The sequence below is a fragment of the Aethalodelphis obliquidens genome, unplaced genomic scaffold (genome assembly GCF_003676395.1).
Source record: "Aethalodelphis obliquidens isolate GAN/ISIS:26980383/991018 unplaced genomic scaffold, ASM367639v1 scaffold87, whole genome shotgun sequence".
NCBI lineage: Eukaryota > Metazoa > Chordata > Mammalia > Artiodactyla > Delphinidae > Aethalodelphis > Aethalodelphis obliquidens.
The window spans coordinates 6,899,151-7,043,329 of NW_020838031.1; the positions used below are offsets into that span (position 1 = coordinate 6,899,151).

Sequence of the window (144,179 nt, forward strand, 5' to 3'; positions counted from 1 at the left end):
GGTATGCGGGCCTCTCACTGTTGTGGCCTCTCCTGTTGCGGAGCACAGGCTCCAGACGCGCAGGCTCAGTGGCCATGGCTCACGGGCCCAGCCGCTCTGCGGCACGTGGGACCTTCCCGGACCGGGGCACGAACCCGTGTTCCCTGCATCGGCAGGCTGACTCTCAACCACTGCACCACCAGGGAAGCCCATGTTTGTTGGAAGATTTTTAATCACAGTTTCAATTTCAGTGCTTGTGATTGGTCTGTTCATATTTTCTATTTCTTCCTGGTTCAGGTTCGGCAGGTTGTGCATTTCTAAGAATTTGTCCATTTCTTCCTAGTTGTATCCTACTGTCCATTTTATTGGCATACAGTTGCTTGTAGTAATCTCTCATGATCCTTTTCATTTCTGCAGTGTCAGTTGTTACTTCTTTTTCATTTCTAATTCTGTTGATTTGAGTCTTCTCCCTTTTTTTCTTGATGAGTCTGGCTAATGGTTTATCAATTTTGTTTATCTTCTCAAAGAACCAGCTTTTAGTTTTATTGATCTTTGCTATCGTTTCCTTCATTTCTTTTTCATTTATTTCTGATCTGATCTTTATGATTTCTTTCCTTCTGCTAACTTTGGGAGTTTTTTTTTCTTCTTTCTCTAATTGCTTTAGATGCAAGGTTAGGTTGTTTATTTGAGATGTTTCCTGTTTCTTAAGGTAGGATTGTATCACTGTAAACTTCCCTCTTAGAAATGCTTTTGCTGCATCCCATAGGTTTTGGGTCGTCGTGTCTCCATTGTCATTTGTTTCTAGGTATTTTTTGATTTCCTCTTTGATTTCTTCAGTGATCACTTCGTTATTAAGTAGTGTATTGTTTAGCCTCCATGTGTTTGTATTTTTTACAGATCTTTTCCTGTAATTGATATCTAGTTTCATAGCGTTGTGTTCGGAAAAGATACTTGATATGATTTCAATTTTCTTAATTTTACCAGGGCTTGATTTGTGACCCAAGATAATGATCTATTGTGGAGAATGTTGCATCAGCACTTGAGAAGAATGTGTATTCTGTTGTTTTTGGATGGAATGTCCTATAAATATCAATTAAGTCCATCTTGTCTAATGTATCATTTAAAACTTGTGTTTCTTTATTTATTTTCATTTTGGATGATCTGTCCATTGGTGAAAGTGGGGTGTTAAAGTCCCCTACTATGATTGTGTTACTGTCGATTTCCCCTTTTATGGCTGTTAGTATTTGCCTTATGTATTGAGGTGCTCCTTTGTTGGGTGCATAAATATTTACAATTGTTATATCTTCTTCTTGGATCGATCCCTTGATCATTATGTAGTGTCCTTCTTTGTCTCTTGTAATAGTCTTTATTTTAAAGTCTATTTTGTCTGATACAAGAATTGCTACTCCGGCTTTCTTTTGATTTCCATTTGCATAGAATGTCTTTTTCCATCCCCTCACTTTCAGTCTGTATGTGTCCCTAGGTCTGAAGTGGGTCTCTTGTAGACAGCATATATATGGGTCTTGTTTTTGTATCCATTCAGCCAGTCTGTGTCTTTTGGTGGGAGCATTTAATCCATTTACATTTAAGGTAATTATCGATATGTATGTTCCTATTCCCATTTTCTAAATTGTTTTGGGTTCGTTATTGTAGGTCTTTTCATTCTCTTGTGTTTCTTGCCTAGAGAAGTTCCTTTAGCATTTGTTGTAAAGCTGGTTTGGTGGTGCTGAACTCTCTCAGCTTTTGTTTGTCTGTAAAGGTTTTAATTTCTCCATCAAATCTGAATGAGATCCTTGCTGGGTAGAGTAATCTTGGTTGTAGGTTTTTCTCCTTCATCACTTTAAATATGTCCTGCCAGTCCCTTCTGGCTTACAGAGTTTCTGCTGAAAGATCAGCTGTTAACCTTATGGGGATTCCCTTATGAGTTATTTGTTGTTTTTCCCTTGCAGCTTTTAATATGTTTTCTTTGTATTTAATTTTTGTCAGTTTGATTAATATGTGTCTTGGCGTGTTTCTCCTTGGATTTATCCTGTATGGGACTCTCTGTGCTTCCTGGACTTGATTAACTATTTCCTTTTCCATATTAGGGAAGTTTTCAACTATAATCTCTTCAAATATTTTCTCAGTCCCTTTCTTTTTCTCTTCTTCTTCTGGGACCCCTATAATTTGAATGTTGGTGTGTTTAAGGTTGTCCCAGAGGTCTCTTGAGACTGTCCTCAGTTCTAATTCTTTTTTCTTTATTCTGCTCTGTGGTAGTTATTTCCACTATTTTATCTTCCAGGTCACTTATCCTTTCTTCTGCCTCAGTTATTCTGCTATTGATCCCTTCTAGAGAATTTTTAATTTCATTTATTGTGTTGTTCATCATTGTTTGTTTGCTCTTTAGTTCTTCTAGGTCCTTGTTAAATGTTTCTTGTATTTTCTCTATTGTATTTCCAAGATTTTGGATCATCTTTACTGTCATTATTCTGAATTCTTTTTCAGGTAGACTGCCTATTTCCTCTTCATTTGTTTGGTCTGGTGGGTTTTTATCTTGCTCCTTCATCTGCTGTGTGTTTTTTTGTCTTCTCATTTTGCTTATCTTACTGTGTTTGGGGTCTCCTTTTCACAGGCTGCAGGTTCGTAGTTCCTGTTGTTTTAAGTGTCTGTCCCAAGTGGCTAAGGTTGGTTCAGTGGGTTGTGTAGGCTTCCTGGTGGAGGGGACTAGTGCCTGTGTTCTGGTGGATGAGGCTGGATCTTGTCTTTCTGGTGGGCAGGACCACGTCTGGTTTTGTGTTTTTGGGTGTCTGTGGCCTTATTATGATTTTAGGCAGCCTCTCTGCTAATGGGTGGGGTTGTGTTCCTGTCTTGCTAGTTGTTTGGCATAGGGTGTCCAGCACTGTAGCTTGCTGGTCGTTGAGTGAAGCTGGGTTTTGGCGTTGAGATGGAGATCTCTGGGAGATTTTCGCCGTTTGATATGACGTGGAGCTGGGAGGTCTGTTGTGGACCAGGGTCCTGAAGTTGGCTCTCCCACCTCAGAGGCACAGCACTGACTCCTGGCAGCAGCACCAAGAGCCTTTCATCCACATGGCTCAGAATAAAAGGGAGAAAAAATAGAAAGAAAGAGGATAAAATAAAATAAAGTTATTAAACTAAAAAATATTAAGAAAAAAAATTTTAAGTAAAAAACAACAACAACAAAAAAATGGATGGATAGAATCCTAGCACAAATGGTGAAAGCAAAAGCTATACAGAGAAAATCTCACACAGAAGCATAGACATACACACTCACAAAAAGAGGAAAAGGGGAAAAAATAATACATCTTTGCTCCCAAAGTCCATCTCCTCAATTTGTGATGATTCATTGTCTATTCGGGTATTCCACAGATGCAGGGCACATCAGGTTGATTGTGGAGATTTAATCCGCTGCTTCTGAGGCTTCTGGGAGAGATTTCCCTTTCTCTTGTTTGTTCGCACAGCTCCCGGGGCTCAGCTTTGGATTTGGCCCCGCCTCTGCGTGTAGGTTGCCTGAGGGCGTTTGTTTTTCGCTCACACAGGACAGGGTTAAAGGAGCAGCTGCTTTGGGGGCTCTGGCTCACTCAGGCCAGGAGGAGGGAGGGGTGCGGATGTGGGGTGAGCCTGCGGTGGCAGAGGCCAGCGTGATGTTGCACCAGCCTGAGGCGCACCGTGCGTTCTCCCGGGGAAGTTGTCCCTGGATCCCGGGACCCTGGCAGTGGCGGGCTGCACAGGCTCCCCGGAGCGGAGGTGTGGAGAGTGACCTGTGCTCGCACACGGGCTTCTTGGTGGCGGCAGCAGCAGCCTTAGCGTCTCATGCCCGTCTCTGGGGTCCATGCTTTTAGCCGCAGCTCGCGCCCGTCTCTGGAGCTCCTTTAAGCAGTGCTCTGAATCCCCTCTCCTGGCGCACCAGGAAACAGAGGGAAGAAAAAGTCTCTTGCCTCTTCGGCATCTCCAGACCTTTTCCCGGACTCCCTCCCGGCTAGCTGTGGCGCACTAGCCCCCTTCGGGCTGTGTTCACGCAGCCAACCCCAGTCCTCTCCCTGGGATCTGACCTCCGAAGCCCGAGCCTCAGCTCCCAGCCCCCGCCCACCCCGGCGGGTGAGCAGACAAGCCTCTTGCACTGGTGAGTGCTGGTCAGCACTGATCCTCTGTGCGGGAATCTCTCTGCTTTGCCCTCCGCACCCATGTTGCTGCGCTCTCCTCCATGGCACCGACGCTTCCCCCTCTCCACCGCCCGCAGTCTCCGCCCCCGGAGGGGCTCCTAGTGTGTGGAAACCTTTCTTCCTTCACAGCTCCCTCCCACTGGTGCAGGTCCTATCCCTATTCTTTCGTCTCTTTTTTCATTTTTCTTTTGCCCTACCTGGGGAGTTTCTTACCTTTTGGGAGGTCTGAGGTCTTCTGCCAGCGTTAAGTAGGTGTTCTGTAGGAGTTGTTCCACATGTAGATGTATTTCTGATGTATCTGTGGGGAGGAAGGTAATCTCTGTGTCTTACTCTTCCGCCATCTTGAAGCTCCCTTTTGGCTTATTTCTTTACAGTGTTTTCTTTTTCCCTTTTAATGTTTATTATTAACTTGGTTAAGACCGTACTGTATGGGGTTTTGTAGGCCACTTTCTCACTGATAATTATATCACTGACATTTTTGTGTTATTAAATAATCTGCATAAATACAAGTTGAACATATAAAAAAATCTCAAGTCACAAAAACTGTTCTCATTTTATTAAGAGATTTAGAAAATGGAACATGCTATTTATTCTTGGGCTGTGGCCAAGAGGAGTAATTGCTTCCACATTCTCTCTATACATGAAAACCATCCACTCTGAGGTGCAGCTGTAGCCATGCTCTATACATCTGTTATGCTTTTCGTTTTCTGGTCTGATAAGCTTGTTCATCTCCCCCATGCTGCTTTCAGCAGTTGCCGTGACACCAGGTGACAGCTGGATTTGGTGATTTCTTGTCTTATTGCTTAAGGCAGCAACGCTCCATTCAGCAGCGGCTTAGTTGCTGCTCCTTTGCACATGTGAGGCCTGCCAGAGCCCAGCTTCCGGGCTGGTGAGAGCTCCTTCATTCACCAAGTGATTATTGATCATCCCTTGACCTCTGTCCTGGGGGTGTAAAGGTGACGACCCAGTCCTGCCCCATGCAGCTCACAGTGTAGGCATTTGTTTGCAAGTGAACAGAGTACAGAGTGCCGTGATTGACCCTCAGAGGGCGGCTAACTCAGTTGGCCCAGGGAGTCTGAGCAAGGCTCCACAGAGGAGATTGTGCTTGAGCTGAGATCTTCCGCCGATGAGCCACTGACTTACAACTACTTTTATACGGCCTCTCTTGTTTTCTTTCTTTCTTCTTGACAATCAGAGCTACCCTGGATCAATTTTAGCATAGATGTAACCCGGGTGAGCTTGGTGTAAGGTATGCTGGTGTCTGGCCTGCTTGGTGTGGTCAGAGGCTCCCAGGGGGAAGAGGGAGGTGGTTGTGGCGCAGGAGATGCATCCACATAGCCAGTGGCCCGGGAGGATGGCGGATCCCCTGGGGGAGGGTGGAGCATCGGGGGGGAGGGGAGTGACAAGATCTGATCATGTCAGGCCCCAGACAAAGAGGCTGGCTTCCAGCTGATTGGGGGGAGGGGGAGACCCGAATCCTGTGTGGGACCACCAGTCGGGGCATGGAGGTGCTGTGTCGTGAGAGATCCACAGGCACCCACAGCATGTCCTTCAGATCAAGCAGTTCTCTGGTTCCTGGCAGTATCCTGTGGGGTGCAGCTTGGAAGCCCAGCAGGGAAGGCGAGGCATGCAATCCCAGTTGCAGCAGAGTGGCTGCATTTGGAGCACCCTCTGCAGGCAGTAAGTGCTTACCATTATCTCTGTCAGCACTGGCCTAGGGCCTGGCCTCTTCTGGATCCTGCTGTTGGGATCAGTGGAACTTTAGGAAGGACGGAGGGGTGGGGTGTGGCATGTCACAGAACCCCCAGCCACATAAAAAGTACTGGGAATAATATGTGTCTTTTCCTAAAGAACTCGGAGTGGTGTGCAGGTGTTGCAAGCCTCCTAGCCGTGTTGTTCCGGTGTAGCTGTTTGAATGGTGGGGCGGAAGGACCTGGAAAATGCTAGTGTCTGAGCAGACTTGTGTGCAGCCTTTTTTTTTTTTTTAAATTAATTTTTATTGGAGTATAGTTGCTTTACAATGTTGTGTTAGTTTCTGCTCTACAGCAAAGTGAATCAGATATATATATACATATATCCCCTCCTTTTTGGATTTCCTTCCCATTTAGGTCACCACAGAGCACTGACTAGAATTCCCTGTGCTATACAGTAGGTTCTCATTGGTTATCTGTTTTATACATAGTAGTGTATATGTGTCAATCCCCTCGTCCCAATTCATCCCACCCCCCCTTTCCCGCTGTTACCCATATGTCCTCTACGTCTGTGCCTCTATTTCTGCTTTGCAAATGAGTTCATCTGTATCGTTTTTCTAGATTCCACATATAAGCGATACTATACAACATTTGTTTTTCTCTTCCTGACTTACTTCACTCTGTATGACAGTCTCTAGGTCTAGCCACGTCTCTGCAAATGGCACAGTTTTGTTCCTTTTTATGGCTGAGTAATATTTATGTGCAGCCTTTAAGAATGTAGTCTTTTGATTCTGTAAATGAACATTTGTTAAAATTATTTTTTTCCTAGATAATCCCCTACGTTGGGACCATTTCTGAGCAGCTGGAGCCTGGAACTTTGATTGTACTACGTGGGCATGTTCCTAGTGACTCAGACAGGTAAAGTCATTCTGTTAGATGAGAAGAGAACAAGAATAAACTCGTTGTGATTGTGGGACAACAAAAAATCATGAGGGAGAGACCATTTGGATACTCGGAGGCCTGATTTTGCTTTCATAGCAGCCCCGGCCAAGGTGCTGAGGAAATGGGAATGAAAAACTGAAATACAGGTTATTTGGACTTTTTGTTGCTGTAAGTCTGATTGTAGTATAAAGAATTAGAGATACGGTTAATGAAGGGAACTGTGGTCAGATGACAGGGACACAGTCTAGTTACAGTGTAACATTCCCACACCATCTCTTAAGGCCTGTTCTGGGTGGTTTTATCTAATGCTTGCTTTGGGTAGAGTCTGGACGAGGCTGTATCAGCTAGAGTTGGGCTCGGCTCTGTGTGGTGGATGCCTGAACAACAGTGGTTTAAATAAGATGTGAACATGACATCTAAAGGGGACAGTCTGGAGGGCTGAGGGCGCACGCCAGCAAGCTGTTGGAGGAGTGGGCCTCTTCATGCACTCACCCTGCCATGCCAGGGTGAGGTCCTCTTTCTCGTGGTTCCTGGAAGCTAGGACTCTGGTCCTCACGTTGTGTTTGGGTAGCTGCCTGGGACTGTGTGCTATTTGGGGGGAAGGGGTGGGGGGTGGACAGAAGGCAGATGCCAACTGACTTTAGAGACCGTTTCCAGGAATCTTCCTTGCACACTTCACTTCTACCCCATCGGCAGAGCTTGGGGCACCTGGGCGAACGCACCTGCGGGGAGACTGGGCAATGTGGGTGCTTGTGGTGGACCGCCACCAAAAGCATGTGAGTGAACAGAAGATCCGTCAGCTGTCACTCGGCCTGGGTTTCTGCGCTGCCGGGCCTGCGAGGCCGCCTTCCTCCCTGAGTCCTCACGCAGCCTGTGTTTCCTCCCCTCCTCAGGTTCCAGGTGGACTTACAGTGTGGCAGCAGCGTGAAACCTCGAGCGGACGTGGCCTTTCATTTCAATCCACGGTTCAGAAGGGCCAACTGCATTGTTTGCAACACTCTGAAAAATGAGAAGTGGGGCTGGGAAGAGATCACCTATGACATGCCTTTCAATAAAGAAAAATCTTTTGAGATCGTGATCATGGTGCTGAAAGACAAATTCCAGGCAGGTTTTGGAGAACAGGGGTTAGATCCTCATTCATGAGAATAAGCACGAGGGAAGCTTTTCACATGAGTGAACTCACCCTTGCGTGTCCTAAATCCAGAGGAAGAGTTTGCCTTTATCATGTTCCTCTAGAGGAGGGCCCGGCGGGGCCCTTGCTGTGAGGCGGGCACAGCCAGCATCCCTGCCGGGGTCGCCGTGCTGGCAGAGGGCGAGGCCAGCGCAGCGGGAGTTTGTTAGATCATTGCTCCTCGCAGGGCTGAGCTTCCTTCTGACCTGGCACAGCCTTACACTCAGGATGGGAAAGTAAACCCCAGGCAGCAGGACCCGCAGGGTGGGAGAGTCTGAACTGACAGATGGGATCCTGGCGTGGGAGTCGGGGTTTGTAAAGTTGCATCCTGCCGCAGCCTAGTCCCGTAGGATCTTGAGATTCTAGACCCAGAGGAGCTCATAGCAACCCCGCTGCGTGTCGTCAGTGCTCCCGCTGCTTCCTCAGGTGTGTGTGGTCCTGGAGGCGCCTCCACCTCCTGGCCCACAAGCCTGTGGAGGACTTGACGGCTCAGGTGGAGACTCCCCACCCGAGGTGCAGACCCCTCTGACCCTCAGAGCCTGCTCCCACCAGCACTTCTCCCCTAAACCTCCTCTCTCCCCTCATCCCTCCTCTGGCCATTGGAGTACTTGGGTCTGGATCGTTCTTTTTAATGCTTGTCCGTGCTCTTGAGCTTTGGTTTTTTTCCTGTGTTTCTTTTGCCCGCCAATGGGATTTTCAGCTCCTTGAGATCAGAGACTGTACTGTGTTCGGCGTGTCTTCCCGACACTCCTACAAGTACTGACATCTGGCGGGAGAGGGAGGCGCCCTGTGCACTGGTACCCGCTAAAATGCATTTATTAACTGTTTTATTCGTGGGGGGGACCTGTCTTCTGTGTTTGTCCAGGTGGCTGTCAATGGAAAACATACCCTGATCTACGCCCACAGGATCAGCCTAGAGAAGATCGACACCCTGGGCATTTATGGCAAAGTTATCATTCACTCCGTGGGTTTCAGCTTCAGCTCGGTCAGTCCCCTTCCATGGGGGGCGGCAGGGGGTCTTTGGTGATGTTTTCTTGAAAACTGTGTAAATATGTCCCTCGTTAGTGTGTTAATTTCTTGGAAGTAAATCTTTCAGACTAGTAGGATGCTAATCATTGACCAGGGCTTGCTTGTCTGTAGGATCTCAAATCTAGCATGGTTCCAACAAAAACCCAAACAGTAACAACAAAACAAACAGCCTTTACAGCTGGAGAGCGGCCGTTTCCCTGATGCAGGAGCGTAGTGGAGCAGTTCGCTAGGATTGTTTCCTAGAAGCGGGACGTCAAAGGGTACCTGCATTTTAAGTTAGGATTGAAATTGCTAACGTGCCCTCCAGAGAGAGTAAAACAAAGTAGTCTCAAGGTCTGTATTCATTTGCTCACATTCTTCTTCTTCTTCTTTTTTTTTTTTTTTTTTTGCGGTACGCGGCCCTCTCACTGCTGTGGCCTCTCCTGTTGCGGAGCACAGGCTCCGGACGTGCAGGCTCAGCAGCCATGGCTCACGGGCCCAGCCGCTCTGCGGCACGTGGGATCTTCCCGGACCAGGGCACGAACCCGTGTCCCCTGCATCGGCAGGCGGACTCTCAACCACTGCGCCACCAGGGAGGCCCCTGCTCACATTCTTCTTGACATTAGTTCTGATTTTAACATTTGCCAGCTTGACAGAGGGGAGAAGGTTACTAATGTTCATGCATTTTTGGATAATTTTCTGTCATATTTTCATGTTTAATACCATTTATAATTTTTGTTGATATGTCAAGCAGGTTATATTTAGAATTCTGATGGATGTTAAATATTAATCTGAACTTTTCTTCAGGATTTAAGAAGTAGCCAAGCATCTACTCTGGAATGGACAAAGATAAGTGAAGAAAATGTAAATATTAAATCTCTTAATCAACCACCAGTTTAAAAATGTTTTTTTAGTTGCCATGTAAATTAGGTGGCAGGCAGGCTGAGTTTTAAAAAAACTGTTTTTAATATGAAAACTTATATTTTTAGTAATTAACAGGCTGGAAGTAATCGTTCGAAAATTGAGGCATATACTTCAGGGTGCCAGGTGCTATAAGTTTTGCTGTTTAGACTCTCAGTGGATCTGACCACTACCCACCAATCTTCTGTACAAAGAACTCTCTGAACTGCTGAATAGGGCTGTCCGGAGGTGTTTATAAATAGTGAGCACAGCCAGTGCATGGGCAAACGAACTTCCACGTGTATCTTCTCCCCCTGTGGAAACAACTGCAGTTCAGACATTTTTTGCTGTTATTAGTGTGGAGAAAGTGAGGCCTTACTGATCTCAGCACGTTCCTAGACAGACTAGAATCTCAGCATTTGGGGAGCACCCTGGGAAGAACAAGGAAAATGTGTTTGAAGCCCACATGTGGCCTTCAGGAAAGGCTCAGCTTGTGGCGGAGGCTATAGGATTCAGATGAACAGGACAGTCAGTCTGTTCCCAGCCTGAGTGGCACTCTGCAGCTCCAAAGCACTTGGTCAGGAAGCACTGGCCACCTGCATGTCCCCCCGCCCCGGAGTGGAGCAGGCACTACCGGCCCAGGCTCTGGGTGGTACAGCCAGTAAGATCCAACTGCTCATGTTATAAAACGTATTTCTTCCGTCAATCATCTGTATTTTGTCTTTCTCTTCCAATAGGTACAGAAGTCTGGCATGTCACAGTTTGTAAGTATTTTTGCTATAACCTGTGGAACCTTTTATAAGATTGCCCAGGAAATGAATAGTTGAAGCTTTGGAAGACAGGTTCATTCATTCCATACCTTATTGCAGAACTGTTTCCCTACAGCCTAGTAATAGAGGAGACATTTCTAAAATCATCCCCAGAACTGTCTACACCAAGAGCAAAGGTTCGCCAGCCAATCACACTTTGACTTGCTCCAGAATACTACCTACCGACTGTTTGTCAAAGGTTTGAAGAGCCAAAATTTTCTTAATTCTGTCTAACAAGTATTTAATGTTAGTTAGCTGATATGCGTAACTGCTACCCTCAGTACAAGCCCAAAGCAGCCACTCTGTGTTTGCACTGGTGTCCTGGACGGCTATCAGTCAACCGGACATCAGGTCCCTGAGCCGTTAGTGTGTTTCTGTAGCTCCCCCTACCTCAGCCGCTTCCCCTCCGGGCTGAAGGCAGTGCACGCTTCAGGCCAGCCGAGGTGACCTTCTCAGAGGGCATTTCACTCAGGCAGAGGATGTCAGGTCCCTCCCCATTCATTTCATTGTCTGAAAAATGGAGTGTTTGCTGTGAGCCAGGGACCCACCTGGGACCAAGGCAGACTTGGTCTGTCCCTTCATGGGGTTCACGGCCTTTAAACATTTCCCAGTGTCTTCTGGCAGTTTTCCCTCAAGATCCCTTTTGCAGGCTTCCTGATGCTAACTGGGATTTCTTTGCAGACTCTGCCATTCGTAGCGAGGTTGAACTCCTCAATGGGCCCTGGACGGACTGTTGTCATAAAAGGAGAAGTAAATACAAACGCCAAAGGGTCAGTATCAGTAAGTGGCCGTAATAACGCGGCTGCTGCTGCGTGTCTCTTACAGCTGTAACCCTGTCAACAATCTCGTGAGGTGTAAGTCGGGCTAATGTCATAAGCTTCATTTGAAAAGTGAGACTGTTAAAGCCAGATGAAGTTAGACTGCTGACAACTAGCAGTTGGCGGCGCCTAGGCTTTTTGTGGCCAGACAGGAGGGTGGCATTTTTGTCCACGAGGCCCACCCTTGCAGAACTGCAGGGCAGCTCTGTGAGAGCAGATCACTTTTATTAGGGCTCGTTTCCCTTGCCATGGGTCTTATAAGATTCCTGCTTTTAGAACCTTTTCCAGAGGTGTTCAGAGTTCTGAAAGCTTGAAATGAGAGCTATTTCCTAGCAAGTAGTACACTTTGAAGAACAGGGCATTGTAAATGCTGAGACTTCCTGCTTGGAAGGACCCTGTTCTTGCAGCAGACGTGATCCTTTGGGTCGCTTGCTCTAACCGTTTAATTTCTTCCTGTAGCCTTAAACGTGGATCTTAAAGCTTTTCATATTTTTATTTTGCAAATAACATACTTATACCAACGGTGTGCTGACTCGGAATTTTAAATTTCACCTTCATCGGCATTCCTGGGTCCTTGTGGGTACATGTTTTGTGTAATCAGAGTTTAATTCTGATTGTTAAAATTGCAGAAACTCGACTCCTCTCTTCTACTTGGCTAATTAGTTTTTAAAAATTCTCTCAAAAGCTTTGCTGTTGATCTACTATCAGGAAAATCCAGGGATATTGCTCTCCACCTGAACCCACGCCTGAATGTTAAAGCATTTGTAAGAAATTCTTTTCTTCAGGAGTCCTGGGGAGAAGAAGAGAGAAATATTACCTGTTTCCCTTTTAGTCCTGGGATGTACTTTGAGGTGAGATGATTATCTTTTTTGAAAATGGGACAGGAAAAAGAATCCTGCGGGCAGGGGTAAGATGCAAGATAAATGGTCCATTTAAATTGAGTCCAACTTAATATGTGGAGGTTGTGTGTGGTTTTTGTTTATTTGGAGATTGTATTTTGAATGCCGTCTTTTATAACGCAAATAATCAGCATAAATGGCCAAGCCAGTCGAGTGCCACGTTATTTGCATTGGAATTATCTGACATGTTTTCATAATGACAATTTCTGTGTAACCCCATATTAGTTAATAGGAATTTGAACAGGAACCTTGTCTCAGGGCGGGAGTAGCGCGTTTAATCCTAAGTGAACGTGAGGATGTAGGAGCCATGAGACTGCCGGCACTATCCGTCGTCTCGGTGACACACAGCTTAGGTGGCAGTACTCTGTTCCAGGCGGTCCTGTTTGTATATATTCAAAGAAAGACACATTTAGACTACTGGGACTTGAAGGCATGTAGTCCTGAGCCCCCAAAGGTGCGAATGTTCTAACACAGCCTCTCCCCAGATGTGCTTCCGGGTAGTCTCGCCACGTGGATGCTGCATGGTTGGCTGGGTGCCCTCACCAGCTTACGTGACTCACTGCTCATGTGGCCATTTAGGGTCACTGATTTCGGTCGTGGCTTCTCTAGCATTTTAAACTGTCACATGCTCTGGACGGTTGGAGCTCGCAAGACTCCTCAGAGTTGTTAGAAGTGTGAACATCAGGCTGAACAGAAGGTGGTGATTTGGCATTAATATTTATCCGTAAGTTCCTGTCTAATGCAGTGCCCTGGTTTGGGGAGTGATAGACAGGAGCGAGCTCATCATAGGTTCCCTGGAAGTGGTGGGTACTCGTTTGGAATTCAGAAGGAGGTGGGGGTGTGAAGGTTATCTGGGTTTTACAGATTTCGGGGATGATACGGACAAGTCGCTGGAGGTCGGAAGGGCGGCACAGGGGTTGCTGACTAGGCGGCAGTCAGGGTGCGAAGGGTGACGTGGGTTCACTGGAGGGAGAGGTGGCTGCTCCGGCAGGAAGCTGATCCTTGTGGTTGGTGACTGGAAACTCGTGACCTGTTTTCTGGCCTATTTGAGCCCCAAGTTTGCGACTACTGTATCAAAAGAGGAAAATAACACATTCTCTTAAATAATCTTTTCCTTTGTTAGTTTTCTACTTCAGGAAGAGTAGTTGTCCTCACGTGGGATCACTGTTGTCAGTTTTTTTGTAGTGATAGCTTTAAACTCCTGCCTTTTTAATAGGCTTTCATTGAGATTCTCAGATCTTTCCATTAAAGCCATTGCTTTGCTTTTAAACAGTATCTTCTGTTCCGTGGCATTTCAGATTCACTTGTTAGTTCCAGCTGGAATCATTTAAAAACTATCTTTCGGTTTTGTAATGTCATCAGTGAGCTCTTTATCAAATTCATGTTCTTAGGAGCTGTTCAGGTGGTTGAGGGATCTTGGTGTTCCATGTTTGCATGTATGTACTTTGTTTTGCAACAGTGTGTCCACTAGGCTGCCTGCCATTTCTCTTCCATTTGTAACATAAGGTGCTGGCTCTGCACTTGCTCTTAGTCTAGAGAACTCTTTTCCCACTGCATCCGTCTAATGCCAGTTTGTTTTCCCTTCTGAGCATAAGGCTGTGTGTTTTGTATTCTCTTGAGATTTTGTTAAATGTCCATCACCAAAGGTCCCTTCCATCTGGTTGAAACTGGGATTTCCACCATTGTTGTGGGCATATAATCCCCAGTTATGGCTATTTTCCCCAGTTCTCTGTATAGCCCTGCGCCTTCATCTGTGTCAGTTATTGCTGTTATCCATGGAATTTCCCCCTCTTCCTAATCTCCCCCAGCAGCCATTTCCACTAGTCCTAGCAAAAGAAAAAAGACACTCCGTTGGCTGCTTTGCAGATCCAGATTTTGTGCCTCAGTCTGGCCTCCGGGGATGGAGGCGGGGAGTGCCGGGGAGAGCACAGTGTGGGTTCACCCAACTGGCCTCTGCAGTGTGGGTGGGAAACAAATGGTAGTCAGTGGCCAGACTGGCATGGGGAACATGGTAGCAGAAGTAAGAGGTTTAGGTGTACGAGCAATTTAAAAGGATCGCAGTTAACCCTGAAGGGCTAACACCAGTGAGGACTCTGAACTGAATCTCTTCCAAAACTCAGAGGTTCATAGAACACTGAGCTTTGAAGAGCTTTGGAGAAACAGACAAGAGGTGCTGAGCCAGGATGGGAATCAGGGTCACCAAGCAGCTCTGCAATCCCTAGCAAGTGACCTAAACTTCTGAGGTTTCATATTGTCTGAGTTGCCCAAGACCCTAGAGTTTGAGGCAGCAAAGTGAGGATCCAAGCCCCTTGGTACCAGCCTGTGACTGGGAACCAGCTCTTCTGTGAACGAGTGTCATGGTCAGCCACTTTCTCCTTCCCAAGTGTTGGCGAGGAGGGCGGCTTGCCACTTCCCCAGGAGCACAGGGCAGGAGAGGGCGCGTGCTGAGGACAGGAAGCCAGCAGGCCCTGGGGACAGTGTGAAGGTCCAGGCACATGAGAGCCACTTCCTGGAGTGGGACAAGGCAGAAAGTGCCACTACAGATACACGTTAGTCAGATCCTGGAAACTGCAGCAGGGAGTCGGCGCTGGCAGGCTGGGAGAGGAAACCAAATGGTTTACTTGACACGCCTGTTCATGTGCGGGAAGCAAACTCTTAAGCCCAGGGGCACCACTAATGTTGTGTATACTTTCCTTCCAGATGATAATTTATTGTGATGTTAGAGAATTCAAGGTTGCAGTAAACGGTGTACACAGCCTGGAGTACAGACACAGATATAAAGACCTGAGTCATATCGACACGCTGGAAATCGATGGCGATATCCACTTACTGGAAGTAAGGAGCTGGTAGCTGACCGGTGTGCTACAAAAACTGAAATACAGGTGACTTCTGTAACACTGGCCTTGTTAAAATGCATCTTACTCTCATGATACGGTTTATATATATTGTTAAAATGAGCTGTAAGTCCTACTGGGTGTCCTCAGTCCATGTCACGCAGTGAGACTTTGTCAAGCAAAAAGTGAGGACATTTGAGGCAACAGCAGCTTATAGCCATTATTATAACAGGCCTTTCTGCTCTCTCTCCTGTACCCTGGCCGCCTCTTTTTTAAACCTACTTCACATTCAGCAAGTGTTTATTAAGAGCCTGCTGTAACACAGTAGCCACCCTGCATGGAGCGCTTGTCTTTTGCCAGCACTGTGCTGGGAGCTGGGAGGACACAGTGAGGCACGTACGTTCCCTGTTCTGTTCAGCTCAGAACCTTCCGTGCTTTGCCACTGTGTCATTGTTTCTCCTCCATGCACTACATAAACTCACCAGGCACTTAAAAGAATTATTCTGTTAGATCACCTGAGGACACTATAGGCGACACCACTCTTCCTGCAGTGCTGCCCTTCATACCCAGTGTTTGATCGTATCCTGTAATTGAGAGGATTGATGTTGACCTACATCTGGCAATTTTCTTTAGCATAATATTTATATCTTCTAGCTGTAAGCATTACCAAATAATTATCATTATGAGATCGGAACACAGCACAAGATAGAGGCAAAAAACAAAGCAAAACGAACAAAACCAAATGGTACTGAAATTAACTTGATGTCAATCTCCAGGCCACTGATCTTCTGTACCAGTAAATGGTTATTTTAGAATATTGGAATTTAGGGTGAGTCAGAGGTCTCCTCTGAAAGTTTAAGGTAGACGAGAGTTGGATTCAATTTGTAAAATGTTTGTGGGTAACAAAGCAATGTCAAGATTAGACTTAATGATTGATTATAGAACAGGCCCTATCAATCAGAAAGTAAAATACACCAGCAGAGACCAGTGAAGTAGAGAGAGGCCGTGTGTGCCTGTTGCTTGTCTGCACGCAGACCAGCACTGCCTCTCCTCTTCTAAGACGACCCCGTCATCGTTAGTGACTGAGATCAAAACGCTGTTCTCCCTTCAGTGATTAAAATCAAACCTGTATCAGCAAGTTGAACTGTTGTTGCATTTCTGTAATTTTTTCTGTTATTCTTTGAAGAGAGTTGGCAGAAGTTCTTTGTAGAATTCTTACAGGTCAGATCTTGTCACAGGGAATTTCAGAGCCTTGGGAGTGGGGAGGTAAAAAGCTAGATCAGTCAGATCATTTTGTATTAAATCGCTGGGCTGAATTCTGCCAGGATTTGGGAATATTTTCGTAACAGCTTTTGGTTGGGTATTATTTGTATCCCTATAGTGGAAAAAATATTGTTACCAGTCTTACTTTTAAAAAGTACTCAGTGTAGCACTTAATTCTTTTCCACCTTGTCATATTAATTTATTATGCCCAGTCTTGCCAAGCTAAAACAAACAAAAAAACACTGGTGGAGGCGAGGATGTTGGGAAAGCTGTAGAAGGCAAGAAGGGTCTAGTATCCCCCAAGGTTTTTTTTTCCTCCAGAAAAGAACATCAGAGGGCCTGGCAGATGGTGGAAACGGTGGACCACTTAGGAAAAAAGAAAAGCCCACTTACCTTGTTTCCTGTAAGTCTTAAACATAGTTCATTTTCATTTTATGTGGATGATACTAAGACGTCTGACCATTTCTTTGATAGAATAAATACAAAATCTTAAGATTTTTTTGGAAAAGAAGCCATTAGCATTTATTAATGAATCCTGTTGAGATGTTTCATAAAGAGAAATATGTGTTCCTAGCAAACTCCGTCTCCAGACTGCAAATCAGCCTTTGCTTGTCACGATTCCACACTAAGTTTCTGTATTAAATTAGATCAAGGGCTTTCAGACTTGATTTGAACACCTATGGAACAGTGCTTAGAGGCCTTAAATTTTAAAAAGGCATAAATAAATAAAATGCCTTAAACAAAATAAAGGCAGATTTGTTTACTTTTATTTGCACCCTCACTTTGCAGCTTCACCATGACATAGTATAGAGATTAGAGAACTTCAAAGCTTTGAAAAAAAATCTGTTGTTTACTTTTTTCCTCATAATCCTTGGTTAACCACCGATAGAAATGTGAGCATTTCTAACCCTGAAGGGGCTCCCTCTTACCACCTGGTGTTTCTGAGCCCTCGTTATTTGTGGGAGCAGTGAGGTGTGGCTGTTTTATAAACAGCCTACTGCTTCCACCCCCTGCCCCCCAAAAGACTGAAGGATAAAGGAGAGACGATCATATTCTAGAGCAGAAAATGCATCCCACAACTACTCCCCTCCATGAGCACACGCAAAAATTAAGACTGCAGTGTCATCTACCCAAAATGAAAAGTAAAAGTCCAAATGGCTTTACAGTTGAAAGCATTCCTGTTGGGTGCTGAATAACTCCCATTTTCTTGAAGTAAAGAGCTGCTTTGAGTGAAATCTCTGACACCGATACTACGTACAAAAGACAGTCCTTTACCAGGAAAGTTAAGGCTTTACAGTCTAAACGGGGGTTAGCTTTGGGTGCTAAAATCAATCGTGTATGTAATGGTAAGAACATCACTCAGAAAAGACCCTCATCGACGGTCTTAATTAAACTAACAGCAGTCTGTATAAAAATACCATGTATCATTTACTCTTTTTGTATATTCTGTACAACTGGCAGGAGAGGCTTATGTGGTAGCACAAGCCAGGTGGGAATTTTGTAAAGAAGTCCAAGGAGGTGTTAGCGGCACCAAAAGTAATATGGTCCTAAACACCCAAGATAAAAATATGAAAAGTAGGTCTGACCTCTGAACAGTATGAAATACCAGAGATCAGGGCTTTAGAAGTAGCTCTGGAGCGGCTCTCCCAGGATCGTTTCCAGCCGCTGAACAGTCTTCTGGCACTGATGCTCCACCTCTTCACATTCATCTAAAAACAAAATCAAAATGAGTCAGTCTTCCTGCCTCAGTTCTCAGAGCCTGGTTCCTCACATCTCGCATTCGCTGGCCGTCAGTCAGAAGAGAGAAATGAAGCACAGTCCTGAGGTGGAAGCCATCCTGGAAACCCCTCCTCTGCCTTCCTCCTTCCTGCCTTCATTCCCTTCTTTCGGTCTAGGACTGGGGAAGCAGAATAAGACCCCAAAAAGTGGTGCACAAACGAAAATTCCAGATGCCTAGCGATGCCACTCTTAGTAGTTCACACAGCCCCTGTCCAGGAGGGAGGAAACAAAGGTGCAGGCACCTGGTTTTGGATCAGCAGTGAATCGCTAACGTGAAGGCATCTGTCTACTCGCCTCCATCACCCCGCTAATAAGCTGCACTGTTATTTCTTGGGCTGCGTGGTGGCACAGTGCTCGTTCTGCCGTCGGTCCAGAACTGTGCAAACCTGGACTTAAACCCCAGTTCCACCTGTCACACATTTCTATCAGCTAGATTACTTAATCTCTTAAAGCCTCTAGTTTTTTCCTTTATAAAAGGGGGATAACGGCATATGCCTTGTGAGGATTAACGACATCATCCACGTAGAGCACAGAGTAAGTGCTGGTCATTAACAGGCAGCCACCCCATTGCAGCCTTAGTGGCACTGGATGTTTTGGTATAATAACCCTATATCTGTGGACCAAAATATTCAATCACAGACATGCGTGAGGTTAAAGAAAAACAGTATCATAGTCTGCACCGTCAGCAAAAAAACACAAAAGTAAAGATAGTGAGATTATGCTATAAACAAATCTCAAATGACAATGAGGCAGCCCGAGCACCCCACTCAAACCAGGAGCTCAGCCTCTGCACAGAGGGCTGGAGACACGAACTCATCACAGGCTATCCAAATGTGCATTCTCATTGGGCACATTCCCACAGAAGTTCACTCTAATTATTTCTTAATAGTTTGGGAATTACCTTCCATCAATTCAGCTAAGAAAGGAATGGATTCTGGTAACAAGACGATATAATTCTCTCTTAGTTTTTCAGCCAGTGCCAGCACCGTAATCAGAGCAGCAAATCGAACCTGAAAGGGATAAAAAAGGTGAAGAATAATTAAAAAAAAAAAAAAACTAGTATTCTTGTATTACTTTATGATCTAACTTGAGATGAGCTCCGAATTTTAAACTGTTAGCCTCATGTGAGTTTATTTCACTTTCTGGCCAACTTTCATCTTGGAATACCAGTTTGTTTAACAATTCGGGATCCATCTATAATATGGGCAACCTTATATTTCAATCTGTGTTCTAGAATTACAAGCCTTTCATGTGAATGTCTTTTTATAACATTTTTCTTAAAACAAACCAGTAAAAATGCCACCTGCAAATTCAAGTGTGTCATCAAATGTGACTGCACTGGAGCCGCCAGCTGGCCTGGCCGCTGGTGATGCTGACCTGGCAGGACCGCGTCCCCAGCCACTGCAGGCAGGACTCCCGTCCTCAGGACCCTGACTGGGGTCACAGTGTGGTTGTGTGAGGGGCCAGGCGCCGGCTCTGCCCACACCCTCACCTCAGCCTGACTAAAAAACACACTCATTGTGTCATAAATGTCCTAGTTTTGGAACTTAAAAGATTGGACTGTTGCTCACGACTTGTCTCTGACAAGGAATGCAACCAGTTGTTTGTTTTGTTAGTGATTCACTTTGAAACAAAAGCTATGTTAGTCTTCTTTCTGGTTTTGGGTAATTCTGGTTTGGATAGAGCAAAGTGAGTTGTTGAAAAAACGTTTGTTACTGCCTATGTTCAATCAGGATTTTCTTGATATTGTACAATCAAAACAACATATTACAAAACAACAAATTTAATGCTGCAACTTTGTTAAGATCCTACAATTTAAAATTTGGGGGTTCCCATCCATACATCTGTGAAGAAGAATTAGCATAATAAGAAGAAAAATACATTTTGTTAATTACATTTTACTTCCAAGACCTTTCAAGCCAATGTAGAAAAAGAAAACTTTGGGCACTGTGATCCTTTCATGTGTAAAAAGGAAACTGAACTAGAAAAAATTAAAGTAATAAAAACATTAATCTGAAAAATAATAAATAAATAAAATTTGGGGGTTCATCGGAACAGCCTCATTGTTTTCATTACTTCCTAATAAATGCTGTGAATTTCAACTAATAAATTTATTAACAAAATTCTGCTTCAGTCTGTTTTATCCCCTGAGGTTCTAGTGTGATAATTAGCTTGAGGAATGGCAATTCATTGCTAGAACAGTTTGAAAACTTCCAAACTTCCGCTCATTCCCCCCGCCCCCCACGTTAATGGGCATCAACCGCTAGCCCTTACCGTGCGTTACTCCACCAAGTCCTATGCCTGAGATCGATACACAACAGGGACTCTGCTCTAATCAAAGGAATGTTCTGTAGACAAAGCATGCTGTCTCTGGGAGCACACTGACATTTAAATGGTGCATAAGAAACATGAGGAATTCAAGTCTTCAATATTTAAAAGTGTAAAGTATTTTAGTGCTCGTGCCTAGCACACCATGGGGGTGGGGGAGGACTGCCATTATTTATAAATGGCCTGTAAGAGAAAACCAAGTTTCCCAGGCTCAACCTTCTGCCTGACACAGCCAAACCCTGGTGCTAGAAGACACCCAGCAGTGCAGACCGGTGAGGCCCCAGGGAGAGCGCACAGCATCCCTGCTGGCCCTGCGGCTCCTAACCTTGGGTGAGGAGTCCCTCATCTTCAGCAGGATCTGGTAGTTCAGTGGTTTCCAAAGCGAGTCGTCTGCCATGGCCACTGCGAACTGTGCAAGGCACGGGATCAGGTGCTTCGTCACCCGCTCCTGGAACGTCTCTTCTCCTCCAAGCCTGTTTTCCAGCTGTTAACAGTGAGACAAGGACTGAGCAACGGGTCTCATTGCTGTTTGAGAAAATACTCAATGTATATAGTACTTTACTACCCTTCCTGGTATCAGCAGGCTCAAAAACCAAGGTGCTGTTTAGTCTCAAAAACCAGGTACTATTTGCTCTCAAGAGAAAGAGAGCAAATTTACTACCTTATAAGAACTCAAATGGAATCACAGCCCTTAGCATCATCCCTTCCCCCCTGCAGAACCTCTCAGAGGAGGGCAGCCAGACCCTGACACATTCTCAATGAACCCAGTTTTTAAGAATTAAAAACTTAATACACCTTACATCATATCTCTTATTTGAAAATACTTAGTAAAACTCTGTAAATGCCGCTACAAAGATAAGTTATTAATATATCCATGAAAAATGAGAAATCAATTTTGAAATAAAAATTTCATGAAAAGGAAAAACACACCAGCAAACTGTGGTTCTGGTTGATATAAACCCCGCAGGCATGTAACACTGATGGCTTCCTTATCTTTTAACAAAAGATCATTCCACTGGTTACCTGATCCACCAGGGGCATCATCAAGGCTTCTGCTCTCTCTCTACTTAGAAAATGCTGGGTGTCAAAGAGGAAGATTTTATATAAACAGTTCAGAATAAACTGCAGTAGCAAGCAGCACTTTTCAGGGTCACTTTCAGAGTCAAAAAACGCTTCATCTGTAGATAGGGGAGAGAAACAAATGGAAACAAAAATAACAAAAAACTGAATTTCACAATTTGATCTCCAGTGTTTAACTTCAAATCGCTATTAACAGAACTATAACCAGAAGGTTATTTCTAAAATGATCTAGAAATCACAATCAGGATGAAGGCAGAGCACAAATTAAATGGACGGTCTCGCAGGGGAGTGATCTGTTCTTTCAGAGTTGTTAAGATTTTTGGTTATTAAGGGCTTCCCTGGAGGCGCAGCGGTTGAGAGTCCACCTGCCGATGCGGGGGACGCAGGTTCGTGCCCCGGTCCGGGAAGATCCCACATGCCGCGGAGCGGCTGGGCCCGTGAGCCATGGCCGCTGAGCCTGCGCGTCCGGAGCCTGTGCTCCGCAACAGGAGAGGCCACAACAGTGAGAGGCCCGCGTACCGCGGGAAAAAAAAAAAGATTCTTGGTTATTAAGATTGCTTAGTTTGGCAAGTAGACTGCTTATTAGCATTAAAAAATAAACCAATCTTAATGTTTTAGAGTTACTTCCAATAACACAGGACTGCCCATTTATTCTTCCTCCCAAGTGAGTCAGTTAATAACATTAATTAACTGCTAAAGGAAAAGTGCTACAACACTTCAGTGTCTGACAACTGACTATAAAGAATTCACCTTCCTTACACTTACTGCATCTCGCTAAGGTGCACAGAGCAAGGGCACCAGCTGACCTGGAGTCAGCTACCTACCTGTTTTGGAGATGTTCACCTGGTTCAAGGTGTCAGCGAAAGGCTTCACTAAGTGGCCAGCAAACAGGGTAAAAAGCCCTTTCAGTTTTTCAGCAATGCAATCTGCCAAGTTGTAAAATGTCAACAGTCTGTCCTTCGGGGCGTCCTCTGTTTTAGCCCAATCAAACAGCTAAAAGACAAAGTAGCATTAGTTTCTTCTTCAGATCTTATAACTGATATGTGAGTAAAAGGAGAAGTAGAGAAAAGAGCTCACCTTGAAGAACAGGGGTCTGAATGTGACCTCAGAAAGTTTTACAACCATGGCCATGAGACAGTCAATGATGTAATTTTCCGTTTTTCCAATTTCCTCCAGATCATTCTGAAAACAGAAAAGCTGATTTGTTAGCCAGAGTAGTGACATCTAGCCCTAACTTTGACAAGTACAACAGGTCTGAGTCAGGTGAGAAGTTTAGGACGGGGCGTCGGGGGCAGGGAACACGCCTACCTCAGAGTGCTGGGCGCGGAAGTCCAGGGCCTCCAGGAAGAACGTGGTGAGCTGGGGCTGGTGGGAGGCGAGCTCCTCCTTCCTCATCACCCCGATGTGCTCGCATAAGATGCTCATAAATGGGCCCATGAGATTCTGAAAACACAGTCAAGAGACATGCCAATTGTTAATATTCCTCTAGTTCATTAATGCATTTATAATGGAATTAAACCACCATATTCTTCTTTAAGTGAAAATCTAAACATTTCAGTACCACATCTCCCTCCTCCAAAGTCTAATACCCAGTACGGTCTAACCTTCCAGTTCTTCTCAATCTGCTTGTATGTCTTGTTGATGGCTGGCAGTAAGACTCGGGGTGACAGCGTGGTAGCCAGGGTCTTTTTAAGGGACATGAGATGGACATTAGCCTGGGAGGCAGGAGCCATTTCACTAGTGACTTTCTCCAAGTGAATCACCTGTAGGAATATAACAACAACGATCAAGGCCACCACGGGTCCTCGCCGGGAGCATCTGTCTACACACTTACAGAAAGTCCTGGTAAGGATGGAAAAGCCAGTCCAAACGCTGGTGACTGGGAAAGCTCAGTGCACTCAGCATCAACACAGGATTCCTTTTAATGCCAACCTCGAATGTTAAAATAAATAAAAATAAAAATTTATTTGTAGTATTTAATATAAATTAAATAGATAAAAATGGACAGATGCCTCTTTCCAAGAGGGAGTCAGGGATGCAGGCAGATGGTGGAAGGCAGGACACAGAGCTCTCAGAACGACCATCTTAGAGAACAGGAATCCGGGGCCCGTGAGGAGAGACAGTCACGTTCTCCTTTGCTGAAGAATCTAGAAAGCTCCTCAGATGCAGAGGCCCCTTTCTATAAGAAGTCTACCTTCAAGGCCTGGCTGGAGAGTATGTGAATCGGTTAAGTCATCTGCATCATGGCACTTAAGGCTCCTAACTTCATAAACGGCCAGTGATCAATGCAACAGCACGGGGCGGGGCAGGAGGCCACTCTCGGGCATTTGCATTCAGTTGGAAATGCCATTAGCCCACCGTCTGGACTGCAACACAGGCATTCCGCCCTGACAGACGCCTTAGGGTCGTGAAGAACTAAGTGGGCATGCCTGTTTCTACAAGAAGCTCTACCAGACCAAGGCCAAGGAGCTCACGGGGGGGAAAGCAATGAAATACATCCTGCAAAGTCAAAAAAGAGAAGAGCCTCATGACAGAGTGACACCCATACCAACGTCACGACAAAACAGGAGGGATGATGGCAGTGAAAAAGGGACACATTCACTAAAAACAAGCACCTCTTTTCAGAAATAAGAATCCTCCTGCCAAACGAAAGACGTCAAGCACAAATAAAACAATCAAATCTGTAAGCTTTCCCCTTCCCCCCCTGTGGTCACCAGCTCACCTGCAACAAGACATCTTCCAGGTAGGGGCTGATGAAGTGCGGCAGGGTCCCAGCCACCTTCTGCAGGGCCACCAGGGCGCTGAGCAGGTAGACCTCGCCCGAGGCCAGGTCGCGGGCGCGCCTCATGGTTGTCAGTAATGGCGGCATCAGGCTGGAAAGAAAGGGCACAAGTTTCTTTGAGGAGAACGGAGCAGAAGTCACTCTGCAAAAATCCAAATAACCGTGTCCGTTACATCTCTGACGTCCCACAAAACGTCTACACGGTTTACGTGACCGAGAGCGAGAGCTCTCCCAGTGCCCACAGTACTGACTCAACATCACCTTAAATACCACCACCACCTTGCAGTTTAACACTTGCTGTGTGTCGGGCAAAAAAGCCCTGCACGCACTGCCCCACGGGCATCCTGCGAGGTTGGTGCTGCCTCGATTTGTAGACGGCAAAGCTCTAACAGGCTGCGTAACCCTGGCCAGCTGGCGAGGCTGCACGCTGGCAAACACCAGAGCCGACGAGAGAGCCAGCACCTGGCAGCTGTGGCCCAACTGGCTGGGCCCCTCTACGAAGCAGTGTTGTCACCTACTGCTTCCGAGGAACGCTAGTCAAAGGGGAGCAAAAACTGGGGGACAATACACATCAGGTAAACGAAAATGTTATTATTTTCCTGTTTGAAGAAAAGGTCACTTCTCTAACAAATGTAATTTTATGAAACTTCTACTGACACTCGGGAAAAAGTCACTAAGGTTTTATTTTCCAGCTGATACCAGAAACCTCGTGCGGTGGTCTTGTGTCCGGTCCCCTCGACATACCTGGGGAGCTGAGGGATGGCCAGGGCTTCCAGCGTGGAGATCACCTCGGCCACACACAGCAGGGCACCCCCCAGGACGTTCTTCTCCTCCTTTGTTCCTAGAGCAATCAGCCTCACGGCAGTGTTCAGCACAGGGACAAAAGGCTCTGGATTTTCTGCACCAAAATTCTTGCATAAAAGCTTTAAGGTGTATAAAGCTGTCTGTCTGTTGATTGGTTGTTCTTCTAATGTCTTTCTTTTATGCTTCACCATGGCCACAAGGACTGGGACCAGTTCCAGGAAGTGGTAAACCTGAAAAAGACAGCCCACCGTCCCACATAACTAAAGCTACAAACAAAATGCTAGTCCTTTTCTCCAGTTTTACTGCTTGAGACTCTGCCTAAATGGAGATCAGACCAAGACGTCCTGCGCCACACGATTAAACACAAGCGACCTTTTCTCCATCTGCTTTATTTACTGATAAATGGACGCATGCGCTTGTGACCAATTCTGTATGTATATAAAGCACCCTACCCGTGTGGAGTGAAAGAGGATTAGAATCGTGCTAAAGTTAAGGCAACATATGGTCCATATTAAGCAAGAATACTGCTAGGGTGCAATTCCACTCTAAGAGCTCTTATGACACGTATATACGTGGCTCCTATCAAAATTAGCATCACATTTTAAACACACACGCATCACAGCATTGTATTTGGATAATAATACACTTATTTAAATTGTACCGCTGGAGAAACTTCAAGCAGTTAAATGCAGCTCTGATAAAGCAAAGAATGGGAAATGGGTCTGTAGCACAGTCTTCACTTACAATTTTCTTCTTCCAGGAGGTTTTCTGCTGTAATTTGTTGTTCAGAAGATCCAAAGCTTTCCGGCGAACAGAGGGCAGTGGGTTCTCCAGCAGCCCTCTGATCACAGGGATGAAGGTTTCTGTGGGCAGCAAGGCATTGACCTACACAGCAGTTTTACATTTAACAAAAAAGGAAAATAAAAAATACAAAAGGGAAGATGACTCATTTAAGACAGACTTCCATTCGCTGCACACCTTCTAGGTGTGAGGCATTTTCACTCACTATCTAGTTGTTAGACTAACCTTTTAGGGAGGCATTACTAACCACATTTATCAAACAACAACAAAAGGATGCTCACGCCAAGTGAACTGCTCAATGCCATGGAGCTAAGCAATTCAGCTAGATCTTAAACAGTGGTCTTGGCCAGTGATTTTACTGATGAACTAGAAACTCCAGTGAATAGGTATCTTTTATTCCACTTGAATAAAGCGAACATTATACAGCGGGACATGAATCAATATTTAAAGCATCATATTTATTGAGGCACATGTTCTCATAATTGGTAGGGAAACAACTGTTTTCCAGATAAAATGATCTCCAGTCATCAAGAGATTCTTTTCCAAGAAAAATCTGGGTTGCCTTCTGTTAAGCTATTGCTAAGTTTACTCTTAAAGTAAAACTTTCTGTTAAATAACTTTACGGTGACATAGAACAGCAACAAAACACAGAAGACGGAGAAATAAACACCCACCTTGTCCAGCATGTCGTAAGCTTTACTGAGGAGTGCTCGCCAAAACTTCCCAGTGAGCTTGTCTGCGTTTCTTTCCATGGACTGTGCTACAGCATTAATGTAGCCAAGAACCATTTCTAGCAACCTGAAACACAGGAGACTCATGAGAGAGTCTTGTGTACTATTCTTCCAGCTTTTTGATTAAAAGTTTGAAATTATTTCCAAATACGAATTTTAAAAAGTAACATACCTCTGTTCAAGGCCTGTCAACACCTGAGGACCGCCACTTTCAACTACCTAATTTTTAAAGAAGGCATCATTAGAATATGACAGCCGATGATGAAAAATCATTTGAAGTGCAATGAAACATCAGAGACCGACCAACTCACTCCCCAGTGTTTTCTGACATTACAATTTAATCAGGTCCAGATCACCCCGTCATACTGTAATAACTCCATTTCCCTTAATTTAATTAGTCTTTTCACTTATTTTGATTACATTCTATAGATATTCAAACTATCTGTAAAGTACTACAAAGATTCAGAAAAATACAGCAAACGATTAACACCTATTAGTTTTCTAAAGTGCTAATCTTTCGTTAGCCCATATCTAATTTTAAGATATTAAACTTAAGGACACGGCTGTAGTCCCCTCTGTATCGTTCCCTAATCCCGACCTCCTTCCACCCCAAGCCCCACAAACTTGAATCTGTGGCTGAATGTCATCAGAGTACGTATCAGCCGGCAACATGCTTTCTTGATTATATTAGATTTTTGAGATCTATGGTAACTTATGTTGTTCTAGTTCATTCGTTTTAACTGCACACAGTATTCCTCTCCATGTACCACGACTTATTTATTCATTCACCTCTCTTGGTAGATATTTAGTTTTATGGCCCTTTTTTTTCCCCCTTTAGTAACAGTGCTAAAAAAGAACCTTTCTCCTTGAGCATCTAGGCAAGTTTTCATAGAGAAAGGAAACTGCTAGATAGCAGGGGTGAGCATCTTCACTTTGAATGGACACTGCCCTGCACTTTCTGAAGTGGCTGTACCAACTCCTGCTACCCATCACTGTACAAAAATGACCGTGTCCCCCCAGCCTTGCCACTTCCTGTATTAACAACTTTAAACTTCCTGCCAGTTTGATAACATCGTGGTGGTATCCTCTATAATCTGACTTTTCCTTCTTACTAGGGAGGTTGCTTTGCCACGCTGGCCACCTGTGACTCCTCCTCAATGAGTCCGTGCCCTTCGCCAGTTGTCCCAACAGAAACGGCTGCTTCTTGATGTATACACAGCAATGCCCTTCTTTTAGTCTGTGGCTTTCTTTTCATTGTTTATGGTGGCTTTTGGTTCAAGTTCTTAAGAAATTCTTTTCCACCCTCCAGGTACAACGATGTTTCTCCCTTGGTTTTCTTCTCAAAGTGCTAAGTAATTCTTTTCACTCTGAAGTTTTTAATCCACCTAAAACTGTCTTTTGTTTATATGTAAGATCAGTCTTTCTTCCCCCCACTTGGAAAACAGACCATGCCAGCTCTAGTTCTTGGACCTTTTCTCGCCCCACTGCCATGTGGTGCTACCAGCCATGGAGCAGGTTTCTTACATCGCATGGGTGTGTCCGCCTGATGTCCAGTCACACTGACCTGCCTGCGTGCTTGGGAAGCACCGCCGTCCTCGGCAAGCCTGCTGGACACAGAGCAATGTCTACGCTGATCACTCTCAAGTGAGCTTGCTGAGCTAATTACCAGTTCTACAAGTTCATCAAGTCTCTTTTTTTCTGATTCTTACACTTCATTTCTTTTGCTGAGTAGGAATAGTGACAGAGGGCACTTTTGTTCCAGACTTTAACAGGCACATGTTAATGTCTCATCATGAAGTGTGCTGTAAACCACAGGCTTCTGATGGATGTCTTTATCAGGCTGAGGAGTTCTGTCCATCTCACAGTGGTGAGGATTATTTTTCTGAAATCACGAATAAGCGCTGGATTCACTAAATTCTTTCTCTAAATATTTCAATGATCATAGGTTTCCCCCCGGATCTGTTCATGCATTATAACAGAAACAGAATACAGATATTTGAATGCTCAGCCATTCTTACGTTCCTGGTCATGACCCTGGATCCTCCTTTCTGTTTCTTTATTTCTTCATTTTGTTTCTGTATTTCCTTCTTTCTCTCTAATTTAAAGTTTAGCACACAAACAGAAAGGTGCACGAATCATGTGTGTAGAGCTCACTATATTTGGGTAAAGAAACAGCATGTTATCAGCACCTCGGAATCCTTCCGCTACTTGACCCTGCCCTTTCCTCCTTCCCAAAGAGAGACACTGTTGTTACGGCTAAAACCACAGGTGTGCTTTGCCTGTTTCTGAACTTCATACAACCGGAATCACAGGATGCATTCCTGTGTGTCTGCCTTCTCTCCTTCGATGTTATGCTGTGTGTCACTGAGGTTCACCCACGTCCAGCTATGACGAGACGCTCTGTCCACTCCACTGATGATGGACACTTGGGTTGTGGCCAGTTCTGGGCACCATGAACAATGCTACCACGAACATTCTTGTCGATGTCTTTTGGTGCACATGTTCACACACTTGTGCGGGTATATACCACTTGAGAACAGAACTGCTGAGCCACAGGGTTTACGTATATACAGTCTTAGTAGATCGTTCCCAACGGGTGTTCATGTTGAGGTGAAGAGCACTACCTGTTTCTATTACAGGCATGCCTCACGTTTTCATGAGAGACTTGCCGAGCTGTTTTTACTAGCCTAAAACACAGTTCCTTCAGAAAAAGCAAACACATTGAAAGAACATCTCACCTTTCTGATAAAATTATTGGAGGCCAGGAGCTGAGACATGAAGGACACTGACAAAAATTTAAAATGCCGCAGTTGCTTGCTAGTGTGAGCATCTATGTTAAAAACCTGGAGCATTTCTTCTTGTGATTCGCTCTTGTAAGATACTGATATGGGAAGGGTTTCTGAAAAAGAGCAACAAAACAAGTGACCTCACTCATCTTCGACCTGATTCTTTGGTATATAGATACAGACATAATGAGCCGGGTAATTTGAATCTGAATTCAAATTTGAATCCCACATTCAAATGCATACAATTTTTAGAGAGAAATCTGTTACTCTGTTATACACATAATATACAACATGTATATTATTATACATATGCATGTGTATATATAATTTGTTATACCCAGTTTTTCCTCTTCTAAATCAGTGAAAGATAGGAGTATATTTACCAAGAAAGTACCCAAACAGCCCTGAGAATACAGTATGTAAGACAAAACCAACAAAACAAAAAATAAGGTAACTGAGACAAATAAATAGAAGACAAAGATACTGCAAAAGGAGTCTGAACTGGCTCCATGCCCCATTTCCAAAGCTGCAGAGACATTTACTTTGATGGCCCACAACAGACTAAAGGAGGGTCATCCCTTGCCTTCAACATTGAACTCTAAAAGCTGCAGATGTCTGTCCTAAAACTCTGTAGAATCCCACATTCAAATGTATCAAATACGAAAGGGGTTGGGGTGCCATGGCTGGGGGTCCGTGGTGGGCCACTTAAAAAGCACTGTCCTAGAGAGTGACTCAGAATGAAGGCTTCGTCCTCAGCACGTCACCACACACAGCTCACCGGCGCCTCCCAGCTCTGTCCCTCCCAAACCCGGCCAAGCAGGGCAGACAAGGTAAACGGCCGGTCACCCAGACAATAGTCCCTGCGGAGTCTTCAGACCCTTCTTTCTAATGTACCTCACTGTTCTGCTCCAAAGGGCAGAGAACTAAGAACAGTCAACACGTCAGCCCTTTCTTAAGCCAACCTCATTGGTGCTGTAATTAGCGGAATTTTCTTCAAGACCCCTACGTGATAAAATTTTCATATTTAGTTACCACTGCTGTGGTACCTGCTTTATTTTTCTTCTTATAAAGGTCTTCACGGGAACTCCCTGGTGGGCCAGTGGTTAGGACTCCGCACTTTCACTGCCGTGGCCCAGGTTCAATCCCTGGTTGGGGAACTAAGATCCCTCATGCCGCACGGCGAGGACAAAAAACAAAAAAAAAAGCTTCACATTTTAAGGGGAAACTAAGATACAGCTAATAAGATGCTGCTAACTTGCTGTCACTTTACCATCAATTCATCCCAGACACTTGGAACACTCCACAGCCCACACAGAGGCACAGAGGTCTGAAAGTCAACGTGTGAGGAACAGCAAGCAGAAATCCCACTTACTGTTTTCCATAAACATTTGAGAAGGTAACAACCGTATACTCGAATAAAAATTACTAACTTTAAAAAATCCTTCTAAGGACGCACCATGGGTTCTGAAGACAAGCTGCATTACCTTCTGCCTCTCTCAAGCTTCCAGATTAAACAGTAATGAACATCGGACTTAATGCCCACCTTCTTTTTCCTCTGGCAGCTTCATTAAGTACTCAAGGATATTCATCAAGCTTTGGATCTGATGCTGCACAGTAAATTCACAACAGACTGAAATCCAAAATTCAGTGTCTGCCTCTAAAACAGCATCCTGTGTAGAGGAGAGAAACAGGTTGTAAACTGTACCTCTCCAATTTATGTTACTTAGTAAGTACAAATAAGGGAAACGTTTTAAAAGTACTTCTTCGCACAGAAAGCCACTCCACGCTGTTCCTTATGGTCACGTGTATGACCAGAGGAATCAGGTACTGAGCTTCTTACATAAAAAAGCCAATTTATGAGAATTATGAGGCATAATTCCAGGATAAACTGCATTATGATATCTGGCGGAAATGAACATACTACTTTACTTGGAGTAGGCTCTAGATCTATTCCTGGATCCCACGTCTAAGAAGCCATTTAAAAACAGCCCTGGACGTGTAACTTCTGCCCTCATCTCTCTTCAAAACAGGGCTCTTCAAAACTGTCACCTGCATCTCACTGACTTCAGTGACACCGACCCTCCTCCCCTGCCCCCTAAAAGGCTTCAACACCATGTTCAGGACACAGCTTAATTCCTGTACAGCTGTCCTCTTTGGGGCTTAATTAAAATACACCCACCCAGCACGGCACCAGCCTAGTTTCTTAGAAAAGTCAAGTCGCCCTCAGGAGAAGCCCTGTTGCTCCTGGGGGCATTCAGTGCCTCAGGCTCTGGACGCAATTTCAGAGAATGCTAGAAACACCTTTAAGAGCCCTTCTGAGCACACACCGTTAAGTAGTGCACACTAAGCACCACCAGCCCCACGTTTAAAGTGCAAAGTAACACAAAATCTGTGTGAAACACCCCCCGTTTTTCCTTGTCACCGCGCCCTACGCTCTGACCTTTTCTCCGAAGGCAGCCACCAGCACTGTTTTGGTGACATACTGTTCAAACAGCAGGAGGAGGAGAACCCAGAGGAATCTCTCTGCGCCCAGGGTGCCAACAAGCTGGACGAGGACAGGCAGGCGCCTGTGCTCGGGCACGTGGGGCAGCGCGTCCACAAACACGTTCATGATCTTGACCACGATGCCCTCCACGTTCCTCGTGACTTCTGCAGAGTCGCCACCATCAGACTGCAGGACAGCAAGCAGGGACACTGAGTAGAAGCAAATAACCCTCCGAGAGACAAGTTATGAGCAGACACGAAAAGGCCTTCAGATGTGCCCCCAAAAAGTTATCAAAGGAATTCTAATAATCAAAGACCAATCGGTAAGTATTCAAGGAGCATATATAGATTATGTCCTCGGCACTCTGTGGCCCTGAGGGGACTAGGAAGTGCACGGCGTGAGCACTTCCCCAAAGGAGATGTATCATCTCCACGAGACACAATACACTTGTGAAAAGGTTAACAGGAGGCACTAGATGGCAGATGCCAAAGACGGGCCCTGAGAGCAAGGCTGCTCTCGGGCCGTCCTGCAAAAACCAAGCAGGATTTGAGTTGTGCCTCAAGAAGAACGGTTTAATCTGAAGAGCAGAGTGTGGCAAGGCCATCAGCTCCCTGCTGCTTTCAGAATGAAGTTCAAACCACCTGGTGTGGGTACTCAGAAGATAACAGCCTAATGGATGAAAGGATGAAGGAACAGACACCTGCACAAACGGCTAGCCCAGTGCCCCTACTTCCACCCCCTTCGGCTCTCCACGTCCCTCACACACACTGCGCACACCACCCCCAGGCCGGGACTGCCTGCCCTTTCAGGGGGCAAATCCTATCTCCTCTTCAGACCCATTCAAAGTCCACTTCTTAATAAAGTCTGTGTGGTCATCCTGGCCCACGTGGACCTTCCCCTATCCTGAACTCTTCAGTGTTTATCAAATACCACTGGCATATACCATATTAACGCATATCGTTATTTTCCTTTTTATATACGTCTCCTGTAGTGGCTAACTTGCTGGACAGAGAATACCAACCTTGTACCAAGATTAAAAGGAGGAGGTGCTGGATATGGTCATCGCTGAAATGGTCAATAGCATGAGGAAAGACAGTGACAACAGTGGGGGTAAACAGAAAACGCAAGCGGACAGCCATGCCCATTCATGTTCAAGGCTACTTTTTAGTTTCAAAGTCTTCACTCCTTGCTGAGACTAGTCCGGCAGAGACCAGGTCTCACTCATCTCTTTGCGTACTGAGCTCTCAAGGGAATGCTTGGTAAATGTTTGTTAATTGTATGTTAACACATTTGCTCTAAAACTTCCTATTTCATCGACCTACACAGGGGTCTTATCAAACTGACGCAACGTCCTGAGATACACGGTAAATGTAAATGCACTTTGTCAGAGGAATGTTAAGGCACTTGTATAGTTATACTGGCAGTACAGCAGAACCAGCTCGGCATGTTTATAGGTATTTCTGGAAAAGACATTATTTCCAAGAGTACTCCTTAGCTTCACCACTTTAAAATTTAAGGGGCATAAATAACTGAGCATTTCAGAAAGGCTTTTCATGTCATGTATTTACCACTACTTGAATTTCATGCTATGTAAAATCTTAAAAATCAGAAAAATAACACCCATAATGGTGGAAAGACAGCTTACCTGCATAAGTGCTGGAATTACCATTTTCACTGTCTTGTTAATAACTTGAAAACTGTAAGTATCATCTAGACGCATCACATTGGCTCCCATAAATGTAAAAATAGACATGATGTTGTGTAGAACTTTATCCTGAAAGAAAACACATTTTTCCATATTTTCCATTTTAAGCACATCAAGTATCAAGATTCATTAAAATCAGCAATAAAAAGAAATAACTCAAATTAAAAATAGGCAAAGGATTCGCAAAGACATTTCTCCACAAATAAACAAACGGTCAATAAGCACATGAAAAGATGATCAATATCACTAATTAAGAAAATGCAAAATCCAAATCAGAAGACACCACTTCATACCCACTAGGATGACTATGGTAAGACAATAACAGCTGTGAGGGAGTGGGGACATAGAACCTCAGACACTACTTGGTGGGTACAATTTGCTCTGGCAAATAGTCTGACAGTTTCTCAGAAAGTTAAGTTGGCCTATGACCCATTAATTCCACTCCTATTGAAAATACTGAAAATATATTCACATAAAATCTCCTATACGAGTGTTCACAGCAGCGTAACTGTTAACAGCCAAAAAGTGGAAACAACTTAAATGTCCGTAAACTAATGATAAACAAAATATGGTATACACGTACAATGGTATATTATCCAGCCATAAAAAGAATACTGATTCAAGCTTCAAAACGGATGAACCTTGGAAACGTTACATGAAGTGCAAAACAGACACAAAAATGGCCACGTATTATAAGATTCCATTGCAGGAAACGTCTAGGATAGGGAAGGTAGATCAGGGTTGCTGGTGGTAAAGGAAACAGGCAGTGAATGCTAATGCACACGGGGTTTCTTTCTGGGGTTGATGAAAACGTTTAGGAAGTACATAATGGTGATGATTGTACAATTCTGTGAATAAAGTAAAACCACTGAATCGTATACTTTAAATGGGTGGCATTTAACTATATATTCATATGGCATACGAACTATATTTCAATAAAAACAAAAGAAAAATATCAATGATTCTTAATTTTTTCTGGAATATCTACCCCTTTGAGATCTACTGACTCTACACCAAGGGCAAAAAAAACCCATACACATTAAATCTTGTATATGATTTTAGTAGATTGAGAGACCCGCTAAAGGTCATGGAGAACCAACTCCAGGTTAAGTACATCTGACCTAAATCCCCTACATGAAAATATTTTCAATCTCTTCAAAATTTTTTAAATGACGTATTTCTATAAGGAACACAATTTCTTTAACTGAGGTACTTTATAATCAAATTAATTTTAAGTCACTGGTTGAAAGCTGTGTGAGGATTACCTGAGGATTCACGGGATTTTTTCCAAATAACACTAATACCACCACTTATTGGATAGCTACATTGCACCTAGCACCGTGCTAAGTGCTAACAATAAATTATCCAATCCCATTCTCACAACAGTCCTACGAAGAAGGTTACTATTATTCTCCACTTCACAAAAAGGGGAACCAAAGCTTAGTAAGATCAACCAGCTTACTGTCTCAGCTATTAAAGAAGCAGGGCCAAGAGTCCCATCAGCGCTGTAAGATCCAGAATGTCCACTGAGTTCAGAACAGTGCAGGCCTACGCATTTCCACGGAAAAAAATATCTGCTTAAGTCTTAAATCATTAACACTTACAGGAAATATTCCAGCAACAGTACCCAAAAGTAAAAGGGCATGGTGATGGGTCTGAGGCATCTCAGAAACGCGGATGCACTGAACTATCAATTCCACGTTGAACTTCTCCTCATCAAGAACATCTAGAGGGCGAGAAATAAAAAATCTCTAAGTGGTAGGTACATTCATACTCAGAGTAGATAATCCTTCCCCCCTTTCCTTCCAACAAATTACACACCTTTTGGTATTTTGCCGCCATCTGGAGAGAGTTTTTGGCAGATGTTAAGCAAACAACTTAGAATTAACTGTTTGGTGTATTCCATACTTCCCTGCTCTGGTGGCAAAGGCTCTAAACACCTTCAGGATGCCCGGAAGAGAAGTGATGGGAAATGAAAGAGTTGTACAATTTCAGTGCTGCATTAAGGACCACTGTCCAGAACATATATTAAATAAACATTTAATTTAAAATAAAACATTAACATTAAACATTTAATGTTAATAAAATATTAACATTATTTAAACATCAAGTCTAGGGCTTCCCTGGTGGCGCAGTGGTTGAGAGTCCGCCTGCCGATGCAGGGGACACGGGTTCGTGCCCCGGTCCGGGAAGATCCCACATGCCGTGGAGCGGCTAGGCCCGTGAGCCATGGCCGCTGAGCCTACGCGTCCAGAGCCTGTGCTCTGCAATGGGAGAGGCCACAACAGTGAGAGGCCCGCAGACCGCAAAAAAAAAACAAAACAAAATCAAGTCTAGAGCCTGCGCTCTAAAGCCCACAAGCCACAGCTACTGAGCCCGTATGCTACAACTACTGAAGCTCACGTGCCTAGAGCCCCTGCTAGACACATCTACAGAAAGCCTGCGAGCAGCAACAAAAACCAAACGCAGCCAAAAATAAATAAATAAACTTATTAAAAAAACCAAAAAACATCAAGTCTATAAACATGATGTAAGATTTCTAACTCTGATTCTTCTGGTGCAGGCAGGCGCTTATGTCACATTACCTCTCCTCTCTATCGCACCTTCCATCAACCTATTTTAAATCTCCTTAGAGGACAACCTTGGGAATTACTTTCTTTTTGGACGAGAGCACACATCCGCGATGCAACGCATACACTACAGCTATCTAATAACGCACACCTAAAAAATATAGCGGGTGTCACACTATATCCTTAAATACAAGTAATGATGCCCCCGGGGACATGGTGTTGAAAGTGAGGAAGGAAAGTAGGCCGGAGAAAGCGCTCATTTATTACGTAATACAGGATGAAGGTTAGTTTCGGGCCCTGGCAACGGGTTCCTATAATCATTCTTTACATCTTTCAGCTATAGTATTCAACTTGCTCTCTTTTACAGACTAGCTAAGCAAGAAGTGAATGTGAAAAGAGAATGTTAAATAAAATAAGATGGGCAAGAATTAGAATCTCATTCTCTCACAGATCAAAGGCAAGTGTCATTACCTTGACAGCAGGTTAAAAAGAGTCGGTATCAATATCTGAGGACTTTTGAGTTTCTTTTTGTGCTGCAGTAATTCTAGGATGAGGGTTGCTCTTTGCCAGTAAGAACCTCCAACTTCCTGAACAGATTCTAGATCTTGTGATTTTCTGGGAAACAGACAAGACAAAAAGTTAGAAGAGTAAACATTATCAATGCTAATAAGTAAAAATGACTGTATCCGATTATGCCCAATTGATGGGCATCAAAAAATCACAATGGTTCCAAAACATCCAAGGCCTGGGGGACAACAGTGTTCTCACTGCATTCATAGCTCTTACTTCTGCTGCATTTTCTGCCTCCTTGTTTGCTGAATTGTGCCTAAGGACTTAGTTTTATCTGGTGGCTCCAGTTCTATTCTGACTTGTTCAGCATTAACGGAAATCTGGAATATGAAGGAAGAATGGGTGATGACAGGATTCCATGGGTTAAAATTAGAGCAGTTTACGTTGATTCAAACAGATACAATGAACATGTTTCTGTCCACTTTGTCCCCCTACAGCCCTACAGCCCAGTCCAATGCCCAAAGGCAAATATCACTGACAATTTCTTATGTATTGTTTGGGAAATTTTCCATATACCAACAGCTCTATAAAGATTAAACACAGACAGACAGACAGACACACACACACACACACACATGCACACTCACAGAAGAGCATATTATGTACACCGCTCTGTGCCTTAATTTGTTCCACTTAACTCATCTTAGAAATCTAAGTAATTATGTTAAAATTCTGAAAACTGCAGAATCTGGATACTAAGACTTTACCACACTATTATCTATTTTTGTGAAAGTATTTTCCTAAAAAAGCACAACAAAACAAAACACTAAGTAACTAGGTGGTTATTCTGATCTACAGCTAGGTTTCAATATACATATAAACCAATGAGCAGATTCTCAATTCCATTCTATATGTCATTAAACAGCTATTTAAATCAAGCAGAATAATCCATGACCCAGCTGAACATGAAGCCACCATTCATTCCTGTTCTTGCCTAAGAGGGAGATCCTCCCTAATATGAGTAAGATCCAAACTAACATACACCCTACGTGTTCAAAACTATAATTATTTCATACAATAAAAATAATGATCGGGCTTCCCTGGTGGCGCAGTGGTTGAGAGTCCGCCTGCCGATGCTGGGGACACGGGTTCGTGCCCCGGTCCGGGAGGATCCCACATGTCGCGGAGCGGCTGGGCCCGTGAGCCATGGCCGCTGAGCCTGCGCGTCCGGAGCCTGTGCTCCGCAACGGGAGAGGCCACAACAGTGACAGGCCCGCGTACCGCAAAAAATAATAATAATAAAATAATGATGAAGACTTATAACATTGATTTTGCACTTTCTCTATGACTTCCTTTTCCATGATTCTGGTTAATGGGAACATCTGACTTCCTAAAAGCATTATAAAATGGAGGAAACTTAAACATGGTATTACTTGGAAGAGAGTAAACATCAATAAACAAATGGCAGGAAGTTTGCAACTTACCCCTTTAAAAACACTGCTAACAGTCTGAGCACAATGTGAGTTTTTACAGTTCACCAATAAATCAAACAATGTGCACAAAAGCTTCTGCTGAACCCTTTCATCTGAAATAGCTGCAAAAAATGGCTTCGTAATCTAGAGGCAGAAAAAAGGCAATTGAGATAAATGAACAAACTTCAATTCCAAACATGATCTTTCTATCATTCTCTTTTACAATGTGAAACTGGTCTCCATTTTGTCAGTTTAAATGACTCACGTACATCATTCAGTTTTGCAAAATGGGTCAAATATATCATATTCCTTTAAGATATGCCCAGTCTATTTTCTTGAAGTAAGACATTACAGATCTTTGAAACCCTGAACATGCTTTAGTTTCTGACAGAAATCACTGACCTTTTCGAGGGCTGTAATCTGAATGGTTGGCATTCCTGTGCAAAGTTCCTTTGTTGTGTGCACAGCTTTTATAAATATATCTAGACTCTTCGGGTCCTTATGTAAAAGGGAAGCTGAATATTCATTATATTTTCCCAGAATGAGATGCAGAGCAATGACCTCATCTTTCAGGACAACTGTGGGCTCCTTCTGGATCTTTTCTAATAGTTGCTCAATCACAGGCAACAGCTGAGAAAGTACCATCTAAAGTTTGGAAAATTTATTAGTAAATAGTTATCTATATGGATACAAGTTTTTGCTAGCTGTACAAAGATATCCGAAGATATGCTGCAAGACTGGAAGCTTAGCCTGGAGAAAAAAAACCAATAAAATAATGACCTCTTAAGACACAGGGATAGCTATTAATCCAACTAAGGCACCCAGGTCCCCTCTGACAGTTCAGTCTGTAACAGTCAAAAGCTCCAAACCCTTTAGAGATGACAGGAAAAATAATCTGTGAGCATCCTAACACTTTCTGAAAATAGGAAATACAAACTCAAGTTTTGGACTATAAAAATAAATTGTACTTTTTCTACACTACATTTCCAATGCTGTGTAATTAATATTAATTCAAATTATGTATCTGAAGTCTTTAATAACTCAACCAGGAGTCAGCAAATTACGGCTTGCAGGCCAAGTCCAGAGGACCATCTGTTTTTGTCAATTTTGTTTACTGAAACACAGGCATGCTCATTTGTTTACATACTGTCTGAGGCTGCTTTCGCAATACAATGGCAGAACTAAGTGGCTGCAACACATTCTGTATGGCCCACAGAGCCTAAAATATTTACTACTTGGTTTTTTACAGACCAAGACTGTCAATTCCTTGTTTATACCAGGGACGACACAGAGCTGATAAAGGCCATCTGTTTGCTTACAACAAGACAATATTATCAAATGGCTTTTACTCCATTTGATCCCTCTTTTAGTTCAAGTTGCAGTCAGTCCAAGAATGGTAAGGTCCATGGGCGTTTTGGGAACACAAGGATGAGAAGCAGTTTTTCTGTACCAGCACAAACCACCACACAAACATGTGATTCACAACCTCTTTCTTTTGAATCACAGGCTTCCTTGACAACATAATGAAAGCTTTGGATTCTCCCCACAGAAAAATGTACAGCCACACACATTTTAAAAATGAGTAAATGATTTTGGAATGTGCACAGACTTTTATGTTCAAATATATTATTTTGTGGAGGATTTTCACCTGAAGAACAAACAAAAACTGACAGTTTTTCAGCAGTGCATCGCCAGTGTTTTTCCCTGTGTAACTGTAAAATTCATTTAAAATCACATCAGTGATGAGACAGGGATAACACACAATTTTAAAATGGAAAGAAACTCACTAATACTTGCTTTTTGTATCCTGTATCTCTTTTCTCCACCTCAACTCTTCCCCCTCCCAAATTAATAAAATTTTCACATCTGAGTGTATACATGCAACTCTCACAGTCTTACGCACATGTGAGCAGTTACAATAATCTTTAGTAACATCACATGGATTGGACAGCCCACTTAAACTGCACATACCTCACTGCTGACGTCCTGAAGTACTTTCATCAAATCTTTTGCAATATAAGATGGGCAACTATATACACAATAAAGTAGGTTTTTCAAAGTTTCAGACAACTTCTGATGAGATTTCAGCTTCTTTTCTCTCTGTAGTTCCTCAAATAAAGTAGCCAAATCCTAGTATACAAAAAAAGAAAACCGGATTGGAAAAAAAAAAGTTACATGTACTACTTATGGAAGATTCTTTCCCAAATGATGCGACACTGCTCATGATTTTCAATACCCTTAATAGGAAAGGGTATCACTACCCATCAGGTAGCTTACTATCAAAAGCTAAACACTGGCCTTTTAGCCAGTAAAAAGATAGCAGAAATGAAACATGGCATTGCTATCTTTTTAAAATGGGGGAAGAAAGACGTGCAGACATTGACGTATCAATTTCTAAATTCAATGACTTAGTCAATAAAAATCCCTGCAGGGCTTCCCTGGTGGCGCAGTGGTTGAGAGTCCGCCTGCCGATGCAGGGGACACGGGTTCGTGCCCCGGTCTGGGAAGATCCCACATGCCGCGGAGTGGCTGGGCCCGTGAGCCATGGCCGCTGAGCCTGCGCGTCCGGAGCCTGTGCTCCGCAACGGGAGAGACCACAACAGTGAGAGGCCCGCGTACCGCAAAAAAAAAAAATCCCTGCAAAGCAGAATGTCAAGAAAGGAGAAAAAGGTTCCTGTGTCCACACGGGCATACACACTCTCAATCTTCTTTGCTACTGAGTTTACCTGAGCAACATAGGTGGCATCTGAGGTGATCTCCTCTGCTTTAGGAACCACATGATCTATGATCAGATGAAACTGGGATGCCACTCCGCTGAGGGCCTGGAGACAATGAATGGCAGCCCTACGTACTTCTTTTATGGGGCTTCCCAGATTAACGAGTAGAGATGTCACCACTAAAACCAAAGGGAAAAAAATTTAAGTAACGATTCAAAACATTGAAACAGTGTAAAACTTCAATAGTACCAAAGGGTGCATGATGCAAGCTTTCCTCTCAACTCCAGCTCCCTCTCTGAAGACCAGTCACTGTTTAATTGTTTTCTATCCTAGAGAAGTGTTAGACATTTTCTGTTATATTCTTTTGAAAACACACAAATGAGACCACAGCATACATATCCTGTTCTGCACCAACTGCTATCACATCTCAATGTATACTGGAAAGGTTTTCCATATAAGTACATACATATCTACATTAAGTATCCTTTTAAAACCGTACACAAATGCTCCATTGTATTTTACTTTACTGGTTACTGTATTTTACCTTACTGGTAAAAGTTTAGATTGTTTCTAGTCTTTTGGCATTAAAACTGCTGCAACAAACACCCTGTACATACATCCTTGCACAAGAGTGCAGAGGAAATAACCCATCTGTGCATGACACTTTGCAGATATTTTGTCCTGAATAGATGTTTGTTTTCACTTTCTTTTTGATGCGGAAATTTTATAGCTTTATAGAAGAATTTTTCTTCTAGTTTTACATGCTGCTTTGAAAGGTGCTCCCCACTCTAAAAGAGTTTTAAAAGTATCTACCTCTAGTATTCCATATTTTCTTCTAACACTAAAACTAAGTGTTTTTTAATGTGAAATCTTTAGTTCAGGTGAAATTTTTGTCTAAAGAATAAGGTTGGAGTCAAGCTTCTTTAATGTTTGCAAATGGCTAGCAGATGTCCCATGTAACAGTCAACCTAAGAACCCCACAGATCTGGGATATCAGCTTTGTCATTCATACATCTCATTAGTATCTGAAACGTATCTATTTTTGCCAACTATACTTCTAGAACCATGTTCAGTAAAAATGATGCACTTAACAGGAATGCTTTTGTTTCGCCAATTACGTGGCAAAAATACTAGCTTTTGATTTGAGAAGTATTTTCATCATGTTACTCCTACTCTGCTGTCACTTAATTAGGAGTAATTACTGATTTTTATCTCATGCCTTTTCAGATCTTTGGACATGATTATATGGGTTTTCTCTAGCCAGTTACATAATAGAATACCTTGTTTTGAACCAACTTTGTATTTTGGAATGAACTCTGGGGAAATGTTTATATTCTAAAATAATGTTGCTGGACCCAGCAAGTATTTTATTTAGAATTTTTGCATCATTATTAAACACAGCCATCGCCTTTTATCTGTAAGGATGTTGTGCTGGTTTTAGACAAAGAATCTGGAAGTTTTCCTTGGTTCTATGCCCTGCCCACTTCAATAACACTGAAATAACTGGCTTCAAGGACCTGGTAGAAATCAAGTGAATCAGGGTTTTTTGAAGAAAAGTCTCCAGGATAAAGAGACATCTAAATTCCTTTTATGGTAATTAGTTATTTAAGCTTTATCCCATACTATTTACTGGGGCAAATTTTGGTGATTTTTATCTTGCTGGAAATGATCCATTCTACATACACTACTTCTGGAATGCTAAGGAAGAGTGTGATAAGCTTTCATACTCTTCCAAGAAGGTCATATGAAAGCTGGAAATCCTTCCTGGTCTCCATGACATTAATTTATAAAGTAAAGCCAAAAATGAACAGCTGAGAAGTTGAATTCATACAAAGGGCAGCATCAGGCCAAGGTATCTGTTTCCTAAAATCCCCAGTCGAGTGGGGCAGAGCTTTCAGAAAAAGCCAAATTCAAAAACAAAGTACTAACTACTATGGTTACTATGTTCAAGTAAGTAACTGGAACCCAAGGTGGGTTAAACTACATTATTTAAGCAATCAGCTGTTAGGTATGTCCTTCCACTTAAAAGTCTATGTGACTTCATTCTCCCAACTAATTTTTTTCAGATTTGAAATAGCATATTTTACATAAAAGCTGAAAAAAATACTCGAGTTTTGCTTTTAAACATGTAGATAAACTTACTATATTGATAAGGCATAACAAACCAACAGCAGCCTCCAGCTTACAAACGTTAAACTCTTATTCATTTAGCAAAGACCTGCTCTATGCAAGCCTGAGCTGGAATACGTATTTGCAAAGAAAGTAAAACAACTGGTTAGATTCCCAAGCCACTGACAAAAAGTTAACTCATACAATTATATTAATATTGTAAACCCTTTTTCTTTTTCACAGCATAATATTTTCTTGTAAATATATGAAAACAAATACCAGCCAACACTTCCTAGACTCCTAAGGGAAAAGGTATGGCTAGAAGCTCACTGTGGATTCACAGTGGAGTGCTCTGAGGACAGGTGCAATGAGGAAGCAGCCCTCTGCTTGAGGCCCTGGGGGACTCTAGTGGTCCTTGAGCTTCCATGAAGAACAGAGTGCATCTCTCCTGTTTTCAGTGGAGTAACTGTGACATATCTAGGCAGCATAAATGCAAAAGTACTTCAGGAAGTAGGGAGGTGACAGAAGGCAAGACAGCAGGGGTAGAAAGGGAGCCCATCTTGCAGTAATACCAGAGGAAAAGTTAGGTCCTTTGGTCATGCTATGTACAAAGAGGCATATATTCCTCAGAAGCCACTGCCTTTGATGCCAAAGGATAGCACATTTCACACCTAATTAGAAAATCTAACTACTTATGACTTCGCTTTTTTGAAAACTCATAAGTTTAACAGTAGATAACTATTTTAATAAACTATGGTATCTCCACACAAAATATTCTGCAGACATTTAAAAAATAAATATAATTCTATATTTATTATTATAGAAAGATGCTTACAATGTATTCATTCAAAAAGTTTAAAAAATGCCCAGGACATATACCCTGAGAAAACCATAATGCAAAAAGAGTCATGTACCACAATGTTCACTGCAGCACTATTTACAATATCCAGGACATGGAAGCAACCTAAGTGTCCATCAACAGGTGAATGGATAAAGAAGATATGGCACATATATATAATGGAATACTCAGCCATAAAAAGAAACAAAATTGAGTTATTTGTAGTGAGGTGGATGGACCTAGAGTCTGTCATACAAAGTGAAGTAAGTCAGAAAGAGAAAAACAAATACCGTATGCTAACACATATATACGGAATCTAAAAAACAAAAAGAAAAGGTTCTAATGAACCTAAGGGCAGGACAGGAATAAAGAAACAGACGTAGAGAATGGACTTGAGGACACAGGGAGGGGGAAGGGCAAGCTGGGACGAAGCGAGAGAGCAGCCTGGACATATATACACTACCAAATGTAAAATAGATAGCTAGTGGGAAGCGGCTGCATAGCACAGGGAGATCAGCTCGGTGCTTTGCAACCACCTAGAGGGGTGGGATAAGGAGGGTGGGAGAGAGACGCAAGAGGGAGCGGATATGGGGATATATGTATACGTATAGCTGATTCACTTTGTTATACAGCAGAAACTAACACAACACTGTAAAGCAATTATAGTCCAATAAAGATGTTAAAAAAAAAAAGTCCAGGAAATTCACATCCGAAAAACCTGAATAAACCTTCTTAAAAGTAAATCCACCTTAAAAAGGGACTGCAATATTTCAGTAAGTAGTGGAGAAAAAATTACATTCGTGCGATTTTATTGTGTAAGTAAAACTTAAAATTGTGTATCTATCTCACATATAACAAAATTTTGGTTACAACTGTAATTATGTGCTCTTTCAAGGAGCTAATAAAAGATAAATATTGAGAAACTGTTCTGGGGAAAATGTATGATCATTCACTTTGCTTTCATAGAAAATTTATAACACGTGATTTGGGAATAAAAACCTTAATCAAGAGCATGTTCAAATTCTCCACAGGCCACTCTCATTCCTCTGATACTTAAATGATTCCATCCTCGTCAACTTTCTCATCGTCAATCACTATAGGGTCTAATTCTGACAGATCCTCTCATTTGTCAATAGCTTTGCAAGTCAATCCACTTCTCAACAGCATGTTTATCAACTTTGTGAAATTCTGCATCTTTTGCAAAATTTACAATTTACTTTATAAAAACAGAAGTTTTATTTTTGGGTGTTTCATTAGAGAGCGTCCAACCTGAAAATTACTTTATACCTAATAAAAGAGATAAATCCAGGAGGGTTGCTTGAATGGAGACCAATTTAATAATTAATCAGTTGAATGCTGAATTGTATTATGATGGTTTGGCTTCCCTAGACAGCCCAGTTACTATTCAAAAAATGAACAGATGGATATTAAAAACCCATGATTAACCACCTGCCATTTTTATTATCTGTTTTGGTGAGATTTTGCCACTGACGTTTAGAACTTAAAAGCAATACTTAGAAGTAATCAAAAACAGTCTACAAATACACAAAAATACATACGCACACAAATACATACACACACAGACAGAAAGAGTATCCACCCACACTAATAAAAAAATAAAAAGAAATTCTCCAAACTCCAACCTTCACACACCACACGTGGAGAAAGAATTACCATCTGGTCACGACAGAACGGAACGATGCTACTTGTAGTACCTGGAGAAGATGCGGATGCCAGCTGATGTTTACACTGAGCTTTCTGAGAAGACAGCATTGCAAAGCCCACATAAAGAGCTTGAGTCTGCAGCACTGTTGTCACCCTGCAGTTAAGTGGATTTGAAAGGCTAGAACCATAGGTCCATAAAACAGAAAAGAACTTGAATAACTGGAAAACATCTTCTAGATGTACCTAAGTTAAAAACAAAACACAGTGAAGTTTAATTTAATTTTTACTCACATAAGCTGGTTCCAAATCCTCTTTCCACTAGTGTACAATTACAGAAAACAATTTATCGCAACGTTTTTCTTTGTCTAGTCACTTAAAATTATTCTCTGCTTGGTACTTTAACCGACTGGGAAGGGTGTGAAAGAATTCAGACGACTCACTATAATTTTGCACTTGAACACATTTAACAACAATGGAAAGGATGAGGTTGCCAGGCAGAAAACCAAGACAAAAGTGATGTCGGGAAGCCTCACTAAGAAAGTACCGTGAGGGTGGAGTGAGCAGTGTCAACTGTGTCAAATGCTGTCGAGAGGGCAGGTAAGACAAGAGCAAAGAACTGACCACTGGGCGTGGCAGCACGGAGGTCACGGTGCCGTGATGAAATCTCTTCACTGAGCGACTGCATATCCTAAATCACCTCTCTGAACTGCAGTTTCTCGTTGGTAATGACAGTAGTCAACCGAACATATCTGGCCATTGTGATTACTAAACACCTGAGCAGGCCTAATGCATGAGGAGGCCGGCAGCAATGTCAGTCTCCGTCCAACCTACCGACAGGTGTCACGAATCAGCACTGCTTTACAGGGTCTGCATCCATCACCACACGCTCGTCACTGTCTAAAAGTCTACTTTCATGTTCATTAAAAACTGTCATAACTCAAAGAATCTACAACATCTTCTTCAAGGGGAGAGTCTGCCTGAAAAAGGTGAGCTAGTACCTTCATGAAAAGTTTCATCAGAACCCGAAAATGGACGGTGTCAGCACCACTGAGAACCAGCTCGAAGAGCCCAATGAGCAAGCACAAGTAGTCTCTGCTGTCTTCTTTCAGCTGCTCAGGATTCCACCAGGTATCGTCTACGGGGACGTTAAGAGAAGGAGAAACGGTGCATAAACTTATGCAAATACACCGCTGAGAACTTCTCATTCAAGACAAAGAACAAGTTGTGGAATCAATAACTCAGTTTTCCACAGTATCACATTCAAAGGATTCACAGCTTGTCCTACCTTTAGGAAAAGATTTAGGAGCCTTTAGTGCATGAATAAAATTTTTCAGTGAAAACACGAGTAAAACTGAGTCCTCCACAGCAATCCTCCGGGCAGTCTTGAGCTGTGCTACATAATGTGCCCACAGCTCCAATGGTATCCCTCTGTCCATCATCAGCTCAAAATTCCATTCTGAGGGGATCTCCTGAAATGTTAAAGGAAGCAAAAATAGCACAAGTTTAAAGGGGTTCTGAACATGGGTTATACAGATGGACTGCAATGGCTATATGACTGGGTAATTTGCAAAATCTTGTCTATATGTGTATTTGGGTGGGGAGAGGAATGATAGTTTTAATCAGATTTTTATAGCGATCTAACCATCACTATTCACAAGACACAAATAAGTTCATCATGGCTTCATTTTATCTATGTTTTCTTAAAACATCATCCCTAAAAACAAATGTTATTCATGTAATTTATCCTTGTCAAATAAAGGGTAGGCACGTTTCTAAACAGAAAAATAAGGTACTGGATTTCCAAGAGATCCTTAAGGGGACTTTTCTCATTTCATACTTTTCCTGCTTATCTGAAGAAGGTACATGGTCAAATCCCCAAACTTGCAGATGATTCTAAACAAGCAGCAAAACGTTAAGGTGTTTAGATGTTACACTACAAGCGCCAAAAGGAAGCATGAGAAATGGTGCAGGAAAACAACAAACGAGACTCCATGTAGGTGAGCGCAGAATAATAACTTGGTAGTAAAGTAACCCAAAGCCAGACTTTTAAGATAATATCTCTAGTGAGGGATTTCATTGGCTCAAAGTGCTGCTACTGCCGAAAAGATGCTCGGGTCTCTCAGAAAGGGCATCAAATATAAAACCACCTGTTATCTACGTGTGTATAGAACACTCGATTTGTCCACACTTTACCACTGAGAACAAATACAGTCCGGGTCACCACATTTTCAAAAAATAAAGAAAGAAGTTAAGAAGGGCTCATCTGGGTATGTGGGTGTGTACGTATGTATTTATTTGCCACGCTACGTGGCTTGCAGGATCTTAGTTCCCCGACCAGAGATCAAACCTGGGCCCTGGCAGTAAAAGAGTGCCGAGTCCTAACCCCTGGACTGCCAGGGAATTCCCTGGGCTATTTTTTAAAATATGAAGATTCAGTCTCTTAAAGTTTACATAAATTTAGCTATAATGGCTATGACCAGAACTTATAAAATCCTGAGAGTATAAGTGAACGTCAAAAAGATGGGATTTGTTGAGCATCTCCTACAACAAGGAACCCTCTGAAGTCTGGAAAACAAATAAAAACAAGACACTATTAAATACAAGACACTATTCCATGGCAGGTATTAAAGGAAATAATCTATAACCCCAAGGTGTGGTGTTTCGTAAAAATATCAACAACTGAAACATGTTCCTTAGTAAGACTGTCAAAGATAATAGTATGCTGGCAAAATCCAAATTAAAATAATACAAAAGATCTATTCTAGTAAACAACAGAATGAAACAATATTTTATTCAAGCACTAATATATCTAGTGAATTCCTCACCACTAGACGTAGTTAAGTATAGCTTGGATACTTACCCAATAAAGATGATACAGGGGAGAGTCAACTATCAGATACAAACACCACAAACGTGAAATTCCATGATTCAATTAAATTTCTTGCAAAAGGAAGACAGCACCTAATCCACTATCTACTGCTACCCAAGGCTGACTCACATTTCACCCTTAGAATCCAAAGACTCAGCATCTCAGCCCCCGATTTTCAGTTCTGCTGCGATTAACAGGCCAGGCAGTCACTTTTCTAACATTCAACTTTCAAACTCTTTCAAGAGAGTTTGCACTCCTTACCACTGTAGTAATGACACTTTCGAGCTTCTTTATTTTTTTCTGCAACAAACTGAAGACTCTTGTTGCAAATGGAAAATGAGTTTCTTTTAAAGACGAACAGCAGGAGACAAGTACAGCCATGATCACGTGAAAAGTCACTTTCTGCTTCAGGCTAAAGGACTCCTTTTCTCCAACACTTATTAAATCCTCCACCTTGAAAAATAGACAGACTCCGTGAATGGTAGCTCTTGGTTTGCATAAAAACAATTTTTTCTACCTCTGCGTATCTAGGTATCATGTATTTCATATTTAGAGTGAGATGATAAATATAAAACCTTAAAAAAGTAGTAAGCATTGATTTCTGGGTAACCATAAAAATAAATAATTTCAGAAATTGTAACGAACACAACTGCACTTGCCAACTGGATGTTTTTATGCCTTTAAAAGATTTACTAAGGCAAAAGAAAATTTCTCCTCTTTTAGATATTTTGCTATTTTAACAAAAAATATGACTTCAATATTTTAAATGAGAGGAAAAAAGGTTAAAAAGTAGACATTATATTCCTACTGGTCCAATATACAACCAGGATGAAATAAATTACATAAAATGTTAAGGATTTCAAACAATCTGCAAAATATACTAAACACTATGTTTTTAAAACAAAACAAAGTACTCAAGAATGGAAAAGTTATTTTAAAATAACTAGAAGAATCTAGTAAAGCAAACACTGAGGATCCAATAAGATTATGAGAAGGAAACCCAGGGGGTTGACTTCGACAACATACCTACCATCTTTAACATTGAAGAGGGATCCCCTGAATTTATATTGTCAGCCAGCAACTCAATCATCTTCTGACTTGCTACACCAATTAGTTCTCCTGACTTTGTGCTTTTAATCACATTTTCAAGAGCTGTTTAAAAAAAAAAAGGAATTGAACACCAGAGGGCCCTTATGTTACTAACACTCACCTAAATATCATGTCAAGTAATGAATTTAGGCAAAAGTTTTACAATTTTCCTACGAAGGTTTGCTTTTTATTTTTCTTTTCATAAAATTACGAATTCTTCAGTGGGTCAGTGTCCTTTTCACTGTATACTTTCCATATTAGCAAAAATTTTAAAATATCTTGCTGGCATGTAACACAATGAACAATTTCAAATAACAATCACTGCCAATTTTTAATTATGGTTATCTTTTTTTAAAGTGTCACCTGTTCACTTTTTCTAAAAAGCAACTGAATTTCTTACCTTCTTTCCAGCCTCTTAATAAAGGATGCAGAGAGCAAATTCCTGATTTTGATAAATATATAGCCATTTTCATCTCAGCAGATTCCATATCATCATTGTTGATGACCATAAATGGCAGCAGGTGCACCACCACCTGATTCGACAACTGATCATTTTCACTCAGTATCTCTGCTTTAATTAGTATGTCTGCTGCTATCTCAAGCACATTGTCCCTAAAAGATACATAAACACATTTGGTTGAGACACATTACAGACTGCAGTTCAGCAAAAAATCGTTACATTTTTCCAGCTCAACTGACACCATCCTAGTCTCTTTACCAAACACATTATTGAGAAACATCAAGATAACACTTAAAATCCATGCTAACAAAGGAGTTATTTGGGACATTAATTTTAAACCAACTCTGTCAAATCTTTCTTTTTGAGAAATCATTAGGTTAACTATAACATAAAACGTATCAAACTATACATCTCAACTCCACTAGAAAGCAGAGATTCACTCATCAGTTCAAAAAATATTATCTGAACACATACTATATGCTAAGAACTAAATAGGACACAAAAACCTGTAAGACATGCTCTCATCCTCTAAGGAGCTTAGTCACTTTTTCATGCAAAAAGCTTAGGTGCCAAAAATGAAATAACAAAAGCTCATCAAAACATTACAGAAGGTATCATGTGATTCTGAGCTTATTTTTTACTTAATATATTTATAACTGTTTTAATTATAAAGTATAATATATTATCCTTGTAAAATAGAAATACATTATATGAAGTAAAAAATTAAAGCTCCTTCCCATCCTACTTCCCAGATCTCAGTATTGTATCATACATTATACACTTTTTCCATTTTATTAAGAAAAATTTCAAACATATAGAATATTACAACAAATCCATACAAACCCAAATAAAAGTGAACTTAATATAAGAATTTCAGGCACTTCCCTGGTGGTGCAGTGGTTAAGAATCCACCTGCCAATGCAGGAGACACGGGTTCAATCCCTGGTCCGGGAAGATCCCACGTGCCGTGAAGCAACTAAGCACGTGCGCCACAGCTACTGAGCCTGCGCTCTAGAGCCCGCGAGCCACAACGAGTGAGTCCGTGCGCCCAGAGCCCGTGCGCCCAGAGCCCGTGCTCCGCAACAAAACAAGCCACCGCAATGAGAAGCCCACTCGCTAAAACTAGAGAAAGCCTGCGCCCATCAACGAAGACCCAACGCAGGCAAATATAAATAAATAAATAAATAAATACATTAAAAAGAAAAGAATTTCATTAATTTATTTGTATGAGGAGATACAAATACATACCATCCCTTATTTTTTGAAAGTTCTGCTCTTTGAAAGAGATTCAGGAGAGTTGAAACTGTCACTTCTGAACTAAACCGTTGTTTGAAAATCTAGAGAGAAAAAAATACCCATAAGTAAATTTTTGCTTGCTTCAAATATGGTGCTTGCTAAACGAACTTAAAAACATTATGAATTATAAAGAATTTATCTCCCAAGAATTCCAGTATAATTTAAAAGTTCTATGAGAGCAATTTCGCAAAAGTGCCATTCAGGATCCAATTTCCCAGGATCCCTACGTGTTTACTACTGGTAAAAACTCACAAAGCACTTTTCCTTTTTAAAAGAACTTCCAAATATATAAAGTTGTATGATCTAATTACTCCCATGTGCTTTCCCCAACCAGGCTTAAGTCTGTGCTCTCAACAGAACAAATTTCCAGTGAAAGAATAATTTCCAAATACGCTGCTGCCTAGAGCAGAGGTTCACGTGAGAAGGGTAAGTAAAAATTTACAAACAAAACATGCACATCAATGAACAACAAATTCACTCACCTCAAATGCACTTATAGCTGACAAGACAACATCTATGCTATCATCACCTAATCGGGTTAAAATAGCTTCTTTAATGAAAGACTCATCGATACTCTCCTGAGCAATAGAAAAAAATATTAATTTAGTTGTTGCTAAAACCTCTGAAGACTTTACATTAGAAAGAAAGTATGGTTTGTGAAAAGCACTCCAAAATTCCAGTTAAGGAACACAGGTTCTGCTGCCCCAGATGCGAATTCAAAACTAAGCACACTTGCGTTGAACTAGGCAAACTCTAGAAGTCTTTTTTAGATGAATAATTGTTTGGTACAAACTCTTTCCAGTTTCCATTGAAAATATAATAAGATGTGCAATTAAAATACAATTCTGCATTAAAGAGTTCATCTTGTTAAAATGAGAACCTAGATTTTGGGAGAGCACAAACTAAAGAACCAGAATGTCTAAGTTTAAATCCCAGTTCCACCACTTACTAGCTGTGCGACCTTGAGCAAGTTACATAACCTTCCTAGGTCTCATTATTCTCATCTATAAAATAGGGCTAATAATAATACCTACCTCAAAGGGTTGTTACAGGATCAAATAATACATATCAATACTTAAAACAGTACTTTAGACATAGTAAGCAGTGTTAAAAGTTAGCTTTTAATTTTCAAGGTTTTTACAAGGATGATGACAAGTGCTGATGACAGTGCAGTCTGCCCCCAAAAGTTCATATTTTTCTTTTAAGTAACAAAATAAAGCATAAAATCATTCACAATAACAGAAAAATAAGACTGCTAACCAAACTGAATATACCTCTACCTGTAGGTGGTGAAAAGAAAAAAAACAAGTAAATAATCCCACAGAAATAATTTATGTCGGAACATTGGGAGACAAAAAGTAAAATCCCTAAAATTCATAAAACTGAAGTCAAAGTTTAATGCCAAATGCCGAAATTTTCTCAAAAGCTAACAAGTAGCCAAATAGCTCAATGTGGAATTCGAGAACAGAACAGAACCTATGTCCAGACATTAACAGTGAAGGGAAAAGGAAATCAAAGCATGCAAAGACAGACATTAACTGCAATTACAATACTAAAGCCTGTAAGTTGAATGTATACACTGCCCTTCACTGAAAAAACTAACAAATCCAGAGGAGGACAGGGTAGGACGGGATTAAGAGTAAAAGCAGGAAGGCTAAGAATGGCTTCAAGAATATTAAGAGATTCCAGGAATCTCGCTTTTTATTCTAGGCGCTGAAATCTTCCTATTACAACAAAGAACAGTATTCACTGAGTTTAATTATCCAACAAATCACTGAGACAAACCTACCAGCAATCTATGAAAGAAACATAATTTGTACCAGATCAGAAATGAATCAAGCCAAGCAATATTTTTCAAATTTGAATACGTCTACCATTTTAAAAATTATGTATAACTCTTTAAAAATATAAGAGAACAAAAATATTTTAAAATTACCAATTGAAAAGTAAAAAAACTAAAGAAAAAACAGTAAAATTGAAAATTAAATAAACTTAACATGGTAATTATGATTAGCTGAAATTAATTCTACTTGTAATATGAATCTGGTTTTAATGGCCATGACACAAGTTTAGAGTTCAGTGTGTTTATACTACTATGTGCTATGGAGAAACTAAACTCTGGTAGCATTTTTATCTAGTCTAGAAATTTTCCAAATATGCAAATGGTAGTACATGAGATGATTTTAGGTATTAACAGATGAACATTCTTATTTCAAACTGTATTACCTACAGTAAAATGTACATACAATTAGCACTTCAAACGCATGATTTAAAAGCTATGAAAAAGATGAAGAGGATAAAGAAGTATAAACTACTAGGTATAAATTAAGTCACAAGGATATAATGCATAGCACAGGGAATATAGTCAAAATTTTGTATTTACTTTTTATGAAGTATATAATCTATAAAAATATTGAATTACTATGTTGTACACTTGAAATATAATATTGTAAATCAACCATAACTCAATTTAAAAAAAGAAAGCTATGTGAAAAAATGAGTCCATTTAAAAGAAACTAAAGAAAAATTAAAAAAAAATAATAACATCAGTGGTCAGCTAATACAGCAAAATATTTGCTTGAATGACTAAAGTTTGGAAAATACTGCTCTATTTGAATCACTGCAAAGTCTTTGTAAAATATCATTTTGTTCTAAAGGCTTTATTTACAAATTAAGTCAGCTTCTGTACTTACTATTAGGAGCCACCAAAATTTTAAAGCCAAATGCAACTGGCAGGTACCGAAATCATGAACAGGGCTCCAAAAGCTATCATTCTGATGTCCCCAAACACGCTCATGTTAAACTTAAGACTATCAAATTCAAATTTCAAAACTAAAAAATTCTCAGATAATTTATGACCCTCTGTAAATTAATCTATAAATCCCAGGTTGAAAAACTCTCAACTAAAGCTAACCTAATCATCTGCAACGTGGAAACATATACAGGTTAAAATGGTGGCTTCTGGCATGTATGGTCCTAAATCTTTGTCCAGTGAATGCCCATATTCTTTATTAGGCTTATCTCTATAATTAACCAGTATTGATTCTAGGTGGTAACTTCAATTTCTTATTCTAGAATTACACTGCTCATCATAAGGGTAAAAACATCACAAATGAAGGCTATCTGACACAAACCTTTGATGTTGTCATGACATTTTTCAGATGATTAACGGCCAGAAGTCTCACAGGAGCAAGTGGATGATTCAGACTGAGCATCAAGGAGGTATCAGAATCTGCTAAAAACTACAGGATTCAGCACAATTACCACATGATCTCGCCATTCAATCTGAGCAGCACATGATCAAGAACCAGAGAAAACCACCCCGAGCTGCCCAACTTATTCAGTAACAACCATCTAATTTCAGAAACCAAAAAGTACACCAAACTGAAAGTAAAAAGTAAAGCAAAGATCTTTGTCTCCAGAACATAGTATGAGTAACAGCAGATAAAAATTTGTTTTGTGAATGTTGCGATTTCATGTATACTTGTGTCTACATGTAGATTTAAATTAGTGAAGTAATTCTATGAAGTAATTTTGTATTCTTTACGTATATCTGATTCCAAGGTGAAAAGCACCTAAGATAAATCACTGTATTAGCGCCTAAATGAAAATATAAATCAAAAAAATTGATCACTGAAGAGAATGCAATTCATCTAAATGATGTAACAGTGACACTCAAATTAGTGACTACTTTATTTATGTATTGATAATTAGACTACGAAGGAAGTCTATCAACATATGGTTTTGGAAATGAAATACCATGAAAGACGAAAGTCTAATTATGGAAGAGAAAAACCCAAACAATCATATTTCTCTTCCTAACATTTATTTTCAAGGCTAATTATAAGAACTACTTAAATGTCTAATTTCTAGTATAAAGACTTAGGGCGAATCACGAGAAAATTTCTGAAGTTCTAACATAATCATGAAACAAAATCCACTTCTCTTTTCCTAATCAATGACTTAAAAAGCCACACGTGGCTGGTGGGTTCTGCACTGGGAAGATAAGGGTACAGGAGAAGGATAAGGAACACTAGAGACCTACGTTAGGCCATCTTTTGGTGATTGCTGATGGACATCATATACAAAATTTCCAAACGCTTTTCCAGAAATAAGTATCAGGTTCACAGTTATCTAAAAGTCACTGTACCCTTCTCCAATTATTTAATTCCTGCCTCAGAGTCTTACTTCAGCTAACTAGGCAAACTGTATAAAATCTTCTCTCTCTATGAAACTTCCCAAACAAAAGTGAAGTAGCAAATTTCCTTCCAGAGCTTTTCAACCAACCACATAAATACCCATAAGTGTCATAATTCCCCTGAAAAAAGTTACCTGATACTTTCCACCACTTGCAGAAAGAGAGATAAATCGGTGGAAAAGCTCCTGTTTTTTTAGGTCTGTAATTTCCTTTAGGCGTTCCTCTAATACGGCATCTAATGTTTTGGGATATCTGGGATGAAATTAAAGAGTTAGTTCATTATTCGTAACAAAGTTATTAACCACACACACCATATATGTATAAAGAATATATATAATTTTTTAAATTACTGAGATTGAGACTTAAATTTTTGACAAATGGAACATATAAAACTAAATGATATTGATCAAGTTTGTTACTATGACTCTTTCAACAACAGAAAGTCTATATAAAAAAAATTATACTCTGCATAGTCCCCACACAACCCCTATTTTCCCTTATATTTCAAATATATTTAAATCCTATAATTGTCCCTTCCTGAAAAGGAGAACAGTATCTTTATAATTCATTCACCATATTAAGTTGTGACTTGTGAATCATCTCTTTATAAAACAAGAGGTACACGTTAAGAAAGGCACAAACACACACACAACTCACCTGCTTTCTACAAGTCTGATAAGTGGAAGAAACTGCTCATTAAGCAAAGATACTTTATTAGAATCGATTTCTTCCTGTGAGCTATATGCAATATACTCCTCAAAAAGAAGGCTGCAGAACAAAACAAATAACGCAGACATGACAGTTACTATTTATTGAATACCTACTACGTTCTAGGTACTTTAGAAATATTCTCTGTCAGACATCTACAAGATAGAAATTAGACTCATTTTACAGATACAAAAACGCAGACTAAGAAGTCTTATAATTTGCCTGAGGTCAAACAAGAACAGCAACAAGAGGCAATACTCAGTGAGCCCTACTGAGCCATAAAAAGTAGAGCAGGTTTTCCACCCCTGTCTGAGTCCAGAGCCAAGCTCTCAACAGTACTTTGCATATTTAACCTTATTGAATTCACAAGCCAACTACGGGAGCAAGAGACACAAATGACACGCCCACCAGATAGGTACCTGCCCAACGATACACAACGGCAAACCGAGATCCACGCAGCCTGACTGTCAGAACTTACTATTCTACTAGCCGGAGGCGATAAGATTTAAACCTACATCTGACCACCATGAATACATTCTTTTCAATGCATCGAGTTGCCCTTCAAATAAGAAAAGAAAACAGGAGGCTGAACTATCTTTACTTCATGCCAACCCTCGATATTAAGTTTCTAATTGATATTTACTGATTACCAACTGTGATGTATTGTTTCAGGCATTTTGGTCCACTTAGTACTAGGAAATTTTAAACAACCACAAATTACATGTAGTATAACCCAAATTTAGTTTCACTATTAACTTTCCATGACCACATATAAGCACTAAAGACAAACAAGAGAAATTACATTTTCTGTTGCCACAATTATTGGACTAAGTACTTATAATTAGATGAAATGGCATGGACAAAGCAAGAAATACATTATAAAGGGATACTGGAAAACTGTTAGCCAACCCTCAAAAGTATACTAAGCCACAAAAATACAAATCAAAAGCATGTCAACAGTAACAGCTTACCTAGCCAACAAATGGTCTAAGCTGCTCTTCAGGTATATATTTGTAAGTATGGCTTCCAAGAGTCTCCTGTAGGTTTGACCATCCATCTCTTCAGTTTCTTCCCCTAAGCGTATACAACAAATTAAAACTGACTGGGGAAAACTTTTCCCACATGTGTATGCTATTAAGTTTTTTTACAGCAGAAAATCTTTCTACAGGAATAACTTTAAAACATATATAACGACATCCAGCTTTTTACCTATTTTCAAAAGTGTACTTCACCTGTTTAGTCATTTATATCTTTTCAAACCACTTTTGTATACATTACCCTCATTTATCCTTTACCTGAAATTCTCTACATTTTTTCAAAACAAGTACTATCCATCATAAAGCAATTATACTCCAATAAAGATGTAAAAATAAATAAATAAAAATACAAACAACAAAAAAACCAAGTACTATCTTGCCTCTCTCGTGAATGAAACAGAAGTCCAAAGAATATAGTCTTTCCCCAGGCCACACTACAAGCGGTGAAGTTGGGATCTGAATCTACATCTCAGTAAACTATCCTGAATACAGGCTAAACTTCATCTCAAAGCCTCCTTACCGAACCAAGAGCTGTCATCTTCCATTCCACATTTATGAATGAACGAGAGCCCTGGCTTCATTACTCATCACCATCAGCACAGGAAAAGTACATTTTCATTCGTGCTAGTTATGTTTCTGAAACTCACGTTTAAACTGAGATGGAGTTAAGCAAATCTTATTTTCCAATAAATGGATATAACTTTAGAAATGACTTTCTTAGTAGTCTTTCTTAGTCCAGTAGCAACAGGACCAAGTATTTCTTCCTTGTCTTTCTATATTTATTGAAGGGTGAAAAACGTATAATGCAAATAATCACCTTCTAATTAACTTTTGGGTTTTTTTTAAATTTGAATTTTCATGCATGAGATTTTCTTGATCTTATATTTTCAATGACTCAAGGGAGAAAAACTGTTTTGGCAACTGGATATTTATTGTAAATGAATCACTGAAGTTCATTAAATACCTAAATGAGAAGGGGAAGTTGTACCGAGTAGTGCTCTGTTTTAAAATAATTCCAGTCTTTTTCATGTAGAGACTGTGTGAGAACACATATTAAAAAAAAAAAAAAAACTGAGCATATTACTCATTTAACAAGGATTTCCTTTAAACCTGCTCCCCACCTCAAATGTTTCTCTATTCATAAAAATAGATACATTACACAAAAACAATTAGCAGAAACTCTAAATATCTTAAAGATATTAACAAGGATATGGTTCCTATTTTAAGAGAATCGCATCTGAGAAAGGAAGTTTCTGGACACAACATGTAAAACCACATACCTGTAACATGATTAACAATGGAGACAACCAGATGGGGAAGCATGTAACGCAGAAGAGGACTGATGTCGTATGTTTCAGAAATCCCTTGAAGTAGTGTAACAAGATCAGGAACAGTACATAAGTGAGGAAATGGCCTTTGAAGAAGCAAGACATAAGATGTTGACTGCACAAGTTAGACAATGAATGGCAATTTTTAAAAATAGTGTAAAATTTATCTTATGAAAAAAAACTATTCAAAATAACTCCATTCACTTGTAATTATTATCATTGCCAATTCAATTATACGTACTTTTTCCCCAGGCTCTCTGGCTTCTGTCTCTGCAGGAGCACTATCAAGCACCCCAATCCATCCTTGATCAGAGAGGGAATTCTGGTCAGTGTTTTGATGATCTGTGAAGCCAAGGAATTGACGAAGGTATCTTCCATGGTCACTTTCACCGAAATCTGACATATTATCATGTACGTTGCAGCTCTGTAATCTGGTAAAGATGATTTCAATCCCTAAATATATTTTAAAATATAAGGGAAAAATGACAAACTGCGTTATTTTATCCTACTTAAAATGTTACTTTACTTTGACAAATTGGAAACGTCATAAATTAGAGATTAATACAACCTAACACACACTGAGAGTCAACGCTCCTCGGAAGTGAAAAATCAAGATGTTGGCCCCTTTTCCTGAGGGGACATGGAAATGAGACAAGTCTCTTGAATGACAGAAGGGATCTCAGAAGGTCTCCCAACTCAAACCTCCACAACACATCCTAAGAGGAGCCAAGGAGTCTTCTTTTATATGAAAACATCCACCTGTGTAAGGGAGACTTCAATCAGGAACAAAACAGTGCCTAATTAAAGACAATAATTTTGGGACACTGGTGGGAAGCAAAGCAGTTCCTCCATCGGGAATCCGGGACGGTGGGACGCAATGAGGTACTTGGGGAGAAGAAACACTGAGAAGCAGAAGTCAATGCAAACGGAATGGTAAGAGAGCCTCTGCCCTGAAGAGATTTTCTAATCCGTTCTCTTTCCATTGAGGTAACATGACTGCTAAGAAAACAGATCTGGGAGAAGATGGCAGGGCCAAACAGCCAACATTCATCCCTAAGGAGCCCTAAGATCCCACTCTGGTAAGTTTTTAAGAAGTCATATTTTTTACCTATAAATTAAATCTCATTAACCACCTGAAATAAATTGTCAATGTGAAAACACTGATGTCTACGTGAAATTTTCAAAAGCAAGAAAATTCCTTCAGGTACAAAATAATCTACTTTACACATGAGCAGGGCCAACCTTTTGAACATATGGGAACAGCTTGGCGACTATATTGTCGGATAAGTCCTCGGCGGTCACCAGAGCAGACACGATGGTAGAAGCATAGAAAGTTAAGAGCACCCTCAACTGAGCTGAGCTCCCAGGATACTCAGCAAAAACCTGGAAAAAACCACAAACCACACACAGTTTTAAGAGTGAAAGGCCAATCAGATGAAAGTATAAAAATATTTACAGCTCTCCTCAACTACTTCAGGCTGACACTTTAATTTTACCACATGTAACATTACATAAACACATCTAACAGTTCAATGAAATATGACAAGAATGAACAACCTTCCTGACATTTTTAGACTGTGTCTTTGTTTAAACAGTCACTGTAAATAGAATCTGGCCAGGAAGAGAATAATTTATTTTTGTAGAAAAACAGCTTTGCTGATGAAAGACTGATCACTGCTCATGCTCCAAAACAGCAGATCCTTTAAAAAAAGGGCACTTCTTCAAAGTCCCACCATTATAGAGAAGGTCTTCATTTGTTTTGCGTATGAAGAGGAAGCAACCTGCTAATGGAATTATATGTTCATGAAACAATTTACTACTCACCTTCACGGATTTTGTCACCAGACTACAAATGAAATCCATGAATCCGAGATCTTTGTAGCAGTGGGTAACCACAGTTCCCTTAGCTAAGGGCACTCCAGATTGCTATTACAGACAGAAAGGACCAGCTATTACTTGAGACATTCATCAACTCATCATTATTTTTAAAGTACCTACCAAAGTAGCAGCTTCAAACTGCTGCAGTTCATAAATACGAAATATAGTCTTTCCTTATCGCTGTTGGTAAAGATGAAATTAACACATAAAATTGTGCAAACTTTAGAAATTCAAGAGAAGGCCAAGCAATGAGTGTGGATGTACTCAGTGAAAAACGCTTACTTATCACGTGTTGCATTTTGATATGTATTTATCTAAATCTGGATTCTCTAGATTCTTAGTAACTCTACTGGTTAAATTTGGTTTTTGAGCCAATGTGCTATGGTTCTGTCACTGCTTCACAATAACACTAGTAACAGAAACAGAGAGGAACACGGTCAACTTATACCGCTCTTCCCACTGCCTAGCACTGTGCATGGCATGTATTAGTGCTCAATAAATTTTGAATAAATCAATGAAAAAATAATTTGAAGTGAACTTTAATAGGTAAGGGGGGTTTGGATACCTGAAACAAGTGTGCCTAGAGAACAGCAGGGTCTGTGTGTAGACTAGGGGAAAAATAATTTTGATGTTATTAGCAGAGTGAACGTCAAGTAGTTGGATTAAGAAGCTTTATTTTAGGTTGGCCTTCTCTTCTTGAACATTCTTTAAGTTCAAGTGCTTTACATTCAAACACTTAAATTTTTCTTCTAATTAAAAATTCCCATTCCCTTTCTTTTTACTAATTCTGACCATGGCCCTCCTGTCATCACCCATCAAGTTAACTCATTCCACAGGCCCAGCCTGTTAACCTACTTTCATCCCCATTTGCCCTCCTGCTGGCCTGAATCGCCGTGCTCAACATTCAGTAAAACTCTTGCTAACAACATACATCTACTTCCCTCTACTATAGATGCAAACAAAGTGATAATGGCAAGTCAGTTGTTTTACTACAAAATCATGCTATCTGATCTCAGCCAGAGCTATCCTGTAAGAAAACCATCCTATTATTCATCTATAAATTAATTTTCTAGCATCTTCTTCACAACTTTAATAATTTCCAAAGTCCTTCAAGTTATCCTTATCCCTTTAATTTTTGTAAGTATTTTATGCATTTCTTCACCTCTAACTTGTTTTAAGCTTCTCAGTTCCAAAATTTAAAATGCCAGACAGCACGGTATAGTGGAAAGACAAGCTTTATAATCAGATCTGGATTCAAATCCCAACTCTGCCACTTTAGAGTTACATGAACTTTGGCAAGTAACTTAATTCTCTGAACCTGTCCTCATCTGTAAAAACAGAATTTTGTGAGAATCCAAGATAATACAAATTGCCTATCCTGATATCAGGTACTAAATGAAAGCCAGCTATTATTCATAACAGTTTCAACTGGAAGTTAGGAAATACAAGTGATGGAGGTAATACTTGGTCTACTCTCAGGAGCACCAAAAACTTAATTTTTTCCAAATTATACCTTTAATGAAGGTTTGCAATGATTATAGATACATGTCATTCAACAATCATACCTTAATTGGCAATAACCAGAACCACTTGTGCTTTGAATTATTAATTTTTAGAAGCTGTATAACCCGCACAAATATTCTTGTCTCGTGGTATGGGAGAACACAGGCAATGAGGCTATCCTGATTATAAAGATGGATGTGGAACCTGGGGGAAAAAAGCAAACAATTCTAACTGACACAAAACTTATAAGCGTGTATTTCCTTACATGTCCAAACGGTGTATCAATGAGCTAAACCGACTTAAAGCAACCATACAACTATAAGCAAGGTATAGCTCACTTAAAGCATAGGCATGAAAGTACTCAACAGGGTTTGCCAATTCTCATGCAGTAGCATTTTAAAATATTCACTATCAAAATTGACATCCATTCACTGTCTCTCAACTTTTTTTCAAATCCATTATTACATTAACGTGACTTTGGGATCATTGCAGTCAAACCAACAGAAAACCAAACTGGTCAAGTAGGCAGCAACACTCAGCTTCTCTCCATGCTCCAAAGTTCACCTTCCACAGCTTAGTTTCCTCACCTCACCTAACTATCATAATCCTAAAACCAGAAGACTAATTATAAAGAAAATCATATTATCTTCTCTGAATAAAACAAAAAGATCAAATTACAACCATATTTAATTTGTGCATGAACTTTACAAAACTTGGTATTGGTCACACCACCCTAATAACGTAAAACAGATTTATTAACTCTGTCAGATCCATTACATCCTGTCTAGTCTTTAAGATCTGGCTCAAATGCATTCTTTTTCAAGATGCTTTTCTTAATTCTCCCAGCCAGGTGATCCCTCTTACATCTGTCTAAACTCTCCTATCCTTTCACCTGTACCTTTCTTACAGCACCACACCCCTTGCCTTTTATTAGTTCTATACTATGGCTTTAGTACTAGCCAAGACATCACTTTCTCCATGAAGCTTTCCTCAACTACTTCAGGCAGCACCACACGCCCCAAACTTTGTATACACCCTTATTGTGGCATTTCTTTCAAAAGAGTAAGAAAGGGCAGCCTATTCATCCTTGTATTTAACTTACTGTTTGCTAAATAAATAAGTTACCTGAATTAATAAATGCAAAAGCAAACGCAAAAAGTACTCCTTACAGTAACGATCTATTTGGGGTAAATTAAATGCTAGAAGACAGAGGGAAATAGTACAGGTTTGATTCTTTTTTTTTTGTCTGATGAATCTAATTATACGATAATGAGAAGACCCAGGTTACACTTATGTTTTCTCAATGATTCACTAGCTTCCCTTACCCCCATGCCTCTAATTAATGAAGTGAAAGCCTTTCTACTTTTAAAACATACATAGGAGAAAAAATTAAAATGTGTCAACTATGATGTAATACCAATGTAATACAAATAAATGAGAAAATAAACTGAATAAACTTACTGAGACAATTTCCAAAGTAAAGATCAGACCTTGGAAACAAAATTTGCATCTCTGCTTACCAGTCATGTGACTCAGCCAACTTAACTCTTCTACACCTGTCTTCTCAACTGTAAAATGGGGATAAGAGAAGCATCTCCCCACAGGAATGTCGTGAGCGCTGAGATAATGCACACAAAGTGCTTACCAGAAGGCCTGGTGTTCAAATGTTCAATACATATTAGCTATTATTGTTTTTCTTAAGTTATGGTATTTTAGAGAATATTCTTACCCTGTTCCCAAACCTTTTTTTTTTGTTGTTATTTTGGCAAGAGGTTTAATAACACTCTTTGCCCCAAATATGCAGTAACAATTTGTAACGGCAAACTGACACAAGCCCCTCAGAACTAACGAGGCTAGACTACTTACTCAAGATCTTCAGTAGTTCTACTTCTTAGTATCAACAGAAATGAGTTCAACAGTAGAAGGGCATGCTTACCTCACCCAATACAAATTGTGTTAATCTCTTAATACACCTGATTTTTCAACTTTAAACTTTAAATTTAAAAAGATAAATGTTATTAGCCCATAATTATTTCCGTAATTCCATTTGCTACCTGTGGATCAACCACTCCAGACACTTCTGTGCCGGCTTCAGCAGGAAGTAAGGAGATAGGTGGATAAGAAATAATGAAATGTTTTCATCCAGCTGTTTGTTCACTGCCTTGGTCTGAACGCTCCGCTCCAAGGTTTTTGCTAGCTGGCTGAACAACGGTGCTTCAAAACGCTCAAAGGAAGGATCAATACCAAGCAGCTCTTCCAGGCCAGTGCATCCTAGGAAAAGGCCACTTTATTTAACAATTCTTTGTGAACAAACTCATCTCACCCCTCTTTTACAGTGTTACTTTCGCCTAAAACTCTCTGAATTCTTTTAGCATATATAATCTGTAATACAGTCCCAAACATAGATTTCTAGTTTCCAACATAGAGAATAAATCTCATCTCACCAACTAGGAGAACAGAAAGTACCTTCTGGCAGAGGGCCTTTTTTCTTTTTTCAATACAATACAATTTCAATACAATAATTAGGCCAGTCCTAGGAAGGCTCCTCCCCAACCCTCCAGCCACAGCCTCCCGCCCCTTTTGACTGTTCCTCCTTTCTACAGCTTAGACGACCCCCCAACCTTGTTTATCACCTGTGACATTCAGATGCCGCTGCCTATATACATTTCACGCATCTAGCGCATGGCTTTTTGTTATTCTCTTTCCCCTTAACAACGTAAATGAGGTTAGCAAGTTAGAAACCGCTGAGGAAGAGGGCGGGTCAGAAAAGAAAACAAGAAAATACACCAACATCCTGGAAACACACGCTTCCCAGAGCTTTCCTAAGTTAAAGGGTAGCTCACCAATGGCAAAGGCGGTGTCCCTGTCGATGGTGGCCGCTTCCTTGGGGTCAAACAACAAAGAGGCAACTTCATCTCTAGATAAGAGGCTGGGATCACTTTGAGGGAGGGCGAGTCGTTGGAGCTGCTGAGCTAAGGACGTCATCTTTCAGGCCAGCGGATTTCTAAACACACAGGCTAAGAAACATAACCCCGTGAGACGCCTCTACAAAATTAACAAGGTGGCTTAACAGTAAGCAGCAAATGTCTCACGTACAAGCAACTTTCCTCCGTACTCAACGCGGTCGCGGGCACATCACCTGCTGCCCAGGGACTCGCGGACGCCGGAGGTGCAAACACTAAAGCAACAGCGTTAACAGCTAATTACAGCCCCGGGGGCCGCGCCGAACGTTTCTCAGCCCCGACTCCGCGGAGACTCGAAAACCCGCGGGCACCTTACGCTCCCCTGTATACCACTCCGACCCACAGCTCCTGCTCACCCGGAGCTCGACTTGGGGCAGGACTCAGAGGCCAACGTATCTCAGCAGCTCCCACGTGGTACCAATAAGTCCAGCTCTCGCCCGGAAATGTGGACCACTCCTCGGGCGAACTTCCGGTTTCAGGCACTACGGCAAGTGAAGAGGTACAAGCTTGCCGGAATGAAAAAAAGGCGACTCCGCCCCCAGGCAGTGAAGCCCCGCCCCTCCGCCGCGCGGGACTTCAGGCTCAGGATCTGCGGTCCGCCAGCTGGGAGCTAGTGGTCCGTTTTTGGCTTGTGGCTGGAAGTTTCAGTTTCTGGGCGGGTCTTTTGTGTGCTTTAAGGTTCTGTAGCCGGAATCATTCATTCAGCATATACGTATCCAGCTTTTACTAGGTACCGGCAGCATCGCGCAGTGATGTCACAGCCCGGGTTCGTATACCCACGCTAACGCCTTTGGGCGGTGTGAGCTACACCGAATTCTCATCTCTCTGTTTCTTACCTCCTCTATAAAACGAAAAGAAGCTACGAATTTCAGGCGATGAGCTACTGATTGCGGTGCGAGCCGCTCCGCACATTCTGGACACACCCGTCTAGGGGCTTGGGGGCCATCCCTTCCTCCACTTTGCATTCTTGGAGGCCACGCATTGTTTTTTGTTGGTTGGTTGGTTGGTTTAAACTAAGCCTGGTGAGAAGTAATTTACAAATGAAATCACACACTTCAGTTTAGCAATTCGATGAGTTTTAACAAAAGAATAAGCAGGTAACACTATCTCCCCATTCAAGACATAGAAAGTTTCCATCGCCCCTAAAAAGTTCCCTCTTGCCCCTTTGCTGTGATGCCCACCCCACTGCCGGCCTCAGATAACCATTGGTCTTCTTGGTGTCACTATAGATTGGTGTTGCTGACGAGTGTCCCATATGGATATACAACAATCTGTTCCCAAAGCAGCAGTATGTGCCCAAGTGGAGTGAACTGGCCTCTCCAAGAAGCTGCACAGGACACAGGAGTGAAATTGGATATCCCACCTATCTTTTTTGGATGCATTCGTTTCTCTTAGGATGTGGAGCTCTTCGATGCCAGGGTGTCAGTATTCCTCCCTGGAGACTGTTGGAAACAGAGTTACAGTTTGGGGGGCTCACTTCTATACTCCGTGCCGATCTCTCCCTTTTGTGAACACAATCTTCTGTTGTGCTTTGCTTTAACAGCATTTAAAACAACCAAAAAAATCTTTTCAGTTAATAATCTCCTTTTGCATGGGGTGTTGCTTGCCTTGTAGTGTGGTTTTTCAAGTTCTGGTGGTATCTCTTTCATCCTTAACAACAGATCTCTCAAAGGAATTTTTTTTTTTTCTTTACAAAAGCAGTCAGTTTGGGGAGAAGTGAAAGTAGTGAGAAATGAAAATCAGGCCTATTTTTATCCACAAAGACATATTTGGTTTTTTGCCTAAAAAAAAATCCTATTTTTAAAAGCTTCATCAAAGTGAAAATAAATGGAAAGTTACCGCAAGTATTTGGTTCAACCATTTTTATGTCAGTTCCAATGGTGTATGGTACCGTGTGAATTTTACTTTAGAAGCAAACTAGCAGGGCTTCCCTGGTGGCACAGTGGTTAAGAATCCGCCTGCCAATGCAGGGGACACGGGCCCGAGCCCTGGTCAGGGAAGATCCCGTGTGCCACGGAGCAACTGAGCCCGTGCGTCACAACTACTGAGCCTGCGCTCTAGAGCCCGTGAGCCACAACTTCTGAGCCTACGTTCCACAACTACTGAAGCCCGCATGCCTAGAGCCCCTGCTCTGCAACAAGAGAAGCCACCGCAATGAGAAGCCCACGCACCGCAACAAAGAGTAGCCCCGCTTGCCGCAACTAGAGAAAGCCCACGCACAGCAACGAAGACCCAACACAGCCAAAAATAAATAAATATATTTTTTTAAAAAGAAGTAAACTAGCAAAGTAAAAAGAACAAGTCAGAGATCCATAAACGTAATATTCATTTCAAAAAGCTTTGATTTAAAAAAATATGCCGTGATCTTGAGTTGCATCTTTTTCTCCAGAATTTCCCTAGAATTCTCATCTAATTTCTCCAGAATTTAAAAAGAATTCCTTTGATATATTCCTAATTGTTTTCTGATTATTACCACCTCAGTTTTTGTGATTATAAGCCTGTCTCCTGGTTTGATTATTCAGCCGAGGACCAGAGCAAGTGTCCTTTCTCAGTTGTTATTTGAATTTAAAATATTGGTTATAGATCATCTGTAGCTCTGCAATTCCTCCTATCTTATAATCCTTTTAATGCCTTGTGCCATTTTACATTCATTAAATCCAAAATTTTAGCCGTAGTGATACATATTTCTTTTTTTTTTCTTTTTTGCGGTACGCGGGCCTCTTGTGGCTTCTCCCGTTGCGGAGCACAGGCTCCGGACGCACAGGGTCAGCGGCCATGGCTCACGGGCCCAGCCGTTCCGCGGCATGTGGGATCTTCCCGGACCGGGGCACGAACCCGCGTCACCTGCATCGGCAGGCGGACTCTCAACCACTGCGCCACCAGGGAAGCCCGTGATACATATTTCTTGATGCAAGTGTAAACATTATTTTCAGAGACGGTATTTTAACCATGCATTCTTACATCTTATGGGGGATGTCATATGGCAGAGTGATGATTCTACTCCTTATTTCAATCACTCTTCATAGCAAGGACTCTACCCCCAAAAAGCAAATTCATAAGTGATTTGAATGAATGAGTTCTTTTTAAAAGGATTTTTAAAAAGGACTTTTAAAAAGCCCTTCCTCACTCCACTCCCCTTTAATCCAGAGCACGGATACTTTGATTCATTCCATGTGTACTTTATACCAGGCTAGGCATATGGTGGTGAACAAGACAGGTAAGTTCTCTACTCTTGTGGAGCTTACATCCCACCAGGAAGAGACAGATAAAAGGCAAACAGATAAATCGGAAAACCATCAGGCAATGTAATAAGGGGTCTGATGACAATAATACAAAGCCATATGATAGGGGTCACAGAGGGAGGGCATCATTAGTCTGAGTGGTTGGAGAAGTACCCTCTGAGGAGGGAACATTTATGCTAAGACCTGAGTGACAATTCTTGATAAAGTGGAGATATCTCAGCTAGGGTTGATCTTGACATTTACTCCAATCACAAGAGGGCTAATTTCTGCCCATCAAATACACCATGCTTGTATTTTCCTCATGTCACTTACGGCTACCTGAAATGATCTGATTTGTTTGCATATCTATTTATTTCTTGTATCCCCTCACTAGAATACTGTCTCCATATAGGCTGGCATGGAGCCTGCCCCTATGATATTGGAGCCAGGGCAAGGATACAGAGGGGCACACACCTGTCAGTCTAAATACTTAAGAGTTATAAATCAACCTCACACGCTGTTACCTCGGATATGTTATAACCTCCAATTTTGACAAGTAAACAATTATAATGATAACATGAAAATGTTTTCATACGGCCGAAAGACAGCAAAATACAAAAGATGGCAGCATTTAATTACCATTGTAACTGTCTGGGTACAATATTGATTGCCTGATGATTGCGGATGAGTAATAAAGATATGTAGAGCTAATACATATCCTATATATTTAGCCCATAAAATTTTGCCTTCATTTCAGCAAAATTACCAATTATGTTGTTTAATCCAGACTTGTATTATTTGTGTTCTATTGGCAAAAATGATAAAAGAGATTTAAAAATAAAATTTAATTACATTCAAAGTGTACAAAATTTGAATATATTTTCATAAAATATAAATTATGTAAAAATAAACACATTATTTTTCACTTGTTTTCAAGAGAATTATCTTCAAGAACGCAAAAGTACAGATTATAATGAGAAAGTTTTAAATAAAATTAAATTAAGTTAAAGTTTTTTTTTAATGTTTTGGAAAATTTTATAACCTTATTTCAATAAAATATTTTCATAAAAAATTATTCACAAGTTTATTAATCCATGTCCTTCTAGTTGCCAGTGTAAAGAATCAGTATCACCCTTCATTCATGTTATATCTATATCTACCTATTTTTAAATGTAAGAGTCCTATGAATTGTTTAATGTGGTTAAAGGATCCTCAGCTACCACATCCAATTTTTGAGAACATGTAGTACAGTAATTCCTGAGTACCTCCAGAACCATAAATTGGAAGACAAAAGGAAACAAGATGGGCTTCCCTGGTGGTGCAGTGGTTGAGAGTCCACCTGCCGATGCAGGGGACACAGGTTTGTGCCCCGGTCCGGGAAGATCGCACATGATGCGGAGCGGCTGGGCCCGTGAGCCATGGTCGCTGAGCCTGCGCGTCCGGAGCCTGTGCTCCGCAACAGGAGAGGCCACAGCAGTGAGAGGCCCGCTTACCGCAAAAAAAAAGGAAACAGGAAACTACATGTTTGGAACTACTTAGGAATAATACTTTACTATGCAAAAATCTAATGTGTACATGCAGTCTGAAAGGAAGATTGTGACAAGTTCATCAATTTATCCTTTCTCTTATCTAAGCACTTCCAGATTCAAATCTTCCCCCTACTCTGAAGCAGTGTCCAGAAACAGTACAATCCACAAACCAGAACATTCAAACAGGCTTTTTTCTTTTATTTGAGGACACAGGTTAAGAGACCTGTTTCCCTGAAATTTAAATACAAAAATCAGAGACTGGAGATTCAGAGTTATAGGATGTGCAGACCTAAGTGGCAGTTTTTGAGGGACAGGCTTCCACATTAAAAAAAAAAAAATTTCTTATGTATTTGTGATATCCATGTTCAGACCTTATGCTGGTCCAAGGATGGTGTTGAAGACAGGGCTTCCTCAAGTTTATGGCTGAATCCATGCTACACAGTAAAGTGCATGGTATATGGTTGACAATAAATATTTATGAGCTGAACAAATGAATGAATGAATGTAAATGTGTGTAAGCTCTATCTGTATCTCCTTCCTGTTCAGGAAATATGTATCAGAATGCAAGTAAGAGTAGCATTGTTACAGGAATAACTTAGAATTATTCTAACTATAATAAAAGTAAATCATTCAGAAAATTCAAAATTGTATTTTTAGCAGATTATTTGCATCATATATTACAACTGATGGCATACTGTCTCCTTGAAAATGTATCTATTGATGACAAACCAAGTAAGATGTACCTAATTAGCACTGTAAATGCAGCATGTGAAATCTACATTTTAGTCAAGGGCCAACAAATACATGACTAGTTCAATGACTGAGAAGTTAAGAATTTGTTTTTTCATGTTGTGTCCCAAACAAAGTAATCTACATTATTATGAGGTTGAGCACTGTGGTCTTGCCACCCAAAATTGCAATGATTTTTCTGGTTATTTTGAAAGCCATTGGTAGGGAGCTGGGAGTTGAAAGAAGTGGTTTGGAAATCAACCAGAGCAACTGGTATAATTTCAGGAACCAGCAGATGGCACCAGAGCATTTTCCTGACTCCGGAGTGCATTCAGCTATACCTCCAGGTACCTTCTGTGGAGCAGCAGTTTTCAAACTTTTTAAATTTGAAAATTATGTACAATCATATAAAAATTGGTTCATTAACTCTTCCATATATTATAACATGTAATAAAAAATAATGTTTTCAACATTATTTTAGAGAACCACGGGACTTTAAAATGTTTATAGTTTCTTAGCTAATGAAAAGCATTCAAAGTCATCTGTTTGATAAGTACACTAAACGGTAGGTGTGGGTAGCCTGAATCCACCTCCTGCCCCTGCCCCAGGCCCATCCTAACTTAAATTCCATTGAATATTTGCCACTGGAAAGATTTTTTTTTGTTGGTTAGGGTATGGTGATGTAGAGAACCAAGAAAGCCAGCAAAGTGGAATTAATAGGGTTATCAGAAAATCCAGGAAACTTTGGGTGGTGCTGGTGGGGGAAGGACTTGGCTCTGTGTGAGCTGGATTTGAAGAAGAATGTGGGGCAGAGAGAGGAGTTTTGGGGATAAATTGAAGAGCAGTTCCCTGTGTGAGATGATATTAGATAGACAAGAAGTAAATAGAAAAAATAAAAATCTTTTGTGTTACATTTGGATTCTTCCTTTGGTATTTTTAAAAGGATTCTATGAAGATTTCAATTTATTTTCAGTTCAATGTGGGATCCAGACTAATATTTCTTGTAGTGTAACTCTATGTTGTAGCCAGTTTCACGACCCATTTTATGGAATTAAGTATTGTAAATAAAGTGACAAAGATACCATTATTTCCTAGTGACATGATTATATACCTAGAAAAGTCAAGGGTTCAGTTCTAAAAATAACTGGATATAGTATGGAATATGGGAAGCCAGATCAGTGCAAGTATATACACACAGACGCACAGGCACACATGTGGCGTCAAGAACATTTTATCTGTAATTGTAGCAAAACAAATTGACAAAAAAAAGGTCAATTTCCGGGCTTCCCTGGTGGCGCAGTGGTTGAGAATCTGCCTGCTAATGCAGGGGACATGGGTTCGAGCCCTGGTCTGGGAGGATCCCACATGCCGCAGAGCAACTGGGTCTGTGAGCCACAACTGCTGAGCCTGCGCGTCTGGAGCCTGTGCTCCACAACAAGAGAAGCCGCGATAGTGGGAGGCCCGCGCACTGCAATGATGAGTGGCCCCCGCTTGCCACAACTAGAGAAAGCCCTCACACAGAAACGAAGACCCAACACAGCAAAAATAAATTAATTAATTAATAAACTCCTACCCCAAACATGTTCTAAAAAAATTTAAAAAAAAAAGGTCAATTTCCAATAGCAAACACATACACAGAAGTACCTGAGAGAAAACTTATATTCACAAGATCTTTGTGAAGAAACTATAAAAACCTTTAGAAAATTAAAATGAAAGATTTGAATGAGTGGTGAAGATTGATAGCTGTATTATGCTCCTGGATAGGAAGACAAATATTATATAAAATTTCTGTGGGCCATCCTCAAGTTAATTTCCATATTTAATTCAGTCTTAAGAAAAATCCCAGAATGGTTTTTTAAATTTGACAAAATGCCTCTTAAACGGATATAAAAGAATAACAGAATAAAATTAAAAATTCTCAGAGGAACGCTTAATGGAAAAGTATAATAGGGAAGATTAGCATTATCACATATTAAAAATATATGACAAAGCACCTGTCGGTAAAAGAGCATAGCTCTGGGGCAAAATTAGACAAATAGATCCCCAGTACCCAAGAGGTGATCCAGAAATAAACCCCAATTTAAGTGCGTGTTTAAAATAGTGCAATGTAAATATCAACAACAAGCAGGGAAGAAAATTTTCACTAATTAATGTTGGGGTAAATAATTTGGATGGAGTAAAAAAAAATAAAAATAGATATGCCCTTCAACCCATATGAAAGAAGGGATTCCAGATACCTAAAGAAATTATAGTTCTGAACTGAACGGAGTAACAGGTACCATTTTTACACTCTCACTGGAAACAACCAAAACGAGGACAAAATATATGAAACAATGGTTTTCAAGACACTGTACATCAGGCAACTAAGCTGCCAGTATCCTAGAAAGACATGACATAAACGAAGTGAGCCCCATGGCTGTCCCAGTTTACTGCCTTGGGAGAGTCTCCTGGCTGCAGCCCAAGAAGAGGAAACCCAGGCAGAACACAACGGACCCTCTGAGTTGAAGAAATGGAGCTAAGAGTCCAGGGAGGACAAGGTGGCTGGAGATTGTGGGTCAGAGTATGAAGAAGAAAAAAACCTCAGAGAGGGCTCTGAAGATATGCAGAGGGTCCGCCTCAGGTAATGGTCAGCACTTGCTTGTGAGGAAGCTATCTCAAGCTGAGGAAAGAGTCATCTGAAAGGATCAGAGGGAACAATATCCGTATTCACCAGGAATGAAATTCTATCCAATCATGAGGCTTTCATCTCACTCATGTCACCAGCGAGATGAAAGTCTCAAGACTGGGTAGAATTCATGGAAAGATCTTGCCTCAGAAGTGGGGAATAATTGCCCCTGACTGACCACTGCTCCAATCCCACCTAACATCTTAACAGCAAGACATGGAAGATGAAACTGTTTCCAAGTAACCTAATCACATTCCAGAGCAAAACTCAAGCATGTCTAAAGGAAAACAAAAACAGCCAGCACCCAACAAGGTAAATTTCACAATGTCTGAGACATGCAATAAAAAAAAATTATGAGGCATGCAAAAAAAGGAAGAAAACACAACATGCAGTGAGGAGAAACATCAATTGAAAGAGACACAGAACTAACACAGGTGTTACAATTAGCAGACAAGGACAATAAACAATTGTTATAACTATATTCTGTATGTTCAATAAGTTAAAAGAGACATGGGATATTAGAACGAAAAGAAAAAGACCTACATTGAACTACTCAAGAAGGAAACTACAATGTGTGAGATGAAAAATACACTGCATGGGTATAATGGCAAAGTAGATATCACAGAAGAAAAGATTAGTGAATTTGAAAGCATAGCAATAGAAACTATTCAAATGAAACACCCAGGGCAAAGAAAATTTTTTTAAAAAAATGAACAAAGCATCAGTAAACTATGGGACAACTTCAATTGGACAATGTGTTTGTAATTGGACTCCCCAAAGGAAGGGAGCAGGCAGAAAAAACATTTAAAGAGATAATGGCTGGACATGTTCCAAACTGATGAACAATGATGAATCCACAGATCCAGGAAGCTCAATAAACACCCACACAAGAAACAAGAAGAAGATGACACCAAGTCTCATCATAATCACATGGCAAAAATTTATATAAAAACTTAAATATTAGAAAACCCAGAAAATAATGGAATTGCGTATTTATCAATTTGGGGGACGTCATGAGAGAGGACTTCCTAGAAGTTTCAGAAAACAATTACTGAGGAAAAGGTCAGCAGGTATAACTACATATAAATGACAAATTTAAGTAGTTCTGCTTTTTAAAATAACATGTAAACAAACTAAACAACTTTTAAAAGACAATCAACAGAGTGAGAAAACAGCAAATATAGAAGATAAAAGATATTATATATGTATATATGTATGCATATAACACATAGCTCATAATAACAATGAGAAAAACACTAAGATTTCAATAGACAAACAGCCAAAAATCAGAAACAAATGATTCACACACACAAAATCCAATTATTAAATTTACAGGAAAATGTTGAACTCTGTTAGAAAGCAAACAATGTAGATTAAAATAATGCACCAAATATCTACTAAATTAGCAAACTTTTTTTACAAAGTAGTATTGTTTATTCCTGGAAAAAGCAGATTTTTAATTTATATTTTCATGCATTACCAGTGATACTATAAAGTGGTGTCACCCTTTCAGAAGCAATTCGGAAATATGCATCAGGAATTCAAAATATGTCTGGACCCATTAACTTCCTAATTCCATATCTGGAAGTCTGTAACAATCCAACGTTCCACAGCTGTAAACAGACTGTTGTCACTTTATTGTGTGGAATGGTAGATTTTAAAAAGCATAATTATATATAATTAAATATACAGTTAATATAAGTATAAAATTTAAATTATAAACTTAAAACTATAATTTGATAGTTTTAAACAAAAATAATCAAAGATCAACTACAAATGAAAAATATAATCAAAGGTCTTTTTCTAATTTATCTATGCATACAAACCATTTTTACATGTCATTTTCCATTTTAAGTCAGCCTCTAATATTTAAACCTTAATTAATATAGTTAACATTTTTCTTCATAAATAACTCCATATAATTGATTAGAGAATATCTATTAACAAGTATTTAAATAAAAATGGACATTTTGTGATATGCTATTTTTTTCCAGTTTGATTGAGAAATAATTAACCTACCACCACATTAGGTACAGCTAAAATCCATCTTCTCGTGTAGATAGATACAGTAAAAGGAAAGAAAAAAGGAAAAATTTTTCTTCTTATGATGAGAACTCAGGATTTATTCTCTTAATTTTCCTATATATCATAAAGCAGTGCTAACTATAGTCACCATGTTGTACATTACAACCTTAGTACTTATTTATTTTATAACCGGAAGTTTACACCTTATGCTATTCTTTTTTAAAGGCTTTTTCTTTAGCCTGGGAACAAACAGCATACTTTGAAAAAGACATTCCATTCTGGGAATCAGGTTTCTATTACAGACGGAGTAATGAAATGAATTAACTCCATTTAATATACTTATAAAGACACTGAGAAATTTTTCAGTATGTATCTCAGAGGACTTTTCTGTAAAAGTCATTATACTTATAAAAATTTTAAGCTATCAGCATAATTGCAGACATTAAGGAATTGAAGGTCTTAGATTAAAGGGTGAGGTATGTATGTATAGGCAGTTATTATTTTGGACTGTCAGATAGGTAGAGGGGGAATCCATTCCATTAAAACTCCAAAATTGGTCGTGTCAAAATTCTTTGAACATTTTAAAGGTTGGGGATGGTGGTATACCTTTAAAAAATTAATTGGATGAAAACTAACAAAGCAAATTGTATTTTACTTCACACATGTGGTTAGTCTTGTGTTTTCATTGAATGTGCTTTCAAACAGCTCAAAAGATCACAGAATCTTTAGGGAACCATGGCTATTGTACAAGAAGTACATCAAAGAAGACTGTAAAAATAACAGAATGAAATCTTTCTCATACCTCCTTCTCCCAATAATAAGGGGACTAGGATCACTGTGCCACAGACGTGATTCGTTCGGAGTTTGCATGATTTATAAGTGTAGTTTATATGACAATGCTTTCTTGGAACTTATTCCATGATCGCCAATAAAATGAGTCTCCAAATACACTCAGATTTGCCACTGTGTCATTCAATTCAAGTCAATTCAATGAACACTAATTACGTCTGTACAGTATGCCCAGCACTTTGATAAATGCTGGAAAGATGACCGATACACAGAGCCTGTATTTACCCAGAAAGAGGCGTTAGCAGAGTCTAGTACAGAAAGCAGCCATTGAAAATAACCTCTGCCATCTGTTTAACAGGCACGAGACCAGACATTGAGGGCACAGAAGGGGTCAGCTTTCCCTGGGGAGGTCATCTGCCCAGAGAAGGTGACATTTGAGCTGCATCTTGAAACGTTGAATAGAAACAAACAAGGGGATGACATGCCGGGGGACAAGTCATCCTGGGTAGTGGGTCCACCTGTGAAAAGGCACGGAGATACAGAATAGAGAATTCGGAGAACTGCCAGGCTGACATGCCCAGAACGTGGGGTATGCTAGAAGGAAAAAGGTGAGGAAGGAAGTGGGATCAGGAGACCAAGATCAGATACGGAAGATGCTCTAAGCCAAATCTTCTATAAGGCAGGGACGTTGTAGGTTGGGTCAAAGGAGCGAAGGCTGGTGGCAGAGAGGCCAGTAGGAGGTGATTATAATGGTTCAGTCCTGGGGTTATGTTAACATTTTAATAAATTTCCCTACAGGGACTTCCCTGGTGGTCTAGTGGTTAAGAATCACCTTCCAATGCAGGGGACTGAAGTTCGATCCTTGGTCTGGGAACTCAGATTCCATATGCTGCGGGGCAACTAAACCCGTGCACAGCAACTACTGAGCCCGTGGGCCACAGCTAGAGAGCCCAGGTGCCGCAACTACAGAGCCCACGCACTCTGGAGCCTGTGCAACGCAACTAAGACCCAACTCAGCCAAAAATAAATAAATAAATAAAATATTTTTTAAAAATCCCTACAGGTGCCGTTTAGAAATTATTTCCTCCATTTTTATAGTATGATTGATTGAAAATTTGAAAAGTAAAAGTTTTAAAACTGCACAAGGATTTTATGAAATAAAAAGAGCTACCTGGGGCTTCCCTGGTGGCGCAGTGCTTTAGAGTCCGCCTGCAGATGCAGGGGACACGGGTTCGTGCGCCGGTCCTGGAAGATCCCACATGCCGCGGAGCGGCTGGGCCCGTGAGCCATGGCCGCTGAGCCTGCGCGTCTGGAGCCTGTGCTCCGCAGCGGGAATAGCCACAGCAGTGAGAGGCCCGTGTACGGCAAAAAAAAAAAAAAAAAAAAAGAGCTACCTGAAAGGAAAGCATTAAACAAAAGCCAATGGTAACTAAGACATAAGCCTTTACCAACTTTCGGAGCTGGAGGGAAACTCAGGAGTACCTTAAATCTAGGAGACAGCTTCCAAACTGCTACTTGCAAGACGTAACTCTTAATAGAGCAATTGAGTGCCAAAGCCAGAAGGGCACATCAATCAAATTAACCTTCCCCTGGGTAGATTTTCCATTGCTCTGTCATAATCTTTTTTCCCCCTAGGGCTAACTGAAAGTTTTATTAGCCTTAGCCTAGTATCTACATATCTAAAGTTTAGCCAGAAAGAAGACATTAACAGAGATAGTTTCATCAGTAGAATTATTACCAATAGTTACAGAGTCCCTGTCAAATGCTAGATCTTAAGTACCGAGCTATTGTCCTTGGTTTATTTATAACATACAGTATTGAAGGAAGGATTATATATTTTTAGCCTTTTTGTTACTTTTTTTTTTTTTTGGGTACTGTTTCCTCCCTTTTAGTTAAAATTGCTGAAAATAGCAACAATTGTCTTCGTTCACTTCAGATGAGATTGTCAGGTCCCATATCTCTAAATAGATGTCCAACCTCCTCTGGAACCCCTCAGCAGAAACTCTCAGGACTGTGCATTATAGTTTTGCAGATGGGTCAGGAAGGGCTCGGAAAAGTCCATTATGATGGCAGACATTTAGGTCTTTAGGGAAAGCAATTATGTTTTCCACATAATTCCACATGTAACATTTTAGAACCCAGAGGTCCTTAGAGATCATGCAATCCAACTCTTCCTTTTATAGATTAAGAAAGTTTCAATAAGGTTCCATTTTCACTGATCAGACTGGCAGAATATAAGAAGATATGTGATATTTAATGTTGGTTAAAGTGTGCAGGGGGAATTAGGGGAAACATCAAATGGTATGATTTTGGATCACAGTTTCTCACCACCTACACAAACTTAAAATATATATACCTTTTGGCTCATTTTTAAAAAGCTATCCTAACGGAACCTAATACATACACATGAGAATATATGTTCCAATGTGCTTGTTTCATGATTTTTTATTTTTTACTTTTTGGCCATGCCGCTAGGCACACAAGATCCTAGTTCCCCAACCAGGGATCAAACCCACACCCCCTGCAGTGGAAGCATGGAGCCTTAACCGTTGGACTTCCAGGGAAGTCCCTGTTTCATGACTTTTAGATGGTGAAAAATTGGGGTCAAAGTAAATGTCCATCAGTAATGGAAACTGTTTCACCAATTAGGGTTATCTCTGTACCACGAAATATAAGACAGCAGTTGGAATGTCCACGAACCCTCTTGCACTGTTGGTGGGAATGTAAATTGATACAGCCACTGTGGAGAACAGTATGGAAGTTCCTTAAAAAACTACAAATAGAACTACCATATGACCCAGCAATCCCACTAATGGGCATATACCCTGAGAAAACCATAATTCAAAAAGAGTCATGTACCAAAATGTTCATTGCAGCTCTATTTACAATAGCCCGGAGATGGAAACAACCTAAGTGTCCATCATCGGATGAATGGATAAAGAAGATGTGGCACATATATACAATGGAATATTACTCAGCCATAAAAAGAAACGAAATTGAGCTATTTGTAATGAGGTGGATAGACCTAGAGTCTGTCATACAGAGTGAAGTAAGTCAGAAAGAGAGAGACAAATACCGTATGCTAACACATATATATAGAATTTAAGAAAAAAAATGTCATGAAGAACCTAGGGGTAAGACAGGAATAAAGACACAGACCTACTAGAGCATGGACTTGAGGATATGGGGAGGGGGAAGGGTAAGCTGTGACAAAGTGAGAGAGTGGCATGGACATATATACACTACCATACGTAAGGTAGATAGCTAGTGGGAAGCAGCTGCATGGCACAGGGAGATCAGCTCGGTGCTTTGTGACCGCCTGGAGGGGTGGGATAGGGAGGGTGGGAGGGAGGGAGATGCAAGAGGGAGGAGATATGGGAACATATGTATATATATATAACTGATTCATTTTGTTGTAAAGCAGAAACTAACACACCATTGTAAAGCAATTATACTCCAATAAAGATGTTAAAAAAAAGAATATATAGAGTTTGATCCTATTTTTATTTTAAAACTATATTTAACTGCTTATAAAGAAATGTATAGAGTGATGTACACCAAATTTTAAACAGTGGTTATACCATGGAGTACACTCAGAGAGTGAGGCAAAGTACATTTTTACTTTACATACTTAAATATTGCTTAAAATTTTACAATAAGCATGCATTATTTTTGTCTTTTCTTTTTCCTTTTTCTTTTTTTGGAAAAAAAATCTGAGCCTCAGATAAGTGAAGTAACTTGTTCAAATCACTCAAATGGTTAGTGAAGATGACAGGACGAGAACCCAGGTTTTCTAATCCCAATCAGATGCTTTTTCTCCTACAGCAAGGCCTTGAGAGACTACCTGAACATCTAGCTTCCCACAGATCTAGTCAGATCTCATATTTCTTAAGAAAGTAGGTAAAATGTGTGGTTTCCTGCTTTTATCAAGGCACATAAATTTTTGGGTCTCTTAAACAACAATACATCCTTCTCAAAAATTTTTTCTCTATGTACTATTGTAATCATCATGGAAATATTCATTGATGGTTACCATATTTTACTCAGATGACCAGTTCTGACCATTTCCCTAACCACTAGCCCACAAAGACAGGACCGAAATTAACCTGGATATTATTTCATAGTTGAACAGAAGACCCAGACTTTCCAACAGAGCTCAAAAGTCTATTCTCAAACTACAGAGGTATTTGCTATCATGCTTCCTCATCTGTCCTTAGAATATCTTCTGCAGTCTTACTATTGTTGTTATTTTTAGCTGCATTTTGGTATTCATGATGGATGGCAGCATTAAGTAAAATAAAATATATGAAATCTTTGTTTAAAATCTACAGCAATAGTAGCTTTTTCCGTATATTTAAGTTTTAAGTTACTTTTAGTGATTAAAAATTTCCCAGTGTGGAGTTAGAATTTTCAAACTTTAGGAATGGCCATAATTATTGGGCTGATCTTTTTCCCAATTAATAGATGAAGAGAAACATCTGAAAGTAATTCAAGGGTAATTGCCTGTTTAATTGAACATTTAATTATGTTGGAAAATGTCTCTATGCTAAATAAAAAAAGATACCAAAAGTGTGTATCTCAAATTATCCCTACTCAGTAAACATGTTTTTGTTTTTGTTTTTGTTTTTGTTTTTTTTGCGGTACGTGGGCCTCTCACTGTTGTGGTCTCTCCCGTGGCAGAGCACAGGCTCCGGCCGCGTAGGCTCAGCGGTCATCACTCACGGGCCCAGCCGCTCCGCGACATGTGGGATCCTCCCGGACCGGGGCACGAACCCGCGTCCCCTGCATCGGCAGGCGGACTCTCAACCACTGCGCCACCAGGGAAGCCCAGTAAACATATATTTTTATATGCAATCATACATGCATAAAATAAGATCTTGAAAGAAATGTATGCCAATATTAGCATTAACTCAGGATGATGAAACTCTGTTTTCTGTTTTCTTCTCTGTGTTCCTTGCAGTTTCTGGTTTTGTTGAAAGAATGTGTACTTTTGACATCAGAAAAAAATGTTTGAAGACCTGGAAGCCAATTTAACTTAAAACAATACTTCCTGAATGTCATTTCTTTTTTAAAAAAATTAATTTATTTTTGGCTGCGTTGGGTCTTCGTTGCTGCACGCGGGCTTTCTCTAGTTGCAGCGAGCATGGGCTACTCTTCACTGTGGTGCGTGGTCTTCTCATTGCTGTGGCTTCTCTCGTTGCGGCGCACGGGCTCTAGGCGCACGGGCTTCAGTAGTTGTGGCACATGGGCTCAGTAGTTGTGGCTCACGGGCTCAAGAATGCAGGGTCAGTAGTTGCAGCGCACGGGCTTAGTTGCTCCGCGGCATGTGGGATCTTCCCGGACCAGGGCTCGAACCCGTGTCCCCTGCATTGGCAGGTGGAGTCTTAACCACTGGGCCACCAGGGAAGTCCCCTGAATGTCATTTCTGAGAACAATAGTCAACTTTAGGCACTCCTGGAAGGGCATGACATAACCTCATATTAATTTGTTAATATGAGGCAAGGTCTAATTGAAGTTTGACCTTTTTAAAGAAAAAGTGGACTTCAATAGAGAGAGAGAAAAGGAGACTAAAATACAAGGAAAGAGAGAAAAGAGGTAAGTAGACTGTTGATTTGCCTGGGTGGAGCTCAGATTTCAAACATTGGACGTACAAAGCCAGGGGACTTCCAAGCAGGGACTTGTGGAAGATGGTAGAGAAAGAAGGTGTGTTATAGAGTGAAAGGGAAAGGAAAAACATTCTGGCCACAGGAAAGCAGCAGCTGTAACTGGGTTTTCCTTTCCTCACCCCATCCTTCAGCCAGGCCTTACACAGTGTCTAGTACATGGCAGGGTCTTTTTTTTTTTTTTAGGGATGATAAATGAGGAAAGTGCAGCAGCTGTTTGAACCTAGATGAGATTGAGGTAGTAGCTACAATTATATGGGAAAACCCAAGATGGGACACACCAGCAAACTCTTGCTGGGATCATGATGTTGGTGGACAGCTCTGTTACTAAGCCAAGGCTGAAGAGTCTGTAGCTGAAAAGCCCCGTCTTGGGTCCTGAGAAAACGATTAGGCAACGAGTAGACTAAAAAGGGGAAACTGAGCTAATCATCATAAAATATTAGGATTGTAGAAGGAAAAAGAAAAGACCAATGATCTAATTATTGATTTGTTGTTTTATTTTCCTAGGAATCAAGAAAACGTTGAGTAGCATGGATGGACCTAGAGATTATCATACTAAGTGAGGTAAGTCAGAAAGAGGAAGACAAATACCATATGATATCACTTATATGTGTCATCTAAAATAGGACACAAACGAACTTATTTACGAAATGGAAACAGACTCACAGACACAGAGAACAGACTTGTTGCCAACGACGGGGAGAGAGAAGGATTGGGAGTGTGGGATTAGCAGATGCAAACTATTATATATAAGATGGATAAACAACAAGGTCCTACTGCATAGCACAAAGAACTATATTCAATATCCTGGGGTAAACCATAACGGAAAAGAATATATATTTGTATAACAATCACTTTGCTGTACAGCAGAAATTAACACAACATTGTAAATCATCTATACTTCAATAAAATTAAAATTTTTTTTTCATACATTAAAAAAAGAAAGAAAACATTGAGTAGGAGGTAAAAAGGTCTTAGTCATACTAAAGACAGATTGATCAATGATATTAATAGCTATTATTTGATGGACCACTGACTTTCAAAGTAAAAATATCTATTATTTAATAGGCCATTGACTTTTCCATCTTGTAAAAATTTTTTAGCCTCTTTCCATGCTTTGATATTCCCCTCTGTAAAATAGGACCCAAGTTATACTTGCCCATATTCCTTAAAAATAGTGTAAGCATTAAAATTCAGTGCTGAAATAACAACTTATAAACATATCGTGATATGTTACCATCTAGTACTCTTGGGGAAAAATTCTCTAGCCCACTCACTCCTGGTGAAAAACAGTTTGTTTTGGGTGAAGTAAAAAATAACAAGGAATTATTTATAGTAAGTTCCCAATATTACAAGGGTTATTTACTTGGTTCCTTATTTTTCCTCCTCATTCATCCTAAAGTTCAAAATCAATTGTATACTTATTACCAACTCCTAGAGTGGTGGTCCGAAATAGGAAATGTAATGACAATTCCTTCCATTTTTCTTCTTAGTACTCATTTCAGAAGTCATATCGAGGAAGATGGTTGAAACTATAGATTAAAACAAGAAAAACTAGATTATCTGTGAATTTCACTTGTCTAAACTATCCTTAACCAGGAACCATGCCATCTGCCACCTTTGCCTCCTATAATAGTTGATTGCATTGGGGAAGGTGGAGTGGAGTTGGTTCCTTAGAAGAAGTGGAGTGCAAGTTTTGGAGATATTTTTTTTGTTTGTAACACTGCATATAAATTAGTCTTGCTGCATATCTCCACAGAATATCTTGACATTGGTTTTAAATCTTCTGAAACCCATATGTTTGTCAAAAAACATTTATTAAGAGCTTAATATGTCCAAGGGAGTTTTGCTAGAAATACAGAGATACATAACACAGTGCTCAATCTCCAGTAGATCACACCCTCAAATAAAAATGAGCAAAAACTTCTAAAGCTTGGACTTTCAATACAAAAGTAATACATTTCACTGTATTTTTTGATATAGCTAAGTCAAAAGAAGAACTATAAAATCACCTATTATCCTTATCACCTAGAGATAACCACTTTTAACATTTATAGACACATACATGCATATATTTAAAAGGAATCATGTTTGAAATATCTACTGTTGTTTCAAACTGTTCCCCCCTCTCCAGGAACATTTTTCCATGGTAAAATCTCTGTTAATAGCGACATAATTTGAGTGTACTATAATTTATGGGTGTCAAATTTATTTAACTATTTTCCAAACACTTAAGCGGTGGAAAATATCCCATGTTACTAAAAAATATATTTAAGAGAGAATTCTGGGTATGTGCCACCTGAGGGAGGCTCACTTGTAACTTCACTTTCTGTGCCTCACCTGGACCGGGTAGCTGTAGCAGCAGCTAGGAGAAGTAGACCGTTTGCCATGTGTGAGGGTGAGCTGCTCTCCAGGTACCAGGGAAGAGCATGGAGGCTAAGATATCAGGAAACTCTTACGTGAAGACCACAAAGGAGAGGCTCCTGGGTAGAACATGTACTGCTAAAATCGATGTTACTTCCTATGGTAGGTTGACTTCGAATGCATGAGTGTGTCTGGTCTTCCTGGCCCCAAGAGGCAGACAGGTCCTAAAGTGGTCCCCATAGCCCCTGTACTTGTCCTCATGCCTTTCTATAACACTCGCCTTTTGAGTGAAGATGAGACCTATGACTTGCTTCTAACCAACAGAATATGGCAATGGTGACAAGATATGTGTGATTACATTGCATACAATTGTGACATTAATCTTGCCAGGAGACTCTCCTCCTTGTTGGCTTTGAGGAAACAAGGAACTGTTGGGAAGACCCACCTGGCAAGGAACTTAGGGCAGCCTCCAGCTGACAGCCAGAGAGAAATGGAGGCCTTCAGTCCAATAGCCCCCAAAGAAATGAATGCTGCCGACAGCCACATGAGCTTGGACGTGGGTCCTTCCCTTGAGCCTTAGATGAGCCCTAAGCCCCTGCTGATCCTTTTTTTTTTCCCACTACGCAGGCCTCTCACTGTTGTGGCCTCTCCCGTTGCGGAGCACAGGCTCTGGACGTGCAGGCTCAGTGGCCATGGCTCACGGGCCTAGCCGCTCCGCGGCATGTGGGATCTTCCCAGACCGGGGCACGAACCCGTGTCCCCTGCATCGGCAGGCGGACTCTCAACCACTGCACCACCAGGGAAGCCCCCCTGCTGACACTTTAATTGCAGGTTTGTGAGATGCTGAAGCAGATGACCCAGCCTGGCTGTGCCTGGATTTCTGACCCACAGGAAGTGTGAGATAATAAATGTGTTGTTTTAAACCACTGTTTGCAGTAATATTGGTACCTAGCAATGATTACTGATACACAGTTCAATAATGTCCTGAGTCATCACTGATCCTGAGGCTAGGAAATAAGAAGAAACTGAGAACAGAAAGATTTTGTCTGTGATCCTCAATGGGACTGTCCACCTACCTTGTTCTATATTGTCAAGCCATAGGAGGAGAGACAGCTTCAGCTTTTATTACACAGAGGGAGCTATCAACTTAGTCAATCTAATATCAGACCAGAGCCCAATAAGCCAACGAAGAAAAATACATCTTATTTCAGAAGAATTGCTAGAAAGAGGAGTTTAAGTCAGAACTAACGAAACACATGTTGCTGAAGACGACAGCCAACATCTTGAATTTAAGAAAAGTAATAAAAGAAGTCTCACTTCCAGTACTGGTATAGTACCTAAGATGGACTAATTTTTTTGCTGATAAAAATCATTACATCTTCACAAAATATTTTTTAAAAACCTAATAATTTGAGGGACTAGAGACTGACCCATAGCAGGCAGACACTGCAGAGAACTTGATCCTTGAATAATGAGCCCTGTACCAGTAAGATCTCTTAATGTGACCTCAGCCCATTTCCTCATTTATTAATTCTCTGCAAGAAGCCAGCCAGGCACTGCTGAACCTCTGTGTCTGGAGTTTGTTAATTCTGCCCTGTGTCCTGGCCTTTCCTTGAAGCTTCTTGTCTCTGTGGACTCAGGATCTCAGTGTTCCTCACTTACCCCCAGCCAAACCCTTGATCCAGTAGTGCAGCCTCTAGCCCTTCCCTTTCCATGGCTCATTTTTCCTTTTTTTGTCAGGGCTGCAGCATGCTTTTCCTAACGACTCCCAAATTACAACCATCCTTCTTATCAACACACAAGGTGGTGAACTTGGCCTCTGAACATCACCATACCAAATTGGTGTAGTCTTATGCGTATTGTAAGTCAATGACCTATAAGGCCCTACTTACCCCTTACATTTCTTTGGCTTCTTCTCCTATTTCTCTCTTCTTTTCTCTCTTGATTTCAGCCACATTTGCCTCTTTGGTGCTCGCTGCTTTTCCAACGCAAGAGATACACTTCCATCTCAGGGCCTCTGTACTTGCTGTTTCCTCTGCCTTAAATGTTCTTCCCCCAGATATCTCCATGGCTCTTTCCCTTTTTTCAGGTCTTTGCTCAAATATCACTCTTTTGGTGAGCGCTTACCTGGAAATTCCACCTAAAACTATCAACCCAACTCCTCTGTCATGACACACCTACCTCCCCTTAGCACTTATTACCTAACGTGCTAAATGTTTTACTTATTTAGCTTGTTTGCTATCTGTTGCTCCATCTAAAATATGTGTCGTGTATGCATGGATTGGTGTCTGGTTTTTTTTCTTTTGTTACTTCTGTAGAGTTTGGAACAGTGACTGACACATGTCAATCATTACTTGTTGAATTTCTCAACTTGGCTTAAAAGTTTCATTTTCTCATAGTGTAACTTCTCCCATAGATTGGTAGGCTGGTACTAAGTTGCAGAGCTGTCTTGATGATCCACAATTATGGTTTTAAAATTTCAGTTCCTTTTGGCTAGAAGTACTGATACTTGATCCTAAGTGACTAAGGCAGAAGGAAATAGAATATCTAGGGCTACCCCAATGACCAAAGTCGTGGGCTCCAAAGTTCATTTATAAGTCAATTGTTTGGACATCCTGAACTTATTTTCAGAACACAATTGGGCACAGCTAGTTAACTGCAGGGAGTCTGAGAAGACCGGAAAATACTAGAACTTGGAACCAGATCTGCCCACTGAGATGGGGCAGGTCCCGAAAGGACAGGAACAGGTGCACTGCACTCCCAGGGTGTTCAACGTAGCCAGCAGGAGACATTGTCCTGGAAGCAATGGCACAGGCAGCAGTTAGGTTAGAGAGAACCCAGAGAAATGGGGGGACCCCACTGGGAAGTCGAGTTTAGCAATTGGCCATCTAGGAGTAGTGATACTTAAAAGACAAGTTTCTTGAAAAACACCACTAAGATAGTGCAAAGGCAGGCCAAAGATTAGAGAGAAAACATTTGCCATATGTATATCTGACAAATGGCTCATATGCAGAATATTTAGGGAACGGCTTCAAATCAAAAAGAAAAGATAGACAACCCAATAGAAAACTGGGCAGAAGTCTTTAACAGTCATTTCAAAAAAGACAGTCTCTAAATGTGTAATAAATATATGGATATGTTCTTAGCATCGATTATAAACAGTCAAACTAAAGCCACGGTGAAATTTTACTACATATGCACCAGAATGGCTAACAGTGGGAAGACTGGAAATAGAATGGTATTGGAAAATAAACAGATACATAGATCGGTGGAACAGAATTGACAACCCAGAAACAGATCTACACATATATTATCAATTAATTTATGACAAAAGAGACAAGAACGTACAATAGGGAAGGGGCAGTCTCTTCAATAAATGGTCTTGGGAAAACTGTACAGCTACACGCAGAAGAATAAAACTGGACCGCTCTCTTACACCACACACAAAAATTAACTCAAAATGGTTTAAAGACTTGGACATAAGGCCTGAAACTATAAAATTCCTAGAAGAAAACATAGTCAGTAAGCTCCTTGACATCAGCCTTGGCAATGATTTTTTTGGATTTGACACCAAAAGCAAAGGTGACAAAAGCAAAAATAAATAAGTGGGACTATATCAAACTAAGAAATTTCTGCACAGCAAAGGAATCCATCAACAAAATGAAAAAGCAGCCTACCAAATGGGAGAAAATATTTGCAAAGTATATATCTGATAAGGGGTTAATATCCAAAAGAGATAAAGAACTCACACAACTCAGTAGGAAAAAAAAAAAAACAGTCCAAGTTAAAAATGGTCAGAGGATCTAAATAGACATTTTCCCAAAGAAGACATACAAATGGCCAACAGGTATATGAAAATGTGCTCAGAGTCAGAAAGAGAAAGGCAAATAACATATGATATCACTTACATGTGGAATCTAAAATATGACACAAATGAACCTATCTATGAAACAGAAACAGAAGCAGGAACATAGAGAATAGACTGGTGGTTGCCAAGGGGGAGAGGGTGGGGGAGGAAATAATTGGGAGTTTGGGGTTAGCAGATGCAAACTGTTATATATAGAGAGAATGGATAAACAACAGGTCCTACTGTATAGAACAGGGACCTATATTCAATATCCTGTGATAAATCATAATGGAAAAGAATATGAAAAAGAATGTATATATGTGCATAACTGAGTCACTGTGCTGTACAGCAGTAATTAACACAACATTGTAATTCAACTCTACTTTAAAAAGTAAATTTAAAAAAAGACAAGAAATAACAAGTGTTGGCAAGGACGTGGAGAAAATGGAACACTTGTGTGCTGTCAATGGGAATGTAAATTAGTGCAGCCACTATGGAAAACAGTATAGACATTCCTCAAAAAATAAAAAATAGAACTACCAAATGATCCAGCAAATCCGCTTCTGGGTATTTATCCAAAGAAAACAAAAACCTTAATTTGAAAAGATACATGCACCCCAATGTTCATTGCAGCATGATTTACACCAGCCAAGGTAAGGAAACAACCTAAAAGTCCATTAATGGATAAGTGGATAAAGAAAAATGTGCTATATATTATGGTGTAAAGTATATTTTATATATTTATATTTTATTACTCATAAAAATATTACACAAGATTACTCAGCCATAAAAAGAGAAGGAAATCTTGCCATTTGCAACAGCATGGATGGGTTCTGAGGGCATTATGCTAAGTGAAGTAAGTCAGACGGAGAAGACAAATACTATATGATCTTGCTTATATGTGGAATCTGAAAACAAACAAACAACTGAACTCATAGATTGACTGGTGGTTGCCAGAGATGGGGGTGAGAGGGTGGGAGGATGGGAGAAATGGGTGAAGAGAGTCAAGAGGTACAAACTTCCAGTTATAAAATAAGTAAGCCCTGGGGATGCAATGTACAGCATGGTGTCTCTAGTTAATAAGGGAATTGGCTAGTCTCTGCCCCAGCAATGTTAGGGCTGGGAAGCCTGGAAGGCAGGGGGGACTTGCTGTTGCCTTAACTCACACCCTGGTGGTTGATGCTGGTTGGTGGCTGGGACCTCAGTGGGGCTGGACCCCATACCTGGGGAGATCTCTCCACGTGGTCCCTCTGCCAGGGCTGGTCTGGGCTTCCTCACAACATGGCTAAGGATCCCAAGAGAACAAGGCAGAAGCTGTATCACTTTTTTCCTTGTGGTAAAAAACATGTAACATAAATTCGACTATCCTAACCATTTTAAAAAAAAGAGAGAGAGAGAGAACCACTTCCCTGGTGATCCAGTGGTTAAGACTCTGAGCTTCCACGGCAGGGGGTGTGGGTTCGATTCCTGGTTGGGGAGCTAAGATCCCACATGCCACACAGCATGGCCAAAAAAACCAACCAACCAACCAAACAAAAAACACCTGTCCTCTTTTCAAGCAAAAGTTAGAGGAGATATTTCTCGATTTGTTGGGTTGGAAAATAAAACTATTTCTTATTTTCAGCATCTCCATCCCCTTTGAATATTGGCAGATGTGGTGGAAATGACATTCTGGGACTTCCCGTCTCAGCACTTAAAAAGGCATTGTGGCTTCTGCTTTCACCCTCTTGGGATCCAGTTACCTAAAAAGGAGTTCAAGATATACCACTAAATGATGAGAAACCACATGGATAGCAAAAGGCCCAGCCAGTCCCCAGCCATCCAGCTTCATTGGTTGCAGTGTGTGGTCCCTAACACACAGTTAACTTCTTTGTGGTTCCAGCCCCAGGGGAGCCCCTAGCTGAGCACAGCTGCATGTGGGACCTCAGCCAATACCTCATGGAACAGAGCCAAGTCATCCCCATGGAGCCCTGCCTAGACTGCAAAATCAGGAGCAAATAAATGGTGGTGTTTGCTTCAAGACACTAAGGGTTCAGATGGTTTTCATGCAGAAAGAGATGGCTGAAGTACCTACCCCTAGGCAGCACACAGATGGTATGACATTTTCATATTCCTTACCCCAGTGCACAAGGTCCTGAAAGATCTGTTCCTCCGCCTGCTGTTCTTACTTCCTCTGGTATTAATCCCCGTGCTAGTTAGCTGGGGCTGCTATAACAAAATACCACAGACTGGGAGGCTTAAACAACAGAAATTAATTTTCTCACAGTTGCGGAGGCTGGAAGTTCAAGGTCAAGGTTCAGTTTCTGGTGAGGATGCTTCCTGGCTTGCAGACAGCCACCTTCTCGCTGTGTCCTCACAAGACAAAGAGATAAAACACATGAGCTCTCTGCTGTCTCTTCTTATGAGGTCACTGATGCCATCACAAGGGCCCCACCCTCATGACCTCATCTAACCCTAATTACCTCCCAAAGACCCCACCTCCAAATACCATCATAAAGAGAGTTAGGGCCTCAACATAGGAAGCTTGGGAGGATGTAACTCAGTCCACAGCACTCCCTCTCTCATTTTTCTCCATCACCACTAAGTTTTCAGCTTCTCAAACATGACACACTCATTCCTACCTTGGGCTGTGTAACTGCTGTTCCCTGTCTGAAATGTTGTGCCACCCAGACCTTCACCGTTTCCTTCTTATCATTCATCTCAGAGAAAATGTCACTAATATTTCCTCAGCATGGCTTACCCTGACCACCCAGTTGTAAAGTATGCCTCCTGGCCACTCCACCACATCACCCTGTAGTGTTTCATTCACAGAACTGAAGTCTCTCTGAAATGATTCTATTTGTTTACTTGTTTCTTTGCCCATATCCCCCCATGTGATGACCACGACGATGGGCAACTTACCTGTCACTTTTATGGCTGTTTCTCTGATGTCTGGAATAGTTCCCAGCATGTGGTAGGTGTAAATTTTAATCTAATGAATAATCTACAATACACCTACATTGTCGAACTTTTCTTTTTTTTTTTTTTTAAGATTTATTATTTATTTATTTAATTTATTTTTGGCTGCATTGGATCTTAGTTGTGGCACACGGTATCTTTGTTGAGGTATGCGGGATCTTTCATTGCGGCACGCGGGCTTCTCTCTAGTTGTGGCTTGCAGGTTTTCTCTCTCCAGTTGTGGCACGCAGGCTCCAGGGTGCGTGGGCTCTGTAGTTTGCAGCACGCAGGCTCTCTAGTTGAGGTACAGGAGCTGAGCAGTTGTGGTGCACAAGCTCAGTAGGTGTGGCGCATGGGCTTAGCTGCCCCACGGCAGGTGGGATCTTAGTTCCCTGACCAGGGATCGAACCCGCATCCCCCGCATTGTAAGGCACATTCTCTACCACTGGACCACTAGGAAAGTCCCTGTTGAACTTTTTTTTTTTTTTTTTTGCGGTACGCGGGCCTCTCACTGTTGTGGCCTCTCCCGTTGCAGAGCACAGGCTCCGGACGCGCAGGCTCAGCGGCCATGGCTCACGGGCCCAGCCACTCCACGGCATGTGGGATCTTCCCGGACCAGGGCACGAACCCGTGTCCCCTGCATCGGCAGGCAGACTCTCAACCACTGTGCCGCCAGGGAAGCCCGCAAACCCCACTTTGACAGAGACCTAATTCTGAATGTCAGGAGCTTACGTCTCCTCCCCTGCAGTCCTCCCAGGTGTACACCACTAGCAAGGATCTCATGGCCCAGGGCAGAAGTTACTGAGCCTCAGAGGCTGGGAAGAAGTGGGGAACAAGGATTGGGGACCCTAAGGAGGAAGGGACTATGGCAGGAGATGTGGGAGCAAAGAAGGGCTGGGGGAAGACTGGACAAGGGTGGTGGGCAGAGGGCCCTGTGGGTGCTGAGTAACGGTGTGGTCCAGGGGGTCAGGGGCCGTGAGGGACAGCACTGCACCCCAACCTCCTTGGGTCAATCTTTTCACATCTTCCTGTCGTTCTTCTCACCATGGACACGTGGCAGGCACGAGGTGGTGGGGAGGAGAGGGAGGTGCAGTGGCAGGACGTCGGTGAGAGACTTTCCTTTCCACATTCAATACCAGGGACTAGTGTTGGGGAGAGAGGAACAGAGGGAGTGGGGTGAGGTGGAGGTGGAGAGGGAAGCTCTCTCCCCCTTTCCTCCACCAAAGGTCCTATTTTCTATTTCTATCTATCTATCTATCTATTTTTGGCTGTGTTGGGTCTTTGTTGCTGCGCGCGGTCTTTTCTCTAGTTGCGGCGAGCGGGGGCTACTCTTCGATGCAGTGCGCGGGCTTCTCGTTGCGGTGGCTTCTCTTGTTGTGGAGCATGGGCTCTAGGCACGCGGGCTTCAGTAGTTGTGGCACGTGGGCTCAGTAGTTGTGGCTCGCGGGTTCTAGAGCGCAGGCTCAGTACTTGTGGCACACAGGCTTAGTTACTCCGCGGCATGTGGGATCTTCCTGAACCAGGGCTCCAACCCGTGTCCCCTGCAGTGGCAGGCGGATTCTTAACCACTGCATCACCAGGGATGTCCGGTCCTATTTTCAACAGATACTCACAGTAGAACCAAGGAGAGGAGTTGGGGGCGGGGTTGTCACGTGGGAGACTTGGCTAACCTCAGACATGGTGCGATGCAGCGATGATTCTGCAATGGCAAAGGAACTGGGCAAAGAGAGGCAAAGCGTGTGTGTGTGCGCGCATGCACGCGAACCTCCAGGGTTATGAAGTGAGGGAGAGGGAATCTCTGGAATCACCCAGTTGGGGAGGTGGGTGGGAGGGAAAGAGGCAGGTACAAGGGGCAGCACAGATTAATGTCATGCTGTCAGGGACCGGCAGCCCAGGGCCGGAGCCACCTAGCAGATGGGAAGGCACATGACCTGGCTCCGTGGTTCTACCGCGTTGGCTTCGGAGGTTCTTGCCAAGAGCTTCTTGATGCACTCCCACAGAACTGGTACTGGCTCCCCTACGGCAGGACCAAGAGGGTGTAAATTAGAGAAAAGTATGCTAGTCATTTGCTGGTCAGATTGCTTTTTTTTTTTAAATTAAGAAGCTTAGAAGACATATTACAAATTTGCTTTTAAGCCTTTTCACCAAACTCCTAGACTAGTTCCACTTCTATGCACTGTTTTCCTAAAACAGCACAAAAAAGATTTTGGATTGCAAAAGTTGCCTTCTCCACCAAGACCTCATTCCATTACTATTAGAAGTAACTGTTTAAACTTAAATTTTAATGGAGTCAGTTTAATTATTGAAACCTCATAAATGAACAGTATTTAGATAAATATAATACGTATATATATTATAAAGTCAAAGTATAAGAACTATGTGGTTATACAATACCAGTACTTTTTCATAGAATTGAAACATTAAAGCTGAATATATACATATATATGAATCACTGAATCACTTTGTTGTACACCTGAAACTAACATAACATTGTAAATTAACTATACTTCAATTTAAAAAATGGTTAAAAAAAGACAGATGGAGAAAGAGCAAAAACCTCAAAAATAAAAGATATCATCCATTCAATTATGTAAGGAATATACATAAGCTTATAACTAGGGTTTATTAATTTTTTGAGCATTATATTTCACGGTTTGTTTTGTTATACTACCAACTAATATCTATTAAAAGGAAGGTTCTGGAATCTTGCCCTGGCTTCCAGAATTCTTGGGGAAAATTCTTCTAGAAGCGTTATTTCTGTGCATCCTCCATTAAAATAGCGCTGCTCACATGTGTATGATTCACTTGTTTGTGTACAACCTACTTGATGGAAGGTGCTGTGGCCACTACTCTGAGACGTCAGATACATAAGTATATACTTATACGTGTACATGCAGAATAACACTTTATGCATATGTCCTCTCCTGCTGGCTTGTGATCCTCTTTAGGGCAGGTTCCATGTCTGTTTTATCTTTGTTATTTGTCTGATTTTTTAGGACACTGCCTTGACCATAGTGAGGACTAATTAGTTGTTTGTTGCCTGCTGGACAAAAATGGTAAAGATGACCACAGAAAAGCTGGGTTTGGACAAGTTTGGCCAAAACATACCCTTTAAATGAGTAAACTCTATCCTCTTCCAGAGTGCATTTCCAACATCAAATGGTGATGAACTAAAGCTTTATTTTCTCCTTAACGGGTAGGTTCGTTAGACAGGACACTTGAAGCAGGGAATAACAGGCGACGTCATTACATTCTCTGTCCACGATGGCGTCATATGCACTGGGCTCCAGTCCATTCAGCTTGTATAGCACTGGCTGTGAATGTCCTCTGAGGTTAAGATACCGTTCAGGCAACCCGCGTCATCACTTTCCATTCCTTCCGGCGCCTGGAGTCCCATTTTAGCTGCGGGGATCATGCAGTGTGTCTATCACGTCACTTGCAGAGATACCAGGACTGTTTTGCGTCTACTGTCCAGTGCCCCCACTCCAACACCCCGTGTCATGTACCGTGTGTGTGATTTAGAAGAAGGGCATCTGAGCAGAAGGCTTTGCCTGCAGCAAACTTTTCAAAAAGAAAGTGTGAGACATAGAGAACAAACTTATGGTTACCAAAGGGGTAGAGGGGGGAGGGATAAATTAGGAGAGTGGGATTAGCAGATATACACTACTAAATATAAAACAGATAAACAACAAGGTCCTACTGTATAGCACAGGGAACTATATTCAATATCTTGTAATAAACTATAATGGAAGTATATAGTTATAAGATATATATATAACTGAATCACTGTGCTGTACACCTGAAACTAACACAACATTGTAAATCAACTATACTTCAATTAAAAAAAAAATACAAAAAGGAAGTGTGAGCAAGGCAATTTCTCAGTGTTCAGCAACAAATTCAGTCCAAATACCTAGGTAGCTGTAACCCACATCACCTTTTCCCTACAATAAGAGACAGTAGGATAAAAAGTCCCCCTCTGAGTAGCCAGGGCTCCAACTGTCCTTCAAGTCCTCCTGAAATTCCATCAAGATTACCATCCCATGGGTAGCAGCAGGGAGTGTTAGTAACCTATTTTCCCACCCGGGAATATCTCTTTAGGACAATCACTTTCACTTCATTGCTATTCAGTTCCAGACGCAGAAACGTAAAGACGGAAATCCAGAAATAAAATCGGAGGGACCAAAGAAAGCAAGCAATGGAACAAAATACTTTCTGAGAGTTACATGGACTTTGTGGAATTTCCTTTCTTAATAATCCTCAGGATCATCAAAAATAGGTCCCGGCTGCCCTTTTGGGTCCTGCAAAGTTCTTGGTCTTGTACCCCTCCTAACTTGAACACCAAGCTGGGCAGGTGGGAGCCCTCAGGGCAGGGGTCCCTTACAGAGCAGCTGCACAGAAGCTTCAGGAGCTCAGGGTTGCCAGCACTCCCTTAGCTGGTTGCCAGGTTTCCAGAGTGCTAGAATAGTAAACAGTTGTTTCTCAGAAACAGAGATGGGGTTATCCACAGCCTCACATGCTAAATTTAAATTTAATGAAGCTCTTTCCTAACAACCCATATCAGTGATTTTCAACCGGGCTGGTGGTGAGACAAGATCCATCTCCAGGGGGTTGGGGGAAGGAACCAGCACGAGTACTTTGAGAAAGTTCCCCAGGTGACTCTGTATCCCACCTGCAAACCCCAATGCCTCTTCAGAAAACCACTGGCACAGATCTTGGATGCTGGTGGAGGGCCTCTCTAGCTTTTTCTGCAATTTGCCCACAATGTTCCTGACATTTCGGAGTTAACTTCTGAAGCACTTAAGGAAGATGACCTAAGCCTCCCTCCCCCAATGCTGCCCTGTGAACTTTCTCACACTTAGGAGAGCGTAACTAAGGAGGCTGAATAGCATACAGAGAATGAGGTGGGTATAATTCAATATTGACAACAACTGACTGAATGTCTTAGGTTTATTCCTTGGAGCTGCCGAAGATTTCAAACGGAAATTTGGATGTCATCAATCACGTCTTCCATAATCCCTACAGAACAGGGATGGTTGCATAGCCTGAAGCCAAGGGCTGACGGTGGAGGCAGATGCATCCTTCTACTGTCCCATCTCAGGCACATCTTCCTGCTCCATATCCTTCTCTCGTGCCACGAGCTTGGGAGGGAAGCTTCCTTCTTGCAGAGAAGGGAAGAAGGAAAGCCCAGGCAACATTTATTTGACCCGTGACTGAAAAGACCCTATGACTTTCTGAATCCAAATGCATATTAGGGAAACCAAAATGAGCCTGTAACTACAAAACTGCCGGTCGTGGGGGGCTCCCCTGGTGGCGCAGTGGTTGAGAGTCCGCCTGCCGATGCAGGGGACACGGGTTCGTGCCCCGGTCTGGGAGGATCCCGCGTGCCGCGGGGCAGCTGGGCCCGTGAGCCATGGCCGCTGAGCCTGCGCTTCCGGAGCCTGTGCTCCGCAACGGGAGAGGCCACAACAGTGAGAGGCCCGCGTACCGCAAAAAAAAAAAACAAAAACTGCCGGTCGTTTTCTGTGGTAAGCCGTTAAGAGCTGCACATAATCGTGGGGAAGACTGTTCCTTGGTTCTGAGGTTAACACTTGAATTGACCATTTAGTTATGCAAATAAAAGGCAAAGCCGCAAATTGGAAAATGAGACCATGGCAGACACCCCTCGATGGCTAACCCAGGGCTTCCCAACTAAAGACCACATTTATGCGGCACTGGTTCTCAAAGTGGTCCTGGGACCCTTTCAGGGGGTCTGTGAAGCTGGAACTATTTCTTCCAACACGAAGACAATACTTGCCTTTGCCACTCCCATCCCTTCACGAGCGTACAGTCACATTTTCCTGACGTTATATGACATGTGATAATGAAACATTGCAGGAGCCAATAGAAGAATCCAGCTGTCTTCTATTAAGATACGTAATAGGGTTTCCCTGGTGGCGCAGTGGTTGAGAGTCCGCCTGCCGATCCAGGGGACACGGGTTCATGCCCCGGTCCAGGAAGATCCCACATGCCGCAGAGCAGCTAGACCCGTGAGCCATGGCCGCTGAGCCTGCGCGTCCGGAGCCTGTGCTGCGCAACGGGAGAGGCCACAACAGTGAGAGGCCCGCGTACCGCAAAAAAAAAAAAAAAAGATACATAATAAAGAGATGTGCAAAAAAGGCAAAACAATGCTACTGTGCCCACCCATTTTTTTTCAGTTTTTTTGGAAAATAGAGTTATGGGGCTTCCCTGGTGGCTCAGTGGTTAAGAATCTGCCTGCCAATGCAAGGGACACAGGTTCAAGCCCTGGCTTGTGAAAATCCCACATGCCACGGAGCAACTAAGCCCGTGTGCCACAACTACTGACCTGTACTCTAGAGCCTGCGAGCCACAACTACTGAGCTCGCGTGCCACAACTACTGAAGCCTGTGCGCCTAGAGCCCGCGCTCCACAACAAGAGAAGCCACTGCAATGAGAAGCCCGCGCACCACAACAAAGAGTAGCCCCAGCTCACCGCAACTAGAGAAAGCCCGCACACAGCAACAAAGACCCAAAACAGCCAAAAATAAAAACAAATAAATTAATTAAAAGAAAAAAATCATTTAAAAAAAGTTATGTTTCATAAAAATATATATATTTTTTTAAGATGTTGGGGGTAGGAGTTTATTAATATATTTATTTATTTTTGCTGTGTTGGGTCTTCGTTTCTGCGTGAGGGCTTTCTCTAGTTGTAGCAAGCGGGGGCCACTCTTCATCGCGGTGCATGGGCCTCTCACTATCGCGGCCTCTCTTGTTGTGGAGCACAGGCTCCAGACGCGCAGGCTCAGTCGTTGTGGCTCACAGGCCCAGTTGCTCCACGGCATGTGGGATCCTCCCAGATCAGGGCTCGAACCCGTGTCCCCTGCATTAGCAGGCAGAGTCTCAACCACTGCGCCACCAGGGAAGCCCATAAAAATATATTCTTTGTGTGAAACCTATATTATGGGTTTGTTATTGTTATTCTAAAATGAATTAAGAAATATTCTTAACATTCCTGAGCTTTCTTTTTAAAATTATTATTATGTATAAAATATACATCACAATTTAACATTTTAACTATTTTAAGTGTGCAAGTTCAGTGGCATTAAGTACATTCATATTATTGTACAACCGTCACCACTATCCATATTCAGAACTTTTTCATCATCCCAAAATAAACTCTGTCCCCATGAAATAATAACTTGCCAATATCCTTTTCTCCCAGTCCCTGGTAACCACTATTCAACTTTGTTTCCATCAATTTGACTATACCAGGTACCTCATGTAAGTGGAATCATACAGTGTTTGTCATTTTCTGTCTGGCTTCCATCATTTAACGTCTTCAAGATTCATCTGTGTTGCATCAGAATTTCATTCCTTTTTAAGGCTGAATAATATACCCGTGTAAGTACATACCACAGAATTTCTCAGTTTTTATATCTGCTATGGTAAATATTGAGAGATATAAGCCACAGAAATAAAAGCTCTTTATGGTTCCACTATAGAAAGTGGGGAAAACAAACAGGAAATAGATATTTGCTTTCCTGACTTACCTTGCATCCAGCATCCTTGCATCCAGTGGCCATGTGTCTGAGTTCTCACCAATGAGACCTAAAAGTAGGTGAAAGTTGTTTCTGAGAAAGCTTCTGCTTCCTCCCAAAAGGTCCAGGTAAGAGACAAGGACATGCTGACATGACCCTGTCCTCTCCCTCTTGCCTGGAATGCCTGGGCTGAGGCAGCTGTATTGCAACTGTGAGGGGCCGCACACAGGAAAACTGGCTGCTCAACGTGCAAGATCCCGCATGCTGCACGGCACGGCCTAAAAAAAAAAAAATCTAGGCGCTAGGTAGAACTGACGTTTCCATGTAATTTGGTATTGGAAAAAGGAAATGTGATAGAAAGAAAAAAATCACTGGACAAAGAAAGAAGATTAAGGGGTTTCTTTTAGGTTAATAATAAGAGACAGACTAAAAGCTAATTCTCAAAGCTTTGGGAATATTCTTTTGTCCATAAGGATTACCATAAGTAACAGGAAAAATGGAACTTGAATACTTATTTTATTGTAGTTAAAGACAGCACTGAAGGAGAAGGAGGAAGGCGAAGAGGAGGAGGAAGAGAAGAAGAAGAGTAAGAAGAACAAGAAGAAAAGGGTAAGAGGAAGCAACACGGAGAAGCAGAAATGATGCATCTAATGTGTAGTAAAATTACATTTTAAATATAACTAGTAATATATGGTAATATGCTCTATATATATATATGTACATTCACAATCAGTATGTAATTATAATTTCCTAGATCATTTGCCATTTATGTCTAATTAGAAAACATTTAATTATAATATGTATAATTACATGTATAAATTAATAGCTTTCCTGAATTTATGGAATTACTAAGAAATGCAATTATACAGAGATGTCGTTTCAGCATACTATTGGAATGCACATGAATGCGTGACTAAGCAAAGTGAATGTTTTCTCTTTCCAATCTGCTTTTCATCATTTGATTAAATGAGGTGACATAAGCAATGCACACTGCATTGTGTTGGCACATAGTACATGCTTCATAAACTTTAGCTGTTTATGTTCTAATCTTGGGATTAACCAATCAATATGCATTTCCTGAATGGCTCAGTTACTATTGTACACTTCAGATTTGGAGGACGAAAAAGCCAATTCATAATCTATAAGGTTATTATTATTTTTTTTAATTTACTTATTTTATTTATTTTATTTTTGGCTGTGTTGGGTCTTCGTTGCTGCGCACGGGCTTTCTCTAGTTGCGGCGAGCGGGGGCTACTCTTGATTGTGGTGCACAGGCTCCTCATTGTGGTGGCTTCTCTTGTTGTGGAGCACGGGCTCTAGGCACGTGGGCTTCAGTAGTTGTGGCACACAGGCTTTAGTAGTTGTGCTGCACGGGTTTAGTTGCTCTGCGGCATGTGGGATCTTCCTGGACCAGGGCTCGAACCCATGTCCCCTGCATTGGCAGGCGGATTCTGTGCCACAAGGGAAGCCCTACAGAGTTATTTACAATCTACCTTCTGCTTTTAGAAGTGATTCCTTCATCTTCAATGTTCTTGTAGCATTTTGCTTATACCTCTAGTGTGGTTTTTCATTCTTATTTTTGTATTATATTTTTTTGCATGTGTATCTCCTTTATTTGAATCTAAATTCCTTGAAGTCAAGCATACAGCACCATTACCTGTGATTTGCACATAGGAATAACTCAATAAATGTTTTTTGAATATAAAAATTTGATTTACAGAGTCAAACTTTATAGATGACTTTTGATATGTTTTTTTCACGCCACATGTACAATGTCCTAAAAGAATATAGTTACCGGGCTTCCCTGGTGGCGCAGTGGTTGACAGTCTGCCTGCCAATGCAGGGGACACGGGTTCGAGACCTGGTCTGGGAGGATCCCACATGCCGCGGAGCAATTGGGCCCATGAGCCACAATTGCTGAGCCTGCGCGTCTGGAGCCTGTGCTCGGCAACAAGAGAGGCCACGATAGTGAGAGGCCCGCACACCGCGATGAAGAGTGGCCCCCGCTTGCTGCAACTGGAGAAAGCCCTCACGCAGAAACGAAGACCCAACACAGCCATAAATAAATAAATAAATAAAATTTAAAAAAAAAAGAATATAGTTACCAAATTACAAGTTTTCTTCTGATACTTATTCATAAGGTAAGGATACACAAGTGCAAGATTTTCATTTATAGTTGAAAATGTAAATCTTGACAAAAGGGTGAGATCACGATTGAATTAAGTTTAAAAAAAATTTTGGTGGGGAGGGATAAATTAGGTGTTTGGGATTAACAGATACAAACTACTATATATAAAATAGATAAACAACAAGGACCCACTCTACAGCACAGTGAGCTATATCCAATATCTTGTAAGAACATATAATGGAAAAGAATCTGAAAAAGAATACATATAAAGAATATATATATATATATATAAATGAATCACTTTGCTGTACACCTGAAACTAACACAACATTGTAAATAAACTATACTTCAATTAAAAAAACAACAACAAACTTTGGTACGTTATACCATGGAATAACAATACAGCAATTAGAAAAGAATGCAGAATATCTACATGGCCTGGTGTAAAAGACCTCTAAGACATGCCATTAAGCAATGCTCCTTCTAAGCTTCCCTCTTCGTGTTCACAGTAGTCCACTCTTCTAGTGACACCAGCTCACCTCCCTTTTTTTTTTCCGGTACGCGGGCTTCTCACTGCTGCATCCTCTCCCGTTGCGGAGCACAGGCTCTGGACGCGCAGGCTCAGCGGCCATGGCTCACGGGGCCAGCCGCTCCGCGGCATGTGGGATCTTCCTGGACCGGGGCACGAACCCGCGTCCCCTGCATCGGCAGGCGGGCTCTCAACCACTGCGCCACCAGGGAAGCCTCTCACCTCCCTATGTCTCCTCACATCTAGAGTCATGTAGTCCTTTCTTCAAGATCTGCCATCTTAATTCCAATCCATAGCACAGCACTCACGTCGAAGTACTACAGTCTGTTGGTTTCTAGTTCCTTCCTGTTCTGCTAGTCCATGGTGGGTCTTCCTAAGATGTGACTTCACACGTATCATCCTTCACCCACCCATATTTTTTTTCAGAAGCCTGCATTTAACAGGTTTAGCCAGCAGTCAAGACTTTGAATAATTTCACTGCTACCTAAACTGGGGTTTTAATATTATCTCCCACTATGTACTTGAGTTGTTTTCTAGACAAACTCAATTAGGTTTTGCTCCCAACAGTCCACTCTCGTTCCTGGGATTCTAGGGACCATGCTGCCCTCCTCCCTGTTGAGTGCTGTAAGAGGGCATTAGACCCCGTTTCAGAGCATCTGGTCTCTGTTCTCCATTCTGTCATTTACTAGCAGTGATGTTGGCCGGCAAATCCAAGTCCTTGGATTCTACTGTCTCACCTGTGAGACAGACAGATGATTTTCACCTTGCCAACCTCTCCAGGTTGCTATGAGGAGTAACTGAGCTATGTCTGCAGGGGTTTTAGAAAGTGTAAATAACAATACAGTGGTAAGATTTAATAACTAATAAAAATGCAGACTAATAAGAAAATGAGGAGCAATTGAGCTATGTCTGTAGTGTAAAGAACAATACAAATGTAAGATTTAATAACTAATAAAAATGTAGGGGTTTTAAAAAGTATAAATAACAATTTTAAGAGATGAAATCTAATAAATAAAAGTGTCTTCAACCAAAAATTTCTCAGCTTTTAATAATCACTTTCTTATGGTCAATGTACCTGATTCAGCTGCTTCATGGTGTATTTATTTTTTGTAAATATCTTCTCTTTCCCAACTAAATTTTAGCCTTGTATGGAAGAAAATACACTGTGTCCTCTTTGTAAATCCCAACATGTAACACAATCCCTGCATGCAAGGAGTGCTCCATCAATAGGGTACTTGTCCCTACCATAACCATTAACAGCCTCTCCTTTCATTTTCAGATGTATCCCAGTTTGGACAACAAATTTTCTGGTCACTCTATGAATAAGTGATTGTGGATGGTGATCACGGTGCAGAAGCATCCTTCACGCTGCCTTTTATCTGGCTTCTTTTTCCACTCTTCCTTTCCTTTCTCCATGTCACAGCCAGATTTTTGATGTTTGTTTTTGAAAACAAAACAACAGCATTCATTAGCGGTTCTTTCACATAGAAAGATAGAATTGTAATTTTCCTTTCAAGTCCAGCAGTATGTTAGGATGAGAGAAGCATCTCCTGACAAGCTGTATGCAAAATATGGTTGTTCTCTTTTCGGCTTAGCTGATGGAGACAAGGGCAGAAGCAGGTTGGCACAGAGGCAACCCGGAACAAACTCGATATTCTTCAAGTAGCCTGAGCTAACCCTTTGAGCCTGAATGTAAGCAAAGTGTAAAATCAGCAGGTGACACAATAAGACAGCAATTAATTCTCTGATATTTTAAAACATCATTATAATGACTGGCACAAGGAAGATGTGCTTTCGGATGTCAATTATCATTGGTATCAAAGGGATTAAGAAATTAAAATTCTATTTAGTCCCTAAGCAGTCATTTAAGATGTGATCCACCCAAGCAATGTGATTTGAGGATTTAGAGTCTGGTTTCAATCCCTCTGAAAATAGCAGACATTGCTTTGATCTGAATTTAGCATGGCCCTTTTGGCAATAGGCACAATTTGTGAGAAATCTCTGGCAGTGGTGGAGGCCATTTTATCCTCTATGTGCAGAGGGCTGCCTTGGAGTTGGGTACCTGTGTGAGTCTAAGAACCCTTCATGTGAGACTTGCACTCAGTTCAGACTTGGAGGAGACAAAACTGTTACAGGACGGGAGGATTCAGAATTGACTCTTGTGGCCAGATTTCCCCTCCTGGAGTATGTATATTTTTGGCACAAGCAATGTTATGGTAGCGTTCAGTATGCTTAGATACATTTTGAAAAGCACAAAGTTTCAGAGGTGAGTGGTATGTTCAATTAACCCTGTGCTCCAGAATAAAAGCCAACTCTTTGCTGGAACCTAAATAATATCTTGTTGCTTTGGAAGATAAATCTTACCCCAGGTACCAGCATGCTGATATAAATGTTAATCCTCTTATAACTCGGTTTGATTGAATTTTGATTCTGGGTTCTATTTTTGGTCACCTTCTTCTGGAAAATGTCTTATGTGCCCCACAAACATCATGTAAGACCCACATTCTGAAGTGGATCTCAACCTATGCTCCTGCAAAAACTCTGTTGCTCCAATGCTGAACTCAAGTGTCCTGCTGGTAAATTCAAAGAATGGTAACTGGTTCTTAACTTTCAGAAAATGATAATTTAATGGATAGGATTCTCTCAACTTCAAATTATTTTTTTCCCCTACTTTTCTTCACACTTAAGAACTTGGGTATGGCTTCCCTGGTGGCGCAGTGGTTGAGAGTCCACCTGCCAATGCAGGGGACACGGGTTCGTGCCCCGGTCCGGGAAGATCCGACATGCTGCAGAGCGTCCGGAGCCTGTGCTCTGCAACGGAAGAGGCCACAACAATGAGAAGCCCACGTACTGCAAAAAAAAAAAAAAAAAAAAACTTGGGTGGACTAAAGACAAAATGAATAAAAATTTAGCAAATAAAAACTCATGCATTCCTGTTTTCCTTTTTTAAGTTCATAGTGATTGTTGCAATTTTACATGCATCTATTAAATAGAGTTATCCTTTCTTTTAGTCAAATTATCTTAGTTTTGGTGAAGAATTTGAATACATCAGTACGTATCAGAGCCTAGCACAGTGCAGACACTCAGTAAATGTTTGTTGAATGTCTGATTATGGGATGAATACATCATGGTCTTCCAGGAAAGCACCATGGGATTCTGCAAAGAGTATCCTGTCTCCTGAAGAAGCTGGTGAAATCACCCACCAACCAAAGGCAAGACACTGTTCTAGGCCCCTGGAGAGACAAAGAAGAGCTAGATAGTTTCCACCCTTTGGAGAATTGTTAATCTTTGGCAAAGTTTGATTGGTAAAATATGGCAAGAATACAGATTACTGTACTACCATATAAAGAAAGATGGATGTCTTGGATGGACCTAGCGATTATCATACTAAATGAAGTAAGTCGGAAAGAGAAAGACAAATACCATATGATATCACTTATATGTGGAATCTAAAATATGGCACAGATGAATTTATCTATGAAATAGCAACAAACTCAGGGACATAGAGAACAGATTTGTAGTTGTCAAGGGGGGAGGGGCCAGGTAGGGAACCATTGGGAGTTTGGGATTAGCAGATGCAAACTACTGTATACAGGAAGGATAAACAACAAGGTCCTACTGTATAGCATGGAGAACCATGTTCAATATCCTGTGATAAAACATAATGGAAAAGAATATGAAAAAAGAAGATTTGTTTATAAACCATAAAATTGAATCTAAAAGAGATATTTAAATGTTCCTATGCACTTGTCTGGACTATGAAAATTCCTTAACTGTGGAAAATTATTATAATATTTCTCCTTCAAAAGGAAAAAAAAAGAAAGATGGGTGTCAGAAGAGAGGTATTTTTCAATGGCAGAGTGAATAATTATATCTGATTGGAGATGATCAGAATAGACTTCACGGTAGTTCTAGTACTTAAACTGCACCCTGAAGGACAAACTGGATGTTGCTGAGTGAACTTAAGATGTGTAGAATGAAATGCAGGGGCAAAAGCAAAAAGTGAAGAAGCATCAAGGGCAGATCCAGCAAACCTTGAGTTCTATTTGGTGTGTGTGAATTACAGTGAATTGGGACCCTTCTGTGTGGAAAGTCCTACAGGCCTGGGTTGGGGTTATGGTTAATTAGGAAAGCAATGGAAACCCAGGAAGGTTTTGAATGGGGAAGGTGATGTTACCAGAGCTGTTCTTTAGGAAGGTCAGTATGTATGGAATGGATTTGCTCCCCCCAGGAAGCAGGTATGATCGCACAACCATCCAGCGAAGAAATGATGATTAATAGCAATGCTATGTTCTTTTGAGTTCTTTTTTTTTTTTGCGGTACGCGGGCCTCTCACCGTTGCGGCCTCTCCCGTTGCAGAGCACAGGCTCCGGACGCGCAGGCTCAGCGGCCGTGGCTCACGGGCCCAGCCGCTCCGTGGCATATGGTATCTTTCTGGACCAGGGCACGAACCCATGTCCCCTGCATCGGCAGGCGGACTCTCAACCACTGCGCCACCAGGGAAGCCCTCTTTTGAATTCTTATCACACAGCCATACCAAGGTCAATAGGCAGTAAGTATTAATTCTTGACAATGATCTGTACTGTTACCCGCAAGGAGATAATAGCTAACAGACCTGTCTAACATCCCCACGACTTTGGATCCTTAGAAATGGTCTTTGTTTAAAGTCTGGGTAAGTTGTACTGGCCCAACTGCAAGGAGCGGCATGCACTTCAGGACACCACAAATTTATATGGTGATGATGACAAGAAGCTGTAAAATGTTCTTAAGCAGGGGATCCCTTTTCTAAAATGCACAAAGTCTCCTGTATGCAAAAAGTGGGGTGGCGGGTACATGATCCTTCAGAGGGAAAGACGCTTAAATTTCTTGGTATTTTTAGAGGGGCTGCTCCACGTTTGCTGAAAGCTAACTAGTGCCTTTCATTTCTAGTTTGCTAACATCCTATCATCCCAGAAACTCTTTACGAACCCTGGTAACTCAAACACCGGCTGAATCACTCCCTTCTTAGTGAGCGTGTCCTGTCCTCTTCCTACCACCTTGAGACCAAGAATCTTTCTCAGTCAGTCCAAGAAAATCTTAATTTAGGCAATGGCTCTTCCAATCTCCCATGCTTTTTGTCCTCTTGCCAAAACTTATGTAGGTTATCTGCTTCTAGCAGTTAAATGCCAGTTACCCCAGAGAAGCAAAAGAAACAGACTTTGGCTCTATGCTTCCCTACACTGTTGACATGCACAGTAATAGGACTGTATAAAACCCAAATGCTATTACTAGCTCTGACCCCCTGCCTCCCCTTCCCCCAAAAATAAATAAATAAAACTCAAGTCAAGAGGTATTCCAGGGTAGACATGAAAAAGGAAGTGTATGTCTTCATTTTATTACTCCAACCATGATCCAGTCAGTTGGCTTGGCCATGTAGTTGGTCTTACTTGGGTATTTTCAGGTCAGGCCCCTAAAGGATCTCTCCTCTTAGGGATAAGATAATGTTGCAGCCCAGTCTGAGAGACAGGCTGGGCAGACAGCACTTGTCTGTTATGATTCAAAGGGTGAAGTCCTCCACCCTCAAAAAATATGTCTATTTATATAATAATATTGCTTTCTCCCTGTAAGTACAGTTACCCTTGAACAACACAAACAGTGAGGGGTGCCCACCCTCTGCTACAGTTGAAAAATCCACGTATAATTTATAGTTGGTCCTCTGTATAGGCAGTTCCTCCATGTCTGTGGTTCCTCCGTAACCCTGGTTCTGAATCCTTGGATTCAACCAAGCATGGGTCTGGACCATGTAGTACTTTAGTATTTACTACTGAAAAAAAATCCATGCATAAGTGACCCACGCAGTTCAAACACATGTTGTTCAAAGATTAACTGTATTCACCTTCTGAAACGTAGGCATTCCTGCTACAACCTGTTAAGGCTTTTCTGCCTGGGGCAGTGAGGAAGGCCCAGCCCATCTGGTGAACAGAGGAGAGGAAGGAGCAAAAGAAGGGGGAGGATAAGACTGGACCTCACCTTGCCCTAATTTTGCCAAGGGCTTGCCCACTTATGCACGTGGATTAGCAGACTGGCAAAATGCCTGTAACTAGAAGAACAATTTTTCAATAAGCCTGTTTCTTGGGGTGTAGAAGCAGCTGAAAAGTTCTTAGTGGTTTTTTAAGATGCCTTTTCCAAATGACATTTGTTCATTACCCAAAGTTTATTTGTAAAACCGAAACTATGAACAGGACCGGCTACGTAATGTATGGGGCCCAATGCAAAATGAAAATGCAAGGCCTCTTGTTTGAAAATTTAAAATTTCCAGTGGTTGGTGACAGCAGAGCATTAAACCAAGCATGAGAGCTTCTGAGGGGAGGCGGGGAGCCTGGGGTGCTGCCCAGGTTGTGTGCCCACGAAGAGGCTTTATTCACCAACCCTCCTTGGACCAGTTTTCTCCACTGCCGAAATCTAGTGTTCTCAGGGGTGAGGTCCCTAGAAAGTGGCATCAGTGACATCCAGGAACTTGTTGGACATGCCCATCTTGGGCTCCTGTCTGTGATTTTATCAACCTTCCAGGTGATTCTGTCTCATGTTCAAGTTTGAGAACCACTGCCACGTGATGGAATTTGATGTCTAAAATGATGGATCTCGGTAAGTCAGACGGAGAAGGACAAATACTGTATGATATCACTATTATGTGGAATCCAAAATATAAAACAAATTAGTGAATATAACAGAAAGAAACAGACTCACAGATACACAGAACAAACTAGTGGTTACCAGTGAGGAGAGGGAAGGGGGAAGGGTCAAGGTAGGGGGAAGGGATTGAAAGGTACGAACTATTATGTATAAAATAAATAAGCTATGAGGGTATATTGTACAACACAGGGAATATAGCCAATATTTTATAATAACTATAAGTGGAGCATAACCTTTAAAAATCATAGATCACTATGTTGTACACCTGTATAATATTGTACATCAACTATATTTCTATAAAAAAATTAAAATAATAAAATGAAATAAAATACAATAGCATGTGAAAATAAAATAAAATGATGGATTTCGGAATGGAAGCAATCTTAGGGATCATGTGGCCTAACTATCTTGTATTGAGGAAATGAAGCAGAGCGAGGCCTAGAGTTCGTGGTTAACTCTTTTTTTTTTTTTTTTGCGGTATGCGGGCCTCTCACTGTGTGGCCTCTCCCGTCGCGGAACACAGGCTCTGGACACGCAGGCTCTGCGGCCATGGCTCACGGGCCCAGCCGCTCTGCGGCATGTGGGATCTTCCCGGACCGGGGCACGAACCTGTGTCCCCTGCATCGGCAGGCGGACTCTCAACCACTGCGCCACCAGGGAAGCCCCCCGTGGTTAACTCTTTACTCATCCGCTGAATAATTTTTAGAGCACCAAATGGTCTACGGTTCATCACTCATGGTCACCTTCCCGGTCAAGCCAGCTCATATCCCAATTTTAAAGATGAGGAAATCAAAATGCCAAAAGTGTTCAATGAGCCGACAAGTGGAGCTGGGATTAAAACCCTGAGTTCTTAAATCTCCTGCCCACTGTCCTCTGCTCGGCCTACAGGTAACATGATACAGGTGAGCTAAGCGGCTAGCCACTCTCCACCAGCATCAAAACCCAACACCAACCAACAGAGACCCATGGGCCCAGCAAATGTGCAGCTCAGAGTGGCTCAGTTCAGTGTCATGACAAGGACTGATGGGGGCCTCGGCTGTTTTGAAGAAGCTGGTATTTGTGCTTCATGCTGTGTGTACTCGTGGATCTCAGCACTGGCACAGAAGCGAGTCTTGGGGTTTTCTACCCTAGTCTAAGCAGCCAGCAGGAGAGGGATGCAGCCTAAGTCCTCTGCACTCAAAGGTTCTTCAGGAGGCCTGTAATACCCTCCTCTGTATCCTCAGGTCTGCCCCTTGCATTCCTGGCATTCAGTCACTTTGGAAGCTTTGGCCCCAGCTTATCATTTTTTCCATTCTTAGGCCAAGGCTATTTGTAGTTTCTCCACCTGTCACCACGTGTGTTCGGCTGCAAAGGGCGAGTGCAGCTTCATGCAGCACACGATCCCAGCTCGAGCTCATTTAGAACACCATGCTTTCTTTGAATGTTCCATTTGAGGGACACTTTATGAACCTTCACAGCTTTTCAGCTGTGCCGTTTCATTTGGGTTGTGTGATACATATTGAGTTAGGTATATATGAAGTTAGTTTCACTTAGGGTCTGAATTATTTCCCATTTTTAAATGAGAAATCTTTGACTTACTAATTGCAAAATATGCTCATGATTAAAGAAGCTACTGTACAAGTCCAAACCATATAGACGTTATAAAAGGATTATTGCAGAAGAAATACCAATGGAAAGAAAGCAGAAAAGCATAGTGGAATACAAAGTAAGAACACAATTTTCAAAGCGCAATTTATAGCGTGAATGGAAAATAGCCACCAATGCAATAATTAAAATGGAAAATTATGGAGAGTGTTAATTAAAAAAGAAAATAGAATGTATCACAGATCTAAATGAAAAACTCCTGGAAGATAACACAGAAAAAATCAAGGTGACCTTGGTTTGCTGATGAGTTTTAAGTACAACACCAAAAGTGCTATCTATGAAAGGAAGAAATGAGTTAACATAGAAAACAAACATGGTTACCAAAGGGGAAGGGGGAAAGGGATAAATTAGGAGTTTGGGATTAACATATACACATAACTATATATAAAACAGATAACCAGCAGGACCTACTGTAGAGCACAGGGAACTATACTCAATACTTTGTAATAACCTATAAGGGAAAAGAATCTGAAAAAGAATATATATATATATATATATATCTGAATCACTGTGCTGTACACCTGAAACTAACACAATATTGTAAATTAACTCTAGTTCAATAAAAAAAATTTTTTAAAGAAATAAGTTGGACTTCATTAACATTAAAAAAAACCTTCTGGGGCTTCCCTGGTGGCATAGTGGTTGAGAATCTGCCTGCCAACGCAGGGGACACGGGTTTGAGCCCTGGTCCAGGAAGATCCCACATGCCACGCAGCAACTAACCTGTGCGCCACAACTACTGAAGCCCGCGTGCCTAGAGCCCGTGCTCCGCAACAGGAGAAGCCACTGCAACGAGAAGCCCGCACACTGCAATGAAGAGTAGCCCCCGCTCGCCGTCAACTAGACGTCAAAGCCCGTGCATAGCAAGGAAGACTCAATGCAGCCAAAAATAAAATAAATAAATAAAATAATTTTAAAAAAACCTTCTGTTTAAGTTACTATTAAAAGAATGAAAAGGCAAGCCACACACTGGGAGAAAATATTTGCAAAAGAGATCTCTCATAAAAGACCGTTATCCAAAATATACAAAGAACTCTTAAAACTTAACAATAAGATCTGAACAGATACCTTAAGAAACAAGATATACAGATGGCAAATAAGTGTATGAAAATATGTTTTATATCATATTGTCATTAGGGAATTGCAAATTAAAACAATAATGAGATACCACTACATACCTGTTAAAATGGCTAACATCTAAAACACTGACAACACAAATGCTGGTGAGAATGTGGAGCAACAGGAACTCTCGTCATTGCTGGTGGGAACGCAACATGGTGCAGCCACTTTGGAAGACAGAGTTTCTTACAAAACTAAACATACTCTTACCATATGATCCAGCAGTAGTTTTTACTATTTACCCAATAATTTAAAAACTTATGTCCATATGAAAACCTGCATATGAGTGTCTGTAGCAGTTTTATTCATAATTGCCAAAAGTTGGAAGCAACCAAGACATCCTTCAGAAGGTGAACGAATAAACAAATTATGGTACATTCAGATAGTGGAATATTATTCAGTGATAAAAAAGCAATGAGCTATCAAGGCATAAAAAGACATGGAGAAAGTATAAAAGTATGTTACTAAGTGAAAGAAGCCAGTCTGAAAAGGCTACATCCTACATGACTATTTATGACATTCTGGAAAAGGCAGAAGTATTGAGATAGTAAAAAGATCAGTGGTTGACAGGGATTTGGGGGGAGAAGGCAATAAATAGGTGGAGCACAGGGTATTTTTAGGTCAGTGAAACTATTCAGTATTATTCTGTAATGATGGACACAAGTCATTATACACATCTGTCAAGAGCCAAAGACCGCAGTACCAAGTATGAACCCTAATGTAAATGATGTACTTTAGTTACTAATAGCATATTAATGTTGGTGCATCAATTGTAACAAATGTACCACACCAATCGCAAGATGTTTGTATTAGGGGAAACTAGTATTAATAGGGGAAATAGGTGAGGGAGTAGATGGGAACACTCTGTACTTTCAGCTCAATTTTTCTGTAAACTTAAAACTGCTCAAAAAATGTCTATTAATTAAAAGATTATATAAACTTACAATAGAATAAAGGATTAACCAAGCCTGAATTGCCTACCTCTGGATTTCTTGTTATGTGGGGCTATACATTTTCCTTGTTTAAGTGACTTCTAGTCAAATTTCTATTACTGGTAGCCAAAAGTGCCCCAACATAAAGTTTTTGTTTGTTTTTGGTGGTGTTTCAGAATTATGCCTTTTACACCACTCTGTATTGCTTTAACACATTCATTCTCAATGAAGGGGTGAAAAAATCTTACTCTTTTTATGTGTAAAGCACAGATATACATACAGTGTCTAAACAGATTTACAGATTTTCTCTCATATTTTAATTTCACGGAGAAGGGACAGGTTTAGGGGGAAAAAGACCAAAGAAGACTCCTGGGGATATAATAATGAAAAAAGTGGTTGAGAAGCTCTGCTTTCACAGAAAAGACTGGAAATTTAGATAGCAGCATGATGTACTAAAAAGAACATTTAATTTGGTGTCAGAACACCAGCTATACGACCTCCATAAAGACACCTAAATCCTCTGGCCACATTTTCTCTGTCTAAAATATGGGATTGCACTGATGATCTCTAAAGGTGTATTCAAGTTCCAACAGTCTATAAGTTTTTTAAAATTTTTACAAATGACATTTTCTACCATTAGAATACAGTGTTATCGAAAGCAATCTCAGTGCTAACAGCACCATGTAACCTTAGAGTGAAGGAAACAATAGAAAAATAAAATCATGTTGTCTACACTGGAATTGATAACTCTTCTTAGTTTTCTGTCTACAGGAGCCTCTTCAAGATGAGCACTGACTAGAAAACTTTATCTTGCTGATGGAGATAGGGCTCTGAGAGCCAACTGCAACTGGTCCAAGGGTGATTGATGTGCGACAGGGCTGTTGCCAAGGTATGTGACAGCTCGCCTCTCTTCCCACTTCCACCCTCCCCCCACCCCCAAACACACAGACATAGACACAGTCACGCGCACATCCTTTTGCCTCAACCGATATGCAGCTGGAGACTGTGCTTTCTGATGAAGGTAGAAAAAAAGAGGGAGCAGAAATCAAAAAGAGAAGGGAAAGGATGGACCAGCTTCTGTTTATAAACTCAGGTGTGTGCAGGGGACTGGAAGTACTCTAGGTGGGAGAATGAAGCCTGGAAGTTGAAAGAACTCTTCAAGAACAGAGCCTCTGCGTGCAAGCAGAGCTATGTGGTATTCCAGATGAGAAGGTTGGAAAGGAAGCCCATCCCCTGGCCTCTGCGCAGAACCCGACAGTGCTCTGACATCCCAAGTCCTGGAAGCACTGGGGCTCGGAGGTTGGTGGTCCTCGGATGGGCAATCAGTGAAAGTGTCTTTCAGGGCCATTCCACCAGCCAAGAGGCCAAGGAAAGGCAGGCCTGGCACTGGGAGGAAGTGAAGGTAACAAATTGCTTTACGAGCACTTGACAATCACTCTTTAAATTCTCCAAAAACAGCTGGGAGATGTTTTGAGGGGGGCTGAGACCCTGTTGTTATGCATATGAATGCTGTTGAGTCAGCCAGTACGTGGGTTAAGAATGATACCCTGAAATGGTACAGATGAACCTATTTGCAAAGCAGAAATAGAGACACAGATGTAGAGAACAAACGTACGGACACCAAGGTGGGGTGGAATGAATTGGGAGATTGGAATTGACATATATACACTACTATGTATAAAACAGTTAACTAATAAGTACCTGCTGTATAGCACAGGGAACTCTACTCAGTGTTCTGTGGTGACTAAATGGGAAGAAAATCCAAAAACGAGGGGATATATGTACACATATAGCTGATTCACTTCGCTGTACTGCAGAAACTAACACAACATTGTAAAGCAACTATACCCCAATTAAAAATAAATAAATAAAGGCAATGTAAGGAGAAAAAAAAAAAGAATGAAAGAATGATAACCTGTTTAATGCGTCCAGAGCTTTAATTTGGGAAGATGAAAACCTTCTAGAGGTGGATAGTAGCGATGGGTACACAACAAAGTGAATGTAATTTGTGCCATTGAAATGTATACTTAAAAATAGTTAAAACAGTAAATTTTAAGTTTTAAAACAATAAAAAAAGACCTGCAGAAATGCTGTCAATCATCTTGTATTGCCAGAGTCTTCTTTTTAAATAAAATTAATAAAACAGATGTATGACAATCACTTTGCTGTAAACCTGAAACACTGTAAATCACCTATACGTCAATTAAATAATTAATAAAACAGAGGTCTGGGAAAGGAAAATTTGATTAATATTTCTGGGACTTTCTCCTCTGTAAAAATGATCTCCAATTTCCTCCAAACTCGAAGATACCAAGCTTCATAGTTCTGTGACTTAATTTGACAGGGATGTTTGCAAAAGAGGAAGGTTGGATGGATAATGAAGCAAAAATGAAATGGAAGCAAAAATGAAATGGATAAAGCATTTTCTGCTTTATCATTTCAAGGTGGGCTCAGCTCAGCTGTAGTTCTAAATGTCTCCACAGTCTATTGATAGAAGCAGACTTCCAGGAAACAAGACACAATTGTGAAGGGGCGAGTTTTTCTCTCTTGCCATTTGTGGTACTTTCTGCCCTTTTGGGACAGCACTGCTGAACTCTCTCATACCCCTCGACCCCCTCCCTCTCCCTCTCAGCAGATGTCCTTGCTTCCTCCACTTCACTGATGACTCTAAAAAGCCATCAGACAGAAGCGCCTCATCTTCCGGGGACCATGCCCACAGCCACCCAGTATCTGTGCACGTCTTCACCATCCCTCCACCCTGGGAGCCCCTGCCTCATCCTCATGTGCTCCAATCCCATTCCCTTCCTTTTCACACACACCTTCCTCCCTATTTCTCATTTCTTCCTCGAATGCTTCCTCTCCTGCTCTCTTCTGGATTGTTTCCGTCCACATTCAAATTTGCTCTAATATGTTCTACTTTTCTGTTTTCCTTTCTTTTTTCTTGCCTTATAATGGATAAAATGTTCTCTTTTTTCCTCAATCCAATTTTTCCCCTTTACTACTTTGGAAGTTATAAACCATATTTCTATTCTGTTAGCAGTTAGATGGGAATTACAACATGATAAATGCTAACTTCTAAAGTTATACAACATCTTTAACTTCCTCCTGGACCATGCAAGGACTGTAGACCACTGTAATGCGGAGCATCTGTTCCTGATTTATATGCTATTGTCCTCATGCCTTTAAATATACATGACAGGGATTTCCCTGGTTGCCCAGTGGTTAAGAATCCTCCCGCCAGTGCAGGGGACACGGGTTCGAGTCCTGGTCCGGGAAGATCCCACATGCCGTGGAGCAACTAAGCCTGTGCACCACAACTACTGAGCCTGCTCTCTAGAGCCTGCGAGCCACAACTACTGAGCCCACATGCCTAGAGCCTGTGCTCCGCAACAAGAGAAGCCACCGCAATGAGAATCCACCACAATGAGAAGCCTGCGCACAGCAACGAAGAGTAGCCCCTGCTCACAGCAACTAGAGAAAGCCCACGCACAGAAACAAAGACCTAATGCAGCCAAAAATAAATACATAAATGCATAAATAAATAAAACAAAACAGAAACAGACTCACACATAGTAAACAAAGTTTTGGTTACCAAAGGGGAAAGGGGGAGGGAGGGAGGGATAAATTAGTAGTATGGGATTAACAGACACACACTACCATATATAAAACAGATAAGCAACAAAGATTTTCTGTATAACACAGCGAACAATATTCAATATCTTGTAATAACCTAGGGTGGAAAAAAAATCTAAAAAATATATATGTATATAACTGCATCACTTTGCTATAAACCTGACACTGACAGTGTATTGTAAATCAATTACACTTCAATTAAAAAATTAATTAAGTTGAATTAAAGGCTTGTTACTGAACCGGGTTCATTTACCTGACGCACAGCAAGCTGAACGCCGAGATGCCAAGGTCTGCAGCAGAGAAAAGGTTTATTCACGAGGCAACCAAGCGAGGAGAAGAGAGAACAAATATCAAATTGTCCTCCGCCAAGGCACAGAGCTCAGGATATTGATGGGCTGAGGCGCAGGATGGGCTGAGGCGGCGGGGGCCCGTGGCAAGGTGAATGTAAATAAGAAAAAGGTGAGGTAATCATGGTTTTGCGCAGGTGCAATTAAGCTACAGGCATCTTCACAGAACACGTATTCAGAAATTTGGGCATTAGCATAATCTGAGTGTGGAGCTTCCAGCCCTCTGTTGTCAAAAGTTCAAAAGGTCAAAAGGTCATGGAGCGGGGCTTCCCTGGTGGCGCAGTGGTTGAGAGTCCGCCTCCCGATGCAGGCGACGCGGGTTTGTGCCCTGGTCCAGGAAGATCCCTGGGCCCGTGAGCCATGGCCGCTGGGCCTGCGCGTTCGGAGCCTGTGCTCCGCAACGGGAGAGGCTGCGACAGTGAGAGGCCCGCGTACCAAAAAAAAAAAAAGGGTCATGGAGCGGACACTCGCGCATGCCGGGTTGAGGGCGGGGGGGTCGGTGGTCCTAACCAGTTTTAACCGGCTCAAGCTCCAACTGGACACAGCTGACTCCAGGTTCCTAAAAATCAGCTCAGGCAAACATTGTTTCTGCCACGTGACGCTTGGAGGACAGGAAAGTCTTTTGTAGCAACAATTAAAGCGAGCTTGAGCTGTGAAGGCAGGTCACAGGTGGAAGAGATCTCACTGATGATTGATTGCCGTCAGTTTCAAGCTCCCAAGATCCATAACCTTAATTACATCTGCAAAATCCCTTTTGCCGTGTAACATAACATTGTCACAGGTTCTAAGGACTGAGGTATAGACATTTGAGGGGAAGGATATTATTTGATTTACCAAAGTATATTTTCATCTGTGTTTAATCTGTTGTTAAATTCCTTTGGGTTTTGTTTTTTTGTGGGGGGCAGGGAGGTGTTTGGCATGTGGGATCTTATTTCCCCAACCAGAGATCAAACCTGCACCCCCTGCAGTGGAGGCAGGGAGTTCTTACCACTGGACCGCCAGGGAAGTTCTTCCTTTGGGTTTTAATTTTCCATTATTGTAGGCTTATTTTTTTTAACTTTTAATTTATTTCATTATTTTGCAGTATTTAAAATTATTTTAGTCCTTTATATCTTCATGTTTTTAATTATCTTTTATTTCTTTAAACATAGGAAGCATATTTTATTTTATATTCTGATTTTGTTCATTCCAATATCTGAAATGTTAGTCTGATTTTGATACCTAATTTTTTTCCTGCAGATTTTTTTTTTTCTGCCTTCCTTCCTTTGGTGTTTGGGGAGTTTCGAACATGAGCTCAGAATCCTTTGAAGCTGATTGATGGGAATTTTTCAACCCCAGTGTTTAAGGTGTCTGGTCTTCCAGACAGCATCTGGATTTACTTCTACCAGGAGACTGTGGGCTCTAGCGATTGATAGCCCTTTATATTTTGTTTTGTTTTGTTTTGCTTTGTTTAAAATATATTAAGGCATCATTAACATATAATAATGTATACACATTTAAAATGTATAATTCAATGAAGCTGACATATGTATACACCTATAAAACCATCACCACAGTCACGATAATGAACCCCTCCAAAAGTTTTCTCGTGCCCTTTGTAATGTCTCATTTCTGCCCTTCCTCACCCCCAGGCAAACACTGATCTGCTTTCTGTCTCCATAGTTTGCATTTTCTAGAATTTCACAGAATTTCATAGAAGTGGAATCATGCAACATGTACTCTCTTTTTGGTCTGGCTTCTTTCACTTGGCATAATTACTTTGAAATTTAGCCATATTATTATGTGGACGCAGTGTTCATTTCTTTTTATTACTGAATAGTATTCTCTTGTATGTATATTAGTTTCCTGGGGCTTGTGCAACAAATTACCACAAACCGGATGGCTTCAAACAACGGAAATGTATTCTTCCTGTAGTTCTGGAGGCTAAAAGTCTGAAATCCAGGAAGACCACTCTGTTTCCACGGGCTTTAGGAGAGAAACTATTCCTTGCCTTTTCCAGCTCCTGGGGAAAGTCTCCATTCCTTTACTTGTGACTGCATCACAACCTCTGCCTCTGTGGTCACAGTGCCTTCGCCTCTTCTGTTTGTCTTCTCTTCCTCGTGTCACTCTTATCATGTCACTTACGGTGGTATTTAAGGCTCATCTGGATAATCCAGCATTATCTTTTCTTCACAAAATTCTTAACTGAATCATAAAAACAAAGACCTTTTTCCCAAATAAGGTAGCATTCAGAGGTTTCAGGCATTAGACTTGGGTGTCTTTGGGGGGCAATTTTTCAGCCTACTGCAGAATGGATAGACCACAATTCTTTTATCTGCTCACCTGTTGATGGATATTTAGTTTATTTTCAACTTTTTGGCTACTACAAATACTGTAAGGACATTCATGTATAAGTCTTTGTATGTACATATTCATATTTCTCGGGTAGATATCGAGGAGTGGATTGATTGGAAGATATGGTAGGCATATATTTAACTTTTAAAGAAACGTCCAAACCATTTTTCATCAGCAATGTCTGAGAGTTCTGTTTCTTCCACATCCTGGCCAACACTTGGTATAGTAAGTCTTTTTAATTTCAGCCATTCTAACACACATATGATGTTATCTCATTATGCTTCTGATGTGCATTTCCATAGTAACAACTGATGTCGTGCAATATTTTATGGTGCTTAGTTGCCACCCCTATATTTTTATTGGTGAAGTGTCTGTTTAAATATTTTGCCCTTTTTTTATGGGACTGCTGGTATACCTAAATATAGGTATTTTACCGATAGGATTTGTAAATATTTTCTCTCCTGTGTAATTTGTCTTTTCATTCTCTTACCAGTATCTTCTGAAAAACAGACTTTCCTAATTTTGAGGAAGCCCAATTTGTCAATTTTTTCCTTTCATGGATAATGCTTTTGGTGTCATATCTAATATAATAATGCCAGCTCATTAATGCATTTACAAAGATGTTTTAAAATAGTACGTCCAGTCTCTTAATTGATTCATTGTATTGAACTTCTTTCAATCCCAGGCTCCCGTTAGAAAAATTCTGACATTTCCTGGATGAGAGAATGAAGAGGATGGAAGAAGCCTTCCCATCATTTCATAAACCTCACTGTGCAGGTAATTACCTCTCTCTATAAACAAAACCCATCCTATCAACTTCTCAAAGGTACTTTGTTCTACTATCAATAGAGTCAGGATTATCCCCTTTCTTTTTTTTTTTTTTCTGTACGCAGGCCTCTCACTGTTGTGGGCTCTCCCATTGCGGAGCACAGGCTCCGGATGCGCAGGCTCAGCGGCCGTGGCTCACGGGCCCAGCCGCTCCGCGGCATGTGGGATCTTCCCGGACCGGGGCACGAACCCGTGTCCCCTGCATCGGCAGGCGGACTCTCAACCACTGCGCCACCAGGGAAGCCCTATCCCCTTTCTTAAAAGTTGCTTCTCTGTAATAAACGTTTACAAAGTTCTTTTGCATATATTATTTCATTTGCTCTTCATAATACCCCTGATGAAGTATGCAAGGCAGGAATTATTCACATTTTACAGCTGGGGAAGCTGGAGCTTGGGGGATAATTTGTCCAGCATCACACAAATAAGAAGTAATAATTCTGGGCCTTGAATCTAAATTCTTAAGTCCTGATAATGTGAAATGTGAATTTGATCCGAACAGTAAGTAATTTGTTTATATATGCTTCTAATGTATGTTTTTTAAGTGTAAACACATTAAATGTAATGTTAATATAAATATAATACATAAATAATATAACTATAAATAAATAAAAATAAATAATATACATATACATATAATGTTAATATAATTAGAGTGTTTGTGATCAACACTACAGCACAGAGTGTTTAAACACAGTGCTTCTCAAACTCTAAGCCAGTAGTGGATCTTGTTAAAATGCAGAGTCTGATTCACAAGGTCTAGTCTAGGGTTTGACCCACAAGCTCTGCTGTATAATAAGCCCCCAGGTGTAGCTGAAGGTCTGCAGACAGACCACTCTTTGAGTAGCAAGCGTTTCACAATTTTTGCAAACAAAAACTTATGGTGTGAGGGGCAGTAAAGTGTGGTTAAAATGTCCTGGACGAGCGACCAGGTAATTTTGGCTCTGATCTTAAAAAAGCCACTTGGGGACTTCCTTGGTGGTTCAGTTGTTAAGACTCTGCACTACCAATGCAGTGGGCACGGGTTCAATCCCTGGTCGGGACGACAAAAAAAAAAAAAAGGCACTTGACTGCTCCCCATACCCTTCCCCAGTGTGCGCCTCCCCAGCCCCGAGACCTTGGTGGCCATTTGACTGAGGCAGTGGCTCGCCCCCCCGCCAAGTTCACATGGTGGCGCAGCACTGTGCATGCAGGCACAATTAAAATAAATAAAAAACAATGAAAAGCCCAACCAACCAACAACAACGAAAAGCCATTTTCAGGATGCTATCACTTGAAGTGATAGAGATTTTATAACCCAGGTTTTTCTTTTTTACATGGATGGAAATCTAGCTCAGAGAGGTAACTAAAGCTGCCTGAGGTCTCAGAGCAGGACCAGAAAAGCTGGGTCAAACTGGCTCTAGTACCAGTTCATTTTCTGCCACCACACATGGCCTCTCCAGACACCAGTGATGATTAGCCCTAGGGCAGGCCCCTAAATCCATCAGCCTCAGTAAGTATATCCTCACCTGTAAAATGAGACGGTTAGACATGATCACTATGACCCCACTACCTCTAATACTCTCTGAAAGTTGTATCTCCTTTACTTCTCATGTTGGAAAAGAATAGAAGGACAAGAGATGGGTCCCCCCTCCTACTGTAGCAATTTAGACCTAAGGCAATTAACTCAAGCACAAAGTGTTGTTTAAAATAAAATTTCAAGTGGGAATGTACTCTTTCCACTGTTAGGAGAAAGTCCCCTGATTCTCAGTCTCTGTCAAGTGAGAAAATTGTTTTGCCTTTTGCCTTGAAGCACTTGTGTTATTTTCAGCTCAGTTGCCTTAAGGACTAAATTATAGGGTGGGCTTGGAACTTGGCTTCTTTTTTGTGTCAAAGAGATAACAAAAACTCATCACCTATTCCTTTGTCATTGCCAGACCTCCCAGGAGGGAGCTTTACTAGCCCTTCAGTTGTGGTCTTCCTACATTTCCTGCACTGCTTGACTTTTTATTTTGTTTAAACTGTCAGGGTCCATTACTAGGGATTGGGAAAGAGACAGTGGAATTGGTCTTTAGAAGATGTATTTGAAGATTTCTTTTAGATGAAGGAAATAAAAATTCCTAATGATTTTATAACTTTCTAGAAAAAAAGCATATTTGTACGAACATTCAGAAAAAAGAAACTGTATTACTCAATCCCACATACAAAATAAAGAAAAAGGAGACTAAAATAGAATAGAAAGTTTTCTGGTTTTTTGCCAAAGAAAACCAGCTAGCCTTTTGGTATATTCGGTAGATCCATGCATCCTGATTAAATTCAAACCAACAATAGCTATTTTGAATCTCTACTAATGAAAGTAGGATGCCATTAAAAAAATGATTGTCAAATCAATGAGCAAATCTGCCCACAACTAGTTAATGCTGCAGTCAGGATTCAAACATAGATCTTTCTGATTTCAAACTCCTTAGCTATTGTGGCATACTGCTTTTCTCAAGGCAGTAATCTCAGTCTATCTCATTTTAACTGGTAGATTCTGATCCAAGCTAGGCAAATATCCTCTGATGCAATTTTTTTTAATTTTACTGTTTTTTAAAAAAGTATAGTTGATTTAAAAGTTGTGGCAATCTTTGCTGTGCAGCAAAGTGACTCAGTTACACGCATAGAGACATTCTTTTTTTTTTGTACTCTTTTGCATTATGGTTTATCACGGGGTATTGAATATAGTTCCCTGTGCTATTCAGTAGGACCTTGTTGTTTATCCACCCTATATATAATAGTTTACACCTGCTCATCCCAATCTCCCAGCCCTTCCCTCCCGCTTCCCCTTGGCAAGCACAAGTCTGTTCTCTATGTCTGTGAGTGTGTTTCTGTTTTGCAGATAGGTTCATTTGTGCCATATTTTAGATTCCACATATAAATGATATATTACGGTATTTGTCTTTCTTTCTGACTTACTTCACTTAGTATGATAATCTCTAGTTGCAGTCTGATGCAATTTTGAATTTAGTGATTCTCCCCAAGAGAGCATAAGGAAACCCAAGGCAAAAGAATTTGCCAGACCTGTGCTTGGGGAAAAGTAGGTTCAACTCTTGTTCTTGAATGACCCACTTCCCTGGACCACTCCAATTTAGGAATACTCCCATACAAGTGAGAAACTTCCAGAAGTTCCTCTGTTCTCTGAATCAGCTCTGTTGCAGCCGAACAATCAGGACAAGGAAGGTCAAGAAGGTCACTCCTTTCCTCAGCAAATATTTTTTGAGCAGGTTCTAAGTACCAAGGACCTGGGTAGGTGCTGGGGATACGAAGAAGAAAGCAAATTGCTCTTACCTTCAAGGAGCTCACAGACTAAAGGGGAGAGCATCACAAATGAAGGGCTACACAGTAGAATCATTTAGTAGCTGTGATGGGAGTTTGTACAAATGCATGGGTGTAGAGGAAGATGGGACTCAGGTCTGATCAGATGAGACAAGGCAGACCTTACAGAGGAGGTGGGGTTTGAGCTGAGATGTGAAAGTTGAGCAGGAGTTTTCCAGGTACCTACGCTGGAGTCGGTATTTAGGAAGAAGGAAAAACACATGCAAAGGCATGGATGCCTGTTAGAGCCCTGAGGGTGAGAATCTAACGTGAGGTGGTGGGGTGGGGCAGAGCAGGAAGTAAGAGCAGACACATCACAGGAGGGCTGGGGCAGCCCTGAGGAGGGGCCTCGTGTACTGCACTGGACAGTGTAGACCTGGTCTATAAGACAGGGGGGAGCTACTGGAGAATTTACTAAGGGCTCATAATTGGATTATCATGTTAGAAAGATCCAAAATTCAGGCCCTGGCACCCTGTAGAACCATAAATCTGCCAATGGCATTAGAGAGCTTTTAAGGAATTATTCCAGCCATTACCCAAGTTCTATCAAAATTACGAAGTACGTAAAAGTCTTCGCCCACCTTTCTCACTTCCTTCTTCTCTTCCAGCACTGTGTTCTGTCCTTTACCATCTAACATCCTACATCCCACCCACCCAGGCATTCCCATTTTCCAAAAGTCCAAATTAAACCTTGCTACCTAGTACCTAAACTCAAATTCACAAGACCATCTCAGACATTGCCTCAATAAAACAGTTGGCACAAATGGATGTTTATGAACAGGTAGACTTAACACTGTGTCCTCCGGCCTTCTACCATCCCCCCACCAGGTGTGGGAGAATGCTGTCCTGGGGTGAACTTGGCTTGACTGAATCCAGAAGGGCAATTCTGGCAGGGAGAGGGTCTCTTCTCTGGAGATTACCTATCAAAAATTGTAAATGTGCTCTTTGACACAGAAATTCCATTTTTGTGAACCTACCCTACAGATACAGACAAATGTCCATGTGTAGGGGGTTGATTAAGGAAATTATGGAACATCTCTAAATGTTGATGTCTGTGATTTAGAAATGAAAAGCAAGTTGCAAAAGTGATTTCTTTTCTGGAAGAAAATTACATATGTCTATAAAATGTTTGTATTTAGAAGAAAACACTCCAAGCTCTTCATATCAGCAAACCATGGCAAATGGGCAGGGGGTGGAAAGATGCGGGGACTTCGACTATTTATTTCATGCCATTTTGTACTATTTGTATTTTTATAGGGAGTACGTCACATTTATAATAAATGATAGCCTTTATTACTCCAGCTGTGTTCTCGCCAGCTCAGAGAACAATGCATCATCTAGAACTGAATATCACATCTATTAATCCAGTTTAACTTTGCATTTGATTTTTTTGGTCCGCCTACAGTTGGCTTCTATTGAACTTGCTGTCAGTTAAGACACCTAGGTCTTTTTCACAGAAGTAGAAAGCAGTGTGGGTAAAAAAACAAGAGATAAAATTCAGTCCAATTATTGTTACTTATTGTTAAGAACAGACTTAAAACAACATGAAATCCTTGGCATTTCCAACATTTATTCATGCATGAACCCACATTCTCTTTCCTATTGATGATGTTTACGGTTTCCTTGAGTTACCATGAGGTTCAGAGTCTCTTAAGAGAGTGAAAAAGGGCAGGTGGGTGGTGTGTGCAGGTAGAGCTATTTGACTGTGCTGGGGGTATTTCAATTTGTTTGTTTTTTTTATAAATGTACATTTTAAAATGTGATGCTTTTCCATATTTTTTTTTAATTTAAATAAGATTAAACTATATGAATGATTGTACAGCTTCCTTTTTTTAATGTAATACTATCTTGGATATGTTTCTATATCACTGCATGTAGATCATTCTTCCTAAAGGCAGCATTGTCTCAATAATGTTGATTTAACTTCTTGACAATCAATCTTTTTTTAACTGAAGTGTCGTTGGTTTACAATGTTTTGTTAGTTTCTGGTGTACAGCAAAGTGATTCAGTTATATATGTGTGTGTGTGTGTGTGTGTGTGTGTGTATTCTTTTTCAAATTCTTTGAAATACTGAACTATTGAATATACTTCCCTGTGCTATACAGTAGGTCCTTGTTATTTATTTTATATATATGGTGTGTGTTTGTGAATCCCAAGCTCCTAATTTGTCCCTCCCCACCTTTCCCCTTTGGTAACCATAAGTTTGTTTTCTATAACTATGAGTCTGTTGTATAAATAAGTTCATTTGTATCATATTTTAGATTCCACATATAAGTGATATCATATGATACTTGTCTTTCTCTTTCTGACTCACTTCACTTAGTATGATAATCTCTAGGTCCATCCATGTTGCTGCAAATGACATTATTTCTTCCTTTTTTATGGCTGAGTAATATTCTATTTTATATATATATATATATATATATATATATATATATATATATATATACCACATCTTCTTTATCCATTCATCTGTCCTTGACCAATCTTTACATGTAGGTGGGAGGAGTTGGGGAGAAGGGGCCAAAGGAAGGGTAGAGATTTTATAAATTTTATTGTTTAAAAATGCTAACCATCATCTGAGCCTTCAGCAAGTTGTAATCTTTTTGCTGGTGGAGGGTCTTGCCTTGATGTTGATGGGTGGTGGTGGCCGAGCCTGGGGTGGCCGTGGCAATCTCTTACAATAAGACAACAAGGAAGTTTGCCATCAATTGACTCTTCCTTCCATGAACAATTTCTCTGCAATGCTGTTTGATAGCATTTTACCCACAGTAGAACTTCTTCCAAAATTGGAGACAGTTCTTTCAAACCCTGCCGCTGCTCTACCAACTAAATTTGTGTAATATTTAAATCCTTTGTTGTCATTTCAACCATTTTCATAGCATCTTCACCAGGAGTAGATTCCATCTCAAGAAACCACTTTCTTTGCTCATCCGTAAGAAGCAACTCCTCATCTGTTAAAGTTTTATTGTGAGATTGCAGCAATTCGGTCACATCTTCAGGCTTCGCTTCAAATTCTAGTTCTCTTCAATTACTTCCTCCACTGAAATCTTGAACCCCTCAGAGTCATCTATGAAGGTTGGAATCAACTTCTTCCAAAGTCCTGTTGTTGATATTTTGACCTCTTCCCATGAATCATGAATGATCTTAATGGCATCTAGAATGGTGAATCCTTCTCAGGTTTTCAATTGACTTTGTCCAGATCCATCAGAGGAATCACTATCTATGGCAGCTATAGCCTTAAAAAATATATTTCTTAAATAATAAGACTTGAAAGTTGAAATTACTCTTCGATCAATGGGATGCAGAATGGATGTTGTGTTAGCAGGCACTAAAACAACATTAATCTCATTGTACTTCTCCAGCAGAGCTCTTGCATGACCAGGTGCATTATCATTGAGCAGTAACGTTTTGAAAGGAATGTTTTTTTCCTGTGCAGTGCCTCAACAATGGGCTTAAAATATTCAGTAAACCATGTTGTCAACAGATGTGCTGTCATCCTGGCTTTACTGTTCCATTTATAGAGTCAGAGAAGATTTAGCATAATTCTTAAGGCCCCAGGATTTTTGGAATGGTAAATGAGCACTGGCTTCAGCTTAAAGTCATCAGCTGCATTAGCCTCTAACAAGAGAGTCAGACTCTCCTTTGAAAATTTGAAGTGAGGCATCGACTTCTCCTCTCTTGCTATGAAAGTCCTAGGTGCTGTCTTCTTCCAATATAAGGCTGTTTCATCTACATGGAAAACCTATTGTTTAGTGTAGCCACCTTCATTAATTCTCTTAGCTAGATATTCTGGATAACTTGCAGCAGCTTCTAGATCAGCCCTTGCTGCTTCACTCTTTACTTTCATGTTATGGAGATGGCATCTGAGAAGAAGCTTCCTCACTTCTCTCAGCCATAGAATTGAAGAGTTAGGGCTTTGCTCTGGATTAGGCTTTGGCTTAAGGGAATGTTGTGGCTGGTTTGTTCTTTTATCCAGACCACTACAACTTTCTCTGTCTTAGCAATAAGGCTGTTTCACTTTCTCATCATTCGTGTGTTCACTGGGGCAGCACTTTTAACTTCCTCCGAGAACTTTTCCTTTGCGTTCACAACCTTTGCTCACTGCTTGGCACAAGATGCCTCGCTTTTAGCCTGTCTTGGCTTTTGACATGCCTCCCTCCCTAAGCTTAATCATTTCTAGCTTTTGATTTAAAAAAAGAGATGTGCAACTCTTCCTTCCACTTGAACACACTTAGAGGCCACTGTTGGGTTTAAGTGGCCTGATTTCAATATTGTTGTGTCTCAGAGAATAGGAAGGCCCGAGGAGAGGGAGAGAGATGGGGAAATGGCCAGTCAGCAGAGTAGTCAGGAAACACACACAGCATTCACTGATTAAATTTGCCATCCTGGGCACAGTTCATGGCACCTCAACACAATGACAACAGGAACATCAAAGATCACTGATCACAGATCAGCATAACAAATATAATAATAATGAAAAAGTCTGAAATATTGAATTACCAAAATGTGACACGAAGTGAGCAAATGCTGTCAGAAAAAAATGGCACCAATAGACTTACTCAGTGCAGGGTTGCCACAAACCTTCAATTTGTTAAAAAAAAGAAAATGCAGTCTCTGCAAAGAGCAACAAAGTGAAGCACAAGAAAACAAGGTAAGCTGGTAGTATATCCTCTCAGGTGAATTATCTGTTCAAGCCATTTGACCATCTTTTTACTCGGTTGATTGTTTTCTTAGTGTTGCATGAAGAGAGTTTTAAAAATATATTTTGGATATAAGCTCTTTGTTGGATATGTGATTTGCAAATGTCTTTATTCTTTTTATACATAACCAGTTCAGTTTGCTAATAATTCATTGAGGACTTTTGTACCTAAGTTCATGAGGGAAACTGGTCTAGTTGGAAGAGACCAATTGGAATAGACTAATTAGAATAGCTTTCTCTCTCTCTCCCTTTTTTTTTGCACTGTCTTTGTCTGGTTTGGGTACCAAGATAATGCTGGCTTCATAAAACGAGTTGGGAAGTGTTCCTGCCTCTTCTATTATCTGGAAGAGAATGTGTAGGATTAGAGGTATTTCTGTTTTAAATTCTGTTAAAATTTGCCAGTGAAGCCATTTGGATCAGGATATGTCTTAATACAGTTGATTTTTTGTATATTGATCTTGTATCCTGCAACTTTGATAAATTAACTTATTAGTTCTAGTAACTTTTTTGATGATCCCATTGGATTTTTTACATAGATGATCATTGTGAATAAATACAGTTTTACGGGACTTCCCTGGTGGTGCAATGGTTAAGAATCTGCCTGCCAATGCAGGGGACATGGGTTTGATCCCTGGTCCAGGAAGATCCCACATGCTGCGGAGCAACTAAGCCCGTGCACCACAACTACTGAGCCTGTGCTCTAGAGCCCGCGAGACACAATTACTGAGCCCTCATGCCACAACTACTGAAGCCTGCGTGCCTAGAGCCCGCGCTCCACAACAAGAGAAGCCCCCGCAATGAGAAGCCCGTGCACCGCAACTAGAGAGAGCCCGGGCACAGCAATGAAGACCCAACTCAGCCAAAAATAAATAAATAAAATAAATAAATTTTACTTCTTTTCCAATCTTGATGACTATTTCTTTTTTTTTGCCTGATTGCCCTGGGTTAGAATCACCAGTACAATGTTGAATAGAAGTTGTGAGAGCAGACATTAACAGTTTTGTTCCTGATTAGTTCCTGATTTTAGGGAGAAAGCATTCAGTTTTTCAAAATTAAGTATGGTGTTAGCTATAGTGTTTTTTTTTAAAATAGATGCCCCTTTTCAGGTTCAGAAAGTTCCCTTCCATTCCAATTTGCTGAGGGTTTTATCAGTAATGAATGTTGGATTTTGTCAAATTTTTTTGTATCTATTGAGATGATCATATGGTTTTTCTTTTTAGTCTGCTTATATGATAAATTAAATTAATTGATTTTTGAATATTTAAATCAACCCTGAATTCCTGGAATAAATCCCACTTGATCATCAGGGATTGAATTGGTAAAATTTTGTTGAGGATTTTTTTTTTTTTTTTTTTGCGGTACGCAGGCCACTCACTGTTGTGGCCCCTCCCATTGCGGAGCACAGGCTCCGGACGCGCAGGCTCAGCGGCCATGGCTCACGGGCCCAGCCGCTCTGCGGCATGTGGGATCTTCCAGGACCAGGGCACGAACACATGTCCCCTGCATCAGCAGGCGGACTCTCAACCACCGCGCCACCAGGGAAGCCCCTGTTGAGGATTTCTGCATCAATTTTCATGAGAGATATTGATCTGTAGTTTTCCTTTTTTTGTAACATCTTTACCTACCTTTGGTATCAGATCAATACTGGTCTTATAGAATGAGTTGGGAAGTAGTCCCTTCTCTTCAGTTTCCTGGTTATGTATAACCAGGTCTTCCCTGGTGGTGCAGTGGTTAAGAATACATCTGCCAACGCAGGGGACACGGGTCCGAGTCATGGTCTGGGAAGATCCCATATGCCATGGAGCAACTAAGCCCGTGCACCACAACTACTGAGCCTGTGCTCTAGAGCCCACGAGCCACAAATACGGAAGCTCGTGTGACACAACTACTGAATCCCACGCGCCTAGAGCCTGTGCCCCACAACAAGAGAAGCCACTGCAATGAGAAGCCCGCGCACCGCAATGAAGAGTAGCCCCAGCTCGCCGTAACTAGAGAAAGCGCGTGTGTAGCAATGAAGACCCAACACAGCCAAAATAAACAAATAAATAAATAAAATTTAAAAAAATGTTTGATTGAATTCACTACAGAAGCCATCTGGGCCTTAAGAGTTTTTGTGTGCCTGTGATGGAGGAGAGGGGTGTTTTAAACTACAAATTGAGTTTCTTTAACAGATACAGGGCTATTCCAATTTTTTACTTCTTCTTGAGTGAGTTTAGTAGCTTGTGTCATTAAAGGAATTTGTCTATTTCATCTAAACTGTTGACTTTATTGGAATATAGTTGTTAATAGTATTAATAATAGTTGTTATTATATTTTAATGTATATAGAATTGGTAATGATGCGACCTCTTTCATTCCTGATACAGATAATTTGTGGGTTTTCCCTTTTTTTTTTCCTGATCAACAGTGTGGCCTGAAGTGTATCAATTTTATTGATCTTCTCAGAGGACCAGCTTTAAGTTTACTGGGTTTCTGTTTTATTTATTTTATTGATTTCTATATTGACCTTTATTATTTCCTTTCTTTTGCCTACTCTGCTCTTTTTTCTAGTTTTTAAGGTGGAAGTTGAGGTTACTAATGTAAGATCCTTCTTCTTTTTTAATATAGGCATTTAGTGCTATAAATTTCCCCCTAAGCACTGCTTTAATGGCACCCCACAACTTCTGATATAAAGTGTTTTCATTTTCATTCAGTTAAAAAATGCTTTCTAATATCCTTTTGATTTTTCCTTTCATCCTTGGATTACCTAGAAATGTGTTATTGAATTTCCAAATATCTGGGGATCTTCTAGAGGTCTCTGTTTCTGCTTTCTAATTTAATCCTATTGTGGTCTGAGACCATACTTTGTAAGACTTATATCCTTTTAAATTTATTGAGAGTTGTTTTATGGCCCTGAATATGGTCTATCTTGCTGCTCATGCTGGTTTTCCATAATTCCTAGGTCCTATTGGGGTGATTCAAAGGACCCATAATGGAAGCCTGCACACACTGTGGGTTTCATTATAGGAGAGGAAGACTGAGCTTGGGGACTCATGACTTTCATTGCAAGCAGAAGCAAGACTGTTCTTTGTTCAAAGGGGTGAACATTACCTCATCTGTCAAGATTGCTCATTGCAAATACAACCTAGTGAAATTGCCTGGATAAAGTGGCCAGGGTTCTGCAATTCTGGCATACCTGCAAGAATGTGCAGGCATACTCAGGACCCATGGTGGATTACCCCCCAACAAGGTCACTGAAGTTCTTTTGATTCTTCTGGATTATTTTTTTCTTTCTGTATTTCATTTTGGATAGCTTCTATTTTTTTTAAAACTTATTTATTTATTTTTGGCTGTGTTGGGTCTTTGTTGCTGCTGGCGGGCTTTCTCTAGTTGCGGCGAGTGGGGGCTACCCTTCGTTGCAGTGTGCGGGCTTCTCATTGCGGTGCCTCCTTTTGTTGTGGCACATGGGCTCAGCAGTTGTGGCTCACGAGCTCTAGAGTGCAGGCTCAGTAGTTGTGGCACACGGGCTTAGTTGCTCCGCGGCATGTGGGATCTTCCCGGACCAGGGTTCGAACCCATGTCCCCTGCATTGGCAGGCGGATTCTTAACCACTGCACCACCAGGGAAGCCCCTTGGATAGCTTCTATTTCTATGCTTTCAAATTCACTGATCTTTTCTTCTGCAATCTCTAACCTGCCCTTAATCCCATTTGGTGTATTTTTCATCTCAGATATTATAGTTTTATTACTAGAAGTTTCATTTGGATCTTTAAAGAAAAGAATCTTCCATGTTTCTCTTTAACTTTTTGAACATATGGAATACAGCCGTAATAACTGTTTTAGCGTCCTCGTCTGTTATCTCTAACATCTATGTCAGCCCTCGATCAGTTTTGATTGATTTGCTATTTTCATTATGGGTTGTGTTTTCCTGCTTCTTTGTACAGGTGGGAATCTTTGGTTGGGCGCCAGATATTTGTAATTTTTACCTTGTGGAGTGCTGGATATTTTTGTGTTCTTATAAATCTTGAGCTTTGTTCTGTGATGTAATTCAGTTGCTTGGAAACTGTTAACTTAACTTGCAAACAAGTTACTTGGAAAACAGTTTTATCCTTTTGGGTCTTGCTTTTATGATTTCATGATTGTTTTATGATTTTTTAGGCCAGTTGAGAGCAGTGGTCATTCTAGGACTAGTCTAGGAATAATTAATTCCATACCACTACCAATCTAGGAATAATTCATTCTACACTACTGAAGCAAGACCTTAAGTCCTCTACTCAATGCTCTGGGAATTAAACGTTTCTGCAGTCCTGTGGTTGAAGCAGCCACCCACCTGGCCCTGTGTGAATGCCATGCACTGCTCCCTCTAATCCTCTCAGATGGCTCTTTCCTCGGACTTGGGTGGCTTCTTCACAAGCATGCTCTGATCAGTACACGCTCAGGTGGGACATTCCGAAGATCTCCAGAGCTCTCTCTGTGTGTGGCCCTCTCCTCTCTGATACTTTATCCTATGAATACTAGCTGCCTTCTTCTTCCCATACTCTCAGCTTCATGTCCTCAACTCAGGGAGCCCTCCGGACTCTACCTCAATGGTCTGGTCTACAAGCCAAGGCTGTAAACTGAGGCAGTTATAGGACTCTCCCCATTTGTTTCCCATCTCTCAGCATTCCTGTCCTTCATTACATGATTTCTGGTGTATTGGAAAACCATTGCTTCATATGCTTTGTCTTTTTTTTTGCCCCCACAATTGTTTCAAGAGGAAAGGTGATTCCAGTCCTTATTACTCCATCTTGGCCAGAAGTAGAAGTTGCTTTATTAATTTCTTAACTTTAGCTGTTATGTCTTCAAGTTTGTTTGTTTGTTTTTTTCCTGTCCTCCCACTTCAGGGACTCCAATTACACAAATATTAGGCTGCTTAAAGTTTTCCCATCTCACTCATCCTCTGCTTATTTTTTTAAGTCTTTTTTTTTCCTCTCCATGTTTCATATTGCATTGTTTCTATTGCTAAGTCTTCGAGTTCATTCATCTTTTCTTGTCTACCCTGTAGTTAATCCCATTCAGGGTATTTTTAATCTCAGATGTTGTACTTTTCATCTCTAGATATTCAATTTGGGTCTTTTTAAAATCTTCCATGTCTCTACATAGCATGTTCAATCTTTCTTTTAGCTTCTTAAATACATGTAATACAGTAATAGCTGCTTTTAGTGTTCTTTTCTAGTAACTCTATCAATCATGTGCCAATTTTGGATCAGTTTTTTGTTGTTGTTGTTATTTTTTGCCATGCCACGGGGCATGTGGGATCTTAGTTCCCTGACCAGGGATTGAACCTGTACCCCCTGCATTGGACGCATGGAGTCTTAACCACTGGACCGCCAGGGAAGCCCCTGGATCAGTTTTGATTGATTGTTCTCCTCATTAGAGATCATACTTTCCTGTTTCTTTGCACACTTGGTAATATTTGATAGATGCCAGAAACCGCAAAATTTACCTTAAGTGTTGAATGTTCGTGTATTACTACGTGTTCAGCTTTGTTCTGGGACACAGTTACGTGACTCGGAAACAGTTTGACCCTTTCAGGTCTTGCTTTTGCGCTTTTTCAGGTAGCACCAGTACATCATTTAGTTTAAGCCTAATGCCCCTTCCCCCACTCCCCCACTTCTGAACACTCTATCTAATTAATGCCCTGTGAATTATGAATGGAAACAGGAACTATTCCCAGCCCTTTGGAAATTCTAAGAATCATTCCTTCTAATCTTTTTGGGTGCTTCCTTCCTTGGCCTCAGGTGTTTTTCTCCCACACATTCACTGATAAGACTCAAGGGAGACCCTCTGCAAATCTCCAGGGTTCTCTCTCTCTTTGCAGCTCTCTCCTCTTCTGCAACTGGCCTTGCAAACTCTACCTGCCTCTGTCTCTCTGAACTCACAGTTGAGGGAGACCATTGAGCTGTGCCTGGGTTCCCCTTATTCTGGTACATCTTGGAAACCTTCTCCAGGCAATAACCTGGGGCAGAGTGCTCATGTCATTTGTTTTCTGCCTCTCAGGGATCATCATCTTTCATTGCCTGATGGTCAATGTCTTAAAAAGCTTTGCTTAATATATTTTCCTCCAGATTTTAGTTGTTTCAGGCAGCATTGTAAATCTGGTGTCTTTTAATACATCTCATCTGGAACCTGAAGTCCCCACAATTTTTGAAGCCTAACATTAACAGTTTTTGTAATTGCTGGTCCAGTTTCTAATAATTAAATTTACTCATAAACTTGTTTAGAGATTATAATTTTAATCCTAATTTAAACTTTAAATCCAAGCAAATTAGCTCAGTCACTGTTTCTAAGGATACTTATTTTGTCAACAAATACTTGAGCACCTAGTGGTTTCTGGGGATTACAGCTGTGAACAGGACAAGAGCCCTGGCCTCATGGAGTTCATATTCTAGTGGGCATGTTTTAAAAAAATGTTAGCATGATGTATTTGCTAATTTGTCAAAGTTTTTTTGCAGAAAGCTCAAAAAAATAAAACTAAGTGATGTAAAAATTCTAAGGAACAATGATGAATCCAGACATACTTTTGGCTTGAAATCTGTCAACAAAGTAGTAGACCTGAACCACAGTTGTGTAGCAGCGGTGGGCAACTTTTATTCGATTTGGACATAAGTTGCACGAGGCAAGTGCCCTGCCTGTCAGCTGGCCTCTGGATTCCCGGTGTCTAACACATATGTGATAAAAAAATTTCAACCTCCTCTTCAAGGGACCTCATCTTGGTTCCTATAGGGGCATAAGGCACAGGAAACAGCCAGCCAGGACGTTAGGGAGGAAAAGCCTTAAGTGCAACACATCAGGGGAGATGGAAATGTAACATGAAGCTGGCTGCTTGTCCTCAGTTGTCAGTTGTTTTAAGACTGGCAGGTGAAAGCAGACACTTCCTGCCTTTGGTTTGGTTCCTGACTTTCTAACATGGCTGGGCCAACTCCCTTGCCTCGGTTTCCGCAGGTGAGGGCAGGGAGGAGAGGAGGAAGAAAGGGGATGCCGTAGCTTCTAAACTTTACTTTTTAGGGGTGTATGTGTGTGGTATCTACGAATATGTGGGAATATATGGAAAACGTGAAGATGCTGGACAACTTGGATGTGCTGGGGGTGGTCAGGAGCCCAGGCCGTGTGTCCCTCCTCTGATCCGCGAACATCCACTCACCCGGGTAACCCACCTGGGCGCCCGCATCCACTCACCCGGGTAACCCACCTGGGCGCCCGCAAGTCCAGCCGCGCAGCGAGGCAGAGGGTGGGTGGGAGGCGTGGGCTGGTGCCGGCGGCCTCAGCTCGCAGCGCCGGAGGTTTGGGGCAGCACCGGGAACGCTGACGCGAACCCCTGGCCCCGCTGCCCGCCAGCAAGCGCTCGGAGGGGCGGGGGCGGGGGCGGGCGGAGGCCCGGGCGGGGCGGGGCGGGGGGTGGGGGCGCGGCCGGGCGGGCACGTGACGAGCGGCGCAGGTATTAAGCGGGGCGGCAGCTGCTCCGCAGCCCGAGCTGGTGCTTCGCCCGCGACCCAGCGCCCAGGCGTGCCGCCCCGAGAGGACCGCGCGAAGGTCACCCCGCGCCCGCCAGCCCGTCCGCCGCCCGCGCCTCCGCCGAGCCCCGCGCGCCTCGCCGGCCCCGCCGCGTCTCCGCCCGCCCGTCCGACCGCCCGAGCCCCGCGCGCCCCGCCGCAGCCCCGGCCACCCGAGCGCCATGAACCAGATCGAGCCCGGCGTGCAGTACAACTACGTCTACGAAGATGACGAGTACATGATCCAGGAGGAGGAGTGGGACCGCGACCTGCTCCTCGACCCGGCCTGGGAGAAGCAGCAGAGGAAGGTCAGCCAGGGCCGCGTGCCCGCCGTCTGCGGGCTGGACCCGCGTGTCTGTGTGTCGCCTTCCCCGGGGGGCGACCGCCCGGGGGCGCCGCCGACCGTGTGGACTAGCGGGAGGGAGCTTGATGGAGGGTCGTGTTGTCCCATGTCCTCGTAGCCGGGAAAAGTCCAGGGACAGGCACGGACCTGGGCGTCGTGAGTGCGCGCGTGTGTCACATAAGAGTTACAAAACGAACAATGTTAGGGGAAAAACAGTGCAGCCGTTTCTGTTTTAACCTGCATTAGTCCAGAATGTGAAAGTCTCAGGTCTGTTCCTGATCCCTTGAGTCTGTGACCTTGGCCACAGAGTTGTGTCTTCTGGTCCCGTTGTGTCCCATTTCCCCCTAACCCGTCTTTCTCCAAGTAAAAGAGGTCAAAAGAACATCGGCTTCATTCCGATTTTCACAGAGCTGCCCCAGAGAGTAATTGAAAATCATTTATTACATGTTTTGGGGTTCCCTGGAGAGAGATGCTGTAAGAACACTAGACATTCACCGATAAATTAATAGTTATTTCACACTCTATTTACGGTTCATTGAGGTGAGCGCACAGGGACGAGGGAGTCAGCCAGCTCTAAAAGTTCCCTTCCCATCTTGGTTGGCGCTCTCTGGGGGCCCAATGGAACATTCCACTATCTCAAGGTTTCTTCTTGATCCCCTTGGCTAGAATTCTAGGGACTGCTCACCAGGAGGCTAAATCTCGCCTCCTGTTTGGGCACAGAGCCTGGCTGGGTCAGGGATGCCAACCCAGACCTGCTCACCCAACCTTATGATGACAGTGTTCTGGCAAAAGCAAAGTGCCCTCTGCTTTTCCCCCCTATTTTTCTCGGGGTGGGGCAAAGTGGGTTTCCCTTCTAAGGGCCTGCCATTAAGTGGATAACGTCTGTTGACCATCTGTGTGCCTGGGATTGCTCTGTGTAGCTGCCACTGTGGGGGATTATCTGATAGTGCCTGGTGAATGTGTCTGACTATAGGAAACACATACTCCCAACAAACAGTGTTAGCTGAAGGAGAGAGGTCCCACATTTGGATAATTATCAGATAACCATTTTAGGGTTTTTTTTTTTTTGTTAAATACCCATGATATTTTCAAATCAAGATTTTTCTTTTGTTGTCTATTCTCTTTTAAAACCACTTACTATTATTGTTTTAAAGCTCTAATTTAGCTACATTTCATTCTCCCCCTTAGTTCCATCAACCCTGCCTTCTTGGAAACAGTAGAATGGGAGTGATAAGTAGAAGTTGAGTCTATAAAGGAGAATAAAATTTCAAACCTTCTACAATTTTTTAAACACCTGGCTTGAAGATTATTAATGTGTTGTTATTATTAGTTCGTCATCTGAGCTAATTGCTGCATCATCAATGAGAAAGAAGTTAAATAGTTGCTTTAATTTTTAACAGTGAGTGTTTCTTTTTAAAAATTTTCCCCACAATTTTGATTACTACATTTTTCATGGATTTTTAAAAAAGTCTTAAGTCTTTGTTGCAGAGATTGCTTTTTTTTTTTCCTCATGAGGAAGAGCAAAATAGCTAAGGAATTGGACAGGTAGTCTGCCCATCATTTTTGAAAGTAATAGTCTAATCACAGTGGTTTCTGTTGATTTTTTAAAATTACAGTACAGGATAGAGTTAATTTTAGTTTCCAAAGACAACATTGATATATGTCTTCTGTCATATACATATAATTTTTAAATTATTTTTAATATATGATATATAATTATATATATTTTTAAATTCACAGTATTTTTGGATATAATTTCATTGTGATTTTTTTAAAGTTTGGGGTTCCTGCGTGAATATATTATTATAATTGTATAGCACTTGTATATTATATATTAAAAAACAGACATATGTCATCTTTTTCTCAGGTAGGTTGAGTGCTGTGTTGTGACTTTAGTGACAAACAAAACAGAGCCAAACATTACGTTAGGACACAGACCTGAACAGATCCAGAAGATCCTCTGTTTCTACTTTTGGTAGAGAACCCACTCAAGTCAGTAAAGTAATACTGAACTGTGAGGTCCCGGCAGGCAGAGCAGTAGCCTCTATTTATGTCCTATGAGCCAAACTGCTGGAACAGGACAGGGATAAAATGCCATTGTTTCTATTGTGGGCTACCTTTTCCACACTTGCCATTTCAATGATATGCTGGGTATGAGATCTGTCAACAGATGCTGGTAACACATGATGACGTCTGTAGCGTTATAATGGATGAGGGACCTAATTATATCCACAGTTCACAGAGTCTCATGGGCTGTGGTAAACCTTGCTCTGGTATGGAATGCCTTGCTACAGAAGGACTTAGTAAAACTGTAGTGCTGTGTGTGTATGTGATGGGAGATCTTTTTTTTTTTTTTACATAAAATTTACCATCTTAACCATTTTAAATTTTTTTTTTTTTTTTTGCGTTACGCGGACCTCTCACTGTTTTGGCCTCTCCCGTTGCGGAGCACAGGCTCCCGATGCGCAGGCTCAGCGGCCATGGCTCACGGGCCCAGCCGCTCCGCGGCATGTGGGATCTTCCCGGACCGGCGCACGAACCCGCGTCCCCTGCATCGGCAGGCGGACTCTCAACCACTGCGCCACCAGGGAAGCCCAATCTTAACCATTTTAAAGCGTCCAGTTCAGGCGTGCTACGTACATTCACATTGTTGTGCAGTCAATCTCCAAGACTCTTCATCTTGCAGAATTAAACTCTGTATAAAACAGTAACTTTCTATCCTCCCCACCCCCTAGCCCCTGGCAACCACCCTTCTACCTTCTGTCTCCATGGATTTGACCCCTGAGGACCTCATATGGGTGGAATCACACACTATTTGTCCTTTTGCATCTGGCTTACTTCACTTAGCATAATGTCCTCAAGGTTCATCCACGTTGTGTCATGTGTCAGAATTTCCTTCCTTTTTAAGGCTGAGTAATATTTCACTGACTGTATGGACCACACTTTGTTTATCCATTCATTGATTGATGCACACGTGGATTGCTTCTACCTTTTGGTTATTGTAAATAATGCTGCTGTGAACATGGGTGTACCAATATCTCTTCATGTCCCCGCTTTCGGGTTTTTTTGGTTAGATACCTAGAAGTGGAATTTCTGGATCTTGTGGCAATGATTGGTTTTCAATTTTTTGAGCACATGCAGTGCTTTTTCCAAAAGAAGGGCAATTTAGAAGATGTTGAATTTGGCATGAGTATGTACAGGCATTTCGAAGTGCTCTCCTCTTTCAGGGGTGTTTAAGAATATTTGTAGTCACGTAAATGAAGCTCTCTTTTGTGGACTTCTGAAACTTCCAGAGCTTTGGTGTTTAGAAGTAAGCTTCTCCTGGAAGCGAAGAGCACATTCAGCCTTTAATTCAACTGCGGCCTAATCGGGAGGTGACTTGTCAGAACAGCAATGCTGAATATGTGTGCTATCTCCGTGGGCACAGGGCGCTGTCCTTCACCACTCTGGGAGGCTAGAACAGGCCTTTTAAGGAAATGACTGTGTGTTTCGATACATAAAGGGCCCTTACATCCTTCATCTGTATAGGGCTAGGTGATCGATACTCTTTTTCACCAGCTGTGGAGAGCATAAGAGAGTCGTTCATTTATTCCACATTCAGAATTCTGATTAGTTTTCATCGTTCCTAAAGAAATCCAAGTTCTTCCGCAGAGTCACAGTTTAGATGGAGCAGCTCACTGTTCTCCTCAGCACACCTGCTGCCTGTCCTGTCATCAGGCTGAAATGTTGCCACGTGGGGTCAGGCAGTGGGGAAGGACGCTTGTGTGGGAGCAGCTGCGCACAGGTTGGATTAAATAGAGGATCCAGAACCTGCCAGTTGCCCCTTTCCGTGTCTCAAGGAGCAACTGCTGGTTAAGGGTACAGGTCAAGGCTCTTCTCCCCTGCACAGTGGAGTACGCTCTTGCGGGAATTTTCCCCGGGGAAAGAAAGGCACGAATTGTTCCAAGGAGGTGAACGATTAACGAGGGGCCTGGGAAGTGTCTCAGATTCATGAGACCCAGATGAATCTCAGCTCTGCCTGGTACCCTCTGTTTGGCCGTAATCAAGTCACTAAGCCTTTCGAGTTCCATCTCTTCATCTAGAAAATAAAGATAAGGGATTCCTGTCTTTCTTGCCTCACAGAGTTTTTCAGAATCAAATGGTCAAACTAGTTTACGTCGAAGGGGCTTTGTACGCTGTACAGGGATCTGTAAATGTTCAAATATTATTACTATCCTAGTGCAGCCTAATAATTAATTTCATCAGGTGGTGTCGTAGTAATTAGCACTGTGATTGAATTTGTGAGGTTGAAGAAGCACGTGATTTGTTCTTTAGTGATTTGGATGTACTTTTCAAAAAAATTGTGGTAAAATCGACATACCATAAAATTTACCATTTTAACCATTTTTAGGTGTACAATTCAGTGACATTAATACATTCACATTGTTGTGCAACCATCACCACCATCCATCTCCAGAACTTTTCCATCTCACCCCCAAGTTAAACTCTGTGTCTATTAAACAGTAACTTCCTAGTACCTCCTCCCCCCATGTACCTTTAAAGGTAGGGTTTACACGCTTCCACACTTAGAACAAGAAGTTGTTTAATAACAAGTGCCAGGTGCTTGTTGTATAAAGAGCAAAAAATTTAGGAGATCAAGTAAGGAAAACCATTGTGGGTGAGGATAATGGGGAAACAGCTTTACAAGGGAGTAGAACTTGGGGTGGGCCTTAATTTGAGGAGTAAGTAAATACTAGCTTGGTGGCGAGGAGAGAGAAACAGAACATTCCTGGCTAGAGAAATAGAGTGAACAGTCTAGGCTTAACTGAAGCTAAAGATACAGATTCAGATTTAGAGAGAAAATTGCATAGGTAATCCGGGGCCAGTTTACAGAGGACCTAGGATGCCAGGGTGAGTGTGGACTTCGTTCTTCAAGCAGTGCAGAGCTCTGGGAATATTTGAGCCAGGAAGAGCCATGCTTCAAGTAGAATATTGTTTGCAGAATAAATTGCAGTGGGTGAAGGGCTGAGGTGGGGGACCCAGGTAGAAGCCCATTACGGGAAAGATACGTTTAAAGTGGTGAGGATTAGAAGCAGTGGTGAGGAAGCCATCAATTTGAGAGTGATCAGGAGGGATTATAAAAAGTATTAAATAACCCCATGTTGTTGCATGGCAGGCTGTTGTATAAATCCAATTAAGCAGACATGATCTCACCATTAGAGCTCCTGGGCTTAAAACTCAAGATAGTGATATTGACAAGTAACAAACAAACTAATGAGGAGTGTCTGCTTATGGAACCAGGAGAGGTGTCTGGGTGGAAGGCTGACCATTTACAGGATGTATCATTCAGTGCACGGGCTGAGTGCTGAGGGGCAAGTTGTGTGTCCAGGTGGCCATTGCCTAAATGCAGGGCTGGAGTTTCAGGCAGCCTTTGATGTCCAGAGAGAGTTGCTGATGGGCAGGCTTGCAAAGGCAGAATCTTGTATGAGCCCTAAGAAATCTCTGCCTCCAGAAGGGCTGTTGTTCTCAAGATGCCCTTGGTTTGCTATGGAGAACCACAGGTGCAGGAGTTGTAAGGTGGGGAAATCACTCTTTGTGATTTCTGCATCTTCTCTTAGGCACGGGGTGTGTCCTGGGGTCTGCCCTACCCCTTCAGCCACATTCACCAAGGAAGAAACTTGAGCCCAAGATACGATTTTCCGGGAGCGTGGGAGGAGGAATAGAACTCTTAGCTGGGAAGCCTAAAGAACAGCAGCTTCAGAAAACTGTCAGAAAGCCCTACAGTCGGTTGCTGCAGCTGGGCTACAGAAAAGGTGCAGCTCTGGGGTGGGTGGAGGCACTCCCGTGATGAGCAGAGGAGTTGGTACGGAATACGTTGGAGGACAGTCAGAACTGTACCGCTGTTTCCGTGGGAACGGTACTAGTTCTTCCAGAAAGAACAGAAAGCAGAGATGAGGGGGAAAACACTTGCTAACTACTGTGCTAGACTTGGTTCAAAGGAAGGAAAACCTTGAGTGCCAGAAATGTGTTTTTCTAAAGAAGCTGAGGAACATGTTTTACACAAGCACGTATCCGTCTGAGCACTTGCGCGCTGGCCTCTGAGCCCACACCACACCTGTACCCCTCCCCACGATTTTCTTGATCAGAAACTGGATGTTTTCTCCTGCAGCCGTACTGAAGGGCAGAATAGAAGTGGAGCACAAGCATGGCTGTTTATCCTTTTCATTCCTTTGGCAGACGTTTATTACGGTCCCGCTAGAGGCCGGGGTTAGGGAATGGAGTTGACACCACCCCAGGCTTTAAGGAGCTTGCAGCTTAGTTCAAGAGACAGAAAGGGCAGTGAGAAGTACAGAGGAGGGACACCCAGTTCACCCTGGCCGGTGGAAGGGAGTGGAGAGCATTTCCAAAGCCCCTCCTGCATGGTCCCCTTTCCCGGTACCTGGAAGCATCTTCCTCCCTGGCGCCCATGCAGGGAAGCTGGGAGTTACCCTTGAGGCTTCCCTCTCTCTCAGCTCCTGTGAGCCCACCTCCTAAAGTCCTCCGGACCCTGCCCCTTCCTCCCATCATGTGCTTTAAGGCCTTCAGGGCCTCTGCACTTCCTGCCTGGATGGGGGTGGTGGCCCCTGCTTTGTCACCCTTCCACATACCGTACTTGCCTTCAGGCTTTTTTCTGCCTGACGCTGCAGGAGGGATCTGTATAAAACACAGCCTGGTCATGGTATTTCTGCTTAAAGCCCCTGTGTGGTTCTTTATTGCCTTCAGGAGGGTGTTGGGAGCCAGGCCTGAGCCAGCCTCTGTCTGCTGCGCCTCTCCCGCTAGGGCTCCTGGAGCCCACGTGTTTGATTCTCCTCTTGGCTTATACCCGAGACTACCTCCTCTACCCGCCCTGGGAGTTCTTCTTCCTCGGGCCCCTCCTCTAGAACATGGGTCCCTGGGTGCTGTCCTGGTCTCCCCTATGAGCAGACACTGTCCTGTGGCCCCCTGGCCCTGCAACGGTCCTGCTTAAGAGTCTGCACTCACATTTGTGAAATGCAGGAATTATAAGTCATATTTCTGAAAAGAATTTAGTACCATTAAATTTTTTTTTTGCAATCTTTGCAACTCCTTGAGCTACAAATGTATTAACTCCAGCTCATACTTGTTTAATGCTCCTTAAAGAGCAAGTTCCCCAAACGATGGACTTCTCCGACTTAGCTCTTATTCTCAGACTGAGCCTACGAAGATAAGATGTTTAATTAAAAAAAAAACAATAATTTGTAATTTCGAGATTTGGGGAATAAAATAAAATCATACATGTAGATTTATTTAAATGATACTAAAATGTGTCACCATATTAATGAACAAAGCTCTGGGAGCCCAAATTGGATTGGAAATGACTGTTTTGTCCAGATTGAAAACCTTTACCCACATCATAGAGAAAATTCCAAATTCATTTAGATTCAGAGAAGTATACATTTAAATTTGTTCTTCTCAATGTAAAACCTGGTAAGACAAAAAACTTTTGGAAGACATGGTAGGCTTCACAGTAGCGGAAATGGAAAAGAGAGAAGAGATGCAGATGATTCTGCAGAGTATGTGGACCCTGGAAAAGAATTGGCCTGGGCGGTATTGATATAAGCCGAACCCAAGACTACAGAGTTAGCATGGCTTTGAGTTGTCTTGCTGTGTTTGTTTGTTTTTGCTAGGGGATAAATGTATTAGTCATCATTCCTAGAAATTTCTATATAATGAAAATAGATTCTCATTAGCCTCTGTTACAACCTTTTCATTAAAAGGCATGCTATCGCGGGAAAAACTCTTATTTTTTAGTGATTGTAAGGATCAAGTGGGCAAGTAAGTGAATAGGAGGTTGAGGGGAAATGAGAACAGTATTTGATATTGAAGGTATGACTGAGTCTTATACAGACAATTATAATTGAGATTGGCAACTCAAGAAATGCTCGGGAATTCCCTGGCTGTCCAGTGGTTAGGGCTCCACGCTGCCACTGCAGGAGACACGGGTTGGATCCCTGGTCGAGGAACTAAGATGCTGCATGCCACGCAGCACGGCCAAAAAAAAAAAAAAAAAAAAAAAAATCCTGTCTTTTAGAGTCATGAGGAGTCTTTAAGTTTCTTCATTATAGTCCAACAGGATGGGAAGATAATAATTATTTAGAAGGTAGGTAATCTAATCTCATTGTTTTTTATTAGGATTTTAAGATATTTTGTATGCATTAGGTTGAACTGTAGGAAATTTTTGACACTGACCATTTTGACCTCCAAAAATTGCAGTTTCTTATGGCTCAACCCAATAAAACCACTTTACCACTATTGTCCCACTATATTCAAGTTACTTGACCAAGACCACACCACAGCCAAGCCATAAAACTGAGTTCAGCTTGTTTCTAGTCTTACCTCTAATGCCTTTGGTATTCATTTGGGAAAATAAGGGGTGGTTAGGTTTTGTAGAAGTTAAAAATGTGAGGTTTGGATTGAGGGCTTGACAGCCCATGGAAATATCGAGAAGGAAGGTCAAGCCTAGAGATTTAGGTGTGGGAGTTATCTGCTCAGAGGCCATGGTTGAAACTGTAAGGAGGGGATAGTGGAAGATCTACCTGCCAGGTGCTGAGGTGAGCTTAACATCGAGGGCTCCCAGAGGAAGCAGTGATTACTGGAACGTGGAAGCCTCGCTTCTCTGGATGAAAACATGCATTTACTGGATGACTTAAAACTAGATGAACTGTTGAAATGTCTGATTTTCTTCCGGGAGAAATCTCACCTTGGTATTTCTCTGGAACTTCGCCAGTCCGTCTGAATCTGACATTTGAATCCGTTTAGTCGCTGGAACAGAAACCCAGGGCTTTGGCACCGTGGAATGGGAGATCTTTTAGCTCATGAGATAAGTTATGCTTGCAAAGGAAGTGAGAAGCTGTAAGAAACTATTTATGGCGGTGTGCTCAAGTCTGTGACATAAAATCCTTCTGCAACTGGAATGGCCAAGGCTGGGCTTTATTGAGGAAGACTTTATTGAAAATTTGTAAGGATTACTGAAGAAAGTAGTTTCATTACTGAAAAGAATTGGTTTCATCTTAACATACCAAGTGTAGCATTCAACCACAAGGTGGGTTTCCCTTTTCTGTTTTATCATTTATAAAATTAAGAAAATAGGATGAGTGGTGGTCCTCATTTAGGGGTTTTGTTTTAAGGTTTAAAAAATATTATTGATATTTTGCGTGTATCAGTCATGAAAATAGTAAAAGACATAACAGAATTGCAATCAGTTTCGAGATTACCCATAGAGGGTAATATTTTCCTATTTTAAAACAAATCTATGTTGGAGGGGCGGCAAGGGTAAAGATCAGGTTGGGCTGGGACGTGAGGAGGGGATATTCGTTGGAAAAATGCAAACCATGTGTTTTACATTTTGTAAACCGTACAATTTCTATTCTGTTACTGCAGTTTATGAAATAGGAAGTATCTGAATATTTCATTGCATACCTTTCCTGTTAAATTTTGGGACAAAATGATGTTTATTTTCATTTTTTCAGTATAACAGCAAAACAAAAATACTCCAGTAAGACAGTAAAAGTGATATTTTAAGATATGGATTTTTTTCCAGTGGATTAAAAAAAGAATGGGAGGGGATTTGGCATATGGTTCCCAGTATCCCCAGCTATTCAGTATATAGGGCAGAGCAGCTATTTATTGAGAATTTGCAAGCACTGTTTAGACCATACGTATTATTTTATTCGAACGTCACAACAGTCTTAGGAGATGAGTATTGTGATTCTCATTTTTCAACCAGGGAGGTTAAGTAACTTACCTAAGGGTGGTTGAGGGTGGGGAAGTGGTAGCTGGAACATGCACACAGAATTTTGTCTAAATTACAAAGACATTCT

General features: G+C 41.4%; 3 protein-coding genes across 14 annotated transcripts in view; 2 read left to right on the forward strand and 1 right to left on the reverse strand.

Moving 5' to 3' along the window:
• Positions 1–16,355, forward strand: part of LGALS8 (galectin 8) — a 37,114-nt gene extending 20,759 nt beyond the window's left edge. For 3 of the 7 annotated variants that reach the window (XM_027094004.1, XM_027094006.1, XM_027094005.1), the window contains 9 exons: positions 6,660–6,748; positions 7,666–7,876; positions 8,809–8,928; positions 9,759–9,815; positions 10,589–10,615; positions 10,737–10,859; positions 11,342–11,430; positions 12,164–12,329; positions 15,078–16,355. In XM_027094004.1, coding sequence (XP_026949805.1) covers positions 6,660–6,748; positions 7,666–7,876; positions 8,809–8,928; positions 9,759–9,815; positions 10,589–10,615; positions 10,737–10,859; positions 11,342–11,430; positions 12,164–12,329; positions 15,078–15,227 — 1,032 coding nt within the window. In that variant the 3' untranslated portion in view covers positions 15,228–16,355. Of the gene's footprint in view, positions 1–6,659; positions 6,749–7,429; positions 7,549–7,665; positions 7,877–8,808; positions 8,929–9,758; positions 9,816–10,588; positions 10,616–10,736; positions 10,860–11,341; positions 11,431–12,163; positions 12,330–15,077 lie in introns of all 7 variants that reach the window. The other 4 variants (XM_027094009.1, XM_027094010.1, XM_027094007.1 and 1 more) reach the window with 2 other exon arrangements.
• Positions 16,356–17,724: 1,369 nt separating this feature from the next.
• HEATR1 (HEAT repeat containing 1) lies at positions 17,725–65,422 on the reverse strand. 4 transcript variants are annotated; one of them, XM_027094000.1, is made up of 45 exons: positions 65,322–65,422; positions 64,846–65,019; positions 64,057–64,273; positions 62,065–62,206; positions 60,446–60,547; positions 59,864–60,004; positions 58,863–59,074; positions 58,574–58,707; positions 57,228–57,330; positions 56,206–56,316; positions 55,683–55,800; positions 54,485–54,592; positions 51,833–51,928; positions 51,303–51,391; positions 49,995–50,206; positions 49,536–49,657; positions 48,767–48,958; positions 46,922–47,105; positions 46,635–46,771; positions 45,687–45,879; positions 41,034–41,203; positions 40,279–40,437; positions 38,710–38,952; positions 38,320–38,451; positions 37,112–37,215; positions 36,797–36,940; positions 35,577–35,695; positions 35,360–35,481; positions 33,696–33,824; positions 32,006–32,236; positions 31,109–31,235; positions 29,518–29,678; positions 26,952–26,998; positions 26,723–26,846; positions 25,992–26,132; positions 25,188–25,477; positions 24,384–24,534; positions 23,266–23,424; positions 22,970–23,104; positions 22,739–22,843; positions 22,486–22,654; positions 21,605–21,759; positions 20,907–21,065; positions 19,155–19,263; positions 17,725–18,183 (listed from the first exon to the last, which is right to left on the reverse strand). In XM_027094000.1, the coding sequence occupies exons 2-45, from the start codon at positions 64,985–64,987 to the stop codon at positions 18,095–18,097; spliced, it is 6,429 nt and encodes a 2,142-aa protein (XP_026949801.1). In that variant the 5' UTR covers positions 64,988–65,019; positions 65,322–65,422; the 3' UTR covers positions 17,725–18,094. The 4 variants fall into 4 exon arrangements, with proteins under 4 accessions (XP_026949801.1, XP_026949802.1, XP_026949803.1 ...); XM_027094001.1 differs by lacking the exon at positions 65,322–65,422 and adding an exon at positions 65,099–65,116; XM_027094002.1 differs by lacking the exons at positions 59,864–60,004; positions 60,446–60,547; positions 62,065–62,206; ... (1 more) ...; positions 64,846–65,019; positions 65,322–65,422 and adding an exon at positions 59,190–59,626.
• Positions 65,423–133,963: 68,541 nt separating this feature from the next.
• ACTN2 (actinin alpha 2) overlaps positions 133,964–144,179 on the forward strand; it is a 78,926-nt gene continuing 68,710 nt past the window's right edge. For 2 of the 3 annotated variants that reach the window (XM_027093987.1, XM_027093985.1), the window contains exon 1: positions 134,162–134,287. In XM_027093987.1, the coding sequence (XP_026949788.1) occupies positions 134,162–134,287 (126 nt within the window). Of the gene's footprint in view, positions 134,288–144,179 lie in introns of all 3 variants that reach the window. The other variant, XM_027093986.1, reaches the window with a different exon arrangement.

What these genes read in the sequence shown, in the direction of transcription:
- HEATR1 (XM_027094000.1), bottom strand. Translation starts at nt 64,987, where the DNA reads ATGACGTCCTTAGCTCAGCAGCTCCAACGACTCGCCCTCCCTCAAAGT. An exon ending in ATGCCACCTATGTTGCTCAG is followed by an intron (nt 40,438 to 41,033) that starts GTAAACTCAGTA and finishes TTTGTATACTAG; the next exon opens with GATTTGGCTACTTTATTTGA. An exon ending in AGATTGAGAAGAACTGGAAG is followed by an intron (nt 23,105 to 23,265) that starts GTTAGACCGTAC and finishes CTGTGTTTTCAG; the next exon opens with AATCTCATGGGCCCATTTAT.